The sequence below is a fragment of the Cryptomeria japonica genome, chromosome 3 (genome assembly GCF_030272615.1).
Source record: "Cryptomeria japonica chromosome 3, Sugi_1.0, whole genome shotgun sequence".
Classification (NCBI taxonomy): domain Eukaryota; kingdom Viridiplantae; phylum Streptophyta; class Pinopsida; order Cupressales; family Cupressaceae; genus Cryptomeria; species Cryptomeria japonica.
Genome location: NC_081407.1, coordinates 171387548 through 171531726, shown reverse-complemented (window position 1 = coordinate 171531726; position 144179 = coordinate 171387548). Strand labels below are relative to the sequence as shown.

Below are 144179 nucleotides of genomic sequence, written 5' to 3'. Positions count from 1 at the left end.
TTATTCATGACAAGAGGACATAATGTTGATGAGGACTCAATGTTTGCAAGTGTTTGGACTCAAAATGACTCAAAGAAAAGTATGTTTTTTGATGTAAAAAAAAATTGCATAAACTTGAAGACACAAAAGACATAATGTTTTGATGTTTGATCTTGAATGTTTGAATGTTTAAAAGAAGACAAGCACAATTCTTAAGGTTGTCCAAGACAATAGTTGTTGATCCCACATGGGGTTTCCCCGAGGCTATGCTATTCAAAGTGGATACTTAGATGCTTGACCCCACTGGCTCCACCCTCGGCACTCACTTCTCTAGGGCAGCCAAGCACCAGTCCCCACGAAAAATCTCAGTGGCGAACTTTGTATCTCTACTAAGAACCGTATGTGTGTGGGCTGCTCCAGAGGTCTAACCTCCTACCCCAACAACTAGAAGGATTTTGGATTTCTAAAACAAAAAGGTGCTAGTAAGGGCATCCACTCGTGTGGCCATACATGCGGCACTTTCAGCTCTATAAATACAGAAGGCTCCCAGCCTATAGGGGTTAGGCCCTACTATTGATCAAATAAATTTGATCAAACAGGTTTATGGGGAGACATAGTGTCAGTATGAACTAATCAGCACACGTTACCCATGGATTTCACCATGGATACAATTATTTATAGTGGTTCAGAAGAGGTGGGTTTTCCTCGCTACCACTTGGGTCGTTCCCTCCTCACTAGTAGTCCTAATGACCACACGGGGAGGCAGGCCCTCTAAAGATTAAACACAAAGAGCCTATTTCCCAAGACACAAAAGACACTGGTTCAATTTTAGTGCACCAATTGAAGTGTTTGCTAGTCTATGAAAACAAAGCAAACAATGAAAATTAAAAAAAAACCATTGTCAAGATCCTACAACAAAGATTGGTTAGTAGTTTGGGTTGTTTCAAATAATTACCCCTTCCTACAAGCAAACAAGTTAGGTAATTTTTAGATGCAAAAGAATTTGTGAAATAGGGGCCTTCGATAATGCAATTCACTTCAAGGACAAGTTGCACCAATTTGTTAGCTAGGTCACAAGATATTAGCTCAAATAAACTAGATCTGAAATCAACATTATGGAATGAAACCCAAAAAACTAAAACAAAACCAAAACTGCAAGAACCAAACACAGACGCGATTAGATTCCACACTGACGTAGTTCTGTGACACAGACGCAACTTTAAACCCCACAGATGCGGTTCTAAAATACAGACGCGACTTCGCAACACAAATGTGGTAAAAATGATCACAAACGCGATTCGAGAACATGGACATGGCTCCGCAATCTGGAAATGTAAAATATTGTCGGTGACACGGACGCAATTTCAAAGATCACAGACCCGACAGAAAAACAAAAACGCAGTTCCAGAAGATGCAGACGTGAAAATATCGAAATGTTGTCAGAAAAAATGTCAGATCTGCAACTTGAAAAACAAAATTCTACAACAAATATGTTAAATGCAAAAGGGACAAGAGTCCCACCAAGTGTGCCAAAATGTTTATGGTAAAAATGGAACAACAATATTGAAAGACTAAATGAATTCAACCACGAAACCCTAGCCTAACAACAACAAAGATCCACCATAACATATGAATATTACCTAAGACAATGCAAATCAACAAAATCACAAAGATGATACCATCACATGTCTAATAGGGTTTGAATCTCCATTCTTTCTATCTCCATTGATCTTGCTTGATATATTTTCTCTTAGATTTTATGTGTGCACAAGAGCTCAACAAAGAATGGAAATGTGGTTGCAAGTAGGCTTGATTGCATATGAAAGTTTGAAAGCGTAGTTGAGGAGGATTGATAATGAAGGAAACATCCTCTTATATAGAAGACACTGTAGGAAATGGAGGGATAATATTAAGAGGTGTAAAAGATAGATGGTCGGCTAGGATTAAAGGATAGGTAGAGGAAATAAGAAAATAATGAGAGGATAGGTAGTGTAGGAATTAAGAGATGAATGACATGTGTCATGGGTAGAAAAGGCTAATGAATTAATTAAATAAATAAAGATTTATTTAATTACTAGAAGAAGTGGGATCAATTAAATAAATAAAGTATTTATTTAATTTAGAAAAAGGATAATTTAAATATGTAGCATCCTAAAATTGCGACACTTGCAATTTCGACCGCATTTGAGTCTTCACGATGGCGATGCAACACTGAACCTGAATGGAGACCCCGAAACTTGTTCATGACATCAAAAACTGCATTTTTTAGCACCCTGGCCTGATCCTCCTTGCACCCTGTTGTCCCTGGAGGTGGGACCATGGCGCCCAGCGCCTTGGTCCCTGGCCCTATTTTTGGGCCCGGTCTCTTTTGGGTCTCGGGTCTTTATGTTTGCAATTTGGAAAATAACCTTCCTGGGTCGGCCTAAGGTCGGAAAAATTAGTCTTTTAACCCTAATTGACAAGTATATAAACTACATTTCCTCTCCCATTTTAAAAAAGATGAAAAAAAGGCGGAAGCGACATTCAAACATTCAAGCATTCAAGCATTCAAGCATTCAAGCATTCCTTCAAGCAATTGAGCATTCTAAGTCTCCATTCAAGGCTAAGTGTTGCATTCAAGACAAGAATTCAACCATTGAAGAGGAGATCACTTACAACATACAACATACAACAACATTTACACCTTCGCATGTAAGAATACAAACATTCTTACAACAAGGTACTAGTACTTGTTTTACATTACAATCATTTACATTTACAGCATTTCTCATTTCTTGGTTAATTCCAAAACTGGGGTTTGACCTAAGGGAAAACCCCTAATCCCTAACCCCCCAATCGTCCTCGCTTTTCTGTGTGTAGGTTGCAGGTACGCGGCTATAATTGAAGATCTGGAATCCTTGTGCAGAGACGAACAGATCCCCCTTCGTTTCGCGGATTTTTCAGAGGACCGTGTGCACGCCGGGCGCCATTGTCCCGTCAACTTTCACTCAAATTTGCAGGACAGCGTCGTCTCGACATTTTACTGCTAATTCCAGTTCTGCAGCTTCATCCTATATTCCTATCTCTGTTTATAAGTGAATCTTTCTCACTTTTCATGCATTCCTAGCTTAATCCTTCTATCTACATTCTTTACAAAAGAGGGTAGCCTTGTTGTCTTAACCCTTGAAACTCATTTAGAATCCAATCTTGCATTGTGTGGGTTTGGATCTTGTGGGTTTCAACCCCTCTTTTGAATGTAAAGTCTCCCCTAAGTGAAAACCGTCAACCCTAGTGACCTCCTTCCCCTCTCCTCGAAGTGGTGGGGGGAACACTTAGGGTTCGCTCATGATTTTCCGCTTTACAAAATAAATAAAAGTATTTGTTTAAATAAGAAAAAAGGCTTAGAAGAGGATAAATGAATTAATTAAATAAATAAAGATTTATTTAATTAATAGAAGAATTAGGCTTAAATAATTAAATAAATAAAAATATTATTTAATTAGATAGGACAATTTTAGGTGTCTACAATTAGTATAGAGAGCCAACTCTTCAACTGAAGGTTTGATCTTAATCATCAAAGCCCACACTCGGGAGATCATTCCCATGTGTCACTAGATGGTTGAACTGGGTTAAACAAGGGTGCACATTTTGGTGATAACAATAGTAACAATGGGTTAGTTCTATGAGCATGCAGTTATGTGGAAAACTATTTGTGAATACTTCAGAAGGCTTAGAAAGATGTATCATGAAGTTTTCGGAGTTGTGGTATTGATTTTTAATATCCTCAGTTGGTATTCAGTCATGTGTGCCTATTCTAGCGTCAATGTACAATAATGTGTTGCATTTTTACATCTACTACTATTTTTGGTGATGTGGCTCGATTATTCAGTGTTGTGGATTTTTTTTATGACATCTTGGGTATCTGCTGGTGTCTTTGGTGGTCCACATCATAATTGGAGTTACTTTTATTCTTGTACCTTAAATGCTTTATCTTTCACACCTAACCTATAATGTTTTAGTTTGTGTGGTTGTGTACAGATCTTTAGTTGATGATTTGGGATGGATATGAAGGTGTGTCGACATGGTGTGATGCCTCACACATCTTATTTTGTATTTTGCAATACATTGGAGATTGTTTTTGTGTCGACTATTTTGTATTTGTATGTTACATCTAATTAGGGCAATCTAATTGATGTTTTTGAGGTTGTGGATGGTATATAAAGAATGATAAAATTGTGGAAACATATAGATAAGTTGTATGAGTTGTGAAAAGTGAATGTGAAGCAGTACAAAGGTTTGGAAGTATAATAGAGTAATAATGTTTAGACACTTTTTGATGTGTTTTGAACAGTAAACTGTGATCAACATGTCAATGGATGTGGTTCTTTGTAGTTTGATCCTATTGATGTTACTTAATCAGAAGATTTGTATCTTTCTCTGAAGAAGTGGTCTTCAATGTTTGCAAGTCTTTATTGTATTTATCCTTAAGGTTGTAAGTCTTAATCTTGCAAGTCATCTCAAGGGCAGTGAGCTCCTTGGCCTTTGGCCTAAACATTGTAACTTGGTTATCATGTAGTGAGATAGTTCACACTGTGGTTTTTCCTAGTTTAGGTTTTCCATGAAAAACTCTTGGTCTTCTTTTGTGGTTGTTAATATGGTTTCATCTATTTACTTTTATGCATATGGTAGATAGAATGAATGTTAAGTAAAAGGTTATTTGAATAGGTTTTAATTTATTCTAATTTACACCCCCCCCACCTTCCAGCATCTAGTAGTGTTCAACAATTGGTATCATAGAAAAGTTCCTGAAGTAATAGCCTAATAGCTAAGGTAGATTTGGGTTTTGAACACTATGTGTAATTCTAAAAGAGATTTGGATGCTATGAAACAACATGAATGGGACATTGATGTTGTGGTAGACATGGATGGAGAATTGAGGCATGCTCTAGCAAATCTAGATGAAAGAAGAACAAGTGCAAGAAAAAATAAGAGAAAATTTCCTACCAAAGAAAGCTACTTCATGAAGGAAGGAAGACGATAGATGATCTTGAAAAAAAGCTACATGAAAAAATCAGAGAATGTACCAAACATGAGGAAGAAATGAACATGATGAGGAAAAAATTGAAAGAAGCAAAAGAACAAACTGACTAAGGCCTAAAACTTAAAGGTGGTAGTGAAGTACTTGATGTGATGTAAAGTGCTCGAAAGAAAAACAAATATAAAGGTGGACTTGGATTTGAAAAAGGTGAAAGCTCTATGACTCCCAGTAAAGAAGGTAATAGAAAGGAAAATGTCAAGGATGAATTTATGAAACCTAATGAAGATCAAAAGAATTTCATTCTTGTCCAAAACAAGAAGAATTTCAGGAAGCCTCCTCCTATTCAAGCCAAGTATTCATCATCCTTTAATGACAACTTCTTTTCATGTAATATGTTTGGACATAAAGCTAGTGAATGTAGAATTCAATCATATCTTAGTCATTTAATGGTAAATGCTACTCTTGCAATAAGTTTGGACATAAGGAAAATGATTGCAGAAGTAGGATGTTATGGAATAGATATGTGAATACAAACTATGATGGAAATGTTCAATCATTCAATGCATATTGTTATGTATGCAAAAATTTTGGGCACAAGGCTATTGAGTATAAGTAAAATATCATAATAAATGGAAATTCCAAAGGGAATGGAAATGGTTTGCAACAAAGTTTGACTTGTTATAACTGTAATAAATCAAAACACATTGCTAGATTCTATAGAGGAAAGAATGAGAAGGCTACTAGTCTAGTAAAGAAGATTGATATCAATTAAGAAAAGGAGAAGATAAAGATGACATGGGTGAATAAATTAGATGAGAAAGTGATAAAGTGGAGGAAAAGACTTAGGGTGGATTCACACCTACTGATTGTGTAGATTCCTCTTTCGGGTAACTAGATAATATGCATTGTTTGAGGGGGAGAATGGATTGAAGATCTTATGGAACCCCTTGTAGTTTGGATGTTGAGTTGTTTTCAACTTGGCAGAGGCTGTGAAGGTGTTTTTAGAGGTTTTTGGATGTTTTTGGCAATCCACAATATTGTTTGTGGATTCTAATGAAATAGAGTATGCCTTTTGAGTTACAATAATACAATGCATTTATGCCAGTGTTTTTGAGTTCATTTCAATCGCTTGTGATATTTTGAAGATCTCTTTGGTACGAACGAATTTTCTATATGATAAGTGCATCTGAAGGTTTTTATCATACCCTAGGTTTTTAGTATCATCTATGTAAAGTGCAATATAGCTACACCTATCATTGTTGATCCTCAATTGAAGCCATGACCTATATTTAAGCCTTATCATTTTGTGGCAATGTTGAAAGATAAGGAAGGAGCATTTTTAATGGTTTTGATAGATGTGGTTTACACAAAGGATTTTAGGGCATACATTCACTCGTCCATTGGAGAGATTGGTCATGTGAAATTTCATTATGTATGGAAGGGACTTACCAAAGTTAACCTAACAACAATCAATAAGTACTATAAGACGATTTTGGAGATGGGTCAAAATATTTAGAAGGAATTTTATGGTTTCAGTTAATGAAGCATGGGTTGGAATCATTCTGAGCTGGATTCACGATGATGTGATGTATTTGGATCGGCCATACAAAATGGGCAATACAAAATTAAAAAGGATGCCATTGGGGAATTAACCGGTTAATATTTAACCAATTTAAGACTTTCAACATAATTAATTAATTTAAGTTAATTTATTAAAATTAATTATTCTTAATTATTATAAAGTCATTCCAATCATTATTTCTAAACCTCTATTAGTTAATTAACTTCAATTAACTAAGCTAATCATGCGATTCCTACAAATTATTCTTAATCATATCATCTAGCCTAATTAAGCACCCTCTAATCATGCTTATCATTTTATCCAATTTTATATTCCTCTACTCATTCTCTCTCCTCATTTCCCATCCTTCTAACTTATCCACTTGCACTCCTAATCCCTCATTGAGCCAAATAATCAATCCCCTTAATCATTTGCATATCCCTAATCACCTTGATTAGGGATGAGTCAACTCTTTTCCATAAATGGCTTTCCCATCTCATCATCCAACCTTAAATGCTACCAACTTTGATCCTTTCAAGGAAATTTAAATTTCTTGAATCTCCCCAAGCCTCCTCTTCCTAAGGAATTTTTAATTCTTTTATCCCTTTATTCTTCCCAAACAGTCTTCTATTTTGAAATTTTTAACTCCTCCTCCCTTCCCCCAAGGAATTTTATATTCCTATTTCTCTTCCCAATGTGCTTGGGGAACTCTTACCCATGTACTTGTGGGGTGTGGAGACAATAAATGTCTTTATGACATATATTTTGGATCCCACACCTTGTCCTCTCAATCCTCCCCCACTCTCTTTCAATCCTAGCTCTTCATTTCAAATCAATCTTGAGCCTCCATTTTGGCCTCCTCCAATCTATAATTTAGAATATCCTCTCCTCACATATCATCCACTTTTCATGTAATCTTATGATGGCCTTTTGAGTTTCAAATCCATCCCTTGCACCCTTACTATGCCAAAATCTTGTCATAGCCAATCCATCATCCATCTCACTTAGTCAATTCATCATCCTAATCTTGTTGTGTAGTGGAGAGCTATCCACATATCATCCCTTGAAGAGAAAATCAAATCAAGTGGAGCTAGGGCACATCTTCCACTTCATCTATCTCAATCGAAGAAAGAGTGAAGAATCAAGGTATATATGTTTTTTGAATGCTTTTTAGTGTTTTTACATAATCTATGCAACTAACCGTTGGACTAGGTTTCTACCTCTTCGATTCGTTTGTGTTCGATTTGTACTATTCCAATGAAGAAGATGGTGAAAAATGATATGGTTTCTCAACTTACTGCTTTGGTGTATGACAAAAGAGCTATGACTGTGGAAAATATTGTTGATGTGGGAACTCATTATGCAACAAAGTGTTTGTCATATAAGATCTACTTCCAAAACTGTGAGGGTTCTAAACCACAATAGCAATACACACTACACATCACATGATGGTTTCCAGAGAAAGGTTTGACCTCTATGAACTCTGGAGGAAACAAATTTTGGAAAACCTAGAAAGAACAAAAAGAGAGAAAATATCAATTTAGGTATGGGTCTTTGATTATTTGTTTGGTATTCATGTTCATGAATGAAGTTTCAGGAATTAAAAATAATGTGTGGGATAAGTTTTACCTAATTGTGGTTCAAATTATATGGCACATTAGGACTTTTAGGACAAGTGGAGATGCATAAAATACCCTATGCTCGGGGTGGTTTGAGAGCTTTTAGGATAGGAAGTGAGAGAGGGAGAGATTTCCGGTAGATTTGGTCCAAAAGTACAAAGATGTGTTTACATTTTTGGTAAGTAGAGATCATTATTATATTGAGGTTGTTAAGTTGATAATTTCTTGGGTACCTATGTTACCATATGAATTATAAACAAAATAAATTGAGAGGTATATTGATACAATATTGAAGATGTTGATTGATCCCAATGAGCCTAGGTTTGGGATTGTAGAAGAGATCTTTTCTAAATTGAGGTAGGAGAACGTGGAGAAAGGGTATGATAAAAGGATGGAGAAATCATATCATAATATTGGTTTGTGCCCTAAATATTTTAAGCTTTTGGAGTGACTCCTATTGAGGGGTCTTATATGCATGCACATAGGAGGACTAGGTTTGTCTCTGCATCTCCTCCGATGAAGATATGTTTCTTCAAAAACCCTACCAAATCGACAACAAGTGAGAAGAAAGGAACAATGTGTAAATAGAAATCAACAAGGAAGAAAGAAGGTCTAGAGCTAGAGATTGAAGAAGTGGAAAGTAGTAGCACTAATGAATAAGTACAAAAGCAACAATTTGTGATTTGAATGACGTCAAAAGAGACAAAGATTGAAGTAGAAGAAGAAGAATAATAGGATACAATAACTTTGTGTAGAAGAAAAAATGTGTTGGTCTCTTCAAAGGAGACTCCTACGAAGAAAATGAAAGAGGTTAAGAAGAAATAACCTCCTAAGCCAAAGGAACAAAAAAAGAAAGTTGAAGATGATTCAAATTATTAACCATTAGATCTTGACAACTCGGTGAAAGCTATATGTGAGCATAATTCATTAGAGTTTTATGTTGGGTTGTATTTAAATTTAGCTTTGACAGACAAGGAGAAGATACAAAAGGTATCAATTAGGTATTTTATTACCTTTGACAAAACTATAAGTGACATTGAAGATAAATTGCCTAAGAAGCTATTAAAAATGTTGAGAAAGAAAAGAAAGGATTATATTGTGAAGGAGCCTAATATGAGGACTCAAGCACCATATATGGTAACCAGTTTGTTGTTGAAGGCATAAAGAACAAAAATTAAATTGATCCTAAACACAAGATTCGGGACAAAAGAAAGAGTGAACATAATCATGGGAGGATATCCAAAAGATATCAAAAGAATAGCAAAATAGACAAAAGATGAAGCAATGGAAGTTGTGGAGAAACTAAAGGGCAATTTGTCTTCTCCTTCAGAGAGTACAAACATGGGATCTGTTCTAGGAGAGACAAGTAGTGAGTTCAATCTAAAAAGGAGGATAGAGGAGTAGAAGGGTGAGAATGTTGATCCAGATAATGAATCTAGTGATCAGATGAATGTAGAATAGAATATAATGGTTGTAGCTGAAGAGATTCCATAAGACACTAGAAAGGATTACGAGAGAGAGGACTCATAGAAGGAGAGAACAAAAGAAAAGGAGGAGGAAGAGAATACTAAAGAAAGGATAAAAAAAAATATAGAAGGGAAGAAAGAGAGTCATGTGAAGGAAAAGGAGAAGGAGAAGAATGCAAAAGGTGATAAGAGAAGGATGTCTATTGGGGAGTAATTTGGACCCTCTAAAGATTCTACATTAGACTTGCTACAATTGTAAAGTAATTTCACACCAATTGTCATTGCAAAGGTACTTTAGGTACCCATGTCTCAAGGTCAAATTGACCTTAGCTAGTTGTCACCCATACATATGTTGCATCTGAGTGATGTCCTCCATCATACTACAAGAAATAAATTTATTATATCTTAGGTGGAGTATACTGAGTTGGTCAATGATACATTGAAGTTTCTCCATGAGATACTTGCAGATGTTGCTTTAGATGGATTACTAATTGATGTGGAGTAGCTACACATGCTACTTGAAAAAACAAATGATCATGCTTCTACTTTGGAAGCTACAATTTTGAACGATGATAAGAAAAGGTAGAGGATAAAAGATTAGAAGAGCTAGTAAAAAAAGTGTGTGGATGTACATAGCCAACTATAGGAAAATGTAAGAGTTTTTTAGAAGAGTGTAGATCATATCCCCAAGGTAGACAATTTTTTTTATCGATGGCCTAAATAAATGAAAGAGATCAAAGATCAAATAGATACCTTGGAAGCATACATTCTTCAGTTATCCAATGTAGTGGATCTGAAGAATGATGGAAATGGCAATGTGTGACTGCAAATTAAGAGCTTGTATATAAATCTAAGTTTGTTCATAGATTAGAAGGAGAAAATCAGGAAGTACTTTGGTCATCTAAGAGATGTGGTAGACATACACCTCACCAACATGATGAACATAATTAAAGAATCTTAGGAGTTAAGTAAGACTCTAAATATTCTAATTAATTGTGTAGAGGCAAAGAATCTTCTTTTAAAGATGGAGTGTCAACGCAATGTCTTGGTCTTTGTAGGAGTGGATTGGAATGTTGCCTAGGCTCAATTGAAATTCATTCACAACAGTATCATATATTCAAATCAATAAAGTGGTTAAATGTTTTTCCAATAAGATAATTTTGATTTTGTACATATGCGGATATATTCGTGACACAATTTTGGTTTCTAGTTTTGAGGAGGTGTTGTAGATAACGAGAGTTGTATATAGTTTATTGAATTTTTGTTGTAATAAAACACCCTCTGTCTTTGATGTCAAAGGGGAGTGATTTTGGATGGCGTTTGCACAAGTTTTTCATCAATGAAGAAGGGGGAGATTGTTGCAAACATGAGTTCTTATTGCCTTTTATGTCAAACTTGTTGATCTAGATGTGTAACTTGGTAACATTCTTTGGTCTACATGTAGTCTAGTATAATGCAGCAATAATGTGTTAGTTTTGTGATCATGTGGATATGTGGAGTCTATTTATGAATTCTTTAAAATGCTTATAAAAATGTATCATGAAGTTTTCAAAGCTTTTGTGTTGATTTCTGGGATCCACAGTTAGTATTCAGTCAACGTGTGACTGTTTCAGAGACAGTGTATAGAAATGTATTACATTTCTATGTCTACTAGTATTTTTGGTGATGTGGCTCAATTATTTAGTGTTTTAGATATTTGTCGATGTCATCTTGGGCATCCTCTAGTGTCTTTGGTGGTTTGTATCATTATTGGAGTCAATTGTATTAGTTTACCTTAACCACTTTACCTTTTGCACCTAACCTATAATGTTTTGGTTTGTACGGTTGTGTGTGAATCTTTAAGTGATGATTTGGGATGGACAGGAAGGTGTGTCAACATGGTGAAATGCCTCACACATCTCATTTTGTCTTCTGCAATATATTGGAGATTGTTTTTGGGCTAACTATTTTATATTTGCACATTACATATAATTAGGTTGACCCAATTGATGTTGTTGAGGATGCATACGGTATATGAAGGATGGAATTATTGTGGAAACATATAGATAAGTTGTATGAGTTGTGAGAAGTGAATGTGAAGTAGCACAAAGGTTTGGAAGTATAATAGAGCAGTAATGAAGATAGCTTCTAATGTGTTTTTAACAATGAACTGTGATTAGCATTTCAGTGGATGCGGTTCTTTGCAGTTCGACCCTATAGATGTTACTCTATCATAAGGTTTGTATCTTTTCGTAAAGAACTGATCTTCAGTGTTCACAAGTCCTTATTGTATCTTGCCCTAAGGTTGTGCACCTTAGTCTTGCAAGTCATCTTAGGGGTAGTGAGCTCCTTAGGCTCTAGTCTAAACATTGTAACTTGATTATCATATAGTGAGATAGTTCTCACTGTGGTTTTTCTCAGTTTGGGTTTTCCACGTAAAAATCCTTGTGTTCTTGTTTAGTTGTTTGTGTGGTTTTAGCTATTTACATTCATGAATATGGTAGATGGAATGAATGTTAAGTAAAAGGTTAAATATTATCAAGTTTTAGTTTATTCTGATTCACCCCCGCCCCCTCTCAGCATCTAATATTTTTCAATAGTTATTTGTATGTCTAGTGTTTGGGCTTCTATTAATTAGTTTCTTGTAGTTTTATCTTTTCTCCTTTTTGTTCTTTCAGGTTAAAAGTACACAGACCCCCCCCCATTGTATGAGGGTGTTGCCCCTCTCAAATGCAAAGGAAATTTGTTACCCCAATAACAAATTATCCACTTGTTGGGAAATATGTCACTGTCTGTTAAGTGAGTCACTTGGAAATCTGCAGTGAAAAAATCATTTGCCAACAAGTTTCCACCAATATCTTTTATATCTATCAAATTACACCTCATGGAGTAGGAAAGAGTGTTGATTTCACACCAATTTTTTCATCATTTGATATTTACATAGCAAAGATGTAGTTGAAGAGGTTTATCATCAATATCAAGTCTAGACCTTCACTCATTTTTCTCCTATTTTTCATTCAGTTAATGTACATACTACATCTAGTGTGGAAACTTTTGAAGAGATTCAATATGGTCTTTTAAATCTTGGTGCTCTTTCATCTATTGGGGCTTTGGAGATGTGTTGATTTTCCATATCCTTCATCTATTGTTTCTTTTGATGGCATTAGTGATACATTCATGACAACTTGTGATTTAGTATAGTAGGACACATATTGCCTTCTAAATATAGCTACTTGAGAGGTTCACTTGACAAAAATTATAGGTTTATTTATAGATTCTAATATTTCAAATTTTGGAGACACCCTTTATTGTGTTCATCTTCTATTTGATGAAGTTAATTCTTCTTTAATTGTTGTGAGGGAACATTTAGACCTTCTTTTTAATTCTCCACATGATCATTCGGGATTAGATAACTAATGACAAGTGAAGAGGAGAAATGAGTGGATTTTGGGCTTCTCCAAGTGGGCACTTGGAAGAGGCAACAAGTTTCTCTTGGTATTCCATCATTTATTGTACATAATGTAACATTTATCTTCCATGTTTAGGTTCCCAAGTTAGAGGGAAATTATTAGAGCCAAAGTTGGTGTCCTTTCACATTTTGAGGAGGAAACTGAAGAGGTTGGGATGTTTGGAATTAATATTCTTCTTTGGATTCCTTATTTGGTATTATTGTAACCCTCATTTTTCAACTAAAAAGTCTTAGTCATCCTCTGAGATGAAACCTACAATGTCCATGTCCTAAACTTTAAACCTCGAGTCACATTCACCTAGCCATTAAACCCTAAACCTTAGGTGCATTATATCTTGAAGTTGACTCACTATTATTGGTTGAAGTTTCTTAAGTTATATCTTGAAGGGGTTGAAACTTTTTTGTCACCGACCTTCCCTTCCTAGCAATTGATTGTTTCGAGTGCTATTTCCTAAGTCACGCAGCCAAATATTTCCTATGCTACCTAAATTTTATTGTCTACTAGCCATATCCAAAATCAAATAGCTAGCACAAGCCCACAACTCCCAGATGCATTAGATTTGTTAGGCCTATAGTGTCACATGTTCCATCCAATCAAATATGGGACTCAGTCATTCTTAGGAAAGTAAAGCACAGTTTAGCTTATTTTTTATTGGAGTGCATCCTCGCAATGTTAGAGCTATCAGAGCCAAATCAACCTTGTGTCATTGCACAGTGGTGACATGTTGCTATACCAACCTACCACTTATGTAAACAAAATATTATCACATAGCCTCACAATACCAAGTCACTAGGACCCATTCAGCCTTGCAAGGATGCAATATTATGATGTGTGGCTCCACTATATAAACTAGCAGTTGCAGGGGGAGTGCCTGCAACAGGACATCGATAGGTGAGAATGAGTTAGTTGTCATTTGAATAAAGCCAAGTGAACATAAAATAATGTGTGTTAAGAGTAGGTATGTACAATTAGCATACAAATTTGTGAACGGAGATATTTTGGAGAAAAAAAGAAGTGAAAACTTTATTATATGAAAATGTCAAACTGTACATAACCCAACCAATATTTTTTAGTTGGTCCCAATTTTTGAATTTAACCACCCATCAACCCCCATGTTGCAGAAGGAAGCATGATGTACAGTATGACATAGCAATATAAAGGTGTTATTAGAATGGTAGCTTGTATGACAATATTTTTTGTTGTAGAAAATTATAAAAGAAGACTATTTTAGACTGTATAAAACCCAACCAATTTGATGTGTTGGTCCTAGAAAATTAAAATTATCTACCCTCCAACCCCCATGTTGGATTTGCCAGCATGTTATACAACCATTTAAAAGGTATTTAATTGTGAAGTACATAAACCAAGTTATCTAATATGTTGGTCCCAAATCTAAATGAAAGCATTGAGGAGTTGATGCTCCGAGAAAGGCATTTTGATGTAGAAGTGGAGAAAGCCTTGTAATCTCAATGTTGTATTGTATTGTATTGAGGTTGTGTTGATCATGAATTTTATTGTTGGACAATGTTGTAGACTGTATCAAACTCATCGTGGTGTACTTGTCAACATTAAAATTGTATTAGAACATTGTAGGTGCATTAAATAATTGCAAGTGGAAAAAGTTGGAGATTGAAAAGAATAGGAAAGGAAGGCACTCAGAGTTGTTGAAAGTGATGTGGATGATATGACTGACGAAAGTTTGTTATGGTGGTAAATCTGCAAATAAGATGAGAAGTGCAAGAAAAAGTTAGCATTACTAAAGTGGAAGGTCAGACAGATTGAGATAGCCTTGTATCATGTGTGGTTTAAAACGATCTTTTTTTGATGGCCTGCAAGGATGAGAACAAGAGAGAAGTATTAGCAAGACATGAGATATTGTAATTGTAGGAAGTAAACAATAGAAAGAGGGTAACAACAAGGAAGTAGAACTATTTGAAGTGTGAGTGGAGGTGTTGTGCAAACCCGTATTGTTTAAATGTGAATGGTAATGAGAAAGACAAGTATGTAAAATTGTAGAAGCAATGGAGAACTAAAGATAAGCATAGCTGGAAAACTTTCTTGCTGCGATGGAACCTTTTACATTTGTTGTTGACCCTACAAGATGCAAGTGTTCTAACATGTGGAAATGCATGAAATAAGATATACGATATACTAAAGGGTATAGAAGTTGCGCTTGCAGTACCCATGTTGGACTTTTTTGCAAGTGTTTTGTCTTTGTGATCTCAGAAAGCTTAAGTAAATGAGTTTCTTCATTCTTTCTAGAAATGGTTGATGGGCCACCTTACAATTGGGAGTACCTCTCATAAGTGAAGGCTAGGTGAATCTGGAGATCTTCAATTGATTTTACTTGAGATAGTGTTGTGAACGTGAGACCCTATTTTCTATTTTTCCAATGTCAATCGTTGCAAAGTCTAGTGTGAGTCCCTCTGATTTATGGATTGTAATACCCCAAGCCATCATTAATGGGATCCGTGTGTGGTTTCCTCTAGTAATTAATGGAATGGGAACATATTTTGGATTGGTAGCATCCCATGGTGGTCCAGTGTAATGTTGGAAGAGGACAACAACATAATTTGGTAAATCTGGTGGTTTAGAACCTGCATCATAGATAATCATTTTGATTTGTCCCAAAGAACCATTGACAAGACCAACTTCAATCCAGAAATTTGCAATGAGCATGACTTGCTGGTCTATAGAAAGAAGAATTTCAAATGAGAGTTGCTCATCTTGGTGACTTTGTTTGTCTATGTGTGTTGCTATGATTGTTGGTGCATGTGCAATGGGTGAGTGCAATTGCTTTAACATTTTAATATTGTGCGAGTTTGAAGTTGCATTGGTTGCAAACAAATGTTTTTTTGGGTCAAAATGCTTGTTTTGGTCGAGAGTGAGGCCATGTGTTGAGCGCATTTGCAAAGTTTTGTAGTCTGATTGCATTGGTGTTGCATTGCGTACATTTAAATTTTTTTTGCAGAATTACATATGTGATGGGGAGAGGCCTTGTTGGTGGAAAGAAACATCTAAGGTGACAACATTAGTGAAGGAGTGTCATAAAGCAAGCGTTGTTGAGCGGGATGCATACAATGGTTTATCCATAACTGGGGGCAACTAGTCGAGGTCGCTGACTAGCACAATTGAGAGGCCTGTGAATGGTTCATGTTGTCTGGTGGGAAATGCCTCTCGCAATCTATTATGAGCTTTGATGAGCAATTGTGGGCCAAGGAAACTCATTTCATCAATCAAAATGTATCGTAAATGCTTGCATTTCTCTTGAAACATTAATAAGGAATGCCCTGTTAAAGGGCAGTATTCTTGAATAGGTATGCAGAGAGAAATATGGATTGTTGCTGCTTGAATGTTATATGCAGACACACATGTTGGTGCAAGCACAAGCAATGGGTATACTTTTGGATTTAAACTAATATTTAGCTTATTTCGTATGCGGACAATAAGAAACGATTTCCTAGTACCTATTGTGCCTTGGATGATCAACCGTAATGGTGAAGCATTCAAATTTTGTGTAGCGTGAGAGGTTATAATATCAAGTGCAAGTTGTTGATTTGCTGCAAGTTCAAAAGTATTGGGGTGACTTGAGTGAATGTTGCCAAGGGTGGTGACCGATTGAGTTTTTTTAGTTGAAATGAATTGAGGAGCTATGCTATGAAGGAATTCATTAGGCAGGGATGCACTCCAATTAAAGTAGAAGTCATAATCACGTTTGCCAAGCATTTGAAGGGTAGTCACATCAAAGCTATTTGAAGCACCCATTTGTGAGAGGAACTCCCACTCGTAAAGTTCTTGATCAGTAGATTATTGAATATCTTCTAAGTGTGGGTCTTCATCATTTTTAAGAGTGAAATTTTCTTGGATACCATTAATATGCCATCGGACGTAATGAGTGCTATGAAGTTGTTTCCAATTCAGTATAATTTCATCAACTGATGTTCCTATGTGTAGAGGAATGTTGTGGAAAGGCTTGTACAAAATCAATTCACTCCAACAAAAAGATTCAAATGTACTGTCATCTTCTGTAGACGAGGATTTGAACCGGGGGAAGACATTTACAATGTCTTTTAGTTTTCTTTTTTGCCATTTACTTTTTTGCAATGTTGGTTGTATGTATATTGTTGGGTTGAATGAAGCAAAGTAACGTTAGATAAATCGGTCGGTCTTTTCATGTAGGCATAAATGAAAGAAATGGAAGGCTGAGAAGGTTCATCATAGTTTGTTATACGTTGGAAGATTTTTTTTCCAACATTGAGGGTGACAAATTGATGTGTGCAGGAGATCAAGGGGAGTTTGAGCAACATATGGCAAGTTTCCTAAGTACTAATGCCCCTATCAGCAATAATGCCCATCATAAATCTTTGATATGCTAAGAGAATTGTATCTTTTGTATTTGTTGATGCAACAATTCATTTGAGCATGTCAGTATAACTCTCTGATTTGCATTTATTTTTTATGCGTATTTAGAAATATATTGGAGCACTGCCTTTTTTGAGTAGACAGGCTGGCAATCAACATTTTCCCTCCATATGGCTATCATGGTTGGGTTGTGAACATTGAGACGATTGTCATTCCTTTTTGGTTGATAGCATGGGCTATTATTATGGTCTATTGTCAATGTTGAATTTTGTTGTTCAGCCCAAGGTGCTTTGTAACTACATTCGAGAGTTGTGTTCTTCTTTTTCAAGCAAATAAACTCTGCACACTTTGTATGATGCTAAAAAACATTGACTAATTTAGCATAGTCTATGGAAGGATCAAATCTTAAAATGACATATGTGTTTGATAGGCATGGATCTAAAACAACAGGTGTATAATGCCTATTTGATCACTCGACTTCACTATGTGGATTCCATGCTATGATGTATTGGTCAAAGAAGGTTTTAGCTGATTGAACGGTTTCATGATCTGTCCAATCAAGGTTGTCCATATTAGGTGCATTTGGCAACCATAGAAATCCGTGTACTTGTGCGGACCCTCGATGTTGCCATTCATACATGTACCAATGGTCGGTTGCGTGCAACAGATTGATAATTACTTAATCACCAAATATCTGGAATCTTAGATGCAAGTATAAAGTTGTTATATGCGGGTTATTGACAAGATTCTCAATAAATTATTTTCTAGTGGGTTGTAAAATATTTGGAGGACTATTTGGGAACATTTTAAGTAGGTTAGGCCATTTTGTATCAGTTGAGCTTAATGTGAAGAAAAGCGTTGGTGGTCCCAACTGTTCATTATTGTGGTGAGGTCCCTACGAGATTTGCTCCAAAATGCGTGTGTGTCACGTAAGGAAGCAACATAGTGCATGATGTGGTTAGGCAATTCATTTGAAGGTGTGTTTTGAAAGTCCTCCCTCAGTGCTTGAACATTGCCTGGAAGAGAATCTTCCAAATTTGTCTTTATGAAAACAACAGTTGATTGTTGGGAGCGGTGCCTCATCATAAGATTGTAGATGTAATATCTGAATCGCACTTGTTGACCAAATCTTTGATCATGATATTTAATTAAGTGCAAAGCATATTCATGCAAATGTACATGTTTTTCTCTATCTTGAAGTAGAAAACAATGTTGGAAATGCCATTGGAAGTAAACCTTTTGTATTGTATTCATTGATAGGTGAGGAACTAATTTGTGGCCAAGGTATCACATTATTCTCGGTAGTATCCAAATGTAGTATTGTCCTAATTGCATCAAGTTCAGGAATTGAGGATGGAAGCCTTGGAATAAATGAGGAAGTGCTTTCCATTGCATCTTCATAATGGTTGGTGGAGGTTGCATCATCATTGTTCTATATAGGTTGTTATTGAGGTGTCTAAACTCTATGTAACAAATCTGAAACATCAGTACTTGTTTTAGGCAATAGCTCTAGTGCAACAATATCAATGAGTACATATTTGTAATATTGGTCATGCTAAATTTTGTAATTAAATGCATCCATGACGTGATACCTATGAACGTAACAGACATAACTTAGCCCTCCCAAATTATTTCTATGGACAACAAGGATTTCTAAATCCTGTATTTTTCGTGGCAAGGAAATTGCAATTTCTGAAATGTCCTGTGGGAAGTTAATTGTGTGGCATGTATATTTATATTGTCCTCCCCTTGCATGAGTAAATTGCAAAACAAGAGCAACCCTTGCTATGAGCATTTCTTCAATTCCCTATAGATAAAGTGTTGGAATCTTGTAGAAAATACATGATGAAGATTAGGATCACACATGCCATTTAAATTGGTCAATTAGATTCTAGTCAAATGATATTAATCTTGCAGATGACTGAATTCCATTACCTTCCCCTACAACAAAATCAACTCCAACATTTTGGCTTCACAATTTTTGTTGTCCTTCAAAACTGGAATCATGTTAGAATTTCCCTTATGGTGCTTCCAAACAACTAATTCTTCTCCTTCTTTTGTCTCTATTTTTCTAATTATGTTTCTTCAAATTCTCGATGTCCCATCTTTTAGGATAATGTGTAAGAATGATAGTCAAATGAAAATATGTCACTTCTATAACTGGCTTGAAGCTTGTTCACTCCCTTGTTATAAAAGGAAAATTAGACTTATTGTACCTTATTCTCTAGCCTCAAATTTTTTGAGAGATCAGTTTTGCATTGTGTCATAGCTAGGAGTACATAGCAGAAAGACAAAGTTTAGTATTTTGTAGTTGTAAAGAAAATTCTAAAACTATTAATACAATGAAGTTTCAAATAATTTTTTGTGGTTGTCTCCGTGATATTGTGTTTGAACCTTTTGAAATATAATGGACAAATTTCTTATGTTTCATCTTTGTGATTTGATCATAGTGTATGTCTTGATTAATGATTCTTTTTTATAAAAATATTAAATTGTTGTAATATAGATATTAAGGCTTTAAGTTTGGTATCATGGATCTTAAGGTTAATCACAACAAAATTTATAACGGGGAGATGTAGCGTTGTAAATTGTACACCCTTATATGGGTGGTACAATTCCATGCTTAGGTTAGCACCCGCCTTAGCATGTTTGCATCTTGCATCTTGCATCTTAATTTCCCTTTAAGCATTTAATTAATTAATTTAATTAAATCTAAAGTCTTCTTTCATCACTCTACACATCATAAAATTGGGCCCTTTACATTAAGTGTACCCCTTTTTATTTTATTCCTCCAATAAATCATTTCATCAAATACCCTTATTATGTCCCATTTCAACCTCCAAGGCCCAATTTTGCATATCTAGACATCATAAATTTCTATATCCTTCTGGAATTTTCTTTAAAATCACAACGTCTTGCTTCCCCAAAAATTTGGCAAAAAGTTGGTCGATACTTGGTCCTGACTTTTTCTCCCTAAATTTCGGGAGCATATTTTGGTGGTATTTTAATGTTTAAATGCAGAGATTTGTGAAAAAATATTTATTCTAGGTCGGCCTAAAGTCGAAAACAAAGTTAGTTTTTCCTACATATAGTCTTCCCTTTCCTCATTTGGGGGATCCACTGTCTAGCAATTGAAGGAGCCTCTTATGAAGTGAAAGTGCAGGTTATGTGGAGTCTACAATAAAAAAAAACAAGCATTCATCAAGCATTTATCAAGTCTTCATCAATCATCTTCAACAACAATTAGGAGCTTTGAAGACATTTAAGAATAATAGGAGATCACTGACTGTTGATTGGCTTGTACCTTTGTCTTAGGGTTTGGTATGGTTTCCTGTCATTTTCATGTCTTTGTATGAGATTCATAACATTCATTTTCAGATTTATAATCATGCTTTAGATCCATTATTGCATTTGTGATTTGAAGCATTTACATTTACATTTACATTTACAATCATTTAGGGTTTTCTCTCCAAAGTGTAGGGTAGAACTCTAGATTTACTTTCTTGTTCATTTAAGATCTTGCATACACACAAGATTCTTGCACACACATTTTCAATACATTATTCGGCTATTTGTGAAGGTGAAATCACCAAAACAAGGGGTTTGACTAAGGCAAAACCCTATATAGCCACCTAGACACCATTTTTCAAGTTGCAGGTGCAGGTATAAAAATCCGACGAACGCACACATTTTGGTACTGATAGAACACACATGTGTAGACTCAGTCTCAAATCTAGATCCCAGTTTCTAGGGACCAGGGTGTGGCGCATTGGTCCTCCCTATTTTGCAACATTTTTTAGCAGATCAGCATTTCAGACTCTCAAAATCCAAAATCCAAAAGTTTAGCCCTTTGTTTCATCAGGGACCAGGGCATGACACCCTAGTCCTACACAGCCAGCATCAAATTTCAGTGACAGGTGCACCTCTGAGTTCATTTTCTAGTTCTGCTTTCAATTTCTCAGTTTCAGTTTAGTTAGATTTTGCATTTTTAGTTTATGTTTGCTTCATTGTTCATCTCCTAGCGTAGTTGGTTATTGCATCATATTTTGTACATCTCCTCTACATTACAACAAGGAATAGAAACCCTAAGAGATATTCCTTGACTCTCTCTTTCTCTCACAAGAAGTAGTCAAAGTGAAATTTCTCCCTAGTCTCTTTCGTATTCCAATGTGTGTATGAGAGTGGGATTAGGTCTTAGCTACTTGGTTCCATTTTTATACATCACAGGAGATTAATGTAATGCGTTAATTTCACTAGCCCTAGGGTTTTGGATTAAAATTATTGAGTAGATGTGGATATTAGATTTCTAATTTGACTCTATTGTCCTAAAAAGGCATTGGTTTGAAAATGGGTCTTCAAATCTAAGTTAAATCTTTTAAATAAAAAAATAACAAATTTTCTTTATGTTTTGTAGTTTTAGTTAGGGTTTCAATATTCTCTAAGTCTAAAGGTTAATCATCCAAGAAAATAGCCAAAATCATGGAACAATATTTAAATTCTTGGTTAAATGAAAGATAATATATTTGTTAAGCAATACTGAAGAAGTTATTAAGATAAGAAGGTATTGTAATAGTCTAGTTACCCCCCTTGATCTTGCAAAATCAAAAGTGCAAAAGGTATTACCCTTAGGGTTAGACCTTGTTCGTTGGAAACTAATCTAGAGCTTTTGAGAACAAGAAATAGTTAAGCTTTAGAGAGTTTTGGGTTAATCAGTTAAAAACGCCAACATGTGTCTTAGAGCTCTTAGCAAGTCTATGTAAATAGCTCCTTAGATGTAGGATTGAAGAGGAACAATTGAATGCAGAGTTACTGCATAAGAATGAGGATAGGTTGAGGCATACAAAGATTGTTCATAGATACACATGCGGTGCCATGTTGGAGGAAAAGAGGAGAATGGAAGTTAATGTATTGTAATCTCATTTATTTGGAGATAATACATACTTGGCTTATCTTATTGGTGGAGTTTTTTTCTCGCAATGATTTCTCTACATAGATCTTTTGTTATGTGATGATCTTATGTTGCTGATTTGAGCCTCTTTATTGCTATCTTATGATGATGTTTTGATTTATTTGTTACTAATATAAGTTCGCTTATGGTAGTATTTAAAAGCTTGACACGTTGGTTGATTTTTAACATCATAAAGAAGATGGATCTAATCATGGTAATTCCACATTAGTGAAAATTAATTTCATATTTGTATATGTTTTAGATTTTCATGTTGTCTTAGTCAAATCCTTGTATATCATCCATTGAAGTCATGAATCAATTGTTTGGACAGAGATTGAAATTTCCCAACCTTTGGTATTATAGCCTATATATTTTCAAATATCCTACTCCTAAAGAGACGAAGTTGATTTTGGTTAAATTACCTCTCTTGTTGCTAAATTATCTTCTATTAGATTTTTTTAATATCAGATTGCTACTATTTGAGATTTTGGGATTGAGAAAATGCATGTATTGAAATATTGAAGGAGAAAAAATTACATGTGATAGCCTGATATTTTTTATGGTAAAATGGAATGAAAATTTGATTTGTAGGTCAAAATAATAATTATGTGGGATGGTTATTTTTTGTAAAAATTTGTCAAGAGAAGAGTTATCTTCTTTAATGCATGTGGGTGTGGTTGATATTTTACACAATGTTTTGCATGGTGAGGTCCCTTCTCAATTTGGTGGGCCTCATGTTCCAAAGGTAAGTGGGTGTCTTGAGCAGTCCCAAGAGAGACAAATTTTAGTGGTTCAACCAGATTTAGTTGTAGAAGATGTCTCTTATTTGTTTATTCATATTTTGATCTACAAATTTATGGGCATGTGAGTCTATCTCCCCTTCTTGGAATCCCGTGTTTACAAAACATGTAATCTAGATGGAGATATAGAGGTGATATTGGAAGCTAATAATTTTTTCATGGTAGTGTTCTCATGCATGGTGGATCATAACAAAGATTTTGATGGTGATACCTACTTTTATAACTGAGTTGGGTTATTCATTAAGTTGTGGTATGAAAATTTAAATCTAGTAGAGGAACTTCCTTTAAGGGTTCTTGTCTGAGCCCAACTTCCTCAACTCCCATTCAAGTCCTAGAGGAATGCCATGTTCTTCATATGATAGCTTTATTTCTTGGAAATCTGGTTGGTCCTTTGCAACAAACATTGGATTATTATGAATGTCACACTATTGAATTTGTGCAATCTTTTGACATGCTCTAAAAATATCTTTTTTAATTCTTCATAAAAATAATTCATAATTTTTTAAAGATTTATATAACTAAATATTTGCATTTGGTGGTCATAATTTTCTAAAATATAATGATATTTGAAGCCAGTCTTGTCTTTATGTTGCTTTTTTGCACGTTTGGTAGGACTATCTAAGGTTTTGTAAATCCTTGACTTTGTTCATTTTATCTATCATGTTTAGTGTCTAGAAAACCATTCTTTATTACTTAATTAAACTAAGATCTTATGCATAAAGGTTTTTAGGTGAGAACATGTTGCCAAGATTCATAGGATTTGAGTTTGCCTCATATTTTTGGTATTATTAATTCATGGTAAGAAATAGTTTTAGTTGTGAAAATAAGTTTAATTGTGAGGACAATTGAAATAATAAATTTATGACAAATATTTGCAATCTCGAAACTTGAAGAAAAACTTGATTTTTTTTGTTTGAGAAGTATCTTCTTCGAATCAACAAATAATGTTTTTAAATGATCCCATTATTTTTGTCTCGTTAAAGAATTTAGAAATTCTTGTTCAACATATGAAAGAGGGAGGTAAGAATAAGATAAAATATGAAAGTTATGAAACTGGGTGAAATGTTTTAAATTGATAACCTTATATTTTCATGTTTTAGTGTGATTTTTTTTTAATATATATGTGCGCACGTGCAGGCGCGCGCACACACACACACACACACACACACACACACACACAATATGTGTACATATATATACACATATTGTATATACACACAAACACACATACATGTGTACATGTATACACATGTGTATACATATACATGTATACATGTACATGTATATACATATACACACATACATACATGCATACATACATATATATAGACACACACATATATACACAAACATATATATACACACATATATATGTTTATATATATATATGTGTATGTATGTATGTACACACACACACATATATGCGCGCACACACACACACACATATGTATATGTATTGTATGTATGTCACACACATATATATATATATATATATATATATCTGTGTGTGTGTGTGTGTTAGGATTAATGATAGTCCTATATTCACATGCATATATATATGTACTATATATATATGTGTGTGTGTGTGTGTGTGTGTGTGTGTGTGTGTGTCTATACATATATATGTATATATAATATACGTGTGTATATTATATATACATATATATGTATACACACACACACACACACACACACACACATATATATGTACATATCTACATATATATGTACATGTCTACATACATATGTACATGTCTACATATGTACATATGTACATATGTATGTACATATGTACATATGTATGTACATATGTACATATGTATGTACATATATATATGTTAGGATTAATGATAGTCCCAAAGATACTGAGAGGCGGGCGGGGGGGGTGAATAAGTATCTAATCGATTATCAAAATATTTAACCTTATTAAGTATTTTGCATTCCAAAATAGTGTACCGGTAAACAAGAATTAATGTTGTAAATAGGAACAGTAAAGATAACATAGAAACCACACCATAACACAAGATGTTTAACGAGGAAACCCAGTGTGGGAAAAACCTCAGTGGGATTTGTGACCCACAATATTCACTCACTAGCCAATGAATGGATATTACTTACATGAGGGGCCTGCACATGCAGGAAGGCCAACTGCCTAGAGCTCACTGCTCAATTACAAAAGGAAGTCTCACTGACTTACAAAATGGATTATGAGAATCCAATATAATGTACTGCTATAATTCAGCATCTGCTATGCTAGGTTTAGTATTGGTTTAAGCTCGTACTATAACCATAAACCCTTATACAAAATCTGCCTTAATATTTGCTCATCACTTCTACATCCATGCTACCTCATTACAAAATAATTTACAAGATCTCATACATATATGAATCTTATGTTGCCGGTAGGTTGCCAGTAGGTTGTCGGTAGGTTGCCATCAATGACAACACCATCATTTCTCATTAGAGTCTAGAATTCCAACAATCTCCCCCTTTGGCATTGATGGCAACACTCATGAGAAAAATCCAAAAATCTGTCCCAAAAAGTGAAGTCCAAAATTTTACCAAAAATGTGTGCTCCCCCTCAGCAGATGATCTCCTCTAATGACCATTTTTCTCTATCCACTACTCCCCCTTTTACATCAATGACAAAGGTTGTCAAAAATTGTCAAATGAGTGCAAAATTTCAACTTGAACTTTGTAACCCGTTGGTTACAATCTGGAATACGTCTGCTAATACCAAGTTTAAGCTATGTATAAACCTGTTACTGTCCTTCATAGCTACCTCACTTCTTTGAATTGTACCGGTGCGATGATGCATATGATCCTCCGGTGTCTTTTGTCCTTGAATTAATGCCTCAGAGATTTATTTCCTTAGAGAGATAAGGTTATCTAACTTAGGACTGAGTTTTCACTTAAGCTCTCTATCTTTTCCCTTTATCCTTTCCTTCTCTTTCTCTAACTTCTCCAGTTTTTACTCAAATCCAACAATTTCCTATTCAATAACTAATATAGGTTTAGATGAACCAATGATATTATCAACTATATCATTTATCCCCTTTTGAACTTTGCTTATTTCCTTATCAATGTCAACAGCCAACAGATTTGTCTTGCAAGTATCTCTATACAGTTCTTTATACTCCAAAATTGTTTTATTCAGTACCGGTAAAAGTGTATTGATGTGTTCCGTGCACTTGTTTATTGTTTCCTCAAAGAATTTTCCTTTTTCTTTTTCCATTTTCTCCTTGAATGTTTCCTCATTTATTTGATCAACTGTTAGTATATTACCAGTAATATATTTAGACAATGTGTCTAACTGACCTAAAGAATCCTTTACATGCTCTAAATTGCATTTGGGTGCAATCAACTTAAGAATAGGAATTGTGTCATCAATTGCCTTATAGGCCAATGCATTACAATTTGTTATTTTCTTTATTGAATCCAAAAGTACTTCAGTCACATTAGTAGGTCTAAATTCTGTTAGTGAAGTACCAGATGTCTGGCCAACTACCTTTACAATTTATGTGCTTCTGGTGGGAGTAACCAATTTGCTTGAATCGACCTCTAGTGGGTTAGTCTGTGTTTGCATCTCCACTAGCAATGGTTTTGGTTTCTCTTGTTACTACTTATCAAATTGCCATTAGTTTTTATATTCAAAGTTATACTATATACTATAGTCGGTTAGCACTACTGAATCATGCAGTCGGTATTCACGGAGAAGTCGGTATTCACAGTCTAGTCGGTTACAGAAGAAAGCAATCAAAGAACACAGTACACACCGAGTTGTCTACCGAGTATCTTCTTATAGCTATCGAGTAGTAAAGATGACACACTGAGTTGATATACACTGAGTGAAACATGTTACCAGATACATTGAACCTGGACATGCATATGAAAATGTGTTACAAGATCGAGGCACATCTAACTGTTATTACATTGGAAATTGCACCAGAAGATTGTGTATGATTTTGAGATCAATCTAACCAATGAAATATTTTGTAGTTATTCATTCGATAAATCATGTTTGTAAGATCGATGCAATGAATTGGATCACCATTTTAAGAGATCTATTTATACAACATGAGTTAAGAGTTAAAGGTGTGTGCATGTATGAATGTAAGAAGATTGTTATAGAGACACAGAGGTCACCGAGAAGGTTTTCGGAGAACAGTCGAAGAACACAGTAAACAGAAGGGTTTACCAAGTTACTATATGGGTTACAGAGGTATGCTATAAGCAAGGTAATCTTATTATGAACACATAGAATCTGCTATAACATTTTAGATGTAAAGTTGCAGATATTTATAATGATTTTATTGTAATATTGTGAAGTTGAAAGAGAAACCTTTAATAGGGTAAAAGACTCTAATCAATTCTATAAATTGTAAAGCCTCTAACCAGGTGCAACATTCAAATTAAATGTTGTGAAATCCTTTAGCAAGGTAGATCTAACAGAACTTGTTACTCCTAACAGGGTATGCTATCAAAAATAGCTAAAATGTAGCTCTAACCGAGCATTCTTTATTATTGTAGTAGTGAAGTTGTGGGTGCCATCCCCAGTGTAGTTTTTCTCTCTAACCAAGAGTTTCTGCGTAACCAAAATATATCTGTTATGGAGTGAATCATGTATGATTGTTATCTATTTGTTTTAACTTTATTTTATGTTACTGCACTATTTAGTTTATGCATAACAGTAAAGTTATTATTCAAGAAAATTTTTGGAGTACTAATTCACCCCTCCCCTCTCAGTACATTAGCTTTCCATATTGGGCCTAACAATTGGTATCAGAGCTTAAATCTTGGTAAAGGGTTTAACTGCCTAAAGAGAAAGATCTTATAAATGGAAGGATACAAACAATCTCGGAGGATTGTATATCTGCAAGAAGAGCTGGATCATGCAAATCAAGTGATTGCAGACATGCAAAGGCAAATGCAAAAATCTCTGAAAGTAAGAAGAAGATTATTTGATGACTTGCAGGATTCTCAAGAATTAGTGGAACAAATTGAGACATCATCTGAGAATAGTATATCTGAAGAGACTGAAGAAATGATTGGAGTATTGAAAGAAAAGAACAAAGCATTGGTTGATCAACTAAAAGCAATGAAAAGAGAACATGAACACTTCCGCACACAGATGACTGAAAATCTAGATGCATTGAGGACAGCTGAGGATAAAGCAAGAGATCTACAAAGAGAGAAACAACAACTTGAAGTATTAGTATCTGATAAGAATGATGAAATCATAAGGTTGATTGGGGTTCAACAAAATGTGATAGATCAACTAGGTTATGCACATCATGAAGCAATTATGAAGAATGATGAGAATCAAGCATTGAGACATGAAGTATCAAGGTTGACCGACGAACTTGAAACAGAGAAGAAATCCAAAGAAACACTAAAGAAGAGTTATGAAGCATCAAAGATGTTAGATGAGCAACTGAATACAAGAAGACCCAACAGAGATGCAGGACTCGGTTACAAAGGAAAAGAATCTACCGAGAAAGGAATTCATACTACCGAGAGAGGAGAATCATCAAAGCAAGCTAGAAAAAGGAATAACATCAAAAGAAAGAAGCCTCTTTACTACTAATGTGGAAATCAAGGTCACACTGCCAACATATGCCAAATCAGAAAAGGTAAGCAACCAAATATCACAAAGTCCAATTGTTATTGTTACAATTGCAATAAATATGGTCACACATCTAATCAATGTAGGACAAAGTCTGTTAACAATTATCAGAAGGCAAAATTCAAAGGGTTTTGTAAGAACTGCAATAGGTATGGACATAGTACTAAGAAGTGTTGGCTTAAGCAAAAGAACTACATGTGGTCTGCACACCGAGCAAATGCTAGAGGTTACCGAACTCACCCAGATCCTTACCGACAATATGCAGCAGTACCATGGGATTACAACACAAGGATATGGTGTGAATGTTGTGGAAGATATGGACATATTAGTGCCAACTATTTTATAAGGTTTGAAATGAACAACCAAAGATCATGGAGAAATCCTGGTATGGCATGTTTTCATTGTCACAAAGCTGGACATTTAGTTGGAGACTGCAGAGATCAACCTAAAGGAGACACTGAGGAAATAAAAGAAAAGTTAAAGATGATTTGGAAAAAGAAGGAAGTTGTGTCAAATGAAGAAAGCACCTTACCTACCGAGTTAGGTGCACCTATTCCAAATTAATTAGTAAAGGTATGAAGGGACTGCATTCTCTGAAGGTTAAAATCATAATAGTTCCTATTCTATTATGTACTAGATTCAAAATCTACATAGTTAAGATGCATTAGTAAGTTTGAAATTCTATCAAAAGTACTTTACAGGAAGCCTGTCAAGTCGGTGAAAACAAGAAGCCTGTCAAGTTGGTAAATGAAGAAAATTTGGTTACTCGGTTAAAATAGAAAGGAGTAAATTGGTTAAAAGGGAACTGAGTGCATTTAATATTTTTGACCTAACCCGCATGGAGCCCGATAAGGTATTTTGTGTACTTAAAGGTATTTTCGCGGTCATTTTCATTCACCAAGTTTTCAAGAGAGCAAAGCAAAGCGAATCAAGGCGATCAAACCTCATTCAAAGCGAATCCAAGGTATTTACATCAATCTCATCACATTGTTAAGCTAGTTTACCGATCTTGTCAAATTGCTATTATCTATTGAGTGTGAAGCGTCTGTCATTTGTAAACCGTCAAACCCTAAGGATAGTTTGCTAGTTTTATCTAAAATTTACAAATGGCACCCAAGATCCAAGATCCTGTAGTTGTCAAGAATGTAGAGAAGCCCTCACTAAAATATTATTTGACTCCCAAAGTCACCTCTGAACCGAATGACAAAAATGCTTTTTCACTCATCCCAGATCGAGTCTTGTTAGTTAAAGATGTGAGATTCTTCACCAAATGTCGTGCTAAAGAACTCGGTCATGTTGAGATAAAAGACACATATGATGAGCTATGTACCGATGGTAAAATGGATAGCAAGTATGAGCATATCAAAATCAAGGGATTGACTGAAGCCCTAACCTATCCCTGTGTGTTCAAACCCCAATGGGTTAATTTTGTTTTGAGCAGAGTTCATGATGATTTCATGTGGCTAGAAGAGCAACCATTCAAAATCACCAAGGAAATCATTCATCTGATCACCGGGTATCCTATCTATGATCATGCACGAGCACAGAAGATGATATCATAGAAGGAGTTAATCAGTTTAACTGGAGTAGAATTTGATTACCGAGGACTGAAACTGAACAATGTTACTGATGCAGAACTTAAGTTTGCAATTAGAGTAATTGGTTACTGTTTCTTCCAATTAGCAAGGGAAAATAGTGTACCCTGTGCAGCAGTTGACTTAGCCTATAAAATTGTGAAAAAGGGAATGAAAGTTGACTTATGTGAAGTGTTATTGAAAAACTTGTTTGAGAACCCAAACACTATAAGGAAGCCGAAGAAGAACAACTCAGCAAATACACTAAAGTTTGGTTCACTTCTTGTATGCATGTTTTTGTACTTTGAGAAATTCTTTCCATCAGTCGGTAAAGTAGTTTGGGAGCTACACCGACCAATCACCCATCAAATTAATGACTTTATTAAGAAATTGAGAGATAATTTCAATGATATCATGGATGACTACATCAACAAATTTCAAGAGAAGATGCACAACAGGTACCGGATTCCACCCTAGCTGGTAGAGAAATATAAAGATGATATATGCTTTGAGGTAGACACCAACTACTGTTATGTGAATGCTATGGAACCAAGGACTTAATATTTGCCACCTATGGGTTACGAGATTGACTTTGATATCACACAACAGCAAATTGATGCATATCTTTCATTGCCAAGGCATGCTATCGAGCTGAGATATGGAACTTATGAAGAAGTGAAGGAAAAGGTAAAAATGAGCATTGTAGTACCCAAAGCTACAAGAAAGGCTACAAAGATGATTAAGGTATTATCTAAGAAATTTGGAGAAGACTCTTCCTCTACACCTATCAAAGGCACTCTTGCCATCACCAAAGAGGAATCAGAAGCTCAAGAGGCAGCAATAACATTGAGCACCGAACTGCCTAAGGGTAAAGTATTGAAAAGAAAGAAACAAGACACTTCAAAGGCCCTACCGACTCCTCCAACAAAGAGACCTAATAGAAGAGCATCAGCTACATCACCGAGTAAGAAACAAAAGAGTGTTACTACTTCCAAGGTAACCAAGACCTACAAGAAATCTACTGAGAGACTCATTTTGGCAAAAGACTCTAGTGATACAGAGTCTGAGGATGCCAACAAATTCCAGATTGTCAAAAGCAAGAAGGTAAATATTCATAGTGTTGAAAATTTATGTGCAAATCTAAAAGAATATGGTGGATTTGGTTCATTTAGATATGTCAAGTATGAGACTAGGAATAATGATGAGAAGAGACAAATTGAAGAAGCTGTCATCTGTACACTTCTAAAGTTTTGGCTAGCTCCATTGGAACTAGTAAAGTCACTTCCAAATGAACTTTACTTGCACATTGATAATAGGTGGAAATATGCAATGGACTCAAAGAAACAAATCAGAGAAAGAAGTCTAGTCCATCTATTTCCTGATATGTCTGTAGCAGAAATTAAAGAACATTTGACAACCTACAATTCTAAATTTCTTGTCAAACAAAGAGCCTTAAAACTGATGAATGGGCTATATATTGATGTAGAAAAAGAGACAAAGACAAAATGGCAGGAAATCTTTAGAATAAAAGATGTCAGTGAACAATCTAAAGTTGAAATTGTTGATGTCACCGAGCAAGATCCTGATGTCACCGACCACGGTCCTGATGCTACCAAGCAAGACCCAGCTGACACTATTCAAATTGATGAAGATGTCATGGATACAGAAGAACAGGAGCAGGAAATGATAGAAGGCACTACATATGCAAAACTTGTATCTAGTGAATCTATGTTAGTACAAGTTCAGCCTTATCCACCGGTCAAGCAACCCGTCTCTACCGAAGCTCCTAAGGATACAACACAAGGCACCGAAGGTCACCAGTCTGAAGCAACAGAAGGTACAACTCAAGAACAGACCTCTCAAGCACCGTCAAGCACTGAAAAATGTTACAGCTGAGACACCCAGTATCGAGACACCCAGTACCGAGACACCCAAGGACACCACAATGGCTACAGGAACCGACCAAAGTGTTGCCTCTACCGAGCAACCTACCGAGGGTCAGCAAGCCTCACAAGCTATTGTCTTGGTCCAACCAACCAAAGGTAAAGAGAAGAAGGTGAATAAGCATAGTTTAAAGCTGATTTGAGTAAACCGATAGTGTTGCCCAATGTGGATATCTCAAAATTAAAGGGGCAAGCACTTATTGATTTTGGTGAACTATGCAAAGCAAAGGCCAAACAGGAAAAACAGATGGCCATACAAAAGAAGAATAAAGTACTTCAGAAGGTGAAGACACTGCTGACAGATATGCTACCTACAACTACAGTGTCAACCGATGCAGCCATCCACATTCAACTGGATGAACTCCTTAATCAAATAGAAACATCTGGAGTTGATGCATCTGAGTACTTGAGCAAGCTAACAGACAAAGAGCTTACTGCAAAAATGATAGAAGAGGTACAAAAAGCTCTAGCTATTGGTAAAGTCAGGCTTGTCAAATTCATTGCTGAGTTGTCCCCTCAACTCAAGCATATTCTTTATTTATTTCAGAAACTTTGCACATTTTCCATCTTCATTAAAGATATCAAGAATAAAACCGATGCAATTGAGAAAGAGATCGCCGATCTCTCAAATAAGTTGACCACAGAGCCAAATACAGTTCAAAAATTTTATACCAAGCTTCAACAGCTCATGGCTCAACAGTTAGAACTAAGAAATGAAGAGCATAAGATCAAGATGGATATAATGACACTCCAGACATTATTTCTTCCTCATCTTTCATCAGTTCAAGAACAGATTAACCGAGCTACATGCCTATCTACTACACAAGAGGGAAGCACTCTTGATGGCTTAATATCACTCTTGGCTGATATTCAAGCACAAATTTCTTTAATGGAAAATGTAAAGGATGCACTCTCTGTCGCACTCACCGATGCCCGGACAAAGTATAAATCTATTTTTGATCAGTTACCACCCCCAGATGGAAATTAAGTTTTTGATGTTTGTCAAAAAGGGGGAGTGATACTATATATTTGGGGAGTGATACAGTTTTGATATAGTATTCAGAGTATTGTATATAGGGGAGTATACTGAGCAAAGTATGCAGAGTATCCAAGGACAGTAAGCAGCACACAAGCACAGAACCGAGCATGCAAAATCAGAGTGATGTACAGTATAATGATAAGGGGAGTATATCTGAATATACTATTTTATTGACTATTGTATAAATTGTCAAGTATAGTCATTTTGCAAAGTATATAGATTTTTGAGTTATAACTTTGAAAGTAGTTTTTATCAAACATCTCAACTAATGTCAAAAGGGGAGATTGTTACTGCTTATCAAATTGCCATTAGTTTTTATATTCAAAGTTATACTATATACTATAGTCAGTTAGCACTATTGAATCATGCAGTCGGTATTCACAGAGAAGTCAGTATGCACAGTCTAGTCGGTTACAGAAGAAAGCAGTCAAAGAACGCAGTACACACCGAGCTGTCTACTGAGTATCTTCTTATAGCTACTGAGCAGTAAAGATGACACACCGAGTTGATATACACCGAGTGAAACGTGTTACCAGATACATTGAACCTAGACATGCATATGAAAATGTGTTACAAGATCGAGGCACATCTAACCGTTATTACATTGGAAATTGCACCAGAAGATTGTGTATGATTTTGAGATCAATCTAACCAATGAAATATTTTGTTTAGTTATTCATTTGATAAATCATGTTTGTAAGATCGATGCAATGAATTGGATCACCATTTTAAGAGATCTATTTATACAGCATGAGTTAAAAGTTAGAGGTGTGTGCATGTATGAATGTAAGAAGACTGTTACAGAGACACAGAGGTCACCGAGAAGGTTTTCAAAGAACAGTCGAAGAACACAGTAAACAAAAGGGTTTACCGAGCTACTATATGGGTTACCGAGGTATGCTATAAGCAAGGTAATCTTATTTTGAACACATAGAATCTGCTATAACATTTCAGATGTAAAGTTGCAGATATTTGTAATGATTTTATTGTAATATTGTGAAGTTGAAAGAGAAACCTTTAATAGGGTAAAAGACTCTAATCAAGTCTATAAATTGTAAATCCTCTAACCAGGTGCAGCATTCAGATTAAATGTTGTGAAATCCTTTAACAAGGTAGATCTAACAGATCTTGTTACTCCTAACAGGGTATGCTATCAGAAATAGCTAAAATGTAGCTCTAACCGAGCATTCTTTATTATTGTAGTAGTGAAGCTGTGGGTGCCATCCCCACTGTAGTTTTTCTCTCTAACCAAGAGTTTCTACGTAACCAAAATATATGTGTTATGGAGTGAATTATGTATGATTGTTATCTATTTATTTTAACTTTATTTTATATTACTGCACTATTTGGTTTATGCATAACAGTAAAGTTATTATTCAAGAAAAGTTTTGGAGTACCGATTCACCCCTCCTCTCTCAGTACATTAGCTTTCCATATTGGGCCTAACATCCCTGTGATTGTCGGTTTCACTACCTCAATGTGTACCTGTAACTCTGTCGGTTTTTCAGTTTGTTTTTCTGTGTTATCCACTATCGGTGTCTCAGTTACTATCTCTGCATGTTTCTTAGTGGTTGCATCAATATTATCAGTAACTGATGTCATGGAAATGGGGACAAGGCAACAACAAAGTTCAATGTTAATAAGTTATTTTCAATCATAAAACCAAAACAAAGAACTAAAAACCATTCCAAACATATCAAAAGAGATTTCAAAAAAGCATGAAAGAAGTTTAACAAAAGAAAAGAAAGGAGAAGAGCCTCCCTAAGATGCTTCCATGATGCCTTTTGATGCTTCTCCCTTGTTTCTCCCCTCTCCAAGTCCCAAATGAGTGTAGCTCTTAGCTTTTAGCACTAGCCATGGATGCCATATGGAGATTCAAGATGGTTGGATGTGATAAATAAATGCTATGCAAGTGTAGGTAATGATGCTATGAAAAAGCTCTATGCTAATACCAGTATAACAACAATACTCTAATGCTTCCTTCTTTGCTTGAGGAGAAGGGTTCTATTTATAGAAGAAATAGGGAAATGAAGGGTTAAGATTGAACAATCTTAACAAGGGTTAGGATTGAAAGATATTCAATCCATGTGAGACTTTCAACCCAATCCCATGTTGAAAAGTGTCACGATGAGGAGGCTTGAGAGGAGAGATAAGGAGCATTAAATGTTTGAGGGGACATGATGGTTACCCTAGGGGGTTGGGTTAGGGTTAGGTTAATGGATATTCCTTTTATCCAAGGGATAAATGAATGTGCAAGGGTTAAATAGTTACCTTAGTCAAATAAATAAATGATTTGAAGAGACCCATGAGTCAAAAAGGATGGTTAAGTTAGAGGAAAGTCTATAATCAAAGGTAAAAGGTGAGTTAACCATAAATGGTTATGTAAGAGCTTTTAATGGTTTGGAAGACTTTAGAGGTTAACCATTTGAAGACATAAAGCCTTTGATGGTTATTGAAGACTTTGGAGGTTTTTGAGAAGTGACTTCCTTTTATTTAGGAATGTGACAATGATTATGATAGGATTAGGCTAATTAGAAGGAGTTAGAAGAATCTAGAAGGGATTTAGGCATGCAAGTGGGAGAAATTTTGGGATTTTCAATTAAAACAAAATCATTTATTTCAACTAAATGGTGTAATTTGCATTTGGATAGATAGTTAAATAAATATTAATTTATTTAAATGTGAATGTGAATTTTGGATTTTATTTAAATAAATCTTAATTTATTTACATAAGAAAAAGGAAGATAAAGCATTAAATGCTTGAAGACTTTGAGAGAAACCATTAAAGGCTCAAGAAGACTCTAGAAGGAAGCCATTAATTTTGAAGACTTTAAGGGAAACCATTAAAGGCTTGAGAAGACTCTAGAAAGAAGCCATTAAGTTTGAAGACTTTAAGGGAAATGATTAAAGGTTTGAGAAGACTCTAGAAGGAAGCCATTAAGTTTGAAGACTTTAAGGGAAACCATTAAAGGTTTTAAGTGGGCGAGGATAAATAGTATTTTAAATAAATAATTTATTTATTTAAAATAGTTATGCAACTTGCATTTGTAGGGAAATGCAAGTGGGTGGAGGATAAAGGTTATTTAAATAAATGTTAATTTATTTAAATGTGAGAGATGGGATTTTGGGGGATTTAAATAAATATTAATTTATTTAAATGCGAAAGAAGATTTAATTAAACAAATATGATTTATTTATTTAATTAATGGTCTGAATTTGGTTAAGTGAATTAAATCAAATAAATTGAATAATTCATTTAATTAATAGGAGAAGAGGGTTAAGATGAATAAATTAAATATTAATTTAATTAATTATTGGTTGATGGTTAAATAATCAAATAAATACTAAATATTCATTTAATTAAGTGGACAGATTTATGTGATTACATTTGCCCCTCTTTGAGACGGTGTGATTTATCGCATCTTTTCAAAAAAAAAATAGGTGTGAAGAAATATGCCCCATAAATGTTAATTTAGTGGGTGGTATGCCCCCTCGAGAGATGGGCCGATTTTTTTTTTTAAGAATCGGGCGATCTCTCGAAAAAGAACAAGAAGTGGAGGGGAGGTAGAATAAAAGAAATTGGCAATAACGGTGAAAGAATGGAAGAAAACAGAGTGAATACGGAGAAATGGCAAGCCAGTGAGTACCCATAGGTTATGCAGGAGATACAGTGCAAATGTGGTGTTGTGCTTTTGATTGATACTGTACAATTGATCAAAATTGGTTGGACAATCTGGTGCAATCGATTTAATTGCCCCGGTCAAGTCAAAGCATGACAGTTGATGTCAGTTGTTCGCTTGGATAGGATAAAGTCTGAGTAAGTGAATCAAAGTGACCTGATGGTGACTTAGACAATTGATGTAATTGACCGATGAAGTCAAGGTATTTGAAACAAAATACTCATTGAGACTTGGACAATTGATGTAATTGTCCGTTATGATTGTGTTTGATTGGTTGATCAATTGATAGTGTGTGCGTGTGATGGATGGTTGTGGTGAATCATAGCAGCCCCGTTGAGACTAGGTCATTATGATAAATGTCCGTTGTAGTCTAGGTTTGCCATAATCGATTACCTGTTGAGACCTGAAGATACTTGATCAGAGTATCTGTTGATAGTCTAGGTGTGTGTGAGTCGATGTGCCTATGTAGACAGAGTAATTGGCTTGATTGGGTTGATGGGAGATGATGTAGGGTATGTGATGCTGATTACCAAGATGGGAAGGGTATAGGAGTTGAGAAAATACAACACCACAATAGCCCAAATAATCTCTGCAAGCTGAAAAACCTGTTACAAGGAGAAGCAATGAAGCAAATCATAGAAAGAAAGAATACACAGGAAAAATATGCTCCAAAAGATGAGAGCTCAATAATCTCCAAAATGTATTGACAATAATAATCCTTCTTCATATAATGAAAAGAAATAACTCAACCTTTAATAGGTCAAGAAACCCTAAAAGGGAAAACCTAGGTTTGCACATAATAATTAATTAAAATAATTAATTATATGCACCTAAAGTTAGCTTAAGTGTAAAAAAGATAAAGGGAACTAAAATAATTAAACAAATAATGTCTAATTAATCAAGTAAATACCCGAATGCTCTAACACCCCCCCTTAAGATAGACTTAGGGAGAAGCTAAAACCTAGAACAACTACTGAAAGCAATAAAGATGGGTCCCAACAATAAGGCCTGATCAGGTACCCAAATACAATGAAATCTCTATGAACTGGAGAAAATAGAGAAAACCACATGGGAACAAAACTCTACTCCAAAAAGAGATGGAAAAGAATATCACTGAAGCATGAAGAACCTACAAACTCTGTCAAAAAATAACTACTGATCTGAAGAACCTCCACTAAACTAGAACATGACCAGGTAGAGAAGACTGTAATCTGCATGAGTGCCCTCAAATGACACTACTCGAATCAGGAGGCAAACAAGGCAAAAACAACTGAAATCGAAGATACAGATGGCATAAGAAACCAAAGCCTGAAGAGCTGATCAATTGAACCACAGAAGCAGTAGAACCAACAGGATAAACCTCCCCATAATGCGGAAGTGGGAGAGGGACAGGAACACTAAAAAGGACAGCAAAAAAAAACTGCATGACAAAGAACTAAGAACATCAAAGGTGTTGAGACACATCATCATAAGGTGAATTTCATGGAAGGAACACTCACTTGACAAAGTAAGATGGCAAACAACAGGCAAACATCAACCCCCTTATGGCACTTGATCAATAGTGCATGTACAACAAGACACAAGATATGCAAGATTCCAAGTAAACAATGCATGATGACACTTTATCTCTGTGCATTTGCATATATACAATGTTATAAGGATAAGAAGACTAGAAATAGAAACAAGAATCAAAACAAAGACACCCTACTCAGAAAAGAGATCCCAGGACCTGAAACAACCACGATATCCACCAGAGTGCTTAAAAGAAAAAAATTGAATAAAATATGCATGGAGCATAATCTGAAAAAAAAAAACTCATATTTTTGAAAATTACACAACATAAGCTTTCCGAAAATATAAAGTTTTCGAAAAACGGAGGTCGGATGCTCATTCTACGTCTCCCAGAGTGCAAAAAAGAGACCTCACTTTGACTGTAAAAAAAAATAGTCAAACAACAAAATTGAAAAAAATTACCAACACCATAAAGTCAGCCTCGAAACAAGCTTTCTGACGCCTATTCGTTTTCAAAAAAATGACTCTGTATGCCCAAGATAGGGCCAAAAAACCAAACCCCCCTGAAAAAGCCAAAAAAGGGGTCTGGTTGCACTTTGGTGGTCCGATGGCCAGTGGGTGGCGTCTCGATGGTGGTTCGGTGGCCAGCGGGCTGGGCCAAGAAGCGGCAAGGTAGGTTCGGGAAGCAGCGGCTAGCAACGGGCTGGAGAAGTGGCGGGGCCGGGAACCAGCAGTTGGCGGCTGGCCGAAGCGCGGTGGAGCAGCCAGAAGCGGAGCGGGAGGGCGCTAGGCACACAGGGAGGTCGGGAGCCGACAGAGGGCTGGAAACTGGCAGAGGGACCGGAGGGCCAGCGGCCAGCGACCGTGGAGCAGTACGGACTTGCGCAGAGCCTGTAACAAGGCAGGGGCCCCACGGTACCTTGCGTACCGTGGGGACCCCAAAAAAAACTTTTTCCAATCTCTTTTTTTTTCACTTTTTTGAAAGAATTTTTTTAAAAAATCAAATTTCAACCTGCATGCCGTAAAAGGGCAAAAAAAAATTTATTTATTTTTTCTCGATTTGCGTGCCAGGGTCGTACGACCTGGATCTGAGAAAAAAAATCACCGAGAGGCTCAAGAACCAAAATAGGTCAAATTTTATATGACCATAGGGGTTTTCAGGCCTTCTGAGCATGATGGTGAGGTTCGTTTAGGCCCAAAGTGCTTAGAAAAAAATCTCAAACCCTAGGTACATAAAAAATTCCTGAAACCCCAGATCTGCTTCCAAAGCAAAAATTCTCAAAACAAGAACAGGCAGCTGCAGATCTAAAGCTCTGATACCATATAGGAGTTGAGAAAATACAACACCACAAGAGCCCAAATAATCTCTGCAAGCTAAAAAACCTGTTACAAGGAGAAGCAATGAAGCAAATCACAAAAGGAAAGAATACACAAGAAAAATATGTTCCAAAAGATGAGAGCTCAATAATCTCCAAAATGTATTGACAATAATAATTCTTCTTCATACAATGAAAAGAAAGAACTCAACCTTTAATAGGTCAAGAAACCCTAAAAGAGAAAACCTAGGTTTGCACATAATAATTAATTATATGCACCTAAACTTAGCTTAAGTGTAAAAGAGATAAAGGGAACTTAAATAATTAAACAAATAATGTTTAATTAATCAAGTAAATACCCGAATACTCTAACAAAGGGTGAGGGTGGGGTTCGATGTTAGATAGAAGAAATGGAGGATCTATGACGCATTCCTATGGAAGAAGAGGAAAATAGAGTATCCATTGTCATTACTATGTATGCATGATATGCATCTATTATGAATGTATGGATGGATGGAATGCAAAGGAATGCAATATATACATATGAGATGGAATGATGACCCATGGTGCTTTATTTTTCATCATTGAGCATGGTAGTATCAATCTTGGATGAGGTAGTAGGAACCAAGGATGGAGCATTGTACTTGCAAGCAAGCAACATAAATAAAGAATAAAGAATATGGACCCTCCATAATGGTTCATGCTCATATGGTCGAGATATACGTTGTAGTTAGCAAGCCGTAGTGATCCATGACTGTATTTTGCATAAGATCACGTAGCTTAGTGAACTTCCCACGTAGACACCAATAGTACATGCCCCAGAACTTCATTGGAATAATTCACAGAAGACATACAAACAATGCTTAGGAACCATCCCGACCACTCTAATCACTTGTGGATATCCCGGAGTAGCGTAGGAACCTGATATAAATGAATAAATAACTAACAAACCGACCAAGTACTTGGTAGCTGAAACAAAATTTTCTTGTCAAAGAAAATGTTATCTTGTCTTTGTTTTGGTGAGGAAAGATTTATCCATGTTAAGACAATTTGCGTGTCGATGTTGATTGTTTGGTCGATGTGATAAGTGATCATCATTTGAGTATTTCACAATGTTTGTTTGGTATCTACTTGAATGTGTATGTACAAAAGCGTTGCCATGTTTTTGATTGATTTTTGATGTTTTCTAATGTTTTTAGATTTTGTGAATGTTTTTGGAATTTTGTGATATGTTTTTTAATGTTTTTGGATTTTGTGAGACAGTTTTCCGAATGTTTTTGGAATTTTGTGATACACTTTTTAATGTTTTTGGATTTTGTGAGACAATTTTGAATGTTTTTGGAATTTTGTGATACATTTTTGAATGAAGAACTCAATGAATCATAAGTAATGCAGAATCTACTTCCATCAATAGGTTAAAGGCATTGCCCCCAGCTTAAACATGACTATGAAAAAGCGGGACGCAAGACACGTGAAGTACTATCCTTGATTGCAGATCAATAACAAGTTATGGTTTGGACTAATGGATGAGTGGATGCAATGAATGTGATCACAACAAATCTAAAAGACAATGGAGCCATAACCTTTACGAGTGGCGCATGTTTGCTAGGTTTTCACCATCGCACTGACCCAAGGTGCCACCAGAGTGGTTGTTCATTGTTTGGATGCATGATTTTTCTTTACTATTTTGATTTTTTTGTTTTTTTTCTTCAGGACATTTATCTGAATGTTTTTGGTGTTTTTCTGGTATGTATGGGAGCCTGATGCTCTAGACAGCTTATGTATAAAACCGTTTGAGGTGCATGTTGTTGATCGGATCTACTAGCGATTCTCCTTCTCAAGTAGCCAACTAATATGCCCCAGACCCAAATACAACAATGATAACATATGGACCTAGCCAGTTTGATTCAAACTTTCCCTAATGTTCTTTGTTTGGTTGGTTATGAGGATTTTCCGTAAGAACAAGATCACCTACCTCAAATGTACGAGGTCTAACTTGATGATTATAGTTTCTGCTCATGCGCTGCTGATAGGCTTTGAGGTGATTGTATGCAACTTGTCGCTTCTCATCAAGTAGCTCTAAGTCTTAGAGTCGGGATACTCTATATGCTTCATCATCAATGAGATTATGCAAGGAAACCCGTAGAGATGGTATCTCGACCTCGATAGGTAAGATAGCTTATGTGCCATAGACTAGTGAGTAGGGAGTTGCGCCTATAGGGGTTCGAATGCTAGTTTGATACGCCCATAGTGCTAGATTTAATTGAACGTACCAATCATGATCGGCATCATTGACTATCTTCTTGAGGATTCTTAATATGTTCTTGTTTGATGCTTCGGCCTGACAATTGCCTTATGGGTAATAAGGAGTGGAAAAGGGGTGTTGGATGTGAAACTTCTCACAAAGTTCACAGACATCTTGATTTTTGAAAGGAAGCTCGTTATCTATGATGATAGACATGGGTACACCATACCGACAAATGATGTAATTAAGGATGAATGAGGCGATCTGCTTGCCAGTGACTTGGGTAAGTGGAACAACTTCAATCCACTTTGTGAAGTATTCGGTAGCGGTAATGATGAACTTATGGCCATTGGATGAAGATGGATGGATTTTACCCACAAGTTCAAGTCCCCATTGACAAAAAGGCCATGGTGTTGTGATTGGTTGCAATTCCTGTGTCGGTGCATGTATCAGGTCTCCATGAACTTGGCATTTTTTGCATTTTCTGACAAAGTAATAGGAGTCTTTTTTCATAGACGACCAATAGTATCAAGCGCGTATGATCTTCTTTGCTAGGGAAGGACCACTTGCGTGAGTTCCACAAATTCCTTCATGTACCTCTTCCAATGCCTTTGTTATCTCATCATGTTCTAGACATCAAAGGAGAGTACCATCAAGACTGCGTCGGTACAGGGTTTCAGCAATGATGGTATATCGAGCGGTTTTGCGAATAAAGGTTTTGTGTTGGTTATTCGATTGGTTAGGAGGAAGTATGTGATCACGTAGATAAGTGTATTACTCATCGTACCATGGGGATTCAGAACTGATAAGGCGACATATCATCTCGAATTTGAGGATATCATAAGCGGGAATCCAAAGTTGTTCTACCAAGAACTCATAGAGTGTTGAATTCCGAGGAAGATCTAGGAGAGATGCAATGGTAGCCATAGCATCAGCAACTCGATTCTGATCTCTAGGTATCTTCTCAAAGGTGATAGTAGTGAATGATGCTTTTAAATTGTCCACCATTTGCTTGTACGACATGAGTTTGTCATCCTTGGTCTGATATTCATCTGTTACTTATTGGATGACTAGTTGGGAGTCGCCATATATCTGTAGCTCTTGTAACTTCCATTATATGGCTAGCCTGAGTCATGTGATCAAGGCCTTATATTTATCTATGTTGTTTGTGCATGGAAATGTGAGCCTGTAAGACTTCGGGATGTTGTCACCTTGAGGTGTGATAAACAGAATGTCTGCCCCCGAGCCATGCCTAGTGTATGAACCATCAAAGTATAGTTTCCATGGTTGTGTTGTTGTGATCATTAATATCTCTTCATTTGGAAAATTTGAAATGAGAGGATGAACGCTTATGAGGGGAGCTTCAGCCAACTGATCTACAATAACTTGACCCTTAATAGCCTTACGGTCCACATACTCGATGTCAAATTCACTTAGAATCATCACCCATTTGGCCAAGTGACCTGTCAATGCTGCTTTACTGAGTAAGTACTTTAGTGGATCAATCTTTGCAATGAGTTGTACTTTATGTGTCAACAGATAGTGCCTCAGTTTAGGGGCTACCAAGATTACTGCTTCACTACCTCGAGTACTTCCCAAGCACCCGATTACAAGTTCCCACCCCTGGATCTGCGTCCACTCTTGAAACACTGGTACAGATACCACTGCACCTCGCCCCTAGCTGTACCTTCTCACGTAGACTCCAAATCCACAAAGACCCTCTCTCCTTCAGAACTCAACTTGGCGCACCACTGACTCTCTCACGAGCCCACGATGACTTACCCAGTACACGAACCAGACCCCCTCCTTGAATGGGGACTCCAAGTCTCACTGCTTCACTGCTGCTGCTTCTACTCTACCTCTACTTTGCAATTGCTTCGAACACCTTTGCTCACTGGAATGCTATTTTGGTCCTCCTTGGATTTCTCCACCATGAACCTTCGTCTGTGGGAAAGTAAAGCACAATGTAGATACGTTCTCTCATGAACGATTGGGGTACTCTGCTTCCCCCTATATAAGTTTTTCATCCAGTTCTCACACAACTGTAGCTTGACAATAACCATATATCAATCACCACAACTTCCACCTGCTGAGAATAACAAGGGACTTACAACCCCAGAAGCCTACTGATCTCCCCAACCAGTGTGCGAGAGATGTAGTAAACAACACACTCTTTCCCTTCTGCATTGTGTTGTGCCAGTAACACTCCAAATGTTGTATTTGTTGCTGATATATAGAGTAGTAGAGGCTTACTCAGATCTGGTGGGATCAACAATGGTGTATTCATGAGATAGTCTTTAAGCATCTGGAATGTTTTATGACATCTAGCATCCCATTGAAAGCGGATGTTCTTATGTAACGGGTGTGTAAAGGGGGGACACTTATCTGCCAGTTGTGCAATGAATCTTCGGATGGATTGTAGTCACCCTTGTAATGTCCTTAGCTGACTGATGTTCTTCGGAGGTGGCATGTCCATGATTTCTTTGACTTTGGCAGGATCGACCTCAATGCCTTTGCTTGAGACAATGTATCCTAGAAGCTTCCCTGAGGTTACTTCAAAGACCCATTTCTTTGGGTTGAGTCGAACATGATATTGTTCCAGTCTGTTAAAGATTTTCTCTAATATTTCTAGATGACCTTCTCTTGTTAGTGATTTTGCCAATGAGTCATCAACATAATCTTCCATTATAGCGTGCATCATGTCATCAAAGATGGTGGTCATTTCTCTTTGATAGGTCGCTCCTGCATTCTTTAGACCAAAAGGCATTACATTCCAGCAGTATGTTCCCCATGGACATGTGAAGGTCATCTTATGTTGATCCTCTGGCGTGATGTTTATTTGATTGTACCCTGAAAAGCCATCCATGAGTGAAAGCATGGCATGCCCTGCTGTTAGGTCTACGATTATGTCGATGTTTGGTAGGGGGAAGTCATCTTTAGGACATGCCTTGTTCAGATCTCTGAAGTCAGTACAGATACGGATGCCCCCATTTGGTTTGCCGACAGGCACAATATTGGATATCCAATCCACATAATCAATTGGTCTAACTAAACCAACATCCAAGAGTTTCTTAAGTTATGCTTTGACTAGTACTGCAATTTGAGGGTGCATCTTGCAAAGCTTCTGCTTGATAGGTTTGGCTCCTTCTGCGATGATGAGGTGATGCATGACTAAATCAAGATCAAGACCAGGCATGTCTGCATATGACCATGCAAAGTTAATCTTGCACTTCTGGAAGAATTCAACAAACTTAGGTTGTTCCTCTGGAGTTAAAAAAGATGCCAAATGTATGTGATGAGGAGTTTCAGGAGTCCCCACGTTGTATTCTTTTGTTTCCTCGATGAGAATTATTGATCGTTCATGTTGTGTAATAGAAGGGAGAATGTCAAACCTTTCATCCTCTGGTGCCTCAAAGAGGTTTTCACCATTGGATACGCTCTTTCTTTTTACTTTTGTGGGATCAAATAGTGCCACAGTGTGGTTTTCATTGGAATATCCATGTTTTATTGTTATATTTTTGCAGCTAAAAGGTTTGGCATCCGCCCCAAAGTATGTTGCGCTATTAAGTTCAATGGTGAATCCAACTTTGTGATCCCCACTTGGTATGTTATCCCGTACTTCCAAAAATTCAATGATTGCCTCATCAATTTGGAAATGGTCAAGACATGGGGGATTAGGTTGGTTCCATTCGATGAGTTCAGGATGGATAATGGGCATTACCTCATCGATTAGGTTAAGTTCGTTAGATGTGTCAGTGAGGGTTACGACGTTGTGGTGAAGGTCGTTGATGGTACTCTCCCTATCAGAATCAGATGTAGGATGTGACGTAGGGTCTGTAGAAGAATTTTCCAGCTCAAGAACCCAAGAGGTTTTTATCTGTGCTTCTCCGTAAATAGGGATGTCTTTGCAGGGTGGAGGTAGTGATGTGTCTTCCTCATCTGAAGTATTGAGCTAGATGGAACCAAATTCCCATTCATGTGAGTCAGTCTCTGAGTCGCTTTCCAGTATCCAATTACTATACCATATTAGGATGTCCTTTGAGTTAAACACTACAGGTGTGATCGGTTTTGTAGATGAAATGATTGGTGTTGCAAGAAGGGTTATGGGGATCAATGAATCCGATACAAGGAGTATTGGTAGTGTTGACTTTGTTGCTTCTGCTGGAACTGTTGGTGTCATAGATACTGCTATGGGTTCTGATACAGTTGTTGTTGCTAATGGTGCTATTGATGTTATTGCTGCTGCTGATGGGATCGCTGGTTTGATTGGTGGGATGAAGGGTGTTGTAGATGGTTTTGCTGGGATTTTTAGCCTTAACGGAGCAGTTGGTGTGGTGCATGGTGCTACTGATATAACCAAAGGTGACCTATTTGTAATAGGCTGATATAGTGGTTTGTTGGGTTTCCCTCCTTTGAATATGAGTTTAGGAAAGATCTCCTTTTGAAAGCCTAGTCCTATGTTATCTTTGGACTTTAATTCTGGCTGCAATGGTTCATGTCATCTTTGCTTGCAAGGTCCCAAAGCACTCTGACCATCATAACCCATTCTTTGCATAATTAGAAGGCCTTTGCCATATTGATCTGTGGGAAGCTTAGCTTGTGGGATGTCTGTGGTGATTGGGTCTTTATAGATCCATTATGCTAAGTCTTCATCTCTAGTTTCTTCTTCTTGACTCTTTCCAAGGATGAAAGGCGTCAAAGTGCATGCTAGCTTGACTAGTGGTGTTTGACGTAACCGTTGAGGTTTACCATGAGTTCTAGGAGAAGTAGGCATTTGTCCAACACAAAAGAGTTGGCTCAAATTGTACTCCCTAGTACTGCTATTTTCATTTTGAGCTTATCTTGCTTAGGTATAGTGGTGTTTGAACTGGAAAGAGAGGCTGGACTTACGTATGATGTGGATGAGATGGCTTCTCTATTATTGGGAATGGTAATCTCTGGTTGATGATTGATATTGTGACAATATGCAAAGAGATTTGCATCACCCAGGATTGTAATTTCTACACCATTATGAGGGAACTTGATACACTGATGGTAGGTGGATGGAACGGCTTGCATGGCATGTATCCAAGGTCTTCCTAACAACAAATTATACAGTAGAGGAAGGTCCAGAACTTGACATATGATGTGCTTCACCATTGGGCCTACTCAGATTGGTAGCACAACTGCTCCTTTGGATGAACGCTCTGCATCATCGTAGGCTTTGATTGTTATCTTCTTACAGGGATCCACTGATTCACTTGTATATCCCAATGCTGTGACCAATTGTAGTGTACAGATATTCAGGTCTACTCCATTGTCGATCAATACTCGCTTGATCCTATGTTGGTTGATAAATCCTTCAATATGGAGCGAGGCATTATGAGGTTGCTAGAAGGATGCATTGTCACTTTCAGAGAAAGTGAGACAAGGTGATGACCTTAGATTTCCAACCATGGCTTGGAACTGATCTGTATTTAGGTTTGCAGGGACTGACGCCTCTTGGAGAGCTTGATCCAAGATTGATTTATGAGATGGGGATAGGCGCAATAGCTCTAAGATAGATATCAGTGCGGGCATTTTATCTAATTGGTCCACAAGGTTATACTACTTTGGGATAGATGGGGTGCCTTGTGGAGCTTCTTTTATGGTAATCTTGTCGCGACGTGTAACAACATTGCAAGTGGAGCTGAGATTTTTGATGGTAATAGTTGCAATTTGTTCATTGGCATCATATAGGTGATTCACAGTATAATTATACGCGGCTTGCGTATAATCAATGGTATCTGTGTTTCTCCCTGAAGTGGAAGGACCCCTTTGATCTTGGGATGGAAGTGGATTTGTGAACATAAGATGATCATTGTTTGTAGTTTTTAGGTCATGTCCTTCGATTTCGATTTCACCTCGGTCAATAAGATCCCGAATAAGATCTTTCAATCTGTGACAATTGCTTGTCTTATGCCCTTTCCCTTGATGGAAATCGCAATGTTCAGTATCCCTCCACCATGAAGGTTTGACTTGAGGTTCATAATTTGATGTTTTGGGTAAGGTCGCTAGATTTTGAGAAACCAACTGACGTAACATTGTTTCGATGGGTTCCCCTAAGGGAGTGTATGTTTGTTTTGGTTTAAAATTTTGTTGATGTTGTTTGGGTTCCTCTTGAGATGTATTGTGTCCTTGATTTGGAGGAGCAACGGAGTTATTCTTGGGTGGGGGGTTTTGGCCTGCAAATCGAACCACAGGTTGTGCACTTTTGATAGTTCTTGCATCCAAAACCCCATCGTTGACAACGTTTTTGTTTTTGTTCCAGAAGTTAGGCTTGTCACTATTGAAGTGTGGGTGAGGGCCATCCTTTGGTTCGTTATATATTTTAATAAGCCCTTTTTTGATGAAAGCCCACTCACATTTTAAGCCTTTTGTGATCATGTGATTGAAAGAGTCTGTGTCTTTTATGTCTAGGTGAAATTCCATTTCGTCATTTAAGTTGGAAATAAATATTTCCACTAGTTCTTGTTCAGGTAACCGAAGAGAACATTTTCTAGACATTTGACGCCATTGTTGCAGAAAGACTGAAAATAGCCCACTTGGTTTTTGTTTAGTGTTACATAGATCAGCCATGGTGATATCATGTTCAATATTGTGTGAGTAATGTGCTAGGAACTTCTGGACAAGTTCTTCAAATGTCCTAATGCCACCTGGTAATCGAGAAAACTGTGATGTGGTTGTTCCTCCCAAGCTTTGGGGAAAAAGTCGCATTACATATGTATCCTCATATGCCACTTCGAGGCAAGCTAAATGGAATTCTCTAACATGATCATGAGGATCTCCTTTTCCTCTATACTTTTCAAACTTGGGTGTTTCAAACCCTCGTGGAAAAGGTGGCATATGTAGATTCCTATCAAAGGGATAGGGACAAATATCATTAAGCGAAAACTAGTTAGTTTTCACACCACTATGAAGCTGTTGAGCAATATTTTCAACTTGTTGCCGCAACATGTCTATTTCATTTGGAGGAGGAGGAGGTGGGGGATTACCTTGATGAAGGTTAAATCTAATGTGATCTCGACCTCTTTCATCTTCATTATGACTTTGGCGTTCTGATGCTTGCCTTAGTTGTGCAACATAAAGTCAGAGGGTAGTTTAGCCCCCTCTTGAGCAAGTCTTAAAAAGTGAGTATCGGCATCGCTCTTGAGTATTTCATCAAAAAGTCTATTAAAGAGAGGGTTGTGTTGTGCCCTTTCTATTGTTGTAGGAGTAGGAGTACTTGGATTGTCACCATTTATGTTTCCTCCAAGGGCTTCTTGGAATTCATTGATATTTTCCTCCTCTTCCTCTTCAAATTCTTGTTGCCTAGACTTGGACCTGGTATGAGCCATTTTGTTTATAATTTTTTGTTGAAGTTTGATGAAAATGATGACGAGTTGGTGATGGAATGAAAGATTGATGTTTGGTGAAGTGTTTTGCATGTGAGTCTCTAGCACTAAAGGTAGGTGCCACCAAAGTTCTTTCTTGAATTGCTTGTTGTGTTTGATTGAGAATGTTTGATGTGATAAGGTTTAGAGAGATCTGAGATGTGTTACAGACCCAACTACCTAGTAATGAGAGGATGCACTCATAGACTAGTTTTAACTTGCGTAGAAATGTCTCTTAGGATGAGTTTATCCTAGATGTAGAGACACTCTAAAAAGTGATGTATTGTGTTTGATTCAAGCAATATCGGAATAGAACTTAGGACAAAAAACCTTTTGACGTTTTGAGAGTTGGGTAATGGATGAGATGTTTAACTTCAATAGAAACTTTGTGTTACAAAAGGAACAAACTCTTCCTCTTCTTGTTCAGGGGTTGGTGGTTCTTCCCTAGCTGAGTTATATGTGATACAAATATTTGGAAAGAAGGAAGGATTGATCTCGCCTCCCTTATTTTGATGATAACTCAAAGCTCAATATTGAGTAAAAGCTTTGCGGTTTAATGACTCTTGATCAAACTCGTTTGATTTACCTTGAAGGTATAGACGCATGTGATGCAAGAATGTTCTATGAGAGACAAAGATTTGTCTATTAGGATAGAAGAATTTCCTCCTTTTGATAAAAGCCTTTGAGCTCAATGGTCTTTTCTTCAAGTTGATGTGTTGATGAAGATTATTCTTTCTCGAGATGTGAAGAATGGTCATATAGTTTGATACTTTTTGTTTTTGCTCTTTGTTTTTGATCTTTTGTGTTTTTGAAAATGTTTGTGTTGGATGAATACTTGTTTTGATTTGGGTTTATGATGTTTCTTTGACAAGAAAACAAAGCAAGCACACAAACACAAAAATGTTGGCTCAAAAGGCACAAGTATGGGTCTAGATCAACCTAATCTTTTGAACTTTTTATGACCCTTTCCTTCAAATATATTTTAGGTGTTTTTTCAAAGCCCGAAGTCGGCTCAATTTGCACTGGTCTTGACTCAAAAATGAAAACACTTCAAACACTCTTTATCCCTAAGGTCAAATGGCTAGTTGCGATAATTTTAGCCCACATCTTGATATTTCTTCGACTTTGTTACTACATATCTTATGAATCCCATTGTGGCAGGTAAGGATGTGATATTCTAAGTCTTGTGCGAGCATAACAAATAGATGATCCCTATCATGGGGGAGTCACCACTTTTATCGGGCTACAAGTAACCTTTCAAAAAGCTATGTTTCTACTCAAGGAAATATGTATGGTGAGTATCTTGGGAGCAAAACCTTCTATTCTCTTGCATTGAATTTATCACAAATATTCTCAATCAATAGAATGGGTGGGCTACTACTTAAAGGTGTTTAGTAATTTTTGATGTTTTTGGACATAAGTTCATTCTACAGTGACTCACTTAAGAGCCTTGTAACTTGTGGTGGGGCCCATTTGTCATTTCGACAAGTTACACTATAGGAACAACTATACCCAAGGCTACAACTTTTGCTCTCACCTAATTTCTATAGCCGCTTGAAAGATTTACCGCGCGAGGTCGTTCCCAAGAGTGATGTGTCTCTTGGCAGGCCTCTCTTAAAAATATAAACTTTTGAGTGTTACTAACACTTTTCTCTTGCACCTAGGACCACGAAAGCCAAGGGAGAGGATAGTGTGTGTTAGAAGTAGGACCACTCTACAGATTTTGCACAAGCGTGCCAAACACAAAAGACACTGGTTCTTTTTAAACCATCATCGCAATGTGATCTATTTGCTACTTGGAGATGTTGCTCCAACAACCATGGTGTTCTTTTTAGCTAAGATATAAAAATGAAGTGTTCGTTTTATCCAAGATTACAAAATAATTGTTCTCTTTTAAACTCGAAAAATAACAAGTTGATCGTTCTTTTTAGCCCATATTGCAAGATGTGAATGTTCATTTTAGCCAAGATTGCAAAAATGATAGTTCATTTTAATCCAAGATAGCAATATGATTGTTCTTTTTAAACTCAAAAAAATAACAAGTTGATTGTTCTTTTTAGCCCATATTGCAAGATGTGAATGCTCATTTTAGCCAAGATTGCAAAAATGATAGTTCGTTTTAATCCAAGATAGCAATGTGATTGTTTTTTTTAAACTCAAAAAAATAACATGTTGATTGTTCTTTTTAGCCCATATTACAAGATGTGAATGTTCGTTTTAGCCAAGATTGCAAAAATGATAGTTCGTTTTAATCCAAGATAGCATTGTGATTGTTGATTTTTAGACCAAGATAGCAAAATGAAGACAATGTGAATGACTATCCTAGGATTGATCAATTTTTCGAATTAGAACATGTTAAGAATTTTTATTTTTTTTTGCAAATTTGAAACTTTCAACACCTACAACAATATGTTAGAAAGACTGACCCCTCCCCCCCCCCCTAACCCTCCTCCAGAGGGTATGCAAGGTTTCATGGACACTATGGAGTGGCTTATAAATGGTTACAAGAAAGCTGTGGATGACAACAAAAAACTCTGCAATAAAATTCTGATTTTGGAAACCATCAACATTGGGGAAGGGAAGACCATGGCTAATTACACAGAGGACCTGAAAAATACCATTGCTAAAGCCAAAAACATAAGAGATGCCTTGAACCCCAGGTTTGAGAAAATAGAGAAAGATTTGCTGGAAAGGAAAAATCTTGCTAATGCTAATGACCAACCCATCTCGGATACTGTCAGTAAAGTCGGCAAAATTGAGGAGTGTCTTAAGAGCATTGTTGAACAAAGTTTAAGCATCTTGAAGGTTTCTGCTAGCAACACTAACACTCTCATCAGCAAAATGGATGAAGAAAAGGAAATACTGGATATTGACATGTACATTGAAGGAACAAGGGAAGCTCAAGGTCCCAGAACCTGTACCAGAGGTAAAAAGAAAGAAAAGAAACCTAACAAGGACCTGAAAGATCTCAAAGTTGTTGGGGCCACCTATGACCAGCTGGTGAAAAAGGCGGAGGACCTGTTGAAGACTATAGCTGTGTAGCGCCTTCCTTGTTTCTTTGTTGTTGTTTTTCTTTGCTGTCTTTTTGGTTTGTTGGCTCTTTTGTCAGTTGTTTTGTATGCGGTTCTTAAGCACTGGACTTTTTGGTGTCTTATTTTAATCTCCTTTGTTAAAGGTTTTGGGTCTTGAAAACCTATTTTTCTAATTAATCAAAACAATATGTTAGAAAGACGTTCCTTATATCCTGCACAAGATGTAAACCCAAAATTAAATTAATCATATTAACACAAATCACACTAATAAACAAACTATATCTAAATTAATAAAACTAGTTTAAATCTAATTGAAAACTAAATTAAAAACTAATTTAAAATGTAAATTAGAACTAAATGAAAGACTAATTTAGAAAAATCTTAATTTAAAGACTACTTAAAAAATAACAATAAAAAAAATCTAATTTTAAATAAAAACTATTTTAAGAAACTTAAAAAAAATCTATTCTAAAAGACATTAAAAATAAATAAAATTTAAACAACTAATTTAAAAGTCCATTATAAAAAAAAAACCATTTAATAAAAAAAAAACATTCTAAACAACTAACTAAAAAAGCTTATTGAAAAAAAAAAAAGAAGCTAATTTAAAAGCAAAATTTTATTCTTTCACGTCGGGTTCACCAAATGATGTCATGGAAATGGGGACAAGGCAACAACAAAGTTCAATGTTAATAAGTTAGTTTCAACCATAAAACCAAAACAAAGAACTAAAAACCATTCCAAACATATCAAAAGAGATTTCAAAAAAGCATGAAATAAGTTTAACAAAAGAAAAGAAAGGAGAAGAGCCTCCCTAAGATGCTTCCATGATGTCTTTTGATGCTTCTCCCTTGTTTCTCCCCTCTCCAAGTCCCCAATGAGTGTAGCTCTCAGCTTTTAGCACTAGCCATGGATGTCATATGGAGATTCAAGATGGTTGGATGTGATAAATAAATGTTATGCAAGTGTAGGTAATGATGTTATGAAAAAGCTCTATGCTAGTACCAGTATAACAACAATACTCTAATGCTTCCTTCTTTGTTTGAGGAGAAGGATTCTATTTATAGAAAAAATTGGGAAATAAAGGGTTAGGATTGAGCGATCTTAACAAGGGTTAGGATTGAAAGATATTCAATCCATGTGAGACTTTCAACCCAATCCCATGTTGACAGGTGTCACGATGAGGAGGCTTGAGAGGAGAGATAAGGAGCATTAAATGCTTGAGGGGACATGATGGTTACCCTAGGGGGTTGGGTTAGGGTTAGGTTAATGGATATTCTTTTTATTCAAGGGATAAATAAATGTGCAAGGGTTAAATGATTACCTTAGTCAAAGAAATAAATGATTTGAAGAGACCCATGAGTCAAAAGGATGGTTAAGTTAGAGGAAAGTCTCTAACCAAAGGTAAAAGGTGAGTTAACCATAAATGGTTATGTGAGAGCTTTTAATGGTTTGGAAGACTTTAGAGGTTAACCATTTGAAGACATAAAACCTTTAATGGTTATTGAAGACTTTGGAGGTTTTTGAGAAGTGACTTCCTTTTATTTAGGAATGTGACAATGATTAGGATAGGATTAGGCTAATTAGAAGGAGTTAGACGAATCTAGAAGAGATTTAGGCATGTAAGTGGATTTTGTAGGAGAATGCAAGTGGGAGGAATTTTGGGATTTCAATTGAAATAAAATTATTTATTTCAATTAAATGGTGTAATTTGTATTTGGATAGATATTTAAATAAATATTAATTTATTTAAATGTGAATGCGAATTTTGAATTTTATTTAAATAAATCTTAATTTATTTACATGAGAAAAAGAAAGATAAAACATTAAATGCTTGAAGACTTTGAGGGAACCATTAAAGGCTTGAGAAGACTCTAGAAGGAAGCCATTAAGTTTGAAGACTTTAAGGGAAACCATTAAAGGCTTTAGAAGACTCTAGAAGGAAGCCATTAAGTTTGAAGACTTTAAGGGAAACCATTAAAGGTTTTAAGTGGGTGAGGATAAATAGGATTTTAAATAAATAATTTATTTATTTAAAATAGTTGTGCAACTTGCATTTGTAGGAAAATGCAAGTGGGTGAAAGATAAAGGTGATTTAAATAAATGTTAATTTATTTAAATGTGAGAGAAGATTTAATTAAACAAATATGATTTATTTATTTAATTAATGGTCTGAATTTGGTTAAGTGAATTAAATCAAATAAATTGAATAATTTATTTAATTAATAAGAGAAAAGGGTTAAGATGAATTAATTAAATATTAATTTAATTAATTATTGATTGATGGTTAAATAATCAAATAAATACTAAATATTCATTTAATTAAGTGGACAGATTTATGTGACTACAGTAACCATTCCACTATCCAATGTTTCCACTGAATGCTCAGTTTGCTCAACTTGTGTCTCAACCCCAATATTGTCTGCTTGTGTTCCAACCTCAATATTATCTGTCGGTTTCTTAGTAGCAATATCATTTTTCTTTTCCTCTGTGTTCTCCTTATCAATTATAATGTTTACTTCCTGAGTGTCAATATTCATAGTGTACAAAATTTCTGACTTAGGGTTGGTATCCTCATGTGGTGTATCCACATTCTCAGTAGCCGGTGTGTTATCAGTCTATACCAGTGGAGTAACCAAATGTGGTGGTAGGTTGTTGATTACTTTAATGTTGGGTAATCCACCTACTTTACCTTTCCCTTTGTCTTTGTCCTTCTGATAAACTTTGAAGGTTTTCTTTGGTATGTTTAGCTCTTCCTGTTTTTCCTTCTCAACAAAGAAAATATCCCACTTGTCTGCTATTTCTTCTGCAATTTCATTTACCCTGCCGGCCATTAGGCTCACATGTCGGTGTCCACTTGCAAAAATTGATCTATTAGCTTCACTAATTAATTCATCAATTTCTTCTACAGAGTTGACTGGATGTATAGCTAGTAGTTTTTTAATCTTTAGTTTCTTGTCAAGCTACATGATTGCAATCCTTTTTGCATCTAACCGCCTATATAATTCACTAGGCATATCATCTACAACTTCAATTAATACTTTCTTGTAAATATCAAGATGTAAAATAATGTTGTTCTCAATGCTTTCCTTTTCTTCACTAGTGAATGTATTGTACAATTTGCTAACATTAGCTAAGTTGCCTTCATCAGTTATTTCACTCAATAAGTTATCCAGAGGTGGTATAACTTGTTGTTGCTTTTTCTTCTTTGGTGTCAACTTCTTTGCTGATGGTCTCACTGCCTATTGCTTCTACCTTGGTGTTCTTGTTTTCTTGGGAGGAGGAGAGGGTACTGGTGAGGGTTTTTCTCTTCCTATCAACTCTTTTAAATTCTGCAGGAATTTCACTGTCAAAGGATGTACCAACTGGTGAGAGATGTGCCTCCGGTTGTAATCCTTCTAAGTCACTTTCCTTTATTCCGGTTATGTTCATGACATTTTCTTTTATTTCCTTAACTTGTTTAGATGCACTCTTTATGTAATTTTCTCTTCTCTTTATCTGTTTCAATGTTTGTACATCACTTTCTATTGTTTGTGCATTTTCAAAAACCTTTTCTTCCAGTTCTCTAGGGGCTTCTAATAGAGCTTTGGCATAAGTTTCAATGATGTTTACATCTGCCTCATATCCCATTTCTATTACCCATACAGTTCTAGGAAGAACTGCCTCCATCCAGATCTCATCCTTTTTAATCACAAAACATATTTCCTTTTCATACTTGTCTACAATACTTTGTGGTAATCTTTCTCTTTTTTTCATTTTTGCTTTGAATGTTTTGAAGTACTCTGTTATATTGTTATCCTTATTAGTGCCCATACCGGTGAAGATTTCTAGCAGTTGTTTACCTACCAGTATATCATAACCAAAGTCTTTCTTACCAATACCGGGAACCTCTTTTGTGAGATACAACATCAGACATACTAGGAGATTGCCAAAATGAAAAGTACATTTCTTATCACCTTTGATCTTTTTCAGGTTGTCTATCAACGACAACACCATCATTTCTCATTAGAGTGTAGAATGCCAACAATATATACATATACATATATATACACATATATACATATACATATACATATACATATACATATACATATACATATACATATACGTATACGTATATGTATACGTATATGTATATGTATATATGTGTATATGTGTGTGTGTGTGTGCGCGCGCGTGCACACATATGTATGCATGTATGTGTATGTGTGTGTACATACATACATACATAATATACATACAACACATATATATGTATGCATACTATATATGTATGTACACACATACACATACACATACATACATACATACATACATACATACATACATATATATATATATATATATATATATATGTATGTATGCAAATGTATATATGTATATATGTATGCAAGTAAATGTATGTATATATATGTACACACACATATATAACCATATTACATATATATATATATATACACACACACACACACACACACAAAGACACACACATGGTGAATAACATATTATGTACCCTGTATATTGATATGCAAAAATATTACATTGTTTTGTTTTGTTCTTCCATTTCACATCTATCATTAAATCTTCCCAAAATTCAAAAATTAATACAATAAAGTTATCCCCCTTTCATACTTAACCATATTACATATAATAACTGTGATGGGTGAAAATGGAATCGAGTAGCCTAGGACTTAATCCCACTCTCATTTAGACATTGGAATACGAAAAAGCCTAACGAAGTGATTCACTTTGACTTCCTCTTGTGAAAGAGAGTCAAGGAATACTTTTAGGGTTTCTATTCCTTTGCTGATATGAGGGAAATGAGTCACTTGTAAAGTAATGATAAGCTAAAATAATGAAATGTATGGAAACAACTATATTAATGACAATAACAGAAAGATGCAAAAGTGAAACTAAAATACATATCACAAGTCTGAAAGAGGAATTCTGATGTGCACCTGATACCAGAAATCGGGCTTGGTTGAGCAGGACCAAGGCACTGGGCTCTTTGGTCCTTGTTATAGATTGAGCTGAGAATCTGGAATTTGCAAATTGAAATCTTGGAAGTTTGAACTACTAGAACTTGTCATTGAATGTAGAGGACTAGGGTGTTGGGCGTTCTGGTCCTAGACTAGAGAGTTGGGCATTCTGGTCCTAGACTAGAGAGTTGGGCGTTCTGGCCCAGAGATTTGAGACCTGCTTTTGAATTTGGATATGTTTCTATTGATTTTGACTTCCCAAAAGTTTGCAGCTCCGTCGGAAACTTGCAAATGTCCCTACAAGATGGAAAAGGGTGTATGGGTGGCTATACATGATTTTGCCTTAGTCAAACCCCTTAATTTGGTGATTTCCACCTCCACAAATAGTCAATAAAGTATTGAAAAGTGTGTGTGCCAATAATCTCATGTGTTTGTAAGATCCTAATGAGCTAGAATGCCAAACTAGAGTTCTACCCTATTCTTGGAGTAAAAACCCTAAATGAACATAATGTAAATGTAAATGCTTCAAATCACAAATGCAATATGGATCTAAATAAATAATGTAAATCTAAAAATGAATGATGTCTAGATCTGAAAACTCACATAGAGATATGTAAATGACATGAAACCATACCAAACCCTAAGGGAGAGGTACAAGCCAATCAACAGTCGGTGATCTCTTTATTATTCTTCAATATCTCCTAAGCTTCCATCGATGATGAAAAGGTTGACGAAGACTTGATAAATGCTTGAATTTGCTGATTGTAGGCTCCACATAAAGCCTGCACTTTCACTTCATAAAATGTCTCCTTCAATTGCTAGATAATGAATCCCTTGAGTGAGGAAAGAAAAGGTTATATATATGAAAACCTAACTCTAATTTTTATCATAGGTTGACTTAGAATTGATGAAATTTCACACAAAGTGGGGTTTGAACATTATAATACCATCAAAGTAAGATCCCAAAATTTGGGGAGAAAAAGTCGATACCAGTGTGATTCATATCGGTGCGATCAACTTTTTTCTAAATTTTTAGGGATGGAAGGTATTGTGATTACAAAGTCAAATCCAACTCAGTGCACCAATCCAAGGTGTTTAGATATGCGAAAATGAGCCTTGAAGGTTGAAATAGGACTTTATTAGAACTTAATTAATTAAATAAGATGAAATAAAAATGGGCACACTTAGAGTTAAGGGCCCAATTTTATAATGTGTGGAATGACAAGAGAGGACCTTAGATTTAATTAAATGATTAAAGGGATTTCAAAATGCAAGATGTAGCACACCTAGGTAGGTACTAACCTAAGTGTGAAATTGGACAACCCTAATTAAGGGTGTACAATTTACGACACTACAATAATATTTTTACAGTGATATATAAAACATTTTTTTGTTTTTTCCCCAAAAAACGCTATCATCGAGAGAAACTTCTATCCGATCACGCTGCCATTGTGTCAAGGTATCTCCAACATCACTCCAAACATTTCTGCTCTCATATTCTGCATATCCACTTGTTTCGGCTCCTCTAACTTCTATTTGGCAAGTTCTATCCCTACCATCACTTGCTCTTGTTGATAATCTTCATCCATATTGGTTCCCCAACTCATGAAGGGTTGCAACAAATATTTTAAGCAATAATATAATCGCGACCAACATCCACCTCATGCTTGGATATCAACTCCCCATTCTGATATTTCAATAAACTCTTCCATATCTCCCCTCCACTTGGCCTATACACATTGCTTTGTTATCATTTTAATCTCTACTTTGCTTTCTAACTCCAAGCACCAAGCTAAAAACATTGAGGATATGTCCACATTTGTCCCGTATTTGAAGTTCAAACTTAAAAATTCATCACCCAAACAATTTTTTGATGGCTTGGAGCATCATAGGACAATGGATTTTGAAAACATTATGCAGCCTCCCATTGGAGACCCCCCCCTCCCCCCCTCCCTGAAGGCTATCTATTATGTCTCTCCTTGGCCCTTAAGTTAAAGTCTACTTCCATTTTTTATTGATTTCACCTACTTTGTTGACTACTGCTTATTAATAATTTCATCATTTTTTCTTAGTCCGTCACCACAATTTGCCCCATTCTTAACCTCCCCTGTACTTTCGAAGCAATTGACATTTATTCAACATTAATGTTAATTAAATGCCATTTACCATCCCTACTTTAGCCCTTCACTTGAAATCATGCCAAACATCCTACACATTCATTTCACCATCCTCGTCTAGGCTATTAGCTATCCATTGTGCCAATTGGTTAGCTATTGAATTTCTTTCTTGATAAATATGGTATATTTGAACATCTTTACATTCCTCCCACAATTGCCATATTGGCTCCAAATATTTATTTAATTTCCAATTAGGGGCCCTTCTCTATTTAATGGTGTTCAAAATAATTTTGATATCACCCTCTAAATTTATTCATTTAAAACCAAGTCTTCTTCCCATTCTCGAGGTGAGCCATGCCGCTTGATATTTCATTGTTGGTCCCGTCCAATAATGTTTTGATTCCCAATCTCTTACCACACACCCTACCCCTAATAGCTCTAAGTTCCTTCATGAAGCCCCCTCGAAGTTTACTTTAACCCATCCTTTCACTGGAAGTATCCATTTTACCTCATTTCATGTGGATGAACCTGCTCAATCCCATTACCGAGAAATTTATTTTTTTAATTATTATTATTTAACAACTATATTCACAATAAACTTTAAAACAATCTTTCTCTATGTCTCTATCTCTTTCTCTCTATTTACCTATCTCCTTCTATCTTCTTTTTTTTCTTCTATCTCTAAACATGTCTGCCTTCTCTCTCTCTTGCCCTCCCTTCCTAGACCTCTATATCTATACCCATTTGCCTCTCTATCTCTATATCTCCATATTTCTTTTTCCTCCTTTTTCACTTTCTACTCTAAACTAACCACACTATTAGCAGAAACTATCGCACCGTGTCTCTTGTTTAACAACTGTAATCATAATAAACTTTAAAAGAATCTTTTTAATGTAAATAAGTCAAAAAACAATTAAAAAATAATTTTATAATTTTAAAAGTATTAATAATACGTCCATGGAAAAAACAAATATACGATTTAATCATTTGAAATGAAAAATGAATTTAGTAAAGCCAGAAAGTTTATTAAAAAAACCAAAAAAATCGAAATTATCAAATTTAATTATACAAAAGAGCAGGGGAAACGGGGCGAAGAAATAATAATACAGGAGAAAGAAATTCAGACAGCTGCGCGCATTCTCGTCCAGTTCAAATCTAAATCACAAACAAAAAGCTTGAGCAGGAAGCAATGTTTGTCCGAAAATTATATACAGAAATAAGCAGGTAGTGAAATCGCTTCAGCACAGAGCCTTGGAGTAAAAGAGATTCAGTCGTTGTAGTCTTGAAAAAATGACAGATTTACATGCACAATTACCCTTCTCGGCGGGGCCAAGATCTGTGGCTGACCTCTTCGGAGAAGATTCAAACGATTCGCAGGCATTATGGTTCAAAAAGGATGTGTTTATGCAGCCTGATTTCGATAGCGAGTCGTACATTGCAGATCTGAGGCGCTTCGTTGCTCTTGAGACGCTGCGCGCTGAGCTTCGGGGGCATCTCGCCCTTCTCAAGAATGAATTGGTGGAATTAATCAATAGAGATTATGCGGATTTCGTGAATTTGAGCACTAAGCTAGTGGATGTGGAGGGGGCTGTGCTCAGAATGCGGACGCCATTGACGGAGCTTAGGGATAAAATAAGCAGTGTTAGAAGCAGCGTGGATTCTTCTCTGCAGGCCGTTCAAGATGGCTTGAGAAGGCGGGCGCAGGCTTCCAATTCCAGAGAAATACTTGAGCTTCTTCTCGACACTTCTCATGTTCTTTCCAAGGTATGTAGACGGACAATCTTAATTTTTCAGTTTTATTGAGATTTAGTGGCGGTTTTAGGGCTTTTAGGGGCTAATGTAATGTTCAGCAATGGATTATTTTTTGTGTGGATAACATATGTTATAAAGCTAAGGATATTTACGGAGTGTGATCCGAAATGTTTGGAAAATAAAACAAACAAAGTTGTTTCCTCAAGCTATGACACCTACTCATAGGCTCTGAAAATCTGATGTTTATTATTAAGAAATGAAGAATTGCCTCGGTGTCGAGAAATACATGTTTTTCTTTGATATTGGCCAATTGTTCTAGAATGTGCGGGCATTCCCATTTTATAGATCTTCATATGGTGCTTTATTTAGTGTTGGTGTATACACACACCGTGTCTAAATAAGTGGATCGGCCAGTACTCTGGTTGTAGGTAGATTGGCAATGTTCAATGCTTGAGTACAACTTTATATGAGGTGAATGTGAATTGATTAATCTTGGGTGGGGTTATGGGTTGTCTTTAAGTAGATGGTGACGCAGATCAAGGATCAGGTACCCATTTAAGGGCAGCAATCCTTGCAGCTTACTATTGATCTACTCAAATTCTCCATGAAAAACAAATATACGAAACAAAATTAATAATTCTTATTTTAATCTTTCCTGCATCTTACTGCAACATTGTTAGAAAAAAAAGACTTTTCTTCAATAGCTCTTTAACTTGCATCTTCCTAAAACATTACAAACATAAACCCTTTTCTTTTTATCATAGATATGAGTTCCTCATCCAGCACCTTCTTTAATCTCTTCTTCTGCACTATTCCTTCCATTCTCTACACATCTTCTTTACCACCACGCTGCCCTCCTCTCAAATCCCTCTATCTATCATTTTCAACTTTCCAACAACTGTTTGAAAACCTCCCCATTTCCCCCTTCTCAACTCTTCCACACCGCTGTTTCAAAATTTCATTTATGGCTGATTAATGGTCCAAGAATGGGCGCCTGGCCTGCTCTTCCCACTCCTCTTCTTTTCACACGCCGCCTCCTCTTCATTTCCTATGCCCCCCACTCTCCCTTCTTCTTATGCTACCTAGAAACTGCAGATTTTCTATATTAAAGGATAATCAGTACTTCATAAAGGAGGTGCCACCATATTTAAAACACCTAAAGCCGCCTAAAATCAACATTAAAGTCTACACTATTATTAGCTGCTACTATGCTAAGATAAGAAGATCAATTACTATCCTCACACAGGAAAAATGTCACATTAATAGCTGCCAACTATAATGAAACTGTCCACATTATATTAAGGAAGTTGTCATCCATCACCAAATTTAAAAAACATGTCTCTTGCTAGATGCTCCTGCATCAAACTCATTGGATATGAAGTTTGTGACCGTAGTTCACAGATTTGAGCCAATAAAATCGCACATTCTACAATAAACTCCATTGTTGAACCAAACACGTCAGAAGATTTTCTCATTTGCTTCTTCCAGCACTTGGCTGGAATAAATCCTACTTCTTTCAACCAATTTCGTACAGCATTCTTTGCATCTCTTGTGGATGTCTGTCAACCATAAGAATTCTTCCTCTTCATTTTTCTCTTTTATCATATATTTCTCCTTTTTGTGGGATTCAACACACCATAAACTATCCACCTCCACCAGAAATCATCTTCCCCTGCACTCATATCGTCGCAATAAATTTTATCAAAAATAATTACTTCCTCTCTTATGTCTGCAAACACCATTTTACCAACATTAACAACATTATGAAAATCATAAATATTCATCATCATCTGTTTAACTTTTTCCTTATTTGCAAACAAATTATCATAAATTTTCATAACTAACTCCTCTTCCTTATTTGTTTCTGTAAACACCCCTGGTTCAATTACTGCAACTTTTTCTCCTTCACTTTGGGCTTTTGATACCTCATCATGGTACTCAATTTTCTGTTGTTCCACTTTGATCAACATCTGCATCTCCTCTGAAAGACTGATTTTAGTATCATGTCTGTCAATTACTTTAACTTCTTTTCTTACCATTTCATTTGTGTACCAATCAACATCAAAATTTTTCAGCTTTGTTTCTTCACTCTTTTCTTCTTCTTCTTTATCCTTTGGTACAAGGACTTCCACTTTTTGGTCTTTACCTCCTTCTTATCTGCAAACAAAACAATGTTAGACCAAACAGGTATTTTATCATCACCCTTCTCTACTAGAATCTCATCCATCAACACATCCACACCTCCAAAAAGACATGTTTCAACCGCAATCAGGTTCTTTTCTACTTTATGTCCACCTAGATGACTTTCTTCATCATTCTTCATCACATCTACTACAACTTCTCCACGTTGCATAGTCTCTAACATATCAATCTCAAATGTATATCCACCATCATCTCGAGGGCTTTCTTCCTTTGATACTCCTTCATAGCTGCCTACTTAACTGGCCTCTTCTAGACAATCTTCATTTAAAAGGCATCTTTACTCTCAACTATCTGCAACAAACTCATTTACATTCAACAACTATCCTCTATCCAACAAAGATCTTGGAAGATGCATCTCTCAAAATCCCCTCTATTGACTTTCCCATGGTGGAAGACATTTGTACACCTTCTACTCAGCCTTAATTTCTGTTGGAAGACAGCCAACAAATCAAACTCTGATAAATCAAATACCAACTCTCTGCATTTTTAGGACTCTCTTATACCTGCAACAAAATTTTAGAACTCTTCAAACACAACCCACCAGCATACCTTCTCATGCAATTCACCTCAACCCACGTCCCAGCAAACTATCTGCTCTGATACCAATTGGTGCAGATCAAGGATTGGGTACACACTTACGGGCAACTGATCCTTGCAGCCTACTACCCATCTACTCAATTTCTCCATGCAAATCAAATATATGGAACAAAATAAATAATTTTTATTTTAATCTTTCCTGCATCTTACTACAACATTATTACAAAGAAATAACTTTGCTTCAATAACTTTCTAACTTGCCACTTCCTAAAACGTTACAAACATAATCCCTCTTCTTTTCATCATATATCTGAGTTCCCTAGCCTGTGCCTTCTTTGCTCTCTTCTTCTGCACTACTCCCATTCTCTATACATCTTCTTCTTTACTACCATGCTGCCCCCTCTTAAACTCCTCTATATATCATTTTCAACTTTCCAACAATAGTTTGAAAACCTCCCCATTTGACCCTTCTCAAATCTCTCATGCTGCTCTTTCCAAAATTCTTTTATTGCTGATTCAATGGCCCAAGAATGGGCAGCCTGCTTTTACCACTTCTCTTCTTTTTCCACACCACTGCCTCTTCATTTCCTATGCTTACCACTCTCCCTTTTTCTTGCACCACCTACAAACTGCAGATTTTCTATATTAAAGGAGAATGAATGCCCCATAAAGGAGGCATCGCCATATTTAAAATGCCTACAGCCACCTAAACATCAACATTAAAGTCTACCACTATTATTAACTGCCACTATTCTAAGATAATAAGACCAATTACCATCCACACACTTAGGAAAAATGTCACATTAATAGCTGCCAACTATTATGAAACTGCCCATATTATATTAAGGAAGCTGTCATCCATCACCAAATTTAGAAAGCATGTCTCTTGCTAGATGCTTCTGCATTAGATGATGTTCTGTAGTGTGGCGGGCTAGGAATGTATTCTTAAAGATTTAGAGTTGGGTCACTCTCAAATGTACACCATTGAACCTGGGGGTGCAGGACTCTACAACTGTTGCCATTGAACTACAGTCTTATTGCCTGTTTGTTAGACTTTGATTTATAAGACATCTTATCCCATTGAGGAAGATTTGAATTTTAAACTTAGTAATGTTTGCCCATTACCTTGGACTAAGGGATGTTGTACATTTTATCTTTTTCTAGCTGTTGTTATGTAATTAAATGGATAACATATCGCAGTGGGGTATCTATCAAGGTTTCTCTCCCATCCAATATGAAAACGAGTTTACACAAATGAAAGACTTTAAGGAGGAGTGCAGTCAATATCACAGTTCCTATTTTCCTCGTATTTATAGCTACTATACATGTCAAACATATGGTTGACTGCTTTGATCTTGTAATTGCTTGACAAAATCACAGGGACAAGGTTGATTTTGAAATAATTTAGATCATTTTTCCGCTGTTGACTCTACAAAATTCTATTCTGCTGCATGCAACCAAACCCCCTATATCTGTGTATGTGCAGGAATGAATTATTGCATCACTTTTGAATCTAATTAGGGGGATGACAAATCCTGAATCTGTCTGCTCACTCCTGGTCAATCTTTGGATCACACCTTGGTCAATCTTGTTGAAAATAATAGCTAGCTCGGATACCTGATTATTGCATTATAAATACAAATGTATTATCTCTTATGTAAATCGAATTATCTTGGGCTGGACCCAATCATGTAACGTGGAGGCAATCAATTGTAACTTTGGGCTGGACTCAAACTTGTAACGTGGAGACACTTAATTGTAGCTTTGGGCTGGACCAAAATTTGTAACGTGAAAGGCAATAAATGAAAATAAATCAATAAATTAGATGCAAGCCGACTTGAGGGTTGGCACCAAAGATGGGATATAAATATAACAGCAAACAAAGTCATTAAACAATCACATTATCTCATGCAAATGTTATCTGCTCTCCAAGCAGCGATCTCTCCTTCACTCAAGCGAACCCATACAAGTCTATTGTGCAAAATCTTCAAGGTTGATTGTGGCGAAGTAGTCAAAGACCCTCATATGAACTTGAGAAGGACTTCTATTGTGCGAATCTGACCTTATACATCTGCTGCTGATCCTCCTATCCATCTGCTGTTGATAAGGGCTGCAAGCTTCATTGATATATTGAACAGCAATCTGAGATAAGTGTATTGCCTTGTAATTGCCTACATTTGAGATAATACATATTGAATTTGAGGCTGGGTTTTTTTCACCTCCAAGAGGGAGGTTTTCCCAGGGTATTGGTGTCTTTTGTCTTGTGTTTTATTGCTGTTACTGTTCATTCACGGTCTGATTATAATCTAATTGCTTAAATCAACAACTGATTACTTAAAATTAACAAATCTCTAGACTCAAATGCCAGCAAACAAGAAAATAAATATTAAACTCAAAGTCAAATGTAGGATCACTTAAAAATGCAGAAAAAAATAATAGAAATCAGTTGGTTTTGTTGTGGCAGCAGAAAAATATATGGAAATTTGTCACAGGTTTGTCCATGTTTGCATTGGTTGAACCCACAGAGATATTTGCAAACCTTGTCTACTTCCCTGCCAGAACTGAAACTGGATCCAGATTTAGGACAGATTGGATCTGAACTGGCAGGTCTGCCAGGCCAAACCAGTAACTTAGCACACAAGGAATGTGATAGACGGCACAACTCAATGTTGGTTCAAGGGATCTTTGATGTATTTCACCATTCTTCTCAATTGTGTTCTGTGGTATGAATCTATAGTTAACCTTATTACTCCTGAAGATTCTGTCCAGGAAATACCTTAATTAAATGGAAGAAAAGATTTGGGCATGTCGTCTGCATCATTCTTCTAATTGCCATGTTTTGGAATGTTCTTGTCCATGTTTTGAAGATTTTATATAACGTGTCTCTTCCCTTAGTCATTTAGTCTGAGAACCTTATTCAAGTAGAGCATCTCCTATTCTATGTGGTTTTCTTTGAAATATGGATGGCCTTGCTTGAGAAAGAATAGAGCACCCCAATCTTTTCAGAAGGTTGCCAGTGAGACTAAATTTAGAGAGAGAGATAAGTAAAAGTTTTTTTTGTACACTATCAAGAAGGAAATTCATTGTTCCTTCGAGAAACAAGAACATGAAGGAATGGTAATATTTTTTGACTAATTCCTTGCCCAATTGAATATTAGGGCAAATGTGCTTGAGATGCAAGTGAAACTTTTCTTGGCTAACTCCTTTGTTAGATCAATTGATATTAGCATTGTCAACATATTCTTTCTGTCACTCTTTAAAGGAAGCAAGTTCATCCTCCTCAAATCTCTTCATAAATATGTTAGCAACCACTTGTGATAACAGTAATCCCGTTGCATTTCTGGAACAATTTTGATTGGGTTTGTGCAATGAATTTTTTGCAAGAGTGATTTGATTCTGCTGGCTGTAAGTTTTGACATTATCTTTTATATCATATTGTATGGAGCAGTAGGTTGATATCGATGCATTGCTTCCACGTTTGCCAATTTCAGTGTTAGTACCAATCTGGTGGCACTGTTGCCTTTGGGCATTTTTTTTCTCCTTGGAGACTACTGAATGACTGCAAATATATCCCTTTTTAATATGAGCCGAATAGAATTGTGCTGGGAAATCCATCTGGTCCTGGGGTTTTGGACCTTTGGAAGCAAAAATACTATCTGAAAGAATTTAAAAAATAAATAAATTAACAGATAAATACAAAGCTGTTTTTCAATTCGCTGCCATGGTGTTTGCACATATTTATATTTTGTTTCTTATGCTCAGCTTTTTGAATTTTTCAGAACCATAAATGTCAAAACACACAACCTCTGCCTTTGTGCAGATCCTCCTTCTGTAGAGTGCAACATATTTTTATATAGAGGAATAAACATTAGAGACTGTTTTGTCAAATTGAAATGTCATTTCTTCCATCTCTGATTACAATCCCTCTGTCTCTCCCCTTCCCCACTTCACAGATGCCAAAGCCATGGCCTCTGTACTTACCTCTTTTAGATGCTCAATCTTGCAGTTGATTTTGACCTCAGGGATCCTCTAGCTTTTGATCTGGTACCATATTAGTGAATTAAAATACTTGACAATACAGAGGGAAGAGGGATGATTATTCATTATGCCCAAATATGCATTACATTTTTAGCTCTTCATCTACTGAAATCTGAATCAATTTGTAACTAATGGCTCCTAACTGTCACTTTATTGATAACTCTGTTCAAGATTACAATTTCTAATAATGCCATCATATTTATTTCTTTAACTTTGAATTTGTTCTTATGATAGACTACGTAGGGAAAATTTGGGGAGATATAGAACTCATTTTTTCTAAAGTATACTTCAACCTCTTTTTTTGTAAGTGGCAATCGTCTTGATTCTCATCTAATAGCTCGGGTATTTCACTTTCTGCTCAGTAATTGGGTGTGATAAAATGTAGAAGAGCATGTTTTCTTAAAACTAGAAGTGAAGTATTTAATTTCAAATTCTATGCAGGTAGAGAAACTTATGGTTGAGTTGCAAAGCATGCCTGAAGAGGGAGCTATTTCTCACACTGAACCAGGCAACAAAAGCTCCTTTAGTAATGGTACTGTGGTAGAGATTGCTGAGAATGGTGCAAACCTTGAGGAGACCCGAAGTATGCTGTTGGAACGGATTGCAAGTGAAATGAATAGATTGAAATTTTATATTGCTCGTGCCCAGGTCTCTCTCTCTCTCTCTCTCACCTACACACACACAGAGACATAAAGGTAGATACATAAACATATTAAAGATGAACTTGCAGATCTATCATATATGTTGCTAGCTTATGTTTAACTAATTATAAACTTCAAATATGAATGTGTTCAAACCAAAGTATTTATCAGTGATGGGGGTTCTATACAATGTATTATGGTATTAGTATATGTATATATGTGTGTGTATACACATATACATATATGCATATGATACACACACACACATATACCTTTAATATCAGAATAGAATAAATAACTATATACCCATATGGTATGCTGGAAAAAGTGGCAATTCCAGTCCAAAAATTAATCTATTAGGAGAAGATTCCACTGAAGCTCTAGAGGTTCTCCAAAAAAATTGGTCTGCAACCAGGCTTTGTAGAAACTGTTATTGGTTGGCTGTGGAAATAAATAGACTTTTCCAAATTTATACCTAGTAATTTCCTGGATATGGCATTTCTGGGACTTGTATATCTTGAAAATACAAATGTATCCAAATATATCCACTTGCATATTTTGGTCAATTCTTTTTTTGTTTCAGACTTAGTGGATCCCTATATTATTAGTACATGCATGTATCCAAATTATTAGGGTTATTTTTTGTTTTTGTTGGGTGGACAATTGTCATATAATATCTAATTTAGTACATACATACATACATACATGTGTGTGTGTGTGTATCATATGCATATATTTAATACCTTAAATATCAGAATAGAATAAATAACTATATACCTATATGGTATGCTGGAAAAAGTGGCAATTCCAGTCCAAAAATTAATCTAATAGGAGAAGATTCCACTGAAGCTCTAGATATTCTCCAAAAAAATTGGTCTGCAATATTAGAATATTTAATTATATTTTAGTCACCTATATTTAGTTCCTTGTTTAATGGTCATTTAGCTTTTTAGTTAATTAGCTTTTATTTAGTGTTTAGTTTTTTGGTAGTTCACTTTAAATGACTTGTTCTTAATTTAGAACGTCGTCTTGTAACCTCTATATATACGTGTGTATATCATTCAATGTAATCATCCGATTATTGAATCATTCATTCAATTTATTTTTCATGGTATCAGAGCGGGTCGATGGGATTCTTTAAAATTTGACGAATTTTTTAATAAAAATTCATGTCCTTCTTTCTAGAATATTTTCCATATTTTTTTCTAATTAAAAAAAACGATTTTGCTTTTTAGAAAGCTTTTTGAGGGTTTCTAGTTCATGGACGAATTTCTTTGTGCTGGGCAGCAGTTCATGTTTTTTTTAGCGTTCTGGAGATTTTCGGGCCTGCAACCTGGAGTTTTTTTTGCAGATTGAAAATTTTTGTAGGGTTTCTGCAATTTTCGACTAGGGTTTTGACCCTTTAGTTCAAGTCAAAATTTTATTTTGACTGCAGATTCTTCGTGGGTTTTTCGAGACCTCAATTGGGTCGTCAGATTTTTCTGGTGCATCGTTTTCCGTGCCTCAATTTTTGAGCCGTCGGATCTACATTCTGTTTTCAGATTCTTAGTGCGTTTTTTGAGAGCTTTTCTAGGTTGGTCTCAGATTTTTGTGGGTGCCTCGTTTTCCGTGCCTCGAATGTTGTGCCAGCGAATTTGCCTTGGAATTTAAAAACAATCAGCGATTTCTGCTAATTCTGTGGACGTTGGGAATTTTGGTGTCTTCTGGGCATTTATGCTGTACATCCGACCTAGGGTTTCTGCCCCTATTTTTTTTTGCCTTTTTTAAACAAAAAAAAAGTCTATTTTTCTGTTTTTTTTAACAAAAAAATCAGAGGTATTCTTTTTTATTTTCTGCAAATTATTATTTTTTTCTGATTTTTTTCAGGAAAAATTTCAGGTTTTAAGTTTGCAAAAAATTTTAATTTTTGGGTTTCTTCCAAACCTCGAAATTTGCACCTTGGAATTTGTGCCAGAATTCTCCTTCAAGGTTTCAGATTTTTTGTGCAGCTGCTTCTATTCTGATTTTTGAATCAGATTCTTTTGTCTCATGCTTTCACTAGGTTGACCTTGTTCAACCTCCATTTTCATGATAGCATCTTTGACCAACATCATGTTGGAACACAGTCAAAAGTTCAACAGCTACCACAACACCTAGAAACAGTGCATGTTCACGATATCTGAATATCGTTGCCTTGATCAGATTGATTTAGGCCAGACCTCGTCTTACAAGTCCCAGGGTTTTTACGATTTTTTCCTGAAAAATTGTCTGTTGGTTTTCTAATTTTTTTTCACAAAACATCATGGGAGGGTTTTCACGATTTTTTCCTCAAAAATTGTTCGCAGGGTTTATAATTTTCCCTTAAAAATTATCTCATCTGTAATCCGTGATATTTGCGTAAGATTTTAGTTATCTGGGTTTTATCGTTTTTTTTTCCACAAAAACGTTGATATGTAACCTCAGATTTCTTGGTTTTTCGATTTTCTCCTCAAAATCGTAAATTCTCTTTTCAAGGGTTTCCCATTTCAGGGTTTGACGGTTTTTTCCTCAAAAATCGTGCTTTGTTGCAGTCAGTTTGGTTCGCACCTGCCAGGGCAAACATCTGCAACCGTGGTATCTTGCAGTCAGTTTTGGAGTTGGTACTCTTCTGTAAAAAGGTTTGCTGATTTTTTCCTCAAAATCATTGTTTCAGGCTTCAGTAATTCGTGTGTGCCAGATCTCTAATTCGCGTGTGAAGGCTACATTAGCTTGGATGGCTTTTGGTATTCTTGGTCATTAACACTTTTCAGATCCAGGGAGGGTTTCCACCATAGCAGAGTGTTTTTTTCATTTGTGATCAAAAGATCTGCAGTGTCTTCTGTAGGCTAGTTAGTAGATAGAATGACCATTAAGGGAGGGTATTAGAATATTTAATTATATTTTAGTCACCTATATTTAGTTCCTTGTTTAATGGTCATTTAGCTTTTTAGTTAATTAGCTTTTAAGCTTTATTTAGCGTTTAGCTTTTTGGTAGTTCACTTTAAATGACTTGTTCTTAATTTAGAACGTCATCTTGTAACCTCTATATATACGTGTGTATATCATTCAATGTAATCATCCGATTATTGAATCATTCATTCAATTTATTTTTCAACAAGGCTTTGTAGAAATTGTTATTGGTTGGCTGTGGAAATAAATAGTTTAATAGACTTTTCCAAATTTATACCTAGTAATTTCCTGGATATGGCATTTCTGGGACTTGTACTATTGTACCTAAAAAATTATATCTTGAAAATACAAATGTATCCAAATATATCCACTTGCATATTTTGGTCAATTCTTTACTTAGTTAATTCTTATAGTCTCATTTCCTAGGCCTTATGTAGTAGCTTGCGTAGGAGGGACATGAATTCCTTGCTCAAATTTCCCAAGTCCCTGTCCTTGAAAACCTTGTTTTGTTGATATATATGAAAGCCACGACTATAAGAATGTTGCAAATGAGTAGTTTGGGGAATAGGATCATGAATTTCTTTGAAATCTGATGTGTAAGGGGGAATAAAAGGGTTTGTAGGTGAAGAAGGAATGCCACTTTAAGAGACATTCTCCTTTCTCTCATCATGCTTATCCTTTTTGGGAGATTGGGAAGGAACATTTTCATCATCTAAAGGTTCATCTTTACTTAGTTCTATGTGAGGGGAATAATCATGCTACTATTTTTCAATTCTCATGTTTAGCAAGTTTTACTTTCAGCATGAAGCACTGTTTTTCTTTTATGCAAATATATAGAGTTTGAATGGGTATACACACACACACACGTACATATAAACTCTGTGTGTGTGTGTGTGTTAATGCACTCTTTAGTTGCGAACCATCAAATATAATAAATTTATAGTTAATGTTAATGTATTTATATTTATTTATTTTTAATAAATTATATTTGTTCCTTATTAGTATTTTTATGTATATTGTACCATTGAACCCAACCATATTAAACCATAGAAAAAAAGCTGAACATGCAAACCCGAACTAAAGTCAGCAATTTAGTTTAGCAAAAACCCAACCACTGAGACAAAAATGACGCTCAACATATTCTGGAGAAAACTGTTAGGAGTTTTCATCTTCGAAAACAAACTATTGAAAATGCAATGAAGATACAAGCCAGGAAGTTGCCTTGTGAATTATTCATGGGTCAGATACAAAGCTTGAGAAGCTTTAACCAAGATGGAGATGAGGAACCTCTTCCAAGATCAATTACTCAAAAAAGAACAACAAAATTTAAAAAGCTTATATGAGCAAAAGGAAGTGATTAACTCCATTTCCAACTGGATCAATGCTGAAATAAATTGATTTGCCAAATAACCAAATCCCCAAAATACACTCTACTATTTAGTCTTTTGATCTCCATTGTTTTGTACGTACTAGGTTATCTTTCTAAGGGTCAGCTTTGTTGTCATCACCAGTAATGAGCAGAGATGAAATACGAAAGCTTTATGAGAATAATTACTGGTGGTGACAACAAAGCTGACCCTTAGAAAGATAACCTAGTACGTACAAAAAAATGGAGATCAAAGGACTAAATAGTAGAGTGTATTTTAGGGATTTGGACATTTGGCAAATCTCTTTATTTCAGCATTGACTGAATAAACAGCAGACACATGTTTGAAGGTAGAACTGTCAATAGTATACAAGCTGTCGTCATGTAGGAATAAGGAACTGCAATTTCATGTAGGAAATAAATTTTAAATGTAGATTAAGATTTTAAGACTGAGGTGAATCAAAAACATAAAATACTGAAATTTCATAAACTTAAACTTTAACTCCAGCATGGAGGACCTAAAGATGGCTCGTGACATAGATGATTAGTCGTGAACATCTGAATCTCATTATTGTCATTTGTCAGTACAGAGTTGATTTGTCCACTTGATCTATGTGTGAAGCTTTGCATCATCAATGTGAGTGGATGTCACATGGTATCTGTTGTGACGTATTCACACATCGCCCCATTGCAAATGGGGACCCCTGCTTTTTGCTTTTTAGGGTTTGTTTTCTAGGTCTTTTAGGGTTTTGTTTGTTAGCCTTTGCGTTTTGAGTGTCGCCAAGGGGATCACCTGGATAGCAGGTTCTGCTTGAGTGAGGTCAAGTTGATAAGTGATGAAGTCTGAATGTCCTGATCCTGAAATTTGGCTAAGTCTGAAAGTCCTGATCCTGAAATTTGGCTAAGTCTGAAAGTCCTGATCCTGAAATTTGGCTAAGTCTAGAATGTCCTGATCCTGAAATTTGGCTAAGTCCGGAATGTCCTAATCCTGAAACTTGACTAAGTCTGGAAACTGAAAAACCTCCAAAAACTAGATTTTGCAATATAACTCTTGGAGGTCTGAAACCACTCTCAAACATCCTGAAAGTATATATGGAGTATAACTTAAAGTATAAGGTCTCTTATACTTAAATGTTATATTCCATAAAATTATCCTGACGGAGAGTTCAAAAGGTCAAAAAATCGCTCCTGACCCTCAGTGAAGGCCCAGAGTGAGATTTTCAAAAGTGCACTATTCTTGCAAAATCAAAATGATTTTTGTGATTGGAAGGGATGAGGGAAAGCATGTTCTACCCATTGAATATAATTTGGATGATCAACAAAAGAGGAAATCAACCCAAAATCAAAAAATCGCTCCTGACCTCAGTGAAGGCCCAGAGCGAAAATCGCTCCTGACCCTCAGTGAAGGCCCAGAGCGAAAATCGCTCCTGACCCTCAGTGAAGGTCCAAGGCGAAAAACATAATATAGGAACTTTTCATCCAAATTTGAGGAAAGCCAAGGTTAGGCATGGGCTTGAAACAATGTTTAAATTTCCTTGAAGTGAAAAGAGATTGTTGAGAGTTAGTATTTTGAAGGCAATTACAAAAATCGCTCCTGACCCTCAGAGAGGGCCCATAGCGATTTTTCAGGATTCTCTCCTTTGTTTGAGAAATTGAGACAAAATCTTGTGTGGATAGGAAGAGGAGATGATGTTTTATGCCTTGGAAGCAATTTGGAGCCCAAAGGATGGAGAAATATGCCTAAAACTAAAAAGTCGCTCCTGACCCTCAAAGAGGGCCCAGAGCGAAATTGTTGAAAATCTTCATTTTACCTTGCAACAACAAAGCGAGTTTGGATGAGATGGATAAAGGAAGAACATTGCCAAGTGATGAATAAAATTTCAATAAAAAATGATGAAGAATCAAGCCTATTTTTGCAAAAATCGTTCCTGACCCTTGCTGAGGGTCCAGGGCGAAAATTTTGGAAGGGTAATTTTCTTGCTTATTTTGGAGGCCTGAACGTGATCTGGCTTGGTGAGAAAGTGTCTTGATGAGAAAATGCTAAATTTAAGCAAAAAATGAAAAATCGCTCCTGACCCTCAGTGAAGGCCCAGAGCGAAATTGCCTTTAAGGACATTATTTCCTCCAAAATTGTTGATGAATTAGCTTGGTAGTGTAAGGGAATGGATCTTGGAAGTGACACTGTGAGTTCAACAAACAAGTTAAGGTGGATTCCAGCTAGAAAATGAAAAATCGCTCCTGACTCTTGCTGAGGGTCCAGGGTGAAATTGACAATTCCACCTATTTTCCTCATGAAAAATTTCAAATTTAAAGTGCAACGCGTTAACTGGATATCAATTTACCCTCCAGGAGATTTTCAAGTCAAGATGTGAAGTATTCAAGGCTAAAATTCAAAAATCGCTCCTGACCCTCAGAGAGGGTCTAGGGCGAAATCATCATGGAGTTTAATCAAGCCTTGTTTTGAAAATTAATATTCTCCAAATTGCATTTGATCGCCAGAATTGCTAATTTTGAGGTATTTGGAAAATTAAAATTAAATTGGCATTAAATTAAAGCATTTTGGCATTTAATAAATTGATTTTAAGCCTTAGAAAATCGAAATTTATTTTGGAGGCATTTAAAATTAATTTTTAATAAAGCGCTCAAGGCCTTATTTTGTTTTTATTAGCCAAGTCGGCCCCCTTTTTTGAGATTTTACTTATTTTTTACCTCCTTTTTTGCCAAGTCGGCCTAGAGGAAGCAAAGGGGTGAGCGCTCTATATAATAGGAGATGCTTTGTTCAAGTTTTAATCTTTCATTCATCCTTTTTCAAGTGCAAAGTTGAAGTGCGAATCGGAGGAGCAAAATCTAGAAGATTGGAGGTGAAGTTTGCTAAGTGTTGGAGGTTAATGGAGGCGTGATTCATCCAAGAGGAGGCTATGATTTAAACTTTGCCTAGTGAAATTCATCTATTTTTACATCATTTCTTAGAGTTTAATACTCAAGAGGAGGTATGGCAAAGTCATCTTGACAACCTTGTTTAAGGTTTGATTTTTGGACATTTGTTTTGGAAAAATCTAAGTATTACATGGTTAATTAGGAAATGATAACTCAAGATTTATCATGAAGTTTCCTAATTAAAATCTTAAATCTTCCTTTTAAGTTTAATTTCTAGACTTCAAGATATATTACTAATTTTGAAATGTTGTGTAGGTATCAAGAGGGCGACTCCAAAGTCCGGAGGATCTACAAGTCGGTAGGTTCTCATCAAAGAAGATCAAGCAAGGATAAGGACGGCCTTCTTCGATCAAGCATCGTCAGGAATAACTTCTTCCAATCCAGCATTCCAAGGCGAGGTACATCAATCATCCTGCACATCAAAGACAAAATAAGTCAGAGCAAGGGTTCGTTGAAGAAGCAGATAGTCTCAGAAGAGTTAATTAAAGCTAGCTTCTCAGCAACATCAAATTGGCATCAACCAGGTGTCAGACGAGGTGGCATCCTAGTCATCACTCCTCCAGTCGGATAGGTCCACCTCAGCATGTCCAGATTCAATGTACCTAACTCATGGGAGGTGGCACAAACTTCTATGTACCTACTCCAGCTATCTATTGGTCGAATTTTCCGGAGAAGACATGTGTCCTAAAAAATGTAATTTTATCATTTGTCAAGCATTAAATGCTATGTAATGGTTGTAACAAACCCTAATTAGGGTTTTCATTATTGAATCTTGGCCATTGATCTCAAATTGATCTTAGCCATTGAATTGTATTGTGGGCACTATATAAGCCCCGACTCTTCATTTGTGAAAGTCTAATAATAGAAGATAGATAGAGAGTAGTTAGAAGGTGAATAGTCAGTTGATAGAGTAGCAATTAGAGTAGAATAGGAGAACAAGGCAAGAAATTGTTGCCATTGATTGTAAACAAACTCCATTTTCATTGAAGTAATGGTGAAGTGTGTCGTTTCTTGCAATATGCATGGTTTCTTGTTGAATCTTCAATTCTAGATGGTAGATGATTAGATCGAATGAAGGAAATTGTTGAATGCACCTGTGTGGAATCCGTTTAATCCATACCACTAGCCTCTTACTGATTGTAAGTGCGCCTTGCGTGGTCAACTAGAATGAAATGAGCTTAATCATAAGTCGTTACACATCTATTGTTTCATGCATTTTCTTGAATGGTGATCATTGTCAGATGGTGTACGATTTAAACATATTGGAAGCATCCCTTAGAAGATCGCACTGAGTTGGTGTTGAATTGTTCAGCCTGATGGTGAGACCTAGCCCAGTAGGAATCCACCTAGTCGTTCATCCATCTTCTCGCATTCTAGGTAGTAGAGTAGATTTCCTGAACCTTGCATCTTTTGCCATTTGTTTGTCTTCCAGTTAGTAAATAGGACTCGTGATTCCAGCAAATTAGACGTTCAGGTCATTGAAGTGTAAGTCCCCTTGTGATTCCAGCAAAATCACATCATACCACTGAGAGCTTATCCACACGTAGAGATCCTACAAAAAAGAACCTTGAAGTCATCCCGATTGATCCTTTTTGCGACATCTTCAGCATTCGGAGACTTTACTCAAGAGAGGATAAGATACTTCGGTATTTTATTCTGTGTTTGCATGTGCATAAAAAACACATCAACAGTATCCAAAATATGTTCATGTATCTCATCTCAAGTAACAACTCTAGAGCTTTGTAATTTTTAATGTTGTTGTTGTGACTTGGACAATGTTTTAGGGCGGCACTGCTGTAATGTTCTATGAGGATGTTGTCTATGCATACATGTGGGATGATCAGAATTACGAATCCTAACCAGATATATCAATAAATTAATGAGCAATTTGGAGGAGAGCTTGAATTCTGATGGTGATTTATGTTGGGAGGAAATTACAAGTCTTAATAGAGATTCAAGAGATAAACAGTAGACTTAACATAATACCCATAATGTATATAAGATCTGATATCTCATAGTCCCTTGTCAAGATAAGGGCACAGATTGGAGAGAAGGAAATTACAAGTCTTAATAGAGATTCAAGAGATAAATACTAGACTTAACATAATACCCATAAGGGCACAGATTGGAGAGAATATGACTGAATTAGAAATGGTCTGTGGTTTTTAGAGATTGCTACTCAAGACAGGTATTCCCAGTGGAATAATAGCCTATAATGCTAGTGTCTACCATACAAATGTAGCTCTGAAGATATCTGATAATAGCAGTTGTTTTGATCATATTGTGTAATTTAAGATTGAAGCTTTACTAAAGTAGCAGATTAAATCAAATTAATTTTTAAACTAAGTGTAAATTATCCTTTTTAATATTTTTAGAGAGCTATTATCTAGGATTTCATCTAAGATGCCAGAGAAGAGTTCACGTAATATGACAAAGGTCTTTTAGCAAAGGAATTGCTATTCCAATGGGAGTGTTCATTCTGCGAAGAACAGTTTATCCCAGTGTTTCTCCAAATTTCTGAGACAGGGTTTTAGGAACAATTTTTTTTCCTCTGTTTTGGGGAAGACAAGAATATGGTTAATATACATATATATTTTTGCATGAAATGTACAAAATCAAATAGAGAATTGAGATCACAGATGATATTTTATAATTTAATGTTAATTGTCAAATCATAAATGCTAGAAGATAAGCAAAAATGGTTTATATCATAGAAGCATTATGTGAATTGTAAATGCTAAAGATACATCAAAATGGTCTATATTATAGAAGCATTACTGGGAATTAGGATTAACTCAACAAATTAAAAGCATAAATGAAATTCAATTACTCTGATTTGATTGGAAAAAAAGTGAGAAAAATGATGTTTTCTATCCAGTACAGCACAAAATGTTTTTTAATTTTTGGTTGTGAATGTCATCACCCCATAAAAGATTAGGGTTTTTTAGTTTTCTTTTAAATATTTTTTTGTTGGTTTTTGTAGTGTTATGGGCAAGGGATGTCCTAACATCTCAAGGACATAAGAGGGATGTTGGCAATGGCAGCCCATCCTCAAAGGCCTGCATCATAAGGGGTACATCCTGGGAGATGTACTTATATAGTTATTTTTGACGCATTTTAAAGAATTATGGAGCTTTATTATGATCTCCTTCCTTTAGATTTAGGCTTTTGCAGAATTTAAATATTGAATGAACATGTATTTTTTATAAGTTAAAGACACTAAACCTGAAAAAACTGTTTAGTTGATAGTTGATGTGCTATCACCTACACATTTTTTGTATTAGTAAAATCTTCAGATTTGGTCTGAAGGCTTACTGATTGTAACATTAATAAATTTATTAAACACATACATACCTTGCCTGCAATCATGCTGGTTTTGATTTTGTATTTTGTAATAAGTTAATAACCCATCTTCACTATTTCTACATGTTCAATTTCCATTATTGTAATCTCTTTGTTCTTTTATACTCTTATCTGCTCCATGTGATGAACATTGACGTTTACAATTCCAGTTATATTTGCAAAATTGCAGAGAGTTAAAAAGTTGTAGGCGATTTTTTCTGAACATTATATCTGTCGTTAAGTTCTTTAATTTTAAATAATGCATGGAACATAAAGATGAGGCTTATTAATCAAAAACTGATGTTAACGTTGGATATTCCTAATCACTGGACAAATTAAGCATTGCTGAGAAAAGAAGGTTTTAGTTCAATTCTTCTGAACTTTCTGTGGGTGCTTTGATAGTTCAGAACCTTCCTTTCATTCAGAATATGGATAAGAGGATACAGAGTGCTAGTTTATCACTAGACAAGAGCCTGCGTCGCTGCTTTGAAATTGGCTTGGAGTGTCATGATGAAAGTGTCATTTATAATTGTCTTCGTGCATTTGCCGCAATCGATAACACTAATGGGGCAGAAGAAACTTTTCGGTCAACTATAGTTGCCCCATATATTCAAAAAGTCATTCCTTCAACCCCTTTGAAAGAAGTTGGAGGTTCTATTGATATACTTGAGGAAGACTATCAACAGATCAAGAAGTTTGTTGAGAAAGATTGCAAGTTCCTACTTGATATTGCTGCATCAGGTAGGTGTTCTCTTTGTATTGCCAAATTATAAAGTATAGATTTTGATAATTTCTTCCTGCACTTTGGGTTCTTGTCTTGGGGAAACAAATTTATTGAATGGCTAGTCTTCAAACTTGTGCCATTTCAGCAAATTCAGGATTACACGTCTTTAATTTCTTAGCCAATTCAATTTTGAAAGAGGTTCTATCAGCCATTCAGAAAGGAAAAGCAGGTGCATTGTCTCCTGGTAAACCGGCAGAGTTTTTGATGAACTACAAATCAAGCATGGAGTTCATAACTTTTCTTGAAGGTAAAATTTATAATTTGACATCTTTTTAGTTACAGTATGAAAACATCCATGATAGGAAAATATATTTTTTGTGTAGCGTAACAGTCAAAGATTGTATGCTAATGTATGCTTTATCTGTTTGTGGTTGGACATACATATTGACCCAAAAAAATTCCATGACATTTATAATACTGGTATATAATATTGTCATGCAGGTTTTTATGATTTGTTTGATTATTGTGTTAAGTAAAGTGGTTTGGTTTCTTCTTTGATCCAGGATTTTGCTTTTCAAAATCTGCAGCTGGTGGATTTCGTTTGCAGCCTGTTTATGTAGATTTTGTGAAACAGTGGAATCTCGGAGCCTACTTTACACTTAGGTAAGATGCTTTGTCAATGTTTGATTGAAATTAAGAAGTGTGATGGTTAGCCTAATCACAGGAATTTAATGTCTAACCAACCTAATCTCAGATTTCAGGAAATTGCCAATTGTCTCGAGTCTGCATTGGTTACAAGTAGCATTATCCCATTAGATAATTCTCAGAATCATCAAGATGGAGTTTTGAATTTAACAGTAAAGCAATCTATTGTTCTTTTGGAATGCTTGCATCGATGCTGGCGAGATGACGTTTATATAGCTTCAATTGCAGATAAATTTCTTCGTTTGACACTGCAGCTTCTTTCTAGGCAAGCAAATATCGTATGTTGTATACTTTTCTTCAACAGAAGACATATATCTTCATAAATTTTCTCTTCACTTGGTTTGTATTTTGATTTTTTTTTTTTTTTTTCACCTGCCAAAAGCAGGTATTCAATGTGGTTGTCAACTGGACTTGCTGCATGTAGGAAGGGAAATACAACCTCCGGCACTAGTGGTGAAGGGGCTCTTGTTGCAACACTAGAGGATCTAATTTTTGTAAGTAATATGATTATACTTCTAAAGAAACTATATCATGATAATAATGAGATTGGTGTAGAAATCCCATCTCTTCATTAGTGCTTGGTAGCTATAATTTACATTTACTGTTTAACAAATTGATCCGTGGATTTTTCTTCATAATGGTGTGTTGCTTTGAACCTGGCCAAGCTTACAAATTTATGTCAAGATATTATTTGACCTTTGTACCTAAAATTTATATTTACTGTTCAACATGCAGTCTTCTCAGCTGGCCAACATATAAAACAAATATTTGGCAATTGGTGCACCCCTTATTTTCTCAAGAAATTGATGTGTTTGAGCAAAGAGAAACATGATAACAATCACACTGAATAAAGTGTATAATAGAAAATGGTAGTACTCTCTGCCGTAGAAAACAAATTAGAATCCTACTTGTTGCCTCTAATAGCAGATGTTTTCTATGAAATATTGGAAGCCCATAGGCATAAATATGTGGGAACTGACAGGGGGCTGTGTTCAAATGAAAGCACTCTCTTAAAACCTCATTTGATACTAGAAAATATTCATACAAATTAAGGAAGTGTGGGTTCCGAAACATTGAAGATGAATTTATCGCAAAAGTGTGTTCAAGGCAGGGTTTTGTGGTAGCAGATTGCCATATTGATTGTGATACAATAACAAATAACAAAAGGGAAAATAGAATCAGATAATGAGAAATCTTATGATTTCACAAGAACCGACAACTGCAATATTCGTCCATATGGGCACATTGCTTTGTCTGATTGAGGGTAAAATTTTGCTGCGCATTTTAGGAACTTCTGCCCATCCTTGCTAATTCACACATATAAGTTTTAATATTATTTTGAAAGAATTTGAATTTTTCAATAAGAATAAGGGGAGGAATGTTGGATATTGCTGGAAGTATGTTGCAAATATGTGCTTGAGAGATATTTGAGAGATGTGTTGTCATTGGTGTCAACATATTTCTTTGTCCGTGGTAGTGATGCAGTGAAGTTCAGTGAGTTGTTTTGTTCAGCATGTTGATGATTAGAGTTTGCGGATTGGGTTTGTAGACGATTGTTTGTAGATGATTCAGTGCAATTTTCAGAGGTTCGCATAAAGATTTGAGTGAGTTATGGATATCAGTGTTGTGGCTGTTTTTTCCGTTGTTCAGTGGTGCCAGTGTGTTAGTATTTTGATCTGCATTGCTCCGCATTGTAATATCTTGATCTGCAGATTGGGAGATATGTTTGGGACGTTGATGTGTGTCTTCATTTCAGATGGTTCGTGGTTTAGAGCTCCGCAAGTTATTTTTCAAGGTTGACAGTCGTTGCAGTTAGTGTTCTTGAAGTTCAGTATAATGATGATGTGATTCTAGTAATTTGAGTTGATGTGGATGTTGCGGTGGTAATTCATGATGCTTGTGGATGTTTCTAGATCGTGTGCCTTTTGTGTTGGTGGTCCACATTGATTGTTGTGCCCGTAATTGATGATTTTCTCCGGCGCGTTAGTGTTCTTCATGTTTTGGTCGACTCGATGCTTGTAGCATGTTGCAGATGTTCGATGCATAATTCTTGGAGGTGTTTCATGTTTGAGGCGTGTGATATGGGCCTATGCTATGTCTTTGCTGACATTGCTTGGTCCGCATGTGATATTGTAGTGTGTGATTATATTTTTGTAATTAGGTAGTGTGTGTTGATCCGATCTTAATGATCTTCACAAGGTTGATGTCATGTATAAATAAATGTAATATCTTTGTAATCATTCTAATACTTCTAACAAAGTATAATCATATTGTGGGTAGGTTCCCACCATGGTTTTTCCCTTGACCGGGTTTTCCATGTCAAAATTCTTGGTGTTATGTGTGTTCATGTTGTTTGGCTAATTCACACTTTCATGGTTAATTATCAGATCTGAGATTAAGTTTAAGATGCATAAGTTTTTGTGACAACTGATTCACCCTTCCTCTCAGTTGTCTGCTCTATTTCCATCAATTGGTATCAGAGTAGGTTCCTTCGAAGAAATTTAATTGCTTGAGGTGATCCGGGATGACATCTTACAAAAAGGATAGTCCGAGATTTGATGGTACTAACTACTCTCTTTGGAAGAGTTGCATGGAGTGTCATCTGAGATGCATTGGCGAAGCTTACTGGACTATTACAAAGAACAAGTATACTATTCCTCCAAATGGGCCTTCAACTCCAGATGAGATAAAGGAAGCTGAATGTAATATTAGGGCTAAGGAAGCATTGTTGAGTGCTCCGACTAATTCTGAGATGACAAATGTTATGGAATTGCAAATTGCTCATGAGATCTGGAAGAAGTTGGAAACCTTTATGAAGGTGATAGTTTTGTGAAAATTGCTAAGTTGCAGAGCCTAAAAGGAAAGTATGAGATGTTGAGGATGGGTGAAGATGAGAACATCACTTCTTTTATGCAAAAGGTGAATGAACTAGTGTGCAATATTAGATGTGCCGGTGGAAACTTGGAAGAATTAGAGATTGTTGCTAAAGTGCTCAAATCTTTACCTGCATCCTACAAACACAAAGTTGCTGCTATTGAAGATATCCGGACCGTGATTGATGTGACAAGAGACATGTTGATTGGTAAGCTTTTAGCCTTTGAATTAAGTGAGTTTGGTGATTCTCTTACTAAGATAGAATTTGCGTTCAAAGCCACTATTTTCGGAAAGGTTAAGCAAAGATATGATCCGAGAGGAAGTTCTTCAAGGTGGATGTCCAGATATGAGAAGGAGAGGAAGGAAAATGAAGAAGAAGAGCGAGAGCTTGAGGAGCTTGAAGCACTGATTGCCAAGAGATTACCTAAAGCAGCCGGTAAGTATAAAGGAAAGTTGCCTCTTAAATGTTTTTCTTGCAATAAGATAGGTCATTTTGCCCCAAGGTGTCCGGAAAGAGTTCTTAGAAAAACTTTCAAGCCTAAATTTTAAAAGAGATGTTATTATGTTGTTGATGAAGGTGTTTTAGATGATGAATCAGATAAGGGAAATACAAGTGACAATTGCTATCAAGGGAGATGATCCAATGCTTATTGATTCTGCTAGCTGCATGAATGTGGAAAGAGCTTTGGCTGCACAGGTTGAAGAAAAAGATGAATGGGTAATAGACAACGAATGCTCTCATCATATGACCGGTGATAAGAATAAATTTGTGAGCTTGGAGAAGTATGAAGGTGGAGTTGTGAAGTTTGGTGATGATTAAGCTGGTCTAATCCGTGGTAGAGGTTCCATTTCTCTTGATGGTAAGAACAATACTAATGATGTCTTGTATGTAGAAGGCCTAAAGCATAATCTTTTGAGTGTTGGACAGATGGTTGACAAGGGATATGATCTTCAGTTCAAGAATGGAAAGTGTAGAATCTTGGGTAGCTCTGGAATTGAGATTGTATTAGGTAGAAAGACTAAAGGTAATATCTTTCACTTGAATAGTGCCAGTAAAAGATGTTTGATTGCTCAAGTTGATGAAAGTTGGTTGTGGCATAGAAGGATGTGTCATTTGAATTTTGATAACATTGTTAAGATAAGTTCTACTCAGGTTGTGAGAGATCTTCTTAAGTTGATGAAACCTGCTAACTCTATGTGCAAGGAGTGTTTGTTAGGGAAACAAACCAAAATTTCTTTCAAGAGTAAGAAGCATTTTTCAAATGACTATTGGATCTTGTGCATACTGATTTGTGTGGACCTTCTAGAGTTAAAAGCTTGCAAGGAGACATATATTTCATGTTGCTGATTGATGACTATTCAAGGATGATGTGGGTTACTTCTTGAGGGAGAAATCTGAAGCTTTAGAGAAATTCAAGAATTTCAAAGCTATGGTTGAGACCAAAGATGAAAAACTCTTAATCAGCAATAAATCTTTTGGCCGAATTGTTTTTAAAAATCGGGAATCGGCAAAAAATTGGCAAATTTATCAACATTTGTGTTAATGTTTGTAGCTTCAGTCGAATGATCATTTAGACTACATATAATATATGTTGATTAATAATAATATATTATTATTAATCATATAAAATTTAATATTCAATATTAATCTATTATATTATTCTAAATTAATAATTGATTGATGAAACATTATAATATTGATGAAATTATTATAATTAAAGGAGAGACATGTCCGTTCAAGGACATGCCTCTCCAAAGGAATACATATAGTATAATGTTATTCAATTTGAGAACACATAGAATTCCAAGAATGCAAGTATCAGATTGAATCAAATATATACATTAAAATACATCCAATAAAACCTAGGAAAATCAACATGGTATCAGAGCTCAAGCCTGTGAAGTTTAATTTGGAGGTTGGAAAGGGTTGGAGAATTCAGTTTTTTTAGAATTTTCAGTCTGAAATATGCCATTGTACGGCCCTTGGTTGGCCTCAAAATGAGGACTATAATATCTGGATGGAAAGATCTGTGTTTCTAGTTTTCAAATATGTTTATCTCATCAAATTTGATTCAGTTTTGTGCAAGATATGACGACTTTGGTGCAGGTCACTTGAAACCCTACCTAGGGTTAGCAGTTTTGGAAAAAATGTCATAATTTTTGTTTTAACCGTTGGATCTCGCTATAACTTGGAGGAAATGTTTGTAATTAGCTTTTCTAACATCTCACCGAAGAGATTGGATAAATTTGGTAAATTGCAAAAGTTATTAATGACTGTGTGGGGCAGATCATAATGAAAGTGTTGATCAAAATTATGAAAATGTTCTACATCATTCAAAGGGAATTATGATGAGAGATGATTCATGCATGATATTTCTTATATGGGCTCACCTTATGAAAGGAAATGTTTTAAACTTAAGGACGAAAGCACAATAAAATTGAATTAAAGGGAGAAATAAATTGATGCTTATAAACGAATTGATGATTGAGACCAAATGCAGAGGGAGTCTGACATTTCAAAAGAGGACAAGAGGTTGATACAAGAACTTGAGCTTTAGAGGGAGAAGATGGTTCAGTCAACTTGTGACAATTTTGATCATAGTGATTGAGAGGGATTTTCACTATTGAAGGTGAAACACTTATGAGGTAAATAATGCTAAAACACATGTATGCAAGTTAGAGAAAGCACTGTATGGATTAAAACAAGCTCCCAGAGCATGGTATGAAAGAATTGACAGTTACTTATTAGAGATACGTTTCTCTAAGAACATTACTGATCCAAATCTTTATTTCAAAATAATCAAAGGTGAAATGTTGACACTCATATTATATGTAGATGACTTATTAATTACAGGCGAAGATCATCTCATTGCAAAATGCAAATAAGAACTAGCTTCAGAGTTTGAGATGAAGGATTTAGGTCTACTCCATTATTTCCTTGGATTAGAAGTATGGCAAAAACCAGATGGTATTTATCTAAATCAAGGTAAATACACCATTGACATTCTAAAGAGATTTGGAATGATGAATTGTAAGCCAATGTCATCTCCTATGGAAACAAACCTACATAAACTAAATGAAGCTATAGCAGATTCCAAATTTGTTGATCCAACATTATACAGACAGATTATTGGATCATTAATGTACCTAGTCAATACCAGACCTGATATATGTTATGCAGTAAATGCACTCAACCAACACATGGTTGAACCCAAAGAAATACATTTGGTTGCAGTAAAGCATATATTGAGATATCTTCAAGGTACCTTGGACTATGGCCTGCATTATGAACACACTGCATTGAACCTACATGGATACTCTGATTCAGACTGGGCTGGAAGCGTGATAGCCAGGAAGAGCACTTCAGGATGCTGTTTCAGCTTGGGATCAGCTATGGTATCTTGGATCTGCAGAAAACAATCATCCGTAGCTCAGAGCTCCACAGAATCTGAATATATAGTTGCATCCATGGCAACTAAGGAAGCCGTATGGTTGAGGAAATTGATAGTAGGACTGTTTGGTGAAAGTCTGAAGCCTACTATCATTCATTGTGACAATCAGAGCTGCATTAAACTTTCAGTGAATCCAGTTTTCCATGATAGATCCAAGCACATTGAGATCCCATATCACTATGTAAGAGACATGACAGAGAGAAAGGTAATAAGATTGGAATATGTCAATACAGGAGATCAAACAACTGACATTCTCACCAAACCCCTAGCAAGAGTGAAAATTGATCACTTCAGGAGGTATCTTGGTATGGTTAAAATGTAATTGATGTCTAAAATTATGTAAACTTCTTGGTCATATACTTGAGTATATGAATTATGTAACCTTTCCCTGTGTTCATTCCTAAAGGATGACGATTCTTTAGTTAATGAACACTTGTATTTTAACATTGTAAGGTGACGATCTTATAAATGTTTGGAGGATCATATAAATTGAAAATTAGACAATTTGAATATCAGTAATATGATAAGTTATAGTAGACATTATGTAAGTGGATTAATGTCAGTGCACATACTATAATAGGGATATCAAAGTGAGTATATCCTTAGTATCACAGGCTGATACTTATAACAGGGATATCAAAGTGAGTATATCCTTAGTATCACAGGCTAATACTTAAAACATGGATATCAAAGTGAGTATATCTTTAGAATCACAGGCTGATTCTTCACACCTAGGTGATGTAATTATCATGAGATTAGTGTTGAGCTAAATTAAGTTTTAGGTCTATACTCCTAAGACTAAGAGGGAGTGTTAAATTTAGTCTCAGTCGTAACTCTAAAATCGTAATCTATTTTAGCGCCCAGAAAATTTGATTTTATACTTGCGATTTAATTTAGTATTAAACTAACATACTAGTTTGTTATTGTTATGTTTGGTTTAAGTAATCCCACCGGTGTAGAAGGATCGTGGCTCCACACAGGGGTCACGACCCTATGTGGAACCATGTGGTTCCACATAGGATCGCGACCCCCTGTGGAGGCACGATCCAATGAAGACAAATGATATATATCCGCCACCCTTGTTGAATAAAATTACATACGATACATGTGGTGAACGTAGAAGATATAATTGCTTGGTCTTCGCATCTGCAGAGGCAAACTGATAAGAGCTTGTGGATAGAATCACCGACTGAGGCAATCCACGTGAGAGCTCATGGATAGAATTGCCGACTGAGGCAATCCACATAAGAGCTTGTGGATAGAATTGCCGACTGAGGCAATCCACGTGAGAGCTCATGGATAGAATCGCCGACTGAGGCAATCCACGTAAGAGCTTGTGGATAGAATCGCTGACTGAGGCAATTCACGTGAGAGCTCATGGATAGAATCACCAACTGAGGCAATCCACACAAGAGCTTATGGATAGAATTGTCGACAGAGGCAATCCACGCAAGATCTTGTGAATAGAATCGCCGATGGAGGCAAATTCACACCTTGAGACTATGGTCCCCTGTGATGAGCATCATATGGTTGATGCAAATACTCCCAATATCATGAGATGATATTTTTGAGTTATGGTGAATATCATGTGCCTTGATATTCTTGTTTATACCATACTTCCTGATATCATAGTGAGATAATATTTTCTCTATTCCATAATTAATCTAGACTTAATGCATTTGCATTGATTTTATCTTCCCTAGCTAAGAGGGAGTGTTAATTATGTTTTGTGTAGCTATGGTGAGGGCCATAAGTGTTGACATGGGAGATCACTACACATTATGTCTGATCATCCTCCTTAGCTAAGAGGGAGTGTTAATGTTTGTAGCTTCAGTCGAATGATCATTTAGAATACATATAATATATGTTGATTAATAATAATATATTATTATGTTATATTATTATTATTCATATAAAATTTAATATTCAATATTAATCTATTATATTATTCTAAATTAATAATTGATTGATGAAACATTATAATATTGATTAAATTATTATAATTAAAGGAGAGACATGTCCGTTCAAGGACATGCCTCTCCAAAGGAATACATATAGTATAATGTTATTCAATTTGAGAACACAGAGAATTCCAAGAATGCAAGTATCAGATTGAATCAGATATATACATTAAATACATCCAATAAAACCTGGGAAAATCAACAATTTGAAAATATATTTTTTAAAAATATTCTTAAAAACACACACATACATTAAATTAAGTAAAAGGTTTGTATTTTGTAATAGTGGTTTTCGATTGAAGGCTAGGAGTCAGAATGATCAATGAACAATATTGTGTGCTCTGAGAACCCCTCAACAAAATGGAGTTGTGGAAAGGAACAACATAACCATTCAACAAGTTGCTAGAACAATGATGTTGGAAGGAAATGTTCCGCATGTTTATTGGAGAAAAGTTGTGAGTACTACTGTTTACACTCTTAATTGGGTGCATATCAAAGGTGATACCGGTAAGTTTTCTTATGAACTAAGGTTTGGTCATGCTCCTACTGTTAAATATTTTAGAATTTTTGGAAGTAAATGTTATATCAAAAGGGATGAAGATCTAGGGAAGTTTGATGCTAGATGTGATGAAGGAATTTTTCTTGGTTCTACTAAAAGCAAGGTCTATCAGTGTTATAATAAGAGATTGAGAAAAATAGTTGAGAGTGCAAATGTCAGGGTTGATAAAAGCGATGAGAAACAAGACAAATCTTGCAGATATGATTTAGATGATCAGAATGATAGTGCAAACAAAGGGGAGCAACCTTAGATCTAGAATCAAGTTTAGATCGTTCCGGTGAATCCAGTGAATCAAGGTGAAGGAACTAGTGCAAATGTAGAAGAAAGAACACAAGAGTTTGAAATTCAAGAAAATCTTAAGACTCCCAGGTATGTAAGATTGAATCATTCTGAAAATCAGATTAGAGGAGATAGAAATAAAGGTGTTCAGACTAGAAGAAGAATTGCAGAAGATTAGGTTGAGTATTGTTTGATTTCTAAGATTGAACCTAAAGATGTGAATGAAGCATGTAAAGATGAACATTGGGTAAGAGCAATGGAAGAAGAATTGATGCAGATTGAAAATAATAATACATGGATTCTTGTTCTTAGATCTAAGAACAAAAATTTAACTGGAACCAAATGGGTCTTCCGAAACAAATTGAATGAGCAAGGTGAAGTTGTTAGGAACAAAGCAAGACTTATTTGCAAAGGATATTTTCAAATGGAAGGAACTGATTTTGAAGAGACTTTTGCTCTGGTGGCAAGGATTGAAGCTATGAGATAGTTTCTTGCTTATGCTGCTTACAAGGATTTCAGAGTCTATCAGATGGATGTCAAGTTAGCATTCCTAAATGGTGAATTGGAAGAAGACATGTCAATAGAACAACTGGATGGATTTCAATTGACTGATCAAGGAGATATGGTGTTCCGATTGAAGAAAGCCTTGTATGGATTGAAGCAAGTGCCAAGAGCATGGTATGCTAGATTGGATAAGTATCTGCTGAAGCTAGGATTTAACAAAGGTACTGCTGATAGTAATCTATATTTCAAGATTGATCATGATAACATTCTAATGGTTGAAGTTTTTGTTGATGATATTATCTTTGGAGGGAATGATAGTTTGTGCAATGAGTTTGCTAATGAAATGCATAATGAATATGAGATGTCTATGATTGGAGAGATGAAATTATTTCTGGGATTGCAAATTACACTGTCAGAAAAAGGGATGAAAGTATGTGAAAGAGTTATTGAAGAAGTTTGGTTTAGAAGATACAAAACTGGTTGGAACTCCTATGGTGATCGGATGTAAGTTGACTAAGGATGATGATTCCCCTAAAGCAAATTAGAGTAGATACAGATTTATGATTGGTGGATTACTTTACTTGATTCAGACCAGACCTGATATCATGAATGTCGTTTGTCTTGTTGCTAGATTTCAAGTTGATCCTAAAGAATCTCATGTTGTAGCTGTCAAAAGAATTTTTAGATATTTGAAAGGAACTGTTGATTTTGGTTTGTGGTATCCTAAAGATGATGATTTTAATTTGAGTGCTTTTACTGATGTTGATTGGGCAGGAGATGTAGATGACCAGAAGAGTACTAGTGGTGGTGCATTTTCTTGGGAAAAAGGTTGGTTTCTTGGTTGAGCAAAAAGTATAATTCAAATTCTCTATCTATTGTAGAGGCAGAATATATTGTTGCTGCTAACAATTGTACTCAGGTTGTATGGATGAAGCAGATGTTGAAAGATATTAGAGTAGTGTATGATGAGCCTATTGCTATCTATTGTGACAATTCAAGTGCAATTAACATTTCTAAGAATCTGGTGTTGCATTCAAAGACTAAGCATATATCCATCAAGTTTCACTTTTTGAGAGATAAGGTAAATGAGAAGGAAGTTAGATTGGAGTATGTGCCTACAAAGGAACAAATTGCAGACATTTTCACGAAGCCTTTGCCTAAGGATACTTTTGAATATCTCAGAGGAAAGCTAGGGGTGATTGCCCCTCTTGATCAGAACTAAGATGCATTGGAATGCATCAGTCTGGTGCATTTCATATTCATATCTTGTGATCTAGATTGATGAGTGGAGGCTGCTACTCAGGGGGAGTAGTCAGTTTTGTGTTTTGATTGCAAATATGTGTCTTTGTCATTGATGTCAAAGGGGGAGAGAGAGTTATGTGAAAAACTGTATTGGGAGAGAGTGATTTTAGGGGGAGAGAGTAATATGAGAGAGCTATTGATTTCTTTGTCATTGATTGTTTTCACATCATATGTTGCCATCAATGCCAAAGGGGGAGATTGTTGGATATTGTTGGAAGTATACTGCAAATATGTGTTTGAGAGATATTTGAGAGATGTGCTGTCATTGATGTCAACATATTTCTCTGTCTGTGTCAATGATGTAGTGAAGTTTAGTGAGTTGTTTTGTTCAGCATGTTGATGATTAGAGTTTGCGGATTAAAGGGTTTGTAGAGGATTGTTTGTAGATTATTCAGTACAATTTTCAGAGGTTCACATGAAGATTTGAGTGAGTTATGGATATCGGTCTTGGCTGGTTTTTTTGTTGTTCAGTGGTGCCAGTGTGTTAGTATTTTGATTTGCATTGTTTCGCATTGTAATATCTTGATTTGTAGATCTGGAGATATGTTTGGGATGTTGATGTGTCTTCATTTCAGATGGTTCATGGTTTAGAGCTCCTCAAGTTATTTTTCAAGGTTGACAGTCATTGTAGTTAGTGTTCTTGAAGTTCGGTATAATGATGATGTGATTCTAGTAATTTGAGCTGATGCGGATGTTGCGGGGGTAATTCATGATGCTTGTGGATGTTTTTAGATTGTGTGCCTTTTGTGTTGGTGGTCCGCATTGATTGTTGTGCCTGTAATTGATGATTTTCTTCAGTGCGTTGGTGTTCTTTATGTTTTGGCTGACCCAATGCTTGTAGCGTGTTGCGGATGTTCGATGCGTAATTCTTGGAGGTTTTTTTGTGTTCAAGGCGTGTGATATGGGTTCGTGCTATGTCTTAGCCAACATTGCTTGGTCCGCATGTGATATTGTAGCGTGTGTGATTATATTTTTGTAATTAGGTGGTTTGTGTTGAGCTGACCTTGATGATCTTCACAAGGCTGATGTCATGTATAAATAAATGTAATATCTTTGTAATCATTCTAATACTTCTAACAGAGTATAATCATATTGTAGGTAAGTTCCACTGTGGTTTTTCCCTTGACTGGGTTTTCCATGTCAAAAATCTTGGTGTTATGTGTGTTCATGTTGTGTTGCCGATTCCTGCTTTCATGGTTAATTATCAGATCTGAGATTAAGTTTAAGTTGCATAAGTTTTTGTGACAACTGATTCACCTCCCCTCTCAGTTGTCTGCCCTATTTCCATCAAGGAATAGAAGACTGATTATTAGAATAATATTAGATTATTTACCTTATAATGGTTATTTAAGTCATTTAATGTCTAATGAGTTAGATAGTTTAGGATATTTCTATTTTTGCTCTCAATTAACTATTTTTTCATTTTAGAAACATCCTCTTTGTATTTCGTATTTAAGGGGCCTTCATCTGTTTTGTAATTAACGCATTCAATCAATGGATTGTCATTTCATGTTATCAGAGCAAAATGATCCTTTGGCATTTTTGAAATTCGTGCTCTTTAAATAGATTTTCTTTTCTAGAAGTTTTTTCGAATAGACTTTTTTATGAAAAAATTGTGGGAATTCGAAGGTTTTTATTTTTTTGTTTGATTTTTTTTTCCTAAAGAATAAATTGAGATGTTTCTTGAAGGAGGGTTGTTTGAGAAATCGTGAAGGGATTTCTTTTGGTTGTCTGCAATGTGTTTTTTTTTTTTTTCCTGTCTAGAAATTGTGAGGCAAAGGTGGAGTTTTGGATCGCGTTGTGTTTTTCTTTAGAGATTTTCGGTGCATAGTGTTGTGTTTCCAGAAAAAACGAAAATCGTTGGATTTTTTTTCGCAGGTTTTTGGGGTCAAGGGCGCTTTGTTTCCTTGCTACATGTCATCTTCATGTTTGCAGAGCTTTGCAGTTCGCGGCTTTGCAAGTGTGCGACTATTCTAGTCGCGATTCAAGGTTTAGGCGCACTTTTCTCTGCGACGGGAAAGCTTTGCCTTTTGTGCATTAGGGTCACCTTTTTCTATGCCTTTCAGCCACGATTTCTTGTGGGTTTTTTGGTTTTGCTGCTGTTTACCGCGTGGGTGCCGAGTTTGTGGGTTTGTTGCTGTTTACCGTGTGGGTGTCGGGTTTGTGGGTTTTCTGGCTATTGAATCTTCTTTTCTGTAATTGGCTTTTTTGCAGATTTTGATTTTTTTTTGTACGATTTTTCAGTAAAAGTCGTGGGTGTTTGAAGAGTGTTGTGCCCTTTGTAAGGTTTTTTTGCAATTGGTTGTGTTATTTCTGCACGTCTATTTTTTTTTTTTTCATGCAAAGATATTTTCTGCCCTTGAATTCTTTGCTGTGACCAGGATTTGGAATTTTTTGGTCTTGTTATTTCACGCGAAGTTTGCATTATTCTTTTGTTGTGTGAAGGAGTTTTTATTTCTGAGCAGTTTTTTTAAGGATTTGTGCCAGATTGGTTGGACTGATTTTGACGTAAAAATTAGATTTTTTGAAGTTTGTGCTAGCTGTTGCTGAAGGTTTTTGCCTACTTTTTTGACAGAAAAATCAGATGTTTTTGAAGCTCATGTTTTCCTATAATGGTCATCTTAATCATTTAGTTAGTATTTAGAAACTTCCGTTTATGTCTTTCATCTTTAGTTAGTTTTAGGAAGTTTCCTTTCCCTCTTTCATTTTCGATCGTATCTTTTATAGAAACATTGCTTGTATTTTCTATATAAGGAGCCTTCGTCTCCTTTGTAATATATATACAACATCGAATACCAATTATCATTTAACATCTCATATCAAGTTGGCCCTTTCATGTTATTATTTCCTCCGTTTGCTATTAATAGGGGGTTGTGATCTGGTTTAGGGGCATGCCAACTTTCACTTACACATCTTACAACCAACTTGGGATGATAAATATTATATTAAGTTTAACAAGTATTAAAGTTGGCAAATATATATATTTTTTTAATCTTGAGAATAATAAATACATGTTAATTTACAGTCTAATCAATGGAAGAGAAACAACAAAGACAAAAGTAAGACAGTCATATCCAAATCTTAATTTTAATCTGACTAAATCTTATATTTTAATGTCTATTAGTTAGCAGAATTATAATAGGTTCAGGCATTAATGTGCTTTAACTTATTTTGAACTCAAGTGCATGCGTAGGATGCAATCCTTATTGCAATCATGAAATGTATTAAGAAAATGAACTGTGATTGATCCATGGCATGAATATTGAGAGACAAATTGGATGACAAGTTTCATATCCTAAGCAATGATTCATAAATATCCTTACCTGACACTCATGTGTACAGTGCCAACCATTTGCTACCATAGCATTCATAGTCGAACTCATGACCATTTCATTTTTGGGATCTACCACTCAGATGTGTTGTGCAATCCACGGTCTTTCAGATTCCATTCTTGAGGAGAGTCCCAATAGTGCCGAATATATTAACAACTCTCCTATACTCCTTGTTAGGAGCTCTCAAATTTATTTTTTGAAAATCAAAGATTATTCAATAAAATACAAGAAGAAAGACATGTTGGAATTCTCCTATGCAATCAGTCACAATCATTAGTAGATCATGAAAAACATAGCCGAAGCAACATGAACGAACTTATATTCAACATATCATTTACATTTTTCAACATAATCTAGGACCATTAGTAAAGCACCCTATAAAGGTGCATATCAAATCACAAGAGGATGTATGAAATCATGAGGATGAACAATTCATTGTTTATATCTATTGGCTAAGGTATCACCACTTTGCACTCATCAATATAACATTGTTACATAGTAAACATAATAATAGGTTGAGAAAGGTTTTTAATAAGTAATTATGCATCTTAATTACTACTAATTGAATTATGTATGCACATGAAAGAAAAGTACACCATAAAGCAATTCATCAGGAACTAGAATTCATTAGCTTCATCGTGAGAAGAGGAACAACTATCACTACCAGCTCATTGCTAAATATATCAATATACCAAGAGTCCCAAGAAATGGAATATGGACTAAGAAATGTATGCAAAAGTGAATAGGTAAATTTGCATTGTCAGTGTTCTCAAGGAACATGAAGTTGTTGGAATCCAAGAACACTGAGAGGGGGGGGGGTGAATCAGTGTTCTGCCGGAGTAATTAATTTTAACCTTATTAACATAACAACTTAGCAACCGGTATGCATAAAAGCAGATAACAATAAGTAATAATGCAACCACAAAGATGAACGCCATAACACCACAGATTTATATGTGGAAAACCTCAATGAGGAAAAACCACGGTGGGATTGGAGACCCACAATATCGATCCACTGATCAGATGAATAAATATTACTATAAGGGGCTTGCACATGCAGGAAGGCCACCAGCCTAGAGTGCACTGCTCATCACAAAAGGAGTCTCATTGACTACAGAAAACTTTAGACTACAATCCGAAATGAAGATTGAACTACTAGAATAGCATCTCCTATGCCTGAGTGCAGTTTCGGTTAAGCTCAATACCGTAGGTCTTAAACATCTTACACAAATCCAATTCGATCATCTATGATCGACCAAATCCTCTGCATATGATTATGACCTTATTCGCACATAGATAATCGCATAACCATCTGTGACCATGATCTACAAAGAGATCTTACATCATATTTATACCAACCCAAGACCTAAACAATTAGGTCGGCCACCTAAAAGATAATACAATAAATCCATTACATAAACCCACAAACCAATGATAATCCAAGTCGGCCTAAGATCGAAACAACATTAACCAAACAATAAATCCAACCGGTAACACATCGGGAGTATCCACCAACACGTTACATAAATCGGTCCATAACCTAACAGAATAGCATAGGATAGGTCCAGTGCTAAATGCAACACCATTGATCAACTGGAACACGAACATGAGAAACATCAACATCCATCAAAAGATCTTCAACAAAGCTCTACCGGTAAAACCCTTACTGGTAACCAAAAGGCTTACTAGAACATATGATAGCTTCCGGATCACCAAATCTCAAACTAACTGAATGTGACACGCATCTGAACGACATGAATAATCGAACCAAATCAATTCCACCAATCTGGACATACAGGAGGTGATCTCCAGATCAACATCACAAACCAAGCACTCTACCGGAACCCAGTAGACAGCCAAACAAGCTAGTGTTGACATCAATGCAACACATAATCAATTCCTCCAAATTTCCAACATAAGCAATAGGGGTACAAGTAGAATAATTTGTAAGTAAACAAGGAAATCAACCATGAAAACTATGAAGTATGAACTCTATGCTCACTAGGTACATTATTACCACATACTTGAAGACCCCAGATGTGTTATAGGGATTAGCTAGGTGGCCTTACACAAGTGAGCTGATGTACTTCCAGCATACGTCCTCTATGACTATTCTATTGATCACTAACTTCAAGTGGAGAAGGCATAAAGATGTATCCAAGGAATCTCTTCAAGGAGGGAATTAATCAATACGCATGTTAAAGAAGACAAAATTTCCTATAAACCTATTGTTTATGATGATTGCATAGGATTGAGAAAGTTGTTGAAAACATGCACTATTGAATTAGCTAATCACAAGCAGTAAAATGAAATACATTAACAGGAATGAGGTACATTCTATATTCATAGGTATATTGAATTGAAGAAAAGGGAGAATAAACCTGAAAATTTTTAATCACTGGCTAGATTTTATGATTTCTAAGCAGACAATAATATGATTAATACACCAAATCTGCTGATTGGGGTCTATGAAGGTATAATGGGTAATGTGTCAAAACTTTACAATTTGTTTTTTGTCCCTGTCTATGGATATGCTTGGTCTGTAATTGGGGATTCATAGCATAAAGGTTCCAAAATGAAGCTTTCATGTTGTTAGGCTGAGAGGCATAAGTACAATGGCAGGAAGGATGGATTATAATGGACTGAGTATATTCACAAAAACTCCTTGACATAAATTTGATGGCCATTTACAATTTTACTTGTAAATTTAATAATTAGTAAGTAAATATAATCATCAAATATATTTAAATTATATCTTTTCCATTATGTTCTATTTAAAAAATTGACATCACATAATCTAAAGTCTAAACTAGCATAGATATCTTAAATTCATCTATCTAAAAGATGCTGAGAGATATCAGTCTTCAGGTGTCTATTTAATCTATGTGACAAATCCGATATAGGTGCCTCAAGACTGATATTACTCAGCATCTTTTGGATAGATGTATTTAAGATATCTATGCTAGTGATATTTTCAGATGATTTTGCTACAGAAGAGACCCAAAATCTATTTGGGAGGAGAATGATTCATTGAACAACTGTTCAAACTAAGTATGAATACCATGTAGTACCTACGTTCCATAGATGTCAAGCAGATTAGAGTAGTGATACCAATTATTAAGGTATGCGAGGAATATTTGTGGAAATAAGTTTTAGATTCAAGCTTCAGTAAATTTTGGCTGTAAGCGTCATGGCTTAAAGGAGTTACACAGTCAGCATGTGTCTATAATACATATCAGTTGTCTGTAGCTTTGTTAATATGCACATAATTCAGTTTAACATTTAAAAGAAGTTACATTCTAAATTTTAAGGCTTATTGGTGCATCTTTTTAATAGGATCTTGTTTTAATCCATGGAAAACTGGGAGAGAGTTTATTTATTGATTGACCTTACAGTAACAAGGATTATGGTTTGAAGCATTCCAGATAACATTAGAGAGTTTTAAAATCCAATGGTGAAAAACAGTCTCAAAATGTGATCGAGTTTCAGGAGTTGATGAGTATGAGGGCATTTAGCCTCTATCCTTGAATTAGAGTCTTCGTCAAAAGGTAGACTAAGAAATCTAGTTAAAGGATGTTAAGGGACGGAATAAAGAAAACAATTTTGTTGGCTTTTTGTCTGTTTCATTTTGAGAATCATAGTTACTGGCTAGATTGACTTGATTATAATAATGTGTAATGGACATAAGTTAAACGTAAGGGAAAGAAATTTTTTTTTTTTTATTAGAGTAGCAAGAAAGACAGAGAGTGTTGGGAATGCTAAGAACAAGCGAAAGGCCTTTTAGGCATTTTAAACTGCACACACTAGTTGAGATTGTGTATTCTGTACTGATTCTATTCTGGGAACCTGGTATTTTATACTGTATAATTCTGGAATTTATTATTAAGTAGTTGATCTAGACTTCATAACCATAAGTACAGCATTGTGTTCCATTAGGAATCATGCTATATGCATTTAGAACTAAAAATTTCTTAGTTATGAGTAGTATTGGGCATTCTATTGCATGCCAATATTTTTTTAATTCATTGTTTATTTGTAATTTACAGATAAGACATGACATAGATCTCCTTGTGAAAGAAGTCAATGGTTCTTACTTGGAGCATGTTATGGGGTTGCTTGCATCTTGTCCAGAGGAAGTTCTTGCTCTAGTAAGACAGAGCATTCTGCAGGCATCACAAGGATTAATAAATTCTGTTCCTATAGTATTGGATGTCATTATCGAAGCAATGGTGGAGAAGTCTGTTGAGGTTAGTGTTATTTTAATTTTAAAATCTGAGAAATTTTATTTTTTTTAAATGCATGAGGAAAGAAATGAATGGTTTTTGCAGTGAGACACATAATGTTCATCCGAGGAAAGATAAACATTTGAATATTCTTTGCAGATATCAAGATTGAGTCATGCATGGATCTTTTAGTTCATTGTATAGTTTAGTCTAGACTCTAGACATAGTCTTCCATTTAATTTGCATGGATTTTAAAATTAATTCCAGAGTTTATTGAATGTCTGTCTGGTAATATCCTTTTGTTTCTCTAATTATATTGTCTCATTCTATGGGGGTCAGAAGCATTATGCTACAAATTTTTTCTTTTGGTTAAGCAATGGGGGTTCTATTGTGGTCCCCAACTGTGAGTATATGAAAGTCAGTTACTTATACGATGATACCAGACAATATATCATTGACTTTGACTCATGAAAATCTTGGTCATATGATTATAAATCAAAGTACCAGGCCAATACACAAAAAGCCCCCAAACCCAAAAAGGTTACCATGTCTTTGTCAATTACTTGCATAGTCCCCCAACAGCCAACACCACCACCTGAAACTGCACCCCGACCTTCAATTTCTTATACAACCACCTCGTTAATCCCTTGATGATCCCTTACCATTCTAGAACAGACTGCACCTGACTCATGGAACTAGACCCCATTGAAGACCTCAAGCTGACTTTCAGCATTCTCCAACTTTCCAGAGTCAAGTGATCGTATTGTGAATGTACTTGAAACTTCTAGGAGACCTTGATTGCGAGTAACCATCAAGTTCTCCATCACTTACCCATGTCTTTGCAATACGAGTTTACCTCCTGCACTTCACTATGCATAATGATCATGTCCTTTTGAGCAAGACAAACATCAAGCTTGGCTGTGCTCATTAGTAACCCTTTAGCATTTTCCTGTTGTTTCTCCATTCTAGCCAGAATCACATCGCTACTGAGACATTCAGGAGAAAGAGACAAAGCAGCCATAATCTTTGTACTTCATCAACTGCCACAACTAATTTCTGCATAAAGTCCTCTCGAATAGACAATAGAGACCAAGGAGATCAATAACCACCCAAAGCACATTCCCCCAAGATGGCTTTGATGAAGTCAAGTGCTGCTAACTTATTGTAGTTAAAGAGTGCAGACAATCTTTGCACCAAAACCCTAGCCCTATGCAGAGAGTTATGAGGAGAGGTTTTGAGCTGCCATCATGCCATTATAAACCACCTAGTAGCTGGCAGAAGAAGAAAATCCAGTAGTACTTTGAATCAGAGCTTCTGTCTAAGCTTGCAAATAACAATTCATAGGCACAAGCTCATGAAAATCCACCAGCCTCCAATTTGGGCAAAAGTATTTTTTGTAGGCCATTAATAACTAGAAGAGATTTTCCTTCCACCACTAGCTTTCCTACACCAAAAGAGTTAGCTAATGATAAATTTATTGTATTTCAGATTTCCTTCCTATTCTGCATCATTGATTGTATTGCCTCCAATAGGGAACCCTAGGATTATATACATTTTCATCTATATTTTATGGTTATATGATACTGGAAATAGACAATAGAATTTAAAAGTAAACCCGAACGTAATGCTCATCAACAAAGTGTAATTTCAGAATTAATTGTAGTTTTGAAGATCTGAAACTAACCATACAAAACACGTTTATAAGCTTTTGAAAATAAAGCATTTGTAACAGCAAACTAAAGGATTTAAAATAGAACACCAATTTGATAATTTAATTCAATGCAATTATAGCAAGAAAACAACAGCAATAAATTCAGAAATGATAGATTGATCCCATAAGCATCATCAGTTATTAAATTGGTCAAATAAGTATTACATAGGACTTATAATGTCTCATTTAGATGACCACTCTAAAATAACATTTAAATTGCCCTTTTGAAAAGATGATTGGGCCCAAATTACTATGGTATTATAAATTATTTCCCTCATTTTGTCCCATAACCTATGGAAAATAAGTAGGCTACAAGAATTCAATTAATTCCGTTCATTCTTGAGAAAGGGACATGGCATTGTTCATGTGTCTGCCCAAGAGGATTAAACTGCCATGGACAAAAGAACCTTTTCTCATCCCCACTAATCAACCTTGCTCCTAGAAGCCCCATCAAAATTAAGCTTTAGGAAACTCACCAGAGTTCTTGACTAAACATGAAATATTTTTACTAATTATTTGTCCCTTAGCTCTGGAATGGGGCAAAGCATTATGCTTCAAATTAACCCAAGAGCTGGTTGAAGTTTAATTATTTGGAGAAATTCATTCAAATAACTGATAGGTTTAACTTATAGGATATTTAACATCATGAGATTACTATTTTGTCTATAGTTTAATTGTATAACATCTCCTGTTTATGAGGCTTCTCCCGTGCCTCTTTTATCTTTAAACCTCTCCATACATTAAAAATATAAAGTCTGTTACCTTGAAAATACATTATGAATTGTCAGCAATAGCTATAGACAATAGACCCCGAGGAGAAAAGTGGAAAGTACTTACAGAGGAGAAAAACCAGCATAAAAGCCTGACAGAAAACCATTGAAATAAGCCAAGTATGGTTGCTTTTGGGAGAAAAGAGGTATACAAAAAATTTCAAAAAGACCACATTGCATAAAAGAACCTCAATCAACAAAGAGCTAGACTTTCAACTAGAATCCCAGTGCAGAGCAAGGAAGTATTTTTTCCTGCAGAGACATTTGCTTTCCAACCAAATAATGTGTCTTGTTATACTACCAGTTTGCTGTGGCACAGGAATTGGTAAACAAATGTATCTACCATTCTTGGAGGGTGCTTCCCCAAATAGGATATGAAGTAATTTCTATGCATGTTATCTAGAAGAGCTTTGGTAGAAACCAATATAGCCATCCACATTAAAATGAGAATAAGCAATTATTTGAACATTCCAGAAGAGGAAAAGAAACTGGAATAAGTTACATTAATTTTCTCTTCTTTAGGAAAATAGGCATGTAAGTGTACATATACAAGAAGTCAAAGACAATGCTTATGAAGTGAGCTAATTTCAGACATAACACAATCAAGATAATTTCCCAACCAAGGCCTACAAAGAATTTGAAGGAAACAGCCAGTCACCGATAGAGGAATTCATAAAAAACTCTCTCTCACTATCTATGTATACACACACACACACACACATATAGCGATGTATACATACATATGTACATATGCTAACATGTATATAAATGTTTTTTGGTCAACTATCATTTCAGAAAAAATAATTTTTTTAGAAAGACTCATTTTTTGGTGGCATGTTCATCTGTGTTTTCTCTGTGGCAGACCTGATCGAATCCAGGTCCATTTATCAGGACCCTGGTGGCTTTGTTGAGGATATGTCCCAGGGATATGGCACACGCACATAAGCTAAAAATATAAAAACTAAAATATATAAACAAATGTTCTTTATGCTATATGTCTGTTGATGTATACAGAATTGAATATGTGTGTATATTTGTGTAAGTCATATAGTATCTTTATTACGTGTCTTGAAAATTCTGTGTCTGAATCTGATACCATATCTGTTTAATTTTCTATGCAACTCTGAAATTACTTTTTGCTTTGTTGCTTTCTCTTAAATTACTAGTAGACCAATAGTTATAAGGACAACTTTCTTGCTTCTGGTTTTGTTCTTCTTATCTTTTCTCTTGATGTACATCTTTTTAAAAAATATTTCTCTGCTGAGTTCATAGCCTTTTACGTAATTGTCAAATTTGGTCATCGCTTGGATTTCTGTTGTCTGAGTAATTGTGTTTTTTAAGTAATAAATGTATACATATATTCATAATTGTGCATGGTGTTTTGACATAGTCTTTATTTTCTAGCACTCAAATAGATAATGATTCAGACAAGAATGATAACTATTTAATGAAACACTGAAATAGCTTGTTTTTCTCTTTGTAGGTTTTGAGGCAACTTAAGGGAATCTCTGCTACATATAGAATGACAAACAAACCACTTCCAGTGCGCCATTCACCATATGTTTCTGGTGCGCTTCAACCTTTGAAGGTTTGGAATTTTGTTTCCAAATGCATCTATTTAAAGAACACACGTGTGACCTACTTTAGTGCCTAACCTAGTTAAATAGCAACTAAATATAAGTAGGACTAAACATCACAAGCATGTTCATAGGTCTCATTTACTGTGTTCATTCCCTTTTTTTTTTTTTTTTTGAGTTCATTTGACATTAAATGAGTTTGTTTTCTCTTCCTTTATGATTTTGAGTATGGTATTTGTCTTGGATCATGTACAAGGTATGCATTGTTACTTGTGTCTTGTTTTTTTGCTTTTTAATGATATAATGGTATATCCTCATAATTATTTTATTAGTATAGATAAATGTTTAATCATGCAAGATCCAAGTGTTCTTTCTGACAGCACATGAGAAATTAAGAGATAGGATCATTCACTTCCTTTTCTGTAAGAATATTGAAAAAGGATTAGATATTCTATTTCTTTGGATGCAGTGACATGAAAATAAGAGCTGGAATTTCAATGCATACAATTTGAAATGCCACATCCAAGAGAAGTGAAATTGAAGCACTTGGTGATATCTCTTCAAAACCAATAAGCAGGATGTAGATAAGATTTAAAACGAGTACTAGTCCAGGTCTTCTACATCTACCCCACTAAAAAACAATGGCTAGAATTTAGGCTTGCTCCAACATTTATTGGCTTTCTGGAGTAGACTATTGTTTATCAGGAGGTTTACAATTCACTGTAGGAGAAGGGGTTCCCCCCCTGCAATTGGTAACTCCATCTGTGCCTTTGCTACCTGCACTTGTTTAAAAAAGTTTAATATCCATCTTTTGTTTTTATTCTATGGTGCTTCCATGTCTTAATAAGATGTCTTAAATGATAACCGACTTTTTCAATTAACATCAAATTCATAAAGTTGTCTATGTCAATTATTGAAAATGAGAAAATAAAGACTTCAACTCTTTTCCAATATTATATTTACTAATTTAATTTTTTCTGTGCCCTTAACTCCTGGCTTGACCTTGATCCCCAAACCTTTGTGAGTATGAGAATGAACATAAAGACAGTAAGGTCCATCCCTAGAGAAGAATGCTGCGTGAGATCTGGACTGGACACAAGGCAGATGTAAATCTGTACGAGATAGAGGAACAATATAATGATCAACTGTCATAGAAGAGCCAATACAAGATCCAAATAATTAGCATAAAAGATTAGCCTCAACTAAATGGATCTTCTTGGGTGATTCTGGAGTGGGGGTACACAAAAGGCATCTCTGAGAAACTCTTCTAACAAACATGTCCAATGACCCTTGAGCTGTAAACAGAATTCTGGTGCTACACGCTTGAATGCATCTCCTAGAATGTGAATGGTGAGGGTTAATGGATTTTTTTGGCCATCTATCCTATTTCAAGCAGGCAAAAACTCATTTCATTGTGTCTTTTTCGACTTATCTAAAACTTTATTCTAACTTAGCTAAATATACAAGGAAATACCGAGCAAAAAGAGATATATGCATAAGATTTTGCAATTGCTAAACACAAATCCAAACATTTACTTTCTTAATTTTGTCTGCTAAAATTTGTCAATGCAAGAGGATTTAGAACAATGCATAATCTTCTGTTATATGCAATGTATATTTCATTATTCCGAGGTTAACATAGTCTGCTTGATTCCCTTATGCTTGATTTGGTGAAATAGTATTTTCTCTTGCTCTTGCTAGATGTTCTACTAGTTTTTATCTCTAATAAAACATAAAATATGTATTGCCCCCTTTCCTAGTTGATCACTCAGATGATGAGATTTGCTATTATCCAATCTCCATAGGCAAATCCAATGGTTAGGGGATGATTTTCTTGGCATGAGAGGATTTTTTTACAGTAGAGATTGGCATTTGATTGGCGTTATTATAAGCAAATAATGTTATTTTATTATAAAGTTACTTTTTGCTAAAAATAGAAAATTTCATTAAAGTGACTTTATAAAGTTAAATTATAAAGTAACTTTATAAGGTTAAAATTTAAAGTAACTTTATAAGGTTAAATTATAAAATCATAAAGTAACTTTATGATATTAAATTATAAGGTTAATTGCACAAATCAAGTACGTGGAAGACATTTCAAATAAAGTTCAATTATTTACCCCTCCAAATGGTATGCCACATATGGATTTCAAAATAAATAAAAAATGAGGCTAAGTTGGGTGTTGGATTCCAAAAATGAATGGAGATTGATGAAAAGGGGTTTCATTTTTCATTTTGCTCATAATGGATGGATCAATTTCAGAATTCTTTCACAGAGCAGCTCATGCCAGGTATCTTCTAAGGACGAAATCCCTTGGAGAATTGTGAATTGGATGAAAACCCAGTTCACTATTGTGGGGAATCTACACAGGGTTCCCATTTGTGCTACATTGGATGATTTCTTCAGGTAGATTTTTCAATTTTCTTACAGCAATAAAGCACCTAGGGTTTGGTGCATTCAAATCAGATTTATTTAATAAAACAGGATGCCACCTGGAGGTCGATTGTACATTGTTTGGTGAATTTTCCAACAAGGTTTTCAGTAAGGAATTGGTTGCAGCGGATATAGGATGATTTATGAGCAGATTTGAAGGGTTGGATCACCTTATTTCCAGCCATACAACTCCCAAGCCAGCCGTACCATTTCTCCTACATCCGTACCACTCCTTGCAAGCCGTACCAACTGGGATTGACATTGGGGTTTGTGCAGATTTTTTTAATCAGTAATTATCAGCAGCAGATTTGCACTAATCTGGAATAAATTTATGAATCAGCTTCTATGCATATTGAGGATTGTCAATTTGAGTTGAAAGTCTTGCCTGAAGGCCAAGTGTAGGGTTCAGTATTTCCATTGCTACTTTCATTATTTGTTTTCAATAATTATTGTTATTGCAAATAAAACCAATTGGCGCTCCTTAGCAAGTCGGACACCCCTATTCAAGTGTTCCTTCAATTTTTCAATAAAATTCCTCATCTAGTTGAGCGCTGGACTTCCGGGCATGCAAATTCTTGTCCATGGTGTCTATTCTCTAATCCTGAATAAATGCATTGCTGATCTAAATAAATCAGAACTCAGACTTTAATATCAGTCTTTCATAATCTTTTCATTTGAGTTCAAAAAGTATTATTTTCTTGCATATGTTCTATGGTAAACCCCTTTCCATCATCAGCATTGAAACTCAAACTAAAACCTTTGCAAACAAACACAAAAACTTCAACCAGCAAGCCTAAACGAATCAGAAAAATCAGATCAGACCTTGGAGGGGATCTTTCAAAATATGTATGTTCTCATGAAGAAATGGGCCCCTACTTTCAACCCAATATAAGATCTTCCTACCACAGTCTTTGTTGGGGGTAGAATACCATCATTGCTTCCAAGTGAAAATCAATAGGAACAACTTCTCTAAAAAATAGGAATCAGTGTTGGAGAATATATTGTGGTTTTAGATTCACAAGTAACTTGGGGTTGCTCAACTATGAGCACATGTTTTAACATAGACTTGGATAAACCTTAACTGCATTATACAGTCCTAGATTTGTGGAGAATTAAATGGAAACAACCCACTGAGCATGAAAATGTTAGGTTTAAGGAGTTGAATTATGAATTTACATCTCAGCCCATTCAAAGTCATGATCTTTTGGATTAACTATGACCTTCACACCAAGTAACTCAATGGTACCCAAAGAATACACCTGATCAAGAGGTCCCAAATTACTGCTAATAGGTAGACATATCATCTTGTATGGTGTGTTCTTGTTGATTTTAATTAGGTAAGGGCGGATTCCAATTGCCTTGGGCAACATTGGAATCTGCCCAAAAAGGGGCTGGCCCCTTTTCCCTCAACGTGTAAGACAAGGCCCTATCCCTCACGCTACATTAAAACCCTCACCTCACAACTCAACACTCAACGTGCTGTCAAATAGGGCCGACCCTATTAATAAAGGCACTTAAAGAAAATAATTAAAGTTAATTATTTGAAAAGCCGACCTAGCTAAGGGGTTTCGCTCCACACATAAATAAAGATTAGAATTCATTGTTATGAACTCAAGTTAATTAGCTCCTTCATCTTATGCGAAAATTTTCATGCTTGCCTAAGTGGGAACTTCAGTCATCTGCAACTACAGCAACCTTCATCTACCATTAGGAGGTGCGAAATTCATCTTGAGGTGTTGGCAAAATTCAGTGAATGCACAGCGAACTGATTGGAGGTCTGCCATTCATACATGTACAGCGAATAACTGGAAGGACTACCATTTATGTATACAAAGCGAATTGCTTGAAGGACTGCCATCTAGGTTATACACAGCGAATTCCTTAAAGGCCTACAATCTAGGGTAAGGGAGCAGCAGCATCTATCCTTCATATGACAGCAAGTGATTGTTGAAGGCAGTCACCTCACACCTCTTGTGATAGCAACATCTGAACCTGCAAATACATGAGATAAGTGTTGTAATGATTACATAACTATAATCCATAATCAGATCTAAGGATCTTTTCTGGCTGGGTTTTTCCTCCTAGGAGGTTTTCCCAGGGTAATTGTGTCTTGCTCTCAATTTGTTCATTTCTATGTTGTCATCTTCTTTTAGTTAAACAAACTAATTAGAAACTAAATCTAAATTCTAAGTTATGTCAATCTGAAAGTGTTAAAATTAACATGGTATCAGAGCTATAGGCTAGATCAACTTTCAGATTTTAGAATTCAGTACTCCTTTATTTCCAGATTGTTGTCTCATTTACAAGTCAAGTCAATGGGGCTGAAAGTTGAAGATAGGCTTGATGGAAATCTTAATTTCACTGCATGGAAGGTTCGAATCAAGTTGGCTCTAGAGGAAGAAGATCTTCTTCAATTCATAGAAGCAAAAGAGCTAACTGAACCTACAGATGTAGTTGAGCTAAAACAATTCAAAAGGGATGCTGTCAAAGCAAAGAAGATCATCATTGATTCAGTCAAAGACCACCTAGTCACCTCCATTGCATCATTTACTACTGCAAGGGAAATGTTCAGCCACCTACAAGCTACATATGAAATTAACAATCTCAGTAGGGCAATTACTTTAAGACAGCAACTACTTAATATCAAAATGGGAAAAGAAGATTCTGTTATTTCCTACTTTATGAGAATTTCTGAACTAAAGAATCAGCTAGGTTTAATTGGACATAACATGGAAGATAAAGACCTTGTCATGATTGCCCTAAATGGCTTGCCACACTCATGAGAGTCATTTATCCAAACCATAAGTGGTAGAACTGAGTTACCTACCCTTGATCGCCTTAAGAATGATTGCATCCAAGAAGAGTCTCGCCTCATCACAAGAGGGCAAACCAAAAGTCCTCATGTTGATGAACAACACATGCTTGCAGCCCAATGCAAGAAAGGTGGAAATTGGAGGAAGCCTTATCCAAAAAGAAATAGGGAATTCAGACCTTCTAGCTCCCAGCACTCTTGGAAGAAACCAAGAGATACCTCACGTGTTCGATGTTTTAGATGTGAAAAGTTTGGTCACTATGCTAAAGAATGTCAGAATAACCCTAACCAAAGAGAAACTAACCTAAATGAAGTCTCAAAACAAAATGATGACTTCTTATTCATCTCTACTCTATCTAGCAGTATTTCTACAGATAGTAATACATGGCTAATTGATAGTGGTGCCTCCAGACACATCACAGGCTACTGTGATCATCTTTCAGACTTAGTAGAAAAAGATACCGGCCTTCACGTGGTAATTGGTGATGACGCTTGTTATTCGGTAAGAGGTTCTGGCTCTACTTCTTTAAATTTAGACTCTAACATCTCTCTGCACCTTAGTGACATCTTGTTTGTTCCTGGAATTAAAAGAAACCTAATTTCCATTTCTACCCTAGAAGATAAAAGTTATCAAATTGCATTTTCTGAGGGAAAAGTTCTTGCTTGGCCTAAGAATTCTAGTTTTAAATCTGCTCGTGTAATCGGTAATAGATATGATAGTCTTTATAAGCTTTCTACTAACCCTATTCAAGCCCTCATTAATGAGGCTCCTGAATCTTGTGAGCTATGACATAGAAGACTTGGACACTTACACTATCAAGCTCTTCCCACTCTTGAAAAATTAGTCAAAGCTATGCCTAAACTTAGTCAAATTCATGATAACACTTGCAAAGGTTGTGCTATAGGTAAAAATGTTAAAAGTCCCTTTTCATAAAAGTGAAAATAGAGCTAAAGACAAACTAGAACTTGTTCACTCTGATTTATGTGGTCCTATGTCCATAGCATTTCCTAGTGGATTTCTTTATTACGTAATCTTCATAGATGTTTTCTCTAGGAAAACTTGGATCTACTTCTTGAAATTTAAAGAATTTGATGAAGTCTTAAGTAAATTTAAAGAGTTTAAGACACTAACTGAAAACTCCTTTGGTAAAAGATTTAAATGTCTAAGATTTGACAATGGAGGTGAGTACACCTCCGGTAGCTTTTATGATTTTTGTGTTGAGTCAGGAATTAAGAGGGATTTTTGTGTTCCATACAACCCTCAACAAAATGGAGTTGCTGAAAGAAAGAATAGGACTATTATTGAGGCTACAAAGGCTATGATTCACGATCAAGATTTGCAGACCTCTCTATGGGCCGAGGCTTCCAGAACAGCAGTATATATCCAGAATAGATGCCCTCACCGTGTTCTAAAGAACATGACCCCTGAAGAAGCCTTCACAAAATCCAAACCAGACATCAGTCACCTCAGAATTTTTGGAAGTCCTGTTTATGTTCATGTGCCCAAGGAAAAGCGAACCAAGTTGGAACCCTTCGGAAAGAAAGGTATGCTAGTCGGTTACAGTGAATCCTCCAAGGCATTCAAGATATACGTCCCAGGTCAAAGGTATGTTGAGGTAAGTAGGGATGTTACATTTGAAGAAGATATTGCTTTTAAGAAATCAAAAGGTTCTTGTGTTAGTGATGAAGCTAATGACAATCAAGATATGAATGTTGATACTAACCCTGAGATTCAGAGGGAGCCTGTTGATCCTCCTCCTCAAGATGATCATCATGATCGACCAGAGCCCATGAATCCCACTAATATTCCTAGTGACATTGTCGTTACCAAAAAGAGGCCTCTTTGGGTAAGAAACACCATTCAAGAAGCCGAAAGATTTGCAGCTCCCAGTGGCACCTTTCGTGAAACTAAGAGACCTCAAGTATTCTCCAACTACGTTGCATTAATGTGCAATCTCATTGAAACTGAACCATGCAATGTCGAAGAAGCCTTGAATCATCTTGCCTGGAAGCTTGCCATGGACGAAGAATACCAGTCAATCATCAAGAATGATGTTTGGGATATTGTGCCCAGACCCAAAGGTAAATCTGTTGTCTCCTCTAAATGGTTATTTAAAATTAAACATAATGCTGATGGTAGTATTGAAAAATATAAGGCTAGATTTGTAGCTCGTGGTTTTTCTCAAAAAGAAGGCATAGATTATGAAAAAACATTTGCTCCTGTTGCTAGATATACTTCTATTAGAACAATAATAGCTATTGTAGCTGCTAGAGGTTGGAAGCTACATCGGATGGGCATTAAGACTGCCTTCCTTAATGGTGTCATTGAGGAAGAGGTCTATATTGAACAACCGGAGGGTTATGAGATTCAAGATAGATTAACTCATGTGTGCAGATTGAAGAAAACCGTGTATGGCCTTAAACAGGCTCCTCGTGCTTGGTATGAAAGAATTGATAAATACTTGTTAAGTCTAGGTTTTTGTAAAAATGATGCTGACTCTAACATCTACTTTAAGTTGTCTAATGATGAAATGCTAATTCTAGTTCTGTATGTAGATGATTTATTTCTTACTGGTAAAGATGAACTTATCATTAGATGCAAGAAAGAACTAGCTTCAGAATTTGAAATGAAAGACTTAGGTCTAATACATTATTTCCTAGGGCTAGAAGTATGGCAAAGATCTAACGAAATTTTTCTAAGTCAAGGAAAGTATACTATTGACATTTTGAAAAGATTTAGAATGATGGATTGTAAATCTATGTCTACTCCTATGGAATCTAACTTAAAAAAGTTAAGTGTTTCTGCAGCTAACTCTGATTTTGCAGATCCATCAGAGTACCGACAGTTGATTGGATCACTGATGTATCTAGTTAACACTAGACTAGACATATGTTTTGCTGTGAATGCTCTTAGCCAGTTTATGAGCATGCCTAAACATGTTCATCTTGTTGCAGCCAAGCACATCCTAAGATATTTGCGAGGCACAGTTGGTTTTGGGTTGAAGTATCCACTTAACACTTCAATAACCTTAGAAGGTTATTCAGATGCAGACTGGGTTGGAAGCATCAAAGACAAGAAAAGCACCTCCGGTATTTGTTTCAGCTTGGGATCTGTAGTGATCTCTTGGGCTTGCAGAAAACAATCCTTGTGGCATTGAGTACTGTTGAGGCTGAGTATATTGCCGCAAGTGTAGCTTCTAGAGAAGCAGTGTGGCTTCGTAAGCTTCTTGCTGGACTGTTCGGTCAGCCTTGGGATCCCACAGTTATTCATTGTGATAATCAAAGCTGCATCAAAATGTCTATCAATCCAGTGTTCCATGACAGGTCAAAACATGTGGAAACTCATTATCACTTCATTCGAGATATGGTGCAAAGAGGTGCTATTCAGCTGAAGTACGTCAGCGCTGATGAGCAAGTTGCAGATATCCTTACCAAGCCTCTGTCCAAAGTGAAGTTTGTGTACTTAAAGGATAGACTCGGTGTGGTAGAAAATGAAACCCTAATTGAGAGGGAGTCTCAATCTTAGTAATACATTGTGTTGTATCTAACCACCCTCTGCGGGCAATGTAAGGTGGTATTGTAATCTTCTCAAGGAGAAGTGTAATTGTTGACCATCCTCTGCAGGCAATGTAAGATGGTATTGTAATCTTCTCAAGGAGAACTGTAATTGTTGACCATCCTCTGTGGGGAATGTAACATGGTAGAAAAGATCCTTTCCACCCTCTGCGGGCAATGTAAGGTGGATCCAGTCTATGCTTGTGTGCAAGCTGGAAGATTATATTATGTAATTCCATTCTTTGCTTGTATGCAAGATGGAAGATTATAGTTATGTTTCTCCTCCCTAATTAAGAGGGAGTGTTGATATTAATTAGGGAAGGGCAGATTCCAATTGCCTTGGGCAACATTGGAATCCGCCCAAAAAGGGGCTGGCCCCTTTTCCCTCAACGTGTAAGACAAGGCCCTATCCCTCACGCTACATTAAAACCCTCACCTCACAATTCAGCACTCAACGTGCTGTCAAATAGGGCCGACCCTATTAATAAAGGCACTTAAAGAAAATAATTAAAGTTAATTATTTGGAAAGCCGACCTAGCTAAGGGGTTTTGCTCCACATATAAATAAAGATTAGAATTCATTGTTATGAACTCAAGTTAATTAGCTCCTTCATCTTATGCGAAAATCTTCATGCTTGCCTAAGTGTGAACTTCAGTCATCTGCAACTACAACAACCTTCATCTACCATCAGGAGGTGCGAAATTCATCTTGAGGTGTTGGCAAAATTCAGTGAATGCACAGCGAACTGATTGGAGGTCTGCCATTCATACATGTACAGCGAATTACTGGAAGGACTACCATTTATGTATACAAAGCGAACTGCTTGAAGGACTGCCATCTAGGTTATACACAGTGAATTTCTTGAAGGCCTACAATCTAGGGTAAGGGAGCAGCAGCATCTATCCTTCATATGACTGCAAGTGATTGTTGAAGGCAGTCACCTCATACCTCTTGTGATAGCAACATCTGAACCTGCAAATACATGAGATAAGTGTTGTAATGATTACATAACTATAATCCATAATCAGATCTAAGGATCTTTTCTGGCTGGGTTTTTCCTCCTAGGAGGTTTTCCCAGGGTAACTATGTCTTGCTCTCAATTTGTTCATTTCTATGTTGTCATTTTCTTTCAGTTAAACAAACTAATTAGAAACTAAATCTAAATTCTAAGTTATGTCAATCTGAAAGTGTTAAAATTAACAGTTCTATCAGGGGTATGCCATCCTTGTCTTTGAGCAGGTGTTTTAACATAGACTTGGATAAACCTTAACTGCATTATACAATCGTAGATTTGCGGAGAATTAAATGGAAACAACCCACTGACCATGAAAATGTTAGGTTTAAGGAGTTGAATTATGAATTTACATCTCAGCCCATTCAAAGTCATGATCTTTTGGATTAACTATGACCTTCACACCAAGTAACTCAATGGTACCCAAAGAATACACCTGATCAAGAGGTCCCAAATTATTGCTAATAGGTAGACATATCATCTTGTATAGTGTGTTCTATCAGGGATATGCCATCCTTGTCTTTGAATCTTGCCAAACAGATTGTAATCTTCATCAGTTGTTCACATATGTTGGTCATAGACCTGCCAATCCAACCTTGCGTGATTCTCCTATATTTGACCAATTGTCTAGCTATTTTCTCTGATCATTAGTTGGTTATTCTTTTGGCACTAATTCCTGAAATAAAGCATTTTTAGGCAAGGGCTGTATCAAGCGAGCAATATACTCTCTTAATTCTTTGAACTCAGCTTTGAGTGCAGCCTTGTCTTCACTATCTCCAATCACTCTCTCTTTGATACTATCTGAGGTGATCTACAATAATTCAAGATTCCCTGCCTTGAGTGCTTGACCAAATCAGTTTGTACCACATGAAAGTCTGAGTCTTCTACCTTGTTATTGTTGGAGTTGATAGCGAACCCCACAGCTCCTAGAAATTACCTACAACCAAAATGCCTATCACATCTAAAGAGAAGTTGTGATTGTATGCTATGCAACCTTGAGAGAGAATCTATCCAAGAGAGAATCTGAAATTGAGATTAAGATGAATAACTTGGATTGATCACAATGAATGCAAAAGCATAAAGGTAAAACCCTAGATCTAAACCTAGGTGAGGACTAAATTAGAGCATGGCAAGTTTCCTTATTTGATGAAATGAGACATAACCTATAATTAGCTCAATCTAATAATAGAGAAGCACTCCTAAGTTTAGCTTAAGTGAATAAAGTACTAAGAAACCTAACTAGAGATAATTAAGTGATTATCCTAATTACTCCAACAGCCCACCTTAAGATCAACTTAGGGAGAAGCTAAAATCTTATTGAAGAATGCAAAGATGAATGCATGAATGGATGGGTCCCGACATCAAGGGTTGATGAAGTAGGCACCCATGTACAAGTCAATGCAATCTCTCATAATTGAAGAAAAGGCGAAAACCACTTGGAAAAAAACTCTTTTTTAAAAGAAGGAAAATGAAATAACTGCACTAATGAAAGAAGGATAGGAGGACTTGATCTAACCCCCCAAGGACTGCTTCTATCACATAATTACAATAGATGCCTCCCCATAGGAGAGAGAAAATGAGGATAGGAAGTTTGAAGACAAATCAAGATCCACTACTTGCAAACAACATTTCTCCCCTCAGGAAGAAATAGATCCAGTGGTGATATGAGAAGCGATTCCCATGAACTAGAAGAATCAAATGTTCTCATGTCAGAGTGATATGATGTCAATCTAGAAACATGTGGAGCTTAATGTAGGACAGATCCATGGGTGATGAAGATGGGTTGACAACACTAATGTGGCTGTCATCAAAGAGGAGATGGATGTCCTCAAGATAATCCTCCAATTCTGCAATTTGAGACTCCACAAACAAGGATGATATTTCTGCAAGATATGAATCCCAAGTAGCTATGTCTGGAATTGATGAAAATGATGGGCTAATAGTGATGATGTGGCTATCAACAAAGAGATGATGAATGTCCTCAAGATAATCCTCCAAATTTGCAATCTAAGACTCCACAAACAAGGATGATATGTTTGCAAGAGATGAATCCCAAGTAGCCATGTCTAGAAAGAGATGGATGTCATATTGCACTGAATCAATGGGGGCCACAATTGTGGTGATGCCATGTGACGTCTCCTACTAGAATTAATCCTTATTTCGGAAGAGTAGATGACTTGATTTGAGTGATCCTGCAACCACAATGAAGCATATTTATTTCTGATTAGTATAATCTAGAGATTCTAGACAGAGAGATAGTATAAGAGGCCTAAAGGGACAGCTTGGGTTTGTTGTCTCCCAAGACCAAGGGATGGTTGCTTCTAACCCCCTTGCTAGACTTGGCGGCCCTGTTTGCTGCCCTTCCAAGCTTTATACCTTAACACACTTTCCATCTTGGTGAGCCTGGTATGGAGAGGGTAACTAGTTCCTTGACTCCATGTGTCATTATGACGTCATGGCAGTACCTTGTCACCACTGGATACTCTCCCCATCCTCTCACACATGATGGAGTTAGATAATAGTTCCTAATAACAAATTTACACTGAATGCATAACTGTTGACTGTAAGAATTATAGAACAGTATTAATTCTGATATAGTTAAACAGTATTTATTTATAGACAGCATTAAATCAGAAATAATAAATTATACATATTTCTCCGTACAGTATTGATTCTGTTAGATTCTCACAATATATATTTCCAGAACTCTTTAACATTATTGAAGCTGTTCCTAGTGTAAAATAATAATGCCTGAAAGAGATCTACCGTGTTAATAAGTCAGTTAGGGACGTAACTATCTTACCTGTCCGTGGGGAAGAAAGCTAGACTTCTAAAATGGTTTGCTGATTCGTCAGATGGTTGAAGATATTTTCCAGCGATTCTTTTATGTTCTTTATGTCTTCTTTTTTTTTCCTCCCACGTGAGAAGTATTGGGCCCCATATTTAAAGTGGTCAGAAGGTTTTCTACCTTTGGGGAGGGACATGATTTTATTGAAAGTCATGTCCTCTAATCATTGATTCCTTAATAAGATTGTGACTCTTAGTTTAGTTCCTTAGGCACTTCAATTAGTATTCTTTTATCAATTAACACTTGCTTAATTCTTTAATTAATATTATATTGTTTAATTATTAATTTAATTAATATTATATTTCTTAATTAATTCAATTAATATTATATTGCTTAATTGATTCAATTTATATTATATTGCTGATAGAAATAAATGGACGATTAATCAGTACTAAATAAGTGTATTAATATTTAATTAGATTTTAATTTAATATTTTATTTTTATTCTTTTGTATTTTAATTTTATTATTATTATTATTATTATTTATTATTAAATTATATTTCAAAGTGGGGACATTACATGCCAAGTTGATTAGAAACAACAGAAGATGGAGATGGGGTCTCAATTTGAGGAGTAGGAATTGGGAGACAAGCCTCTGATCCATCAGAACATGCAAGACCAATGATGTACTCAAACTCCTCAAAAGTATCATTATCCTAGGGCATGCAATATGTATTTGCAATTTTGCATGGAGAATGAGACAATATGTGGCTAGATCCTTTGGGAATTGAGAGATGTGAGGGTCTCCATGGATCTTCCAAAGTCTAGTCCAAAGTGTTACAAGCTAGGGTTGCCGTTGCACCAGAAGATCGACCTCTCAATGTCCGATACAACCACTAGACTTAGAGAATCCATAGGAGGCTGTTAAACCATGTCGTAAATCCCCGTGAGGGACGTTGGCCCACTGCCAACAATCCCCCTCCCAGCGTCACTCATTGCGGCATGTGTGATTCGAACCTGTGACCAAGCTCTGATACCACTTTTTGCAAGCTAGGGTTGCCGTTGCACCAAAAGATCGACCTGTCAATGCCCGATACAACCACTAGACTTAGAGAATCCATAGGAGGCTGTCGAATCCCCACTAGGGACACTGGCCCACTGCCAACACAAAGTGTGTGGGCACAACCAATATGTGATACAACACACAGTGTCAAGATCAACACTAGAACAAATCACTCCTACAACATAGTCAATGATAATATTCGAAGCTGATCTACCCCCTAGTGTGGCTGGTTAAGATATGAATCCATACAAATAAGGAAAGAGATCTAGCCTCCTGAGATGTGTCAAGATGCTTTTTTGCCAAGACTTGTAATTATCCTCGTCTAGGTTGACAACAGTAGGATGAAAAGAAAAATCCATGATACCTCCTCAAAATGAAAAAAATCAAATGTCCAAGTAATTGACCAGTATGTGAAATCACAAAAAAATTAAAAACTGAATACCTGGGGTAGATTTTGGAAAATGTGCACAAATGGATCCGAATAGCTTTGAATCACCTTTCCAATGCCGCAAGAATCAGAGATATTGGCAAAAAGTTACGAGCTTAGAAGTTGCAAATGATGATCTAACTTTAAATGAGACTAATAGGAACCAACAACAAAATATGAGAATGAGAATGGCCAAAATCTTGGCCATTGAGTTGTTGATGGTTTAGGATAGAATATGCCATCATTAAGATGGAATATGCCACAGGTGATGGAATGGGATATGTGCTGCCATACAGGCTTACATAGGGTACAAACCCCTTACATAGGGCCTATTAAATGCCTGATGACCTGCAAAGGTCAGCTTTATAAAGCACTTTTTGACAAAAAAAAATAGTCTTAAATTTTTTGAAACCAATATTTTTTTTAAACAGAAGGTACCTGTTTTTTATTTTTTATTTTTTGGCATGGCCTGCATGGTAATGGTGGCATAGGAGCTGCATGGATTTCCGTACAAAAATCTTAGATTTCTAATTTTTTTCTATTGCATAGATTATGGTGTTTGAACATGTGATCCACAAGTTTTTGGCTACTTTGAATGCAACGGTGATGCTTTTTATGAGACAATTTTGTAAATGATATTCAATTCTCAATTCAAGATGCAAGTTATATTCAAGGTTATCTTTTCTTTTAACTATGTATTATATATTTAATATGATAAATCTGATTATCTTCTTTTATATTGCAGGTGAGAGGAGCATTTATTGATTTCGATGTCCTTCTCACAAATGTCGATTGATATTTATATGTAAGCAGGGAGGATCAAGCAATGCCTTGACCGGTCATGTCTTTTAGACATGATCGATCAAGACATTACTTGATCGCACCCTTTGGCTTATCGTAGCATTTACCAATCGGTGTATACTTAACTAACCACCCGGTACTTAATCGGCGTGTCTATTATATGCAAAACAACCGATATTAATCGGTATGTATTAGTTAATCTCGATAACCATCAATGTTCACGGTTTAATATATCAACCGATATTAATTGGAGTACATTGGTTAGCCTGATAATAATCGGTGATCACAGTTAATATGATAACCGATATTAATCGGAGTGCATACGTTATAATGTAAACCGATATCGATCGGTATTCTGTGCTATGAGATTTGCAATCGATGATTATCGATAGTTAAGCATTGATCGAACTTTACAAGTAGATTGAACATACACAAATGAAGAATGATCATCAAATGAAGGAACAATAGCTTGAAGTTTTTCATCATAGTTTATCGATTGGATAAATGATTGAATGAGAGACTTCATTTATCTCTCATTCAATCATTTATCTTACCGAAGCTATCATGCATTAACAGATTTTGCTCCCAAGGTTGGATCTCTCAAAAAATAGATAGGAAGAAACAGATCTGATGATCTAATAGCACATTGGAGTTGATAGCTAACCCATAGCTCCTTGAAATCACTTGCAACTAATATGCCTATAACATTTGAGGAGAAGCCATGATTTGCTATGCAACCTTGAGAGAGAATTGATCCAAGAGAGAATCTGATATTGAGATTAACATGAATAACCTGGATTGATTGCAATGAATATGATGAATGCTTATAAAAGCTTAAAGATAATTATAAAATCCTAGATCTAAACGTAGGTGTCATGCTCCACCTAAATCACGGCCTTCACAGCCAAATCCAGCCTATAAATATCAATTCCTAAGGCACAGAATTGACAAGGCCAACCAGTGTAAAGAACATAAATAATAATAATAATATTAAATAAACAATTATCTAGAGGCTGACCCAATTAAAGGGATTCTTAAACTCAGGCAATAACATTGGGGGCTGACCTGTTTAAGGACGTGTAATTATTCCAACTAAAGGACAAATATAATAGTAATTCTTATAGAGGCTGACTGGAATAATTTGTTAAGCTGTGATTCCTTCAGAAAATAAACAATAAATTAAATTGTGTGGCTGGGCTGACTAGGGTAAGTTATCTTTTCAAAATTGAAGGACACTACCTTTCCCACTGTGGCAGAACAGATGAAGAGATATTATTAGAGCAAACCAAAAATCATTATTGCAGCAGACAAATATATTTACATCAGACCTGAATATATTATTACAGCAGACATCTGAACATATCATCACAAGCAGCATCGGACATCAATAGCATCAAAAAGAAGAATTTGAAAAAAAAAATATCTTTCAGTTTTCACTGCAGATCTCAGAGCAGAAATGTCAGACTTTCAAGAACAGATGTTAATAAGGGTTGTTACCTTTAATTACAGCAATCAAGTGAAAGAGCATTGGTTACAAGTGAAGGGCAGCGGTTGATGCCTTTTGAAGATTAAGGGTGGTGACCCCTTCCATCATGATGGATATAAAAATAGAAAGCAATCAGCACCGAAGAAGAACAAGCAATCATTGGGAGAAGAGCCTCCATAAAATTGACATCCACAGCAATCATCCACTCTTTGGAAAGCAAAGGAAATAAAAACACAATCAGCAAGCAGTTAACATTGAATTAGATACATCAGAGTACATCCAGGAAGATCAAACAGGCAAGAGGAATCATTTCCCATAAGATAGAAAATAGCAGTCATGAAGGAGACAATTCCAGTTAATCAGAGTGGATTTCTAGTTATCTCAGATTATTATTGCCAAATGGCAAACCTATACTCGGTGGTATACATGATATTTCTACCTATCATTGTCTTATATGTGTATACATGTTGCTTTTGCAATAATAGAGAATGCTGAAGTATATGTTCATATGATAGAATATAAGGTGTTCTTGATTGTCTGAAACCCACCTTGTAGGAAGGGCCTGGGGTGTAAGCAAAAAGAGTATAAGAGGGCTAAGTAAGTAGGCCATCCTAGAGTTGACCATCATGGCTCCTAGGACGAGAGGGCACTTACATAGTAGAGCCAAGGAACCCCCCTTACAACCTCCACCCAACTCCGCAAGATGGCACTTGTCTTTAGGAAGATGAGACATTGATGGGGAAAGCAGGTACAAGCCACTAAGCAAGCAAAGAGGGCTCTAGCTAACATCCACTCTTGGGCTTAGTGTAGAAATGGCTTTGGCAGACCTATCATGTCTCTTCCTCCAAAACCTAATATGCATGTATAATAATATTATCGATGGTATTTGAATGCAATGTGATCTTGTCTAACTTGAATGATATATATATATATCCGATACCGTATCCATGCAACTTTGGTTGGAAAGCTTTAGTTGTTGGCTACAAAACGAAATTGGTTAGAGTTTGATGGCACACAAAAACAAGTAGGGGCTTTATGAGTTCTCAATAATTGGTTTGATAGGGAACGAATGTGATCCAAGCCCGAAAAACAAATATAAAAAACTTAGTATGATTACAACAATTTCCACATTTTAAAAGCAAAAATTCCTTAAAATTAGTCCTATTAGAGGTTGATACCCTTCTTATGTGATGTCAAATAGGAATAATGAACACAATCTCTCAAAAGTGATGGTGGCAATCAATAAATTTAACACATTCAATCCATTTCTGACCTTCACAAACTTGGTCTCCAAAACTGTAGTTTTTTAATTAAAGCATTTTTTTGGTCAGAGTGGAATCTGTTTATATAAATAACAAAATAGTATAAAGCATGGGGTTCATACACACTCTTAGTGTAGCTGTTCTATTGCGACATTATAGGTTGGGCTGAAAAAGTTTCTCATTTCTAGTAGGATCTATTGAAAATATTTGATGTGTGATTTTCAACTTATAATTTTTCTTTCACATAAGTTGGCTGTTTTTTGTAATGTGAAATTTCCCTCTTGTTATGTTAGTGCATTACAATAAGCTTAATAAGAAAAGTGATCAAATCCCATTGGGCCTAACTACAAGATCCCATGTTTACATCTTTGAGATATAGATTTGATTGGAAGGGTGGATAAGTGCACTCCATATTCAAGGATAGTAAGTTGTGTGAGGGATCCCATTAGCATGCAATGGATCATGATCTTAAAATATACTTCCCTTACCTGAATTTGAATAGGACAAAAATATTTTTTTATCTTGATGATGGATCATGGAGTGTGATCTAGAATGTTGATGCAAAATTTGCAACACGATTTCTTTCATATGTCTATATGATCACTTCATGAATTGTGAACGTTAAGATCTTAATATGATATATTTTTTACTCTGCAAGTTGAATGACCTGTAATATTTGTTTGTATTATGATAGTTAAAATTCAACATATGCATAGAAAATCCCAGAATATTTCTATCCCTGAAACATTTTTGTTAGGAATGTGTTGTATGCATTGCATAATGCTGCTCCTCTATGTGCTGTGTGGGGGACCAATTTTCAAGGTGGAATATGAGAGAAAGGCATGGTTTCTTGTTTATGAGATCCCCCAATTTTAGAGTTTGGTTTTGCCTTTAGCTTAAGAGATGCAACTTCTTGGTCGACTTTTAGCTTAATAGGTGCAACTTCTTGTTCATCTCCTAGCTTAAGGTGTAATTCCCAAATGGTGTCTTTACTTGGAACAGGGCATTTGATTTCATTCATAGTTTTTGGATCTTTTTTTGTAAAACCACTTGATGGTTGTCTATGTGTTTTGTGCCTGTAAATATGAGCACATGCAATTGTAAAACACACATGTTAGCCGAGAGCACATGATGGTATTGGAGGATGAGCACTGGAGAAAGATTATTCTATTGTGAACATTATTTGTTAATACAGTGAATGGTGTTGTTTTTCTGGATTTTTTTTTTCCCTGGGTATATCATTGTGTCATATTTGAATGTGCTATTGTTTACTTTCTGTCGTATTTCAGTTTCTGTTAGTATGGCTTCTCTTGTAAAAGTTTATCTAGCATTGTTATTATTTCCTTTCAATTAGAAGTCCAAATTCTTGGTTCAATCTCATTTTGTGTTTTGCATTCTACTATGTTTTCTGATGATATAGTTTAAGATAATGTCCAGTTGCATGAATTAGACCACCAGATTAATAACTCTTGTTAGAATGAGAAGCAAAATTGCTTCTACAGTAACTGAAGAGATCAAAAGAACAGTAATAACGTGCAAAAATGGCATGTGTGATTAAAAATATTTGCACTAATGGTCGGATTACACATCAAATACCTTGAAAACAGGTGCTCACAAGAATAATGCACAGTTGTTCTTGAGTTTCCAGATAATTTAGAATAGGATTTATATGTACTGACATGTGGTATTTGATTGATTAGAATGTTGGAAAACTGGAGCAGGCAAAGGAGATTAATTAACAAACAATGAGAAAGAAGTCAAGAGAATTTGAATTTGAGACAAAGGGACAGTTATATTGTTGTTGTGGAGTTGAATATAACTGCTGACAATTATTTTTAGGGATCTGGCAAGCTAGTTTAGACTACTGGGAGACTGACATCTATAATACAAATAAGTGGACTTTATAGTGAAACCCACAGTTCTAAGCTTAGTAGAATACTTAAGTGTAGAATTCCATGTGAAACGTGTGGTCGAATATTGGTGCAAAGCAGGGTAGAGGAACTAACCATCCTAATGTGCTTTTTTTATTTGTTAATTACGTACATAAATATTTGGCTAAAATATAAAATGTTTGAAATATCTTGATAATTTCCGCTACAAATGTCATTAAAAGAACTTTGAAGTTACAATTCTTTTTAAGACATTAAAAAATTATATATTTGAAGCTTCAGATTCTTTCCAAACATTCTTATATTCTTCAGTTCAACGTATTTAGAATAATGGGAGATGTTTCATTCAGACATTTCTTGAGGGGGAACGTGCTATATATTTAACGAAAGAGACAAGAAATCAAATACTTCAGTCTGCTGCTGAGAGAATTACTGCTCGATATAATGAACTAGCATCAGAGCTTGTGACAGTGGTTAGTATCTTTCAACATTCACAATTTGCTTTTATTGGTATTAGCATCTTAATTTAAAAAGTAGCATCTGAAACTCCTCATCCGACCATCTCAGGCAAGAAAGACCGAATCTTCACTGCAACGTATAAGGCAGGGTGCTCAGAGAAGAGGAGGCACTGGGACAGATTCCTTAGATGGCAATTTATCTAACACGGACAAGATTTGCATGCAGTTGTTTCTTGATGTTCAGGTATGTTGGTTATGGATTGTTAGTTTTCGTTTTGTATGATCAAACTGCAGGTAAGTTGTGTTAAATAGTGCCTCATCATTGATTTCCGGCACCCTTTTCTAGATTATCTGTACAGGCTATTACAATAGAAAACCTGATCCATGACTGTTAGGGCTCTTTGTTTTGTTTGGGTTCCTTGTCTAGACTTTTTATATTGGGGAATCAAGTATAAAGATTTAATGCAGTGAGAATCATAAAATTGTATGTTTGATGAATGACCATTACACCTACCTTGTTTGGTGCGTGAATAATTTGTTTGTGAGACATAGTGCCTGGAGTTTACCGCTTGTGTAGAAGAACATTTAATATGTGTTAGGAAATTTGTTTGTATTGGTTGTAAGAATGGGAAGCCAAGCACAAATCTTGGCACAAATTTTGGTTGTCCGAAAATGATATATAGCTAACTGCAAAGATGCGTGACATAGTTTTACAGTTTTACTGAGTATTTTTTCATTGGAATGAATTTTGTCGAGCAGCAGAGCAAAGATCAGGACAATTTACTCATTCAATATAACATACAACAGTTGGGACTAATCATTTTAATTCTATGATATGCATATAAACCAGTGGATATTCTTAGAACAAGATTAATATGTTGCATAGTTTTTGGTGAGTACTAACCTAACTTGCAAGTACTCAGAATTTTTTGCCGGTGAGTAATTGCAGACAAAACTCGCTGACATGCAATAACAAAAAATCTCTCTGATTTTTCTGGTAAATCTTTCCATACTTGCAGTAATAAATAGTAAACTTGCAATTTCAGAAAATTTTGGCTGTTTGTGATGTTTTGTTTTTCCAGGTTTTCTGTTGTTCTTTGACGGTGCTTTCTGTGAGGTTTGTTGGCTGCGTTTAGGGTGCTTATTTGCTGCATTTACTGTGAAGATGGCATACTGCTGGTTTGTGTGCCACAAAATCACGAAATTGTGATATTTTATTGTATTTTGGTTATGTGCTGGGCTGCAAACCACTAGGCTTTTGGTTTAGATTTTTAATTTATTATATATAATATTATATTAGATATATTATATATGGTTATTAATTAATGATATATATTATATTACCATATAAGTTGTATAATAATATCAAATATATTAATCAACCATATAATATATTAATTGTATAAATAATTAATGCAGAATTTGTGGAACCTCATCTCACCTCATTATCCATTCATTGTTATTTCCGTTGTGTTTCCCATTTCTTGTTTTTGGTAATATAGTACACAGCAATGGTGTTTGGATTCTACAACGTTCTACTTATCATATGGATATGCCACAACCGTTCATATGTGGGTATGCAATCTTTACACAACTGTTCAGAGATGCAACTTTTGTTGATATAGAAATTTGAAGATTTTATGTATTGAACTCATTTGTTGGTCTGTGATATGGAAAGAACTCTAATTTTTATCTGTCTGAAAGAAATCAGTAACATGTTCCATAAATTCAACAATATGCATGTTTTTGAAGAATATTTTAAAAAAATTATATATTTTTTAATGTTTCATAAATTTGCCTAGTTTTTCCTTGAAATTCAGACAAGACCCGGGTTTTTAATTTTGTTGGGTTGGCTGAGTTATTGGCTAGTCTGAGTTTTTAAACTATGATGTGTGATACAACTGTATACTTTGTGAACAATGTATATTTTCTAAAATTGCTTCTAATGGCTGTCAAAGGGGAGGTAAGACATTTATACAGTTGTTTCCTTGGAGCATTTCTACTTTTCCAATGGTATTTACGACAGGATGAATGTGGCCAAAGAAAGAAATTATGCCATTGAATTTGTTCATTTGTAGAGGCAGTCAACATATGTCACATCATGTTTCCTATTGCTATCTTAGATACCACTGATAACTCTTCGGAGTCTCAGACTACTAGTAGAGCAGTTAATGCTATATAGAGTTCTTGATCGGTTTTCATTACTGTAAGTAAATACATGAAGAAAGAGAAGGCGTGTGTTTCTTATATTGTGATAAAAGGAGATTAAGAAAAGTTGCAGGTATATTTCTTTTGGAAATTGTGATAGTGTCTCCATTTTCATAACTCATTTTCTGCAACACCATCGAAAAATATTTTGGTTTTATTTTCTTGTTGATTTGGTTTTCTCATGGCATTTCCATGTTTGTCTATTCTTCAGATGCCCTTTATAGTTGGCAGCTTCTGTGCAAGGAAGTTGTATGGTTATAGAGGTTGGGTTCAGATGTTTGTTTTTAATAGAAAATTGCTAAGTTACCGGTTCGGGTACGGATTCGCGGATTCGGCAAAAAAAAAAAAATCTTGGGTACGGGTACTGGTTCGTCCACACACACACACACACACACACACATATATATATACCCATAAATTATATATATGTTCAATATATACAATCCATACAAAAATAAAATATACAATGTGACTTTCCATAGATAAATCATAAATCATAAATCCATAATTATTAATTGCCAATGCCAATAAATATTCATATATCGCAAATGTAATCAGTAAACTAATAACTAAAGTCTAATATCATATTCATAATTTGCAAAAAAGATAATATTCAAGTTTCAAGTCTTTTTTAAAAAGTCATAAAGGGGCGAATTAGAGTTTTATTATAAAAAAACTATTTTAAAAAGTCTTTTTTTATTGTTTTTTAGACCCGTGGCCCTGTTTTTTGGAAACCACGGGCCTGGGTTCACACGGGTCCTCCTGGGTTCACTCGGGTCCTCTTGGGTTCGACCTGGGGTCCACCCGGGTCCTTCCCAGGTGGCCGGGTTCCCGTCGCAGGACCCACAGGGAACCCGGCCACCTGGGAAGGACCCGGGAGGAACCCAAGGAGAACCCGGGGAGAACCAGGACCGGGCAAGAACCAGAACCCGAACCTAGGCCAAAAGGGGAAGAACCGGTAACTTAGGAAAATTGTAAAGATATACTGTGGCCGTCAAAGTGCTATTGCTTTGCAAAGAACCTTCTTATCATGCTCAGATGAAGCATATTGATGTGCAATATCATTTTATTAGAGACATGGTTGAATATTAAAAGGTATTGCTGGATAAGGTTGATATGTTGGAGAATGTCGTTGATTCATTAGCTAAGTTTGTTGGTACTGAAAATTTTTCTTGGTGCAAGAAATCAATGCAGATAGCTACCTATGTGTTGTATACTTAGCATATTTAATATCCTTTATAGATTGTACACTCGTCTATAACTTTTTAGGCCCTTTTCAAAATTTTTTTTCCAGCATCTGGTTTTGTACCCATTGCATTGTAATACCATTTAGCATTTAATTATAGTGACATGCATATAAATAATCACACATGGATTAAGGTAAGAACTATTCAAGAAATTTCTTATTGTATTGGCAATGGTTGAATTAATGTAGTAAGAGAATGCCATTAAGTTTTTCCTGAAAAGGTTTTCCAGGGCAAATAATTGTGTTATATTTAATGTGCCATTGTTTTTGTTCTATTGCATTGGATGTTCTGTTAGCATTGTTTCTCCCGTACTGTTTTATTTAATTTTATTTCTTGTCACTGTATAATGTTTATTGAACCATCATTTTGATGGGAAGCATCTGTGATTTCTTTTTCCTCCAGCCTGGCTTATGATCACTCCATTATTCATTGTAAACTGCCATCAAATTATGACTTCTGCCATTGACATTATAACTTTTTAAAGTTGATTTTGTTGTAGTATTTTTTGGATTTGACTCTCTGATTTTTTTGTTTGTTTGTTTGGGTCTGCAGTTCCTTGCTGCATGATGTGCATTGAATAGTTGTGTTTTGATTATGTTATGTTTTGTCTGGAAAGTTGTGCTAATTGTATGGTTTTGTGTTGCTTCCTCATCTTATACCACATTTCTGGGCTATGGGACTTGATAATCACTAACAAGTAACAACTGTCACCATCAACTGATTGTAATTCAAGACCTATTGAGACTCTTTATGGCATTATTGGCATTGCTTTTCTTGTGGATAATGATAACAACTTGAATAAGAATGTTTGCAATGTTTTCCAGTGTTTGACACTATTGCATGATGCACAGTGAACAGCATTTTCATTTAATTTCTATTTTATTTGGAGCTTCAGTTTTCTTATTTCTCAAATAAATGCTTCTTTAAAGAGTTGGACCTCCACCCATTTTTTTTTTGAAATCTGAATTACCACGTGCTACTCTGAATCTAGAGTTTGTTTGGGGTAATGCTTTTATCAAGTATATTCTTTTCCTATTACTGTTTTTATTGAGCAATGAATATCCATGCAATGTTTCACATCATGCGTTTACAATTTTACACTTTCTGTGTTTCATCTTGTTCACTGAAGATTTTTTGTATTGAATTTTATTATGATTATTTATGATCTCAGGAGTATGGGCGTCGCCTTTCTTCCATTGGAGTTGTTGCAACTGAGATCCCTGCTTATACCTCACTGTGGCAGTGTGTGGCTCCTCCAGGCAGACAATCATCGATACAATTTTGATATGTTTTAGTATCCTGATCTGAGTTTTGCTAGGACATGCTGTTATGTAACTAATGTCTTCAAGTTTTCCAAGGTGAGAACAAACTCCTCACTTGTGCTTTTTCGTTTGGTGGGGAGATTGCAAGAGGGTCCCATTTGCAAGTTTTAGAACTTGTGTCTTTGCAATATTTGTGGCGGTTGGGTTTGACTTCAGCATAAGTTGTCATGTGTACCTTGATGTTTAAGTATTCAAGAGGTTTAGTTGAGCTAAAATTGTACTCCTGTCCAAATGTATATCATTGTTGCTTGTGTCGTGTAATCAATTGACCTCCTTTTGTTTACTCACAAATGAGGATTGCTTTGTAGGTAAAGCTAACATTCAAAAATATAAGATACGAGTAAGTAATGTTCTTGACTCACTGTTTGATGATGACATTTACTCATCAAATAGGAAGCTAGTAACTATGTTTGTCCACCCTTGGATGATTTAAATTTGCCTCCAACAAAATGACATGTAAGGTGACCAAGTTGTTGATTTCATATGCACAATGCCTGAAGGTTTGGTTTCTAGAAATATTTCTATTTCTACAGTTCAAGATAGTAGGTTTTAATCTCAAGGCACATCTGTTATTTAATGAGAAAAATGATAATAATACATTTAAGTTGTGTTTTCACAGTGTACCAAGTTATATGTTTAATTGGGAGTGAACTGCTTAGTTTTTGAGTCAAACTCATCGACCCATACTTCATGAGCATTGGTTCACATGAAATTCTCTCTCACGAGCATGAATGGTCTACTTCACACTCATTGCATCTAGGTGATGCTTATAGTGGTGAACCATTGGGGCTTCTTGGGAGGTCACTCATCTCAATGCTACTTTGATTCAAGCATGCATATGTTTGGAGTTTTCCCTCAAGAACAAGCTCACTTAGGATGCTAACCCATGTGAACAAATACGTTCTTTAGCACATGAGGGAATCAGAAAATGCATCTCTATTCTTTCCACAGCTACGTGGGAGGTCCACATCTGCTAATCTAATATTAGATAGTTAAACAAGCACTGCAAATTTTTCTTCTTAAAAGACCAACTATTTATATGAATGACAGTTATGCATTTCTTAATTTATAATTGAGATCTAAGAAATTGATCTTGAAGGTTACTAAAGTTGTAAAACACCAACCTTAGAACAAAATCGAGAGGATTAACTGGAGTCACTTTTCTTGCACCCATGAATAACTGGAATATGTAGAGATTAACTATTTTACAGAACGAATTCCATGGATAATTCACATAGAAATAACTCTTTATCGTCTGAAATCACTGGACAAAGTTTCTTCAGTTTAAAGAAATTTTATACCTATAGATAATTTTAGCAGAATGGTCATAAATGTATATAGCAAATAGTCTTTCATCCATGTTTTTGTTTTTCATGACACTATTTCAATTTTAGAGTCTCCAACTCCTCTTTGATGCCTTCTATAACGTATTCTGGAATACCATATGTTGCTGGTTTACAATAAGTTCTGCTTGCATATCTTACTGTCATTGTAGCGTTTCTCATTAAAGATGTGCTCAACCTGAATTTCAGTAATATTCTCAGAATAATTTCCTGTGAATTCCAATGTTCTTGGATTTGCTGATCATGCATTGCTCAACATGTACCTTGATAAATATTTCTTGGTTGCATATCCAACCAAAAGGCAGAAGCATGAGTGGTGTAAGGCATAAATCAACCCATCTCCAATGCCTTTTCAAAGCTATCCCTTTAATCCACATTTACCAGACTCTATGCAATTTCGAAGACTTGCTCCTTTCCTTTCAACACAATTCTCAAGATTAGAGAAGAACATTGAGAATAGTTTTGTGTTGACTTTGCATGACTTCTATCTCCAGAAACTCTTGATGCAAAGCATTTACAATAGCCCATTGGATTGACTTAGTTTTAATAATGAAGACCCTTTTAAGCCTTTTAAACTTTGATAGGTCCCTAGAAGGACATTCATGCTTCTCATTGTAAAGTTGGAACTTAGGATCCATGCTAGTGCTAAGGCGATAAAAGAAAAGCAATGAGGAAGTGACAATAGGTAGATTGAATGATATTGATAGAGAGCTTCCTTAAACAAGCTAGGTTCATGTGAGAAACTCTTATAGCTAGTCGTAAATGAAAGAAATCATTCCCAAAATTGTGAAATTACATCTTTCAAAATGGGATGTATCTCCTTGGATGAGTAGACGATAAATAATTCAATCTATGAGATGAAGAAAAAGGGATGGAATTTCAAGCCCTTTAGAAAATGAGGCTTGTTACCAGAGACCTTTAGAGTAGTTGATCTTTAGTAAGGCCTCCAATCTAGGTAACCGATTCATATGATTATAAACAAGAAGTTCCTCTATTTGCTTCAATCACCATGTTTGCCAAGGATTTTTCTGATCCATTTGTTTGTCTAAAGCATTGTATTCTTGTGTACGAGATCAATCCCTCAAGGATAGGCCTAGTCAAGCTTAAGATGCTCCCTATCTTCTTATTTTGAGAAGATTCATTTTTTATGAAGTTGAGGATCATGATGGAAACTCCTTTGATGGCTAAGTTCTTATATCATTTTTTTATCATCAACTAAATGCCCCAGGGAAGAGTGAATGTCTCTACCTCATTGTTTGTCCCCAAATGTAATTCCTAAGACGTTGCCCATTGTTGGAGCCCATTCAAGTCTTTGAAAATGCAACTAGCTCTAAATAGTGTGAGATAGCCTCTTAAGAACTTGTCAAAATTAAGTTCTATGAATATTTCATGAGGGCTCCATCGTACCTCTCTTCCAAATGTAGTTGATGAATGAAGTGGATGGGTCCAATGAATGAAATGTTTGATAGGGTTGTTGAGATAAAAGTTTGTTGTGATATCCATAGCCTTGAGAGTTATGAACTTGCGTTGTCTTACCTTAAGAATGACATTTTGACGTTATCAATATGGTGCTAAGATATTCTTAGATGAGTCTTCATGGGACAAATGATGCATAATTGACATTCGTTTATGTTGAGGTTGCATATTCTTATAGTGATTAGGGTTTTGGAAGAATGAATTATTGATGGCTATAATGACATACTAACTCAACAATTTCATGTTGACTATTTGGAATTTTGTCACTTGTGCCCCATCTTTTACAATCGTAACAAAATTGTATGTTATAAGTGATGGAAAGGTTTTGTGTTTTTCTTAGACTTTAAGAAAAAATTAGGAATCCCATAATATTGAGGAGTTTAATGGGATAGATGTTTATATTTTTGTTGTTACATTGCTTAAGTTCTATGTTAACAAAATGTTGATAATTTTGACATTTAGTTGGGTTATGTGCTCATAGAAGGTTTGGGTAGTTGCATTATTCCTTATCATGCTTAATGAGAATGGACACAATTGTTATAAATGGTATAAATGGAAAGAAACATAACATGTGTACTAGATACAGTGGGAACTTCTTGTACTTTCATGTATTTGTGTAATAGTGTAATTTTTCAACATTTTGTTGAGAATTAATGTCTCAACCTTAGCAATTCTAGACTATTTATTTATTATTGTTTAATATTTTTTCATGGTTGTTTGACATTTATGCTATTAAATAATTGTGCTCCATCATAAGAGGCGTGTGCCTTATGAGTTGACACTTTTGACATGTGCTAGTGCCTTTAAAAATGAAAATTAGTTGTCAAAGATGCTTGTCAAGTGGTTTGATATGGAAAATCTATTTTTAAGGATGGTTTGACATGTTTGATGACAATTGTAAGTGATAAAAAATGGGTGGATAATTTTGGACGTGAGAATAAGTTATTATGACACGTAAGAGGATCCTTCCATAAGTTATTGATAGTCTATGATGCATGTAAGAGTATCTCCTATTTTTTTGGGATTCTTATGACAACCTATAAGAATGTATAATTTCATGTGGGAGTCTTATGGATTTTTACCATGGTTTTTTGGAACCTTGTTTTGACCCATGGTAATGTTTTATGGTGGTATTTTGAGCCCCCATGAGTTTATATATTAAGGGGTAAAATTGGAGACAACATGAGTTGTTTTACAGGCACGCAAATGTTGTAAGATTCAATGCAAGATTGAGGAAATCTCTATTGTAATCTCTTTAAACAATAACATAGATTTGCCCTCTTTCCTTCGTAGAGCTTTTTTTCTGAAAGGGTTTCTCCACGTAATCATGATGTTATGTGTTTAGTTTTCTATGGGTGTTATCTTTTTGTTGTTATAGCTAATTTTATTACCATTTGGTAAACACATTTAAATCTAATTTACAATTGATTCAAAGCTTCTTATATTGTTGTCCGCCTCTTATTTTCTAACATTTGGTATTATAGCTTGACTAGTTTTGTATCTTGGGTGGTAGAAGGGAGGTTTTTAAAGCACTCGTGAGAGTTTCAGTTGATGTATTTTTTACAAATTTGTGTTGATACCATGGCTACAACTTCATTTCATTTGGACATAGAGAAGTTCAATGGAATTGGTTATGAGTTGTGGAAATTGAAAATGAAGGATCTCCTTGAAGAACGAGATTAATGGGTGGCTATAACAAATAAAAAGGAACATAAGAAACTTTCTAATAAGGACTAGGAGAAGGTGGATTAAAAGGTATGAGGCACTATCAGATTGTGCCTTTCAGATTTTGTTCTTTTAAAATTGTCAAAAGAAAAAAAAAATGCATATGCTTTTAAAGGATCATTACATATGTTATTCGTAGTCTATGATGCATGTAAGAGTACCTCCTGTTTTTGGGGATTCTTATGACAACCTATAAGAAGGTATAATGTCATGTAAGAAACTATGTTTGGCAAGTAGGGGTCGTATGGATTTTTACCATGGTATTTTGAAACTTTGTTTTGGCCCATGGTAATGTTTAATGGTGGTATTTTGAGCCCCCATGAGTTTGGAGACATCATGAGTTCTTTTACGGGTACAGAAATGTTGTTAGATTTGATGTAAGATTGAATAAATCTTTGTATTGTAATCTCTTTGCAAAATAATATAGATTTGCCCTCTTTTCTTGATGGAGTTTTTCTTCGAAAGGGTTTCTCCACGTAATCATGGTGTTATGTGTTTAGTTTTCTATGGTGTTATCTTTTTATAGTTATAGTTGATTTTATTTTCATATGGTAAACACATTTAAATTTAATTTACAATTCATTTGGAGCTTCTTATATTGTTGTTCGCCTCTTCTTTTCCAACACGTTTTAGTTGGTAATCATGAAACTTGGGGCTTACTTAGGGGACTATTTGATTTAGGGACCATTTCTTGTCATTATGAGATAATTGTTTGATGCTAAAACTATTTGACATCTCACAAGAAGACTATAGTCTCGACAAACAACACTAAGTGATTTTCTCTAGACACTAAGTCATTCTTGAGTGTGTTTTGCTAGGGCTGCCTAGGCATGTAAGTTCTTAAAAGAACTATGACTTCAATTTTGAGGTTGGAGAGGATATGTAGGCATTTTGGAGTGGAATCAACTCAGGTTGTGGTGGTCTATTTTTTTATTAGTTTTATTTGTCCTATACCATTGTGTAATTTGATTGTCTCAATATCATTTTGATGTTTTATCATTGATGTATGATGATATGAGAGGCTCAAATAGTTTTGATAAATTATTGTATTATTCTCACTTGCCCTATTGTTATCAATGATAAATGTAAATGTTAGATATTGGTTAGATTGGAAATGATAAAGGCATGATAATTGATGCTCTTTGTTAACAATATTGACTTGCAAATAAAGTACGTGTTTTTATTAACTATTGTATATCATTAATTGTATTTTAATTGTTCTGGACAAACAAAACCAAAGAAAGTGTATGCTAGGTTATAACACCAAAAAAATGGGTTGATCTCTCAAGAGACATTACTCATGGTCTCATACATTTGGTTTAACTTGCCCTAGAACTAGATAGTAGGGGCCTTTAGAAAAAGACATGAGTAAGTTGACCCTCCTATTGCACTTCAAATGCAACAACAATAATAACTTAAGTAGTGGGTTGAAGTGGTTAAGGAGGAACAAGAGATTGTGTGGTTGTTGATAATGTTACTATTATCACTTAAAATTGCACCCTTTGCTAAAGCTAATTCAACATTCACGTGACACATTGGGAATGATCTCAAGGTACCCTTGCAGTTGAGATCAAACCTCCCCCCCAAAATTGGTTCCTTTCTAAATCTTGATGCATGTTTTGATCCAATCCAACATAGATTAAATTTAAAAACTAACTCAATTATGGTGATCTACCAAGGAAAAGGGATAAAAGGAATGTAGAAAAGGAAAAGAAGGTGATGCACCAAGATTTAAACAAGTTTCCTTCTTTCCTGCAATAGCATAGAGGACCAACAAATTCAACTAAACATATGATTCTCCATTTATCAGCTCTTAGAAGTGAATATGGAGGCAAGGGATTCAACAATCACTAAGGGGGAAGAGGATATCCACAGAGTTATTGCAAGTCATTTTTCACATAGCATATATCTTAAAAAAATAGTAAATCCATTCACAGTGAAGGTAAGAAGAGATTATATGAAATACATAAAGTGAGAGAAAATAAAAACAAGGTAAACTTTATTGATTTAGAGATATGTAACTTGTTTAAAATAGTAGAATTATAGAGCATGTAAGCCTCTAGTAGAGAAACTAAGAAGGAACCTTTACATAACGAGTCTGATTTTCTTTTTATTCCGGAAGAGATGCAAAAAAGAAGAAAACATGGCATGCTAGAGAGAAAACCTAGCCGCCACTTTATCCAATCAAATGAAAATGTGTACACCCAATCTAATTACCAATGTATGGAGAAACATTCTTTCCTTAATGGTTTGTGAGTAGATCAAATCTGCCCAAGAAATTTGTTGAAAAAATGGCTTGGGAAATGGTGTTTCAAAGAAGGGATGTCCACTACAATAGTTGAGGTATGGACATTGTTCTTTTTCTTGGATCCATATGAAAATCCGTTTAAATCATTTTTCTAGTCCCCATCAAATTAAAATCTAGCAGTAATAGGCATTAATGATATTGTTGAGTAAGAATATGCATATTCCAAAGTGGCACTATTGCTATTGAGGAAAGATCATACCATCACTTAGCTTCATGCTCATTAGACTTGAGAGACAAGCATTCACACCTCTGATGCCCTAACATGAACCTCTATTGCTTTAACCTCGTTGGACCATCATGATGCCAAATTTTCTTTCTTATGCATACCTATTAAACCAAGGATTAGAACATAACCATCTTTAATACCTTGACAAAGCACTGATCTATTGAATTCTGCCCATTGGGCGACCATTGAACTATCTACCATTGTAAGAGGGATGAGACACTCATAATGGATGCCAATGTTAGTAAAGGATGATGTCAACATGGACGAAGAATGCTTGGGATGGATGGTGTAGGCAAGGGGATGACATTAGAGGAAAGGTAGAGTTTCAAAGTTTTAGGGATAGATGGAAAGATATGCTAAGAAAGGAATGGTAAAAAAATTGGTATACTTAGAAGAATTTGGAGTGGACTTAGGGAATTGTCAGGCACTTTCTAGGGAAGCATGATTGGGATGACAAGTCCAATGAGGATGAAGGAATGAAGACCTCTAAAGAAAGAAGAGGAAGAACACTATCAAGGGATGATGGAAGAGGAAGTTCAAATGTTCAACAACTAAAGGGTTTAGGCTTTGAGGACTTTTGGGCTTTGGGGATTGGCGATGACAAAGAATGTTAGGAAAGTAAGAGGAACACTAACAGTTTGAAAGAGTGATAAACGCGACACTTAGGAAACATTAACTTTCAAACTTCAAAGATTACGAAAACTAAGGATATGGTATGAGGAGATGCAAATTTTTGAAAGTTTGATGAAACAACATTAGCTCTAGTTAAACTTCAAACTTCAGGGATCAAGAATGTGAGTGAATGACAGGTATGAAAAGGAAATCCTAATAGTTTGATAGAACAAGACTTAGCCACTTTTAAGTTTTGGATTTCAAAGATTAGAGAGACAAATGAATGACAAGATAGCAAAGGAGACCTCAATAGTACAAAAATTTGATAAATGACACTCGGGCAATTTTATGTTTTGGACTTCAAGGATCAAGGATTCTTAAAAGAGGCAAGCGTGTAAAGGAAACATCAAAAGAAATGAACATTGAAGAAAATTTATAAGGTTTCTAAGCAAGGTTTCAGGAGCAATAAGAAAAGCAGCGAGGCAATAGGCTCTCTTCTCACAACAAAAAATCAACACAACTAAATGCAAAATAAGCATATGCCTCATTTAATTGATAACAAACTTGCAAATCAATTGCATCAAATAACAGACTACAATAACATTACAATCTTGGTCTCCCATAGCCCTCTCACAATTTATCTCTTTTTCTTTATTTTCTTTTCACATCACATGGCTTCTTCTTTTCCTTCAAACTTCACCTCTTCTCTTTCCCTTCGATATGTAGTTTCATATTCGTCTAAAAGGCCCAGCTCATGCATCCCATTCTCTTCTAATGACACTCTCTTCCTTACCTCTTATTCTACGCATTTTCCTTCCATCTACTCTGTACTTCTTCTTTCATGCGCCACTCTTCAGCTATTGTGCCCCATCTTCATTTTTGAAGTTTGTATTATCAATTTTAACTTCAATGATCCATGCCCCATTTCACTTTCCCTTCTCTCTGGTTTCTCATGCCACTTTTTATGCATATTTTCTAACATTGTTGTGTGGTCTATCTCTTCCCTACAACGCCCACCTCTTCTTACTCTAAGCCACCTCTTCTTTATCTTTAGTGCTTAATATTCTAAGCCACCTCTTCTTTATTTTTAGTTCCTACCAAAGGTAGGAATACTACTGCATTCATGCAGTTCAATTTTTCAATTAGTTGAACCAATCAAAAATTAGAATTAGAATTAAAAATTTTGACAAAAAAATTTGTAGTCCATATTTATTTTATATTTTACATATCTATAAAAATATCATTTTTTCTTTATTTCTATTGGCTCATATTGAAAATAGTGGGTAGAAAATTCAATTTTCTTTGGTGTAAAATAATATATTTATCTGTTCATTAATAATAATAGAGAGGTACATTTATTACTATTGAATCATTGTCATATTTTATATGGCCGAAAACATTTGTCATTATTAAGTACATTACATAATTTTTTATTTTATTTTTTTCTCTTAAATATGAGATAGTAGCCTAAGGGCAAGCTTTGCATTGCAGTAAATGCAATGGCTTTCATACATTTCTAAGGGATGTGGTTGCAAGAATGGTTATTTATTTATTTCCCTTATTTATGAAAGAGTATTGTAATGCCCATACACCAAGCCATACTCCATTAATTTTGGTTGTATCATTCCATCACTGGCATAAATGTCATTATGTGTGTGGGGGGGCCAGGGGGGGAATATTATTAAATTCAGCCCTCTTAGGTATTAATATTATTTCTTCTAAATACTTTAACAATTATCATTACCTTATATATATATATATATATATATACACACACACACAAAACAATTTTGATTAGCATTAAATAATATTTAAAAAGACGCAACACCTTTTGTCATATGTGATGTGTGTTTAAATGTAAGCACACCAATTAACCTTGAGATATTTTATTGACAATATTATTTTGAACAAGAACATTTTACTTGAAATTTGGTAAAATTCATTTTTGAAATCTTTTGATTAGGTAAAATAGGTTTTGAGGGGACTCGAAACCCCTCACATGAGAATTTTGTGGGGATCTAGAACCCACAAACAAAATGTTGTTGCAACTAGATATCTTGAAGACTAACAATAGACCAACACTAGAAAATAAGCATCAAACATTTGAGACCTTAGATATTCATATACAAAGGGTTTTTCAGGCTCCCATAACCTTCTCCATGGGTTTTAACAAGGCTCCCATAACCTAAGACCCCAAAAAAGAGACAAAACATGAAAGGGGAACTTGTGTAATTGAGAATTGAAAAGACTCCTAAAACCTTTTGAATAACAGTAGACAAGGTTTTTGATAGGCTCCGACAACCATCATAATGGGTTTTAGAGTGGCTCCCATAACCATCAGGAAGAACTCAACAATGACCCCCAAAAAGCTAGTTCCCACCACACCAACAAAGCCCATCTCCACCTCAATAGAAGATGTTCCCATCTCAATCGGGTCATCAATGGAAGAAACCAACATATAGCTAAAAATGAGCCTCCCCTACATCCATAACAACTTCTAAACTATCAGTCTCCACCTCACCAACAAAGCCCATCTCCACCTCAATAGAAGATATCCCATCTCTATAAGGTTAGCAAGGGAAGAAAGTAGTAGAAAGAAGATCCAAGAAGGAGCCTCCATGTATCCACATCAAAGATCTCCACCTCCCTAGGAGGCAGGAAACTCCACCTCAATAGGAGCTGCATGATAGGAAGCCAGGAGGAAAGAAACAAAGGGCCTCATCAAAAGAGAAATAAAATCGATAAACAAGGGCCACTCAAAACCTGCAAGAACAAATTCCATCCCCCTAACAGAGGAGGAAGCCCCCAGCCAAAAACTTCAAAGAACAACAGAAACATCCTCGACAAATTGAGGGTCATCCGAAAAAAATAGAAAGAGAAACCCAAAGATTCTCAAACACCCACTCTACAATAGAAGACCAAGGCATCCAACCAGCTGCAGCAAAGGAACAAAACCCAAAATGTGGATAACATAGTAGAAATGTGGAAACATGACATACCCACCATCACAAAAACCCTCCCACACCCAAGCCACCTTGAGGAGAAATCAAGCCAAGGAGAACCATGGATAAAAAAGCCCTCCACCACACATATCTTTGAACAAAGTACATATGGGTCACTGGCAAAAAAATAGACAATCTCCAAAAACACCCACAAACCAAAGTGGAAGAACAACCACCAATAGGCACACAGACATTGGCAACCACAATGAAAACCCCCAACACTAACAAAAGCATAATGACCTCTGCTTCAAAGCCAAAATCCTCTCCCTTAGCACCTATTCCAAATCCCTCGCTAGCCGAAACCTTAGCAGAGAGCAAAAGAGGCACAATACAAGGTGCAAGAGTAGAGAAAAACCCAACCAAATGTTGGCCCTCCTTAGAAAACACCTCGCCCAAGGAAGCAATGATCAAGGCAAACACCAAAATCATGCAAGAGGGAGAGAACAAACCCAATGCTAGGGCCATGAATAGAACAAAACCTCTACCAATGCTAGCACCAAAGACAAGGCATAAATCAATGAGCAAGGCCCCCCAACCCACCACCTCACCCACATCGCTAGGCATGACAAGAGAAAAAGCGAGCTCCTTTGCATCCAAACGATGAACCAAGCGACTGCAATAGGCAAAAGGAACTGCAACACCACAAAAACCCCAATTTGCGACAAAAAGAAAAGAAGAAAAAATGGCAGAAAACACTCTGCCATTGTTGAGACCATCTGCTTCTAGGTCATCCTCACTGTCAGCTTCACTAGTCTCCCCAAAAACCCTACCCACTACACCTGCGCTTCGACTCCCACTGATTTTGGAAAGTTAATATTTTTTTAACATTCATTTTCAAAAATCAATATTGTTGGTAACATTCATTTTAAGTTTCACCAATAAAATTTAATAGCATTCACTTTCAATAATAAATAATAATCAATGTCAATAACAAGTAAATAATTATCTATATTGATAATTATTCATTTATCACTCAAAGTGAATAATGCTAAACTTAAAAACACTTGTGTTTTATTCATTAACTATATCCATTTAATTTTTTCAATGCCCTAATTAATTTTATAAATTGTAAATTTGGTCCATGATAGTGTGAATAAAATTAAAAAAAAAATGATTGCATGAATATTAAAGTTAGAATTCATTTTCAAACTTTCTAAAATTTAATAAATAATTATCAATATTATTTTGAACAAGAACACTTTAATTGAAATTTGGTAACATTCCTTTTATTTATTTATATTATAAGTTTCACCAATAAAATTTAATAGCATTCACTTTCAGCAATGAATAAAAATAACTATCAATGTAAATAAGAAATAAACAATTATTACTGAAAGTGAATAATGCTAAACTTCATTAATAACACTTGTATTTTATTCATTAACAACAATATTTATTTATAATATGAGTATTACATTTATATTGTTGATATCATTCATTTTCAAACTTTCTAAAATTAAACAAGCAATATTTTAACTCAGGGCAATGATCGTTTATATTCTTCTCATGATTGTGTCATAAGAGATTTGTGATGGTGAAGAGAGCCAAAAAAATTATTTATTTTTTATTGGAAGAAGAAATAGGGCCCAACACACACACACGTGTGTGTGCGCACACACACACACAAGTGTGCATGTGCGCACCCATACACACATACACCATGTTACTTCCTCTCTATTTCTATCTCCGTCTTCAAATCTTCGCTCTTCCTCTCTATCTATCTCATTATCTATATATCTCTCTCTTATTCACTCCATCTCTCTCCAATCTCTTTTTCTCTCTCCCTCTCTCTATGTATATCTACCTCTCTCTACTTCATTGTATATATCACCTCCTATATATTTATCTTTCTATATTTCCATCTAGCCCCTGTAGCGTCCTAAAATTGCGACACTTGCAATTTCGACTGCATTTCGGTCTTCACGATGGCGACGCAACACAGAACCTGAATGGAGACCCCGAAACTTGTCCATGACACCAAAAACTGCATTTTTCCAGCACCCTGGCCTGATCCTCCTTGCACCCTGCTGTCTCGGGAGGTGGGACCAGAGTGCCCAGCGCCCTGGTCCCCCAGGACCATGGCGCCCAGCGCCCTGGTCCCTGGCCCTATTTTGGGCCCGGTCTCCTTTGGGACTTCGGGTCTTTTTGTTTGCAAATTGGAAAATTATCTTTCCTGGTCGGCCTAAGGTCGGGAAAATCAGTCTATCAACCCTAATTGACAAGTATATAAACTACATTTTCCTCTCCCATTTGGGTAGATGAAAAGAAGAAGGACATATGTGTACAAGCGTGGAAACGATATTCAAACATTCAAGCATTCAAGCATTCCTTCAAGCAATTGATCACTCCAAGTCTCCATTCAAGGCTAAGTGTTGCATTCAAGACAAGGATTCAACCATTGAAGAGGAGATCACATACTACAACATACAACATACAACAAACAACAACATCTATACCTTCGCACATAAGGATACAAACATCCTTACAACAAGGTATTAGTACTTGTTTTACATTACAATCATTTACATTTACAACATTTCTCATTTCTTGGTTAATTCCAAAACCGGGGTTTGACCTAAAGGCAAACCCCTAATCCCTAACCCCCCAATCGTCTTCGCTTTTCTGTGTGTAGGTTGCAGGTATGCGGCTGAAATTGAAGATTTGGAATCCTTGTGCAGAGACGAACAGATCTCCCTTCGTTTCGCGGATTTTTCGGAGGACCGTGTGCACGCCGGGCGCCATCGTCCCTTCAACTTTTGCTCAAATTTGCAGGACAGCGCCGTATCGACATTTTACAGCTAATTCCAAGTCCGCAGCTTCATCCTATATCCCTATCTCAGTTTATAAGCAAATCTTTCTCACTTTCTATGCATTCCTAGCTTAATTCTTCTATCAACATTCTTTACAAAAGAGGGTAGCCTTGCTGTCTTAACCCTTGAAACTCATCTAGAATCCAATCTTGCATTGTGTGGGATTGGATCTTGTGGGTTTCAACCCCTCTTTTGAATGTAAAGTCTCTCCCTTAAGTGAAAACCATCAACCCTAGTGACCTCCCTTCTCTCTCCTTGGAGTTGGAAGAGGGGAGAGCAACTAGGGTTCGATCGATTTTCCGCTTTACATTTTGGTGAACCTGACGTGAACATCCTTTCTGATTACTCATGGTTAGATTTGAAAATTAGATTCCTTGATTACATTTCCATGTTTGATCTTTTGCAAATTTTAGAGGTTGATTGCATAAAAACCCTAAATTTTCTTTTTAGTAATTGAGCTTGAGAAATGTTTAATTGTTAATGCTTATTTTAGATCTGCCCTTCTATTGCAAATTATCAGTTCATATTTGTGCTTTAATTTTGAAAATTAAGTGGTTAAGTGTCAAAACCCTAATTTTTGAAACCCTCTTGATTCAACCTTTGTCCGACAATTTCATTGATCAAAACATCTCCAAATCAGCTGTAACTTTGGATTCCGCAATAAAATCACAATATCTTTCATCCCTGAAAATTTGGAAAAAAGTTGCGAGGACCGTGTGCACACCGAGCGCCATCGTCCCCGACATTTTTTCCGAAATTTCGGGAGCAAGATCTTACTGTATTTTCCTGCTAAAATCCAGAATTTTGGCTGATTTTATCAATTATAACACTTTCAAAATTACAGTCAAAGTTGGTCTTGTGATTGCTTGGTTTAGGGCTTCTAATCATTCAAAAATTGTTGAAATTGAAATTTTGTGTCAAAATTGTGTTCTTACTGTCCTAAATCCGAGAAGTGTGTTGGCGTTCATTCGAAATTTCAGTGCTTTATTCAAATTCTTGCAATTTGTGACTTTTGAAATTAAGTGCTTAATTACAACAACTTTGATTTCCGCTTTCAAAATTAAATTTTGCGTGAAATTGAGTCAACCTTTAAATTTCAAAACTTGCATTGCTTTTGGTATTCCCTCTAAAATCATAAAATTCAAAATTTCAGTTTCCCTCTCTTTTTCAAAATTCAAATTTTGCATTTTTCGACAATCTTGGTAGGGTTCAATTTTGAAATTGCAACTTTAATTTGGCCTATCTACAGATCGTAAAATCACTCAATTTTTTCAGATTAGCTCTAAAATCATCATACCTTTCATCCCTGCAAATTTCGAAAAAAGTTGCAAGGACCGTGTGCACTCCGAGCGCCACGGTCCTGGACATTTTTTCCAAAATTTCGGGAGACTGTCGTGATTGCATTTAACAGCTTAAATCTAGGAGATTGGCTGGTTTTACTGAAAATTGCTACCTCTAAAATTCAAAATCTTCTCTCCCTCTCTAGTGCATGAGTTTTACAACAATAAGCCCTACTTACACTATTCCCGTTAGACGAAGCCGTAGAATTAAGTCTTTCCGAGGTTTAATTACTGAGGAGATGGAATCTAATTTGAATAGCCTTTTTAACGAGGACATGGGTAATTCCTCTAATCCTCCTAATGACGAAGAAGCTCTCCATGAGGTTTCTGTAGAACAACTTGCGAAATTGGATAACCAATTTGACAATTTTCGACAATGGATGTCTCAAGAATACCCCGATAGTCAAGCTCTTCCTTTAATTGAGGGTCTAAAACACATGCTTCAAAGTGATAAGAATGGAATTGATATTTTGCGTGGTATTGCACACATTGTGGATTCGAATGTGATGCCTATGAAGAATTGTGCCGAAACTTTAGGTTATACACAACCTCCCACTCAAGTCAATCATTCTATTCCTTTGACAACTTCTATTGCTAGCATACCTACCTTTACATCAAACATAATGTCTACTTCAATACAAGACATTCCTCCTATGATCACCAGTCATGGGGGCAATCCTTCTTCTTCAGTTAACCCTCTTCCTTCATTTAATCCAACTTCTTCATTCATTCCTTCAATGAGTGTTCCTATTACATCTCCACAAATGAACATGACGCAAGGGGGCAATTCATTCAATCATTCCATTCCTCCTTGTAGTGTTCCTCCTTTCCAATCCTCTCCTATGACTAACTATCATAGTGTCCCGCCACCTTACTCTTTACCTTCTTTTAATAACATAACACCTCCATCTCAATCTAACACATCTAATATGAATTCTTTGACTGAAGCGACCATTAACAATCTTGCACAAACCGTCTCTTCTTTACAGCAACAAATTGCCTCTATGAATCAATCTAAGTTTAGTGTGCCCACATTTGATGTTGCGAGCCCCCTTTCTCTTGACATTGTTCGAGCTATCCCTCCTAAACATGTTGAAATCCCGCATTTGGAGCTTTATAATGGTAAAGGAGATCCTCTAACACATGTTAAGACTTTTCAAACAATATGTACTGATTTTGCTTATGACCCAAGGTTGCTTGCAAAACTGTTTACTAGAACATT

At 35.7% G+C, this 144179-nt stretch overlaps 1 protein-coding gene across 2 annotated transcripts; it reads left to right on the top strand.

The window, feature by feature from the left end:
• The first annotated feature begins 60716 nt into the window (after positions 1 to 60716).
• LOC131029211 (conserved oligomeric Golgi complex subunit 2) lies at positions 60717 to 128597 on the top strand. Of its 2 annotated transcripts, XM_057959621.2 has the most exons (12): positions 60719 to 61419; positions 68626 to 68832; positions 79785 to 80118; positions 80247 to 80408; positions 80665 to 80764; positions 80856 to 81071; positions 81192 to 81300; positions 99116 to 99316; positions 103257 to 103361; positions 123231 to 123353; positions 123448 to 123582; positions 127965 to 128597. In XM_057959621.2, exons 1-12 carry the CDS (start codon positions 60946 to 60948, stop codon positions 128076 to 128078), a joined length of 2280 nt encoding a protein of 759 aa, XP_057815604.2. In that variant the 5' UTR covers positions 60719 to 60945; the 3' UTR covers positions 128079 to 128597. The 2 variants fall into 2 exon arrangements, 1 of the variants encoding a protein (XP_057815604.2); XR_009102709.2 differs by lacking the exon at positions 127965 to 128597 and having other exon boundaries at positions 60717 to 61419; positions 103257 to 103341; positions 123448 to 123473.
• The last annotated feature ends 15582 nt before the right edge of the window (positions 128598 to 144179 follow it).

What these genes read in the sequence shown, in the direction of transcription:
- LOC131029211 (XM_057959621.2), top strand. Translation starts at nt 60,946, where the DNA reads ATGACAGATTTACATGCACAATTACCCTTCTCGGCGGGGCCAAGATCT. An exon ending in ACTTGATATTGCTGCATCAG is followed by an intron (nt 80,119 to 80,246) that starts GTAGGTGTTCTC and finishes GTGCCATTTCAG; the next exon opens with CAAATTCAGGATTACACGTC. An exon ending in GGAGCCTACTTTACACTTAG is followed by an intron (nt 80,765 to 80,855) that starts GTAAGATGCTTT and finishes ACCTAATCTCAG; the next exon opens with ATTTCAGGAAATTGCCAATT.